General features: G+C 44.0%; 4 protein-coding genes, 1 long non-coding RNA gene and 1 other non-coding gene across 59 annotated transcripts; 2 read left to right on the plus strand and 4 right to left on the minus strand.

Annotated features, from left to right (window-relative positions):
* Positions 1 to 17,331: 17,331 nt before the first annotated feature.
* Positions 17,332 to 23,619, minus strand: LOC116719021 (uncharacterized). 4 transcript variants are annotated; one of them, XR_004339051.1, is made up of 8 exons: positions 20,959 to 23,619; positions 20,693 to 20,827; positions 19,788 to 19,856; positions 19,566 to 19,660; positions 19,111 to 19,237; positions 18,596 to 18,713; positions 17,850 to 17,926; positions 17,332 to 17,673 (listed from the first exon to the last, which is right to left on the minus strand). XR_004339051.1 is itself a non-coding variant. In XM_032561385.1 (8 exons), exons 2-8 carry the CDS (start codon positions 20,780 to 20,782, stop codon positions 17,563 to 17,565), a joined length of 687 nt encoding a protein of 228 aa, XP_032417276.1. In that variant the 5' UTR covers positions 20,783 to 20,827; positions 20,959 to 23,615; the 3' UTR covers positions 17,332 to 17,562. The 4 variants fall into 4 exon arrangements, 1 of the variants encoding a protein (XP_032417276.1); XM_032561385.1 differs by having other exon boundaries at positions 20,959 to 23,615; XR_004339052.1 differs by lacking the exon at positions 19,566 to 19,660.
* A 4,746-nt stretch (positions 23,620 to 28,365) lies between these two features.
* LOC116719037 (uncharacterized) lies at positions 28,366 to 29,328 on the minus strand. The gene is made up of 3 exons (XR_004339058.1): positions 29,132 to 29,328; positions 28,973 to 29,052; positions 28,366 to 28,416 (listed from the first exon to the last, which is right to left on the minus strand). It is a non-coding gene; the product is annotated as an uncharacterized LOC116719037 (long non-coding RNA).
* Positions 29,329 to 53,773: 24,445 nt separating this feature from the next.
* bcap31 (B cell receptor associated protein 31) lies at positions 53,774 to 58,352 on the plus strand. Its single transcript, XM_032561467.1, has 8 exons — positions 53,774 to 53,917; positions 54,593 to 54,692; positions 55,317 to 55,417; positions 55,496 to 55,640; positions 56,723 to 56,858; positions 57,418 to 57,544; positions 57,612 to 57,712; positions 57,841 to 58,352. The coding sequence occupies exons 2-8, from the start codon at positions 54,601 to 54,603 to the stop codon at positions 57,865 to 57,867; spliced, it is 729 nt and encodes a 242-aa protein (XP_032417358.1). The 5' UTR covers positions 53,774 to 53,917; positions 54,593 to 54,600; the 3' UTR covers positions 57,868 to 58,352.
* A 6,258-nt stretch (positions 58,353 to 64,610) lies between these two features.
* slc6a8 (solute carrier family 6 member 8) lies at positions 64,611 to 89,211 on the minus strand. Its single transcript, XM_032561399.1, has 13 exons — positions 87,742 to 89,211; positions 78,035 to 78,166; positions 74,814 to 75,084; positions 74,615 to 74,747; positions 72,288 to 72,422; positions 71,731 to 71,834; positions 70,805 to 70,929; positions 70,031 to 70,143; positions 68,939 to 69,076; positions 68,744 to 68,846; positions 67,992 to 68,092; positions 67,753 to 67,923; positions 64,611 to 66,365 (listed from the first exon to the last, which is right to left on the minus strand). Exons 1-13 carry the CDS (start codon positions 88,058 to 88,060, stop codon positions 66,231 to 66,233), a joined length of 1,980 nt encoding a protein of 659 aa, XP_032417290.1. The 5' UTR covers positions 88,061 to 89,211; the 3' UTR covers positions 64,611 to 66,230.
* Positions 70,902 to 71,767, plus strand: LOC116719090 (uncharacterized). Of its 50 annotated transcripts, XR_004339110.1 has the most exons (6): positions 71,027 to 71,093; positions 71,128 to 71,155; positions 71,200 to 71,253; positions 71,300 to 71,389; positions 71,426 to 71,535; positions 71,608 to 71,706. It is a non-coding gene; the product is annotated as an uncharacterized LOC116719090 (transcript). The 50 variants fall into 50 exon arrangements; XR_004339125.1 differs by lacking the exon at positions 71,128 to 71,155 and having other exon boundaries at positions 70,902 to 71,045; positions 71,164 to 71,253; positions 71,300 to 71,317; positions 71,444 to 71,535; XR_004339123.1 differs by lacking the exon at positions 71,128 to 71,155 and having other exon boundaries at positions 70,902 to 71,045; positions 71,164 to 71,235; positions 71,372 to 71,407; positions 71,472 to 71,535.
* Positions 89,212 to 91,985: 2,774 nt separating the features above from the next.
* On the minus strand, positions 91,986 to 108,356 carry slc35a2 (solute carrier family 35 member 2). Of its 2 annotated transcripts, none has more exons than XM_032561439.1 (6): positions 107,997 to 108,356; positions 107,115 to 107,297; positions 106,906 to 107,057; positions 105,382 to 105,504; positions 96,273 to 96,859; positions 91,986 to 92,590 (listed from the first exon to the last, which is right to left on the minus strand). In XM_032561439.1, exons 1-6 carry the CDS (start codon positions 108,052 to 108,054, stop codon positions 92,563 to 92,565), a joined length of 1,131 nt encoding a protein of 376 aa, XP_032417330.1. In that variant the 5' UTR covers positions 108,055 to 108,356; the 3' UTR covers positions 91,986 to 92,562. The 2 variants fall into 2 exon arrangements, with proteins under 2 accessions (XP_032417330.1, XP_032417322.1); XM_032561431.1 differs by lacking the exon at positions 91,986 to 92,590 and adding an exon at positions 93,671 to 96,123.
* Between the last annotated feature and the right edge of the window lie 4,592 nt (positions 108,357 to 112,948).

Raw genomic sequence — 112,948 nt, forward strand, 5'->3', positions numbered from 1 at the left:
AAGTACAGCTAGTCAATCAACCATCGCTGATTAATAATCGAGAAATAAATATCAAGCCTGGAAACTTGATATGTTTTTAACGTAATCTTTGCTCGTCTTGCGGGGAGCAGGCGGTTGCCACGGTAACAGGTGTGCTTAAACTACAAAGAGAGAGAGAGAGTAAAAAGGTAGGAGTGGTTTTGAGTTGATCACCTGTTCAGGTTATTTTACCTTTGTTTGCCTTTGCTGTGGCTCATTACAGCCGCTGTAGTTTCTAAACGTTGGACTAATTACCTCGTTGTTTGTGAGTTTACGTCATTCACAACAAACATCAAACAGAACAAATATATTTCATAAAATTTTAACAAACAAATGGCTTCTACCGCGGTTATTATGTGAAATTAAATGAATTATATCCCAACTTCAGAAGATTTGCCTTTACCTTTACAGAGCTCTTTGGTTCCTCCTATCAGTCTGTAGCTTCTCATATTGAGGTCAAAGTTCAGATCTACCATAACTGACTGACACCTGCTGGCCTCAGGTTTGCAACCAGCTTGTGACTGAGAAACCAGTAACCTGCTCCCAGATGATGACATGAACTTGTTAGTTCCTCTGTCCATTTAGTAGCTGAAATATTGTGAAAATCTGGAAGAAATGATGCACTAATCAGTCATGTTTACATAGAAACAACGCGCTGCGAGGTTTTGTTTGTGAGACTTGCGGTCACGTGGGTCGGTTGTGGGTGGAGCTTGGTAAGGTCCATGAGCTAACCAATTATGAGCCTCTTTTCATAAGCAGATTTCAAAGCAGATCAGTGATTCGCTGGGATTCCAATCTGGGAGGGTCTTGTCTAATTCCTGGAGTCTACACCGGGGGCTTCCAGATTTTATGCATCCTTGCTCCAACACACCACTACCAATGAATGGCCCGCTACCGGATTGGTACCGGGAATTAGACCCGGCCCGAGTCGCACAGCCACACGGTGGTGGGATATTTATTATTTTAATTTATTTTTGTGATGGATTTTATTTATTGTGGGAGGATGGAGACATTTGTCAGCAGCGATCTCGTGTCCCACCTGGGGGACGGACCGCCATCATGTTCAGAACCGCTTGGACTCTTCGTCCTGACGAAGAGGAGGGCGGAGCCGGCAGAGGTGATCTGAACACCTGAGCAGACCGTGCCTGGTGTCTTGGGTCAGGGGAAGGTCAACCGGCGCAGCTTTCAGGCTCCGCCCCCTCCTCTGCTGTGCTGCAGCACTGCCTTTGATTGGTCGATTTCCCTCAGGTGAACTCTGACATCAGAAGCTCCTCCTCTCCTGTTTCAGCCAGCTGACCTGGCTGCTGTGATGCCATTGATCAGGTGACGTGGTTCTAGCACCTGATCGGCCGCCTGCGGGTCACAGCGCCACCGTCAGGCCATCCATCGCTCCTCCTGGGAACGTCTTTATTCCCCGAGGAGCAGCCAAGTCCAGGAAGTAGTCGGGGCCCATCTTTGGTTCCATTCGCCATTGCCTTGTTTTTCTTGTGGTTTTGCTGATTTGAACGTCGATGCCTCGTAATGGCCGCCGTCTGTTTTTCTATCATTGCCTTCTGCTCAGTTTGTATATTTGTGTGATTTCACTAAATGTAAACAAGAAAATTGTCTGGTTGTTTCTGTTCTTACAAGAAGATCACATGACTTTAGCCCCTCCCACCAAGGGCTCTGGCTAATTAATGGAGACCAATGCCGTCCATTAACTAGCCAGAGCCGCTGGTTGTTCGGCAGTTTTTGAGGTCCGGGTTCTGGAGGCAGAAGAACTGAACCAACGCATCAAGACAAAGTTTTTGATCTGCATTTGAGAACTGATCCTGTTTGGCCCTCCTGTCCACTAGAACCCGCAGTCAGTCACAGAACCTTGGACTCTACCCGACCCAGTTATAGTTCTGATGCCTTCCCAGCTTAAAGAATTTTTCCAGATTTTCTCCAGGATATTCAGCACAGGGTGATGATGGTTCTGACCCGGTGGAACATCCAGAACCTTCTGGATTTATTTCTGTTACCGATCTGTCGTCTTAAGGTTTTCCTGCTGCAGTGTTTCTGAAGCTGCACTTTGACTCCAGCTCAGTCCTACAACATTTCCATTTCCTGCGCTACTAATGGTTTGTTGTAGGACTGGAGACCAAGACCCGTCTCCACTGGCCTGAGGTGTGTTTTAGAAATGTGCTTTCCTCCCAAGACGCAGGAGGAAAGCACATTTCTTTAGAAAGAAAAATGACAAAAATAGTAAGACTAAGGAACTTTAGTGTGATTTGCGGATTGGGACCTGTTGGTTCCCAATTCGCATCGCTGCATTCAGGTAATTTGCTCCTCGACTTTGTTCAATCTTTTTAAAGCTTCACCCTCCAGATCTCAGATTTTATTCACCGCTTTTTCAAAAGGACGATACAAATTTGGAATGTAACGGTGACCCGACATCATGAAATGTCCCGACGTTCTGACACCCCGCTGATGAAGAAAGTCCCAGAAAAGCTTTTTCCTCTCACTTTGCTCCATCCAACGTCACAGTACCACAGACAGCTGTGTGTGAGTGCGCACACACACGCACGCACACACACACACACACACACACACACACTCAGCCACTCTCCCAAATTAACTGTTAATCATAAACGATAAGAAGAGCTGAGTCGTGCGATTCCTCATCTTTGCTGCTCTCTCTCTCTCACACACACATTGTGCTGAATTTCTCTTTTCTGCTGTCAGCATGTTTCATTTTCTGCTGATGTTTGTGAGTCCAGATTATTTTATTTGGACTCCGGAGCGTCTCTGGATCAGACGGATTGTTCTGGACCGCTGTCAGTGATTACGGCTCGTTTCCTGCCGGAGGTCAGCAGCGTTCGCTGAGGTTGACCTGAGGAGCAACGTCAGCCGATGGTCAACCTGCTGCTGGCAACACAGCAACCACAGAGTTTAGTTCATGCTAAATGATAGAGCCCTCAAACGGGACCGGCTCTGAATGTCCAAGTTTAAAGGTGATTTATTGCAGCACCAGAAACTCAACATGAGCATTAAGATTTGAAACTATAATATTTATTCATTTTCATTATAAATTCAGCAAAGAAACTGGATGAGAACTAAAACTTGTTTTATAGTTCAGCAAATTACTGTAAACATTAGCGTGCTAACCCCTCAGGCTGGATGTTTTCCAAATTTACCATCAGCCACTTCAGTTTCAGGGTGTTGGCCATTTTTCAAGATGGCCGCCGTTCTTTTTAAACCAAATATATAAATATGTTTTCACGGAGGCTCTTTAAAAGTGTATATATTTGACATTTGTGACTCTGTGTACAAAATAGACCAGGGTGTGTTTGCTTATTGCGAGGAAACGCAAAAGAAATTTCACCTCATGTCCGCTAGGGGGCGCCGTAGTAGCCTAACAGGTTAGCTGAACACACCACTGGTAACAACTACTGCTGATTTTATAGCTAACGTATATTCTCCAGTACAACCATGGCAGCCATTTTGAGAAATGTCCATCAGGAAAGAAACCCAAAATCAAGAAAATAAATATTTCTGTTTCAAAACAGAACTTTAAGCACTGATTGACAACTGGATGATTTTCTGTAAAGTGCCTGAGACGATAAACTGAACTTGGTGCTGATGGGCTTGAATTTTCCCACTGTGGACAGAAAAGGACATTTCTTTTTTTTTTACCTTCCTCCTCCAGTTCTGTCTGGGTTTGGGTCCAACCGGATCATTGTGACCGGTTTTTCTTCTGGTTCTGGTCCAGATTGGTCCTGGTATGCTGAAGTCACTGCTCTGCAGCAGGGCACAGATAATAAAAGATGGTCGTCTTTAAGCTTTTTAACACACAGCCGGAGGACCATGCTGGTCCCCAGTTTGGAGTTACGGTTTCACTGGGTTCTTCCCAGTAAGAGGAGCATCTCTTTCCACTCAGATCTTCATCGTCGTCCTGGAATTCCTGATGTCCCACCCAGGGATTAGACCCAGCCCTTAATGGCGCGCTGGAGTCCCTCAGTAACAACCAAACTGAAATGATGTTTGTTTTTATTTGCATTCCCAGAGCTGACTGTTTTAGACTCTGCTCATCTCCACAGCTAAAACTAGATATCCAGGGATTAGACAGCACCCCAGGCCCTCATTGGACCCGTCTGTTCTCAGATGACAAACCAAATCAACCGACATCCCTGCAGGCTCTTCTGCGATGAGACTCAGTGATGGAAGAAAGAAAGTACACCCTCCTGAAAATCGGCAAATAATTTTAATCTGACATGGAGTGTAAAAAGATAATTCAGAAGAAAAAAACTAAGTGCACCCCTTGATGCAGCAGGTTGGAGAATCTGCAGGATCTGATCGATAGAAACTCTGGGATGCGTCTAAAACCTGGATTAGACTCAGTTGGCGTTCAACAACAGGTGTCCTAACTATCTGTGCTACCCATCATTCCGTCCTGCCTTGTGACGCGCACATCGATGCTATGTCACAATCTGCTGACTCAGCAGATTTCTTGTCATCCTACATGACATGGAAACGAAACTCCATGGAAGTTTCGTTTCGTCTGTTTTATGTCGTCGAAGATTAAGGTAAGCTTTATTTAATTTATTTTATTTACACCTGGATTTGTAGCCCTGTCCCTGTACTTTAAAATCCATCCATCCATCCATCCATCTTCTTCCGCTTATCCGAGGTCGGGTCGCGGGGGTAGCAGCTTCAGAAGGGAGGCCCAGACTTCCCTCTCCCCAGCCACTTCTTCTAGCTCCTCCGGGGGAATCCCGAGGCGTTCCCAGGCCAGCCGAGAGACATAGTCCCTCCAGCGTGTCCTGGGTCTTCCCCGGGGCCTCCTCCCGGTGGGACGTGCCCGGAACACCTCACCAGGGAGGCGTCTAGGAGGCATCCTGACCAGATGCCCGAGCCACCTCAACTGGCTCCTCTCGATGTGAAGGAGCAGCGGCTCTACTCTGAGTCCCTCCCGGATGACTGAGCTTCTCACCCTATCTCTAAGGGAGAGCCCAGCCACCCTACGGAGAAAACCCATTTCGGCCGCTTGTATCCGCGATCTCGTTCTTTCGGTCATGACCCAAAGCTCATGACCATAGATGAGGGTGGGAACGTAGATCGACCGGTAAATCGAGAGCTTCGCTTTTTGGCTCAGCTCTCTCTTCACCACGACGGACCGGTACAGCGCCCGCTTGACAGCAGACGCTGCGCCAATCCGCCTGTCGATCTCCCGCTCCCTTCTTCCCCCATTCGTGAACAAGATCCCGAGATACTTAAACTCCTCCACTTGGGGCAGGACACCCCCCCTGACCCGGAGAAGGCACTCTACCCTTTTCCGGCTCAAGACCATGGCCTCGGATTTGGAGGCACTGATCCTCATCCCGGCCGCGTCACACTCGGCTGCGAACCGCTCCAGCGAGAGCTGCAGATCACGATCTGATGAAGCCAAAAGGACCACATCGTCTGCAAAAAGCAGAGATGAGATCCTAAGGCCACCAAATCGGATCCCCTCAACACCTTGGCTGCGCCTAGAAATTCTGTCCATGAAAGTGATGAACAGAATCGGTGACAAAGGGCAGCCCTGGCGGAGTCCAACTCTCACCGGAAACGAGCCCGACTTACTGCCGGCAATGCGGACCAGACTCTGACACCGGTCATACAGGGACCTGACAGCCCGTATCAAAGGGCCCGGTACCCCATACTCCCGGAGAACCCCCCACAGGGCTCCCCGAGGGACACGGTCGAACGCCTTCTCCAGGTCCACAAAACACATGTAGACTGGTTGGGCGAACTCCCATGCACCCTCCAGGACCCTGCCGAGGGTGTAGAGCTGGTCCAGCGTTCCACGACCAGGACGAAAACCACACTGCTCTTCCTGAATCCGAGGTTCGACTATCCGACGGACCCTCCTCTCCAGGACCCCTGAATAGACCTTGCCAGGGAGGCTTAAGAGTGTGACCCCTCTATAATTGGAGCACACCCTCCGGTCCCCCTTTTTGAACAGGGGGACCACCACCCCAGTCTGCCAATCCAGGGGGACTGCCCCCGATGTCCATGCGACATTGCAGAGTCGCGTCAACCAACACAACCCTACAACATCCAGAGCCTTAAGGAACTCCGGGCGGATCTCATCCACCCCCGGGGCCCTGCCACCGAGGAGCTTTTTAACCACCTCGGCGACCTCGTCCCCAGAGATTGGAGAGCCCAACCCAGAGTCCCCAGGCTCCGCTTCCTCAGTGGAAGGCATGTTGGTGGGATTGAGGAGGTCTTCGAAGTACTCTGCCCACCGGCCCACAACGTCCCGAGTAGAGGTCAGCAGCACACCATCCCCACTATAAACAGTGTTGGTGCTGCACCGCTTCCCCCCCCTGAGACGCCGGATGGTGGACCAGAATCGCCTCGAAGCCGTACGGAAGTCTTTCTCCATGGCCTCTCCAAACTCCTCCCACGCCCGGGTTTTTGCCTCAGCAACCGCCCGAGCCGCATGCCGCTTCGCCCGCCGGTACCCATCAGCTGCTTCCGGAGTCCCACAGGCCAAAAAGGCCCGATAGGACTCCTTCTTCAGCTTGACGGCATCCCTCACCGAAGGTGTCCACCAGCGGGTTCGAGGGTTGCCGCCGCGACAGGCACCGACAACCTTGCGGCCACAGCTCCGATCGGCCGCCTCGACAATGGAGGCACGGAACACGGTCCACTCAGACTCCATGTCCCCCACCTCCCCCGGGACGTGTTCGAAGTTTTGCCGGAGATGGGAGTTAAAGCTCCGTCTCACAGGGGATTCCGCCAGACGTTCCCAGCAGACCCTCACAACACGTTTGGGCCTGCCAGGTCTGACCGGCTTTCGCCCCCACCACCGGAGCCAACTCACCACCAGGTAGTGGTCAGTGGACAGCTCCGCACCTCTCTTCACCCGAGTGTCCAAGACATACGGCCGCAGATCCGATGAAACGATGACAAAGTCGATCATCGAACTGCGGCCTAGGGTGTCCTGGTGCCAAGTGCACATATGGACACCCTTATGCTTGAACATGGTGTTCGTTATGGACAATCCATGGCGAGCACAGAAGTCCAGCAACAGAACACCGCTCGAGTTCAGGTCGGGCGGGCCGTTCCTCCCAACCACGCCCCTCCAGGTCTCACTGTCATTGCCCACGTGAGCGTTGAAGTCCCCCAGCAGAACAAGGGAGTCCCCAGGAGGAGCACTCTCCAGTACCCCCTCTAAGGACTCCAAAAAGGGTGGGTAATCTGAACTGTCGTTCGGCCCGTAAGCACAAACGACAGTCAGAACCCGTCCCCCCACCCGTAGGCGGAGGGATGCTACCCTCTCGTTCACCGGGGTAAACCCCAACGTACAGGCGCCGAGATGGGGAGCAACAAGTATGCCCACTCCTGCCCGACGCCTCTCACCTTGGGCAACTCCAGAGTGGAAGTATGTCCAGCCCCTCTCAAGGAGACTGGTTCCAGAACCAGAGCCGTGCGTCGAGGTGAGACCGACTATTTCTAGCCGGAACCTCTCGACCTCACGCACTAGCTCCGGCTCCTTCCCCACCAGAGAGGTGACATTCCACGTCCCAAGAGCCAGTTTCTGCAACCGAGGATCGGACCGCCAGGGTCCCCTCCCTCTGCTGCCCCTCCCTCTGCTGCCACCCATCCCATGTACTTTAAAATATTTTAGTTTAATTACACTGTTTTTTATTAAACTTTGCTACATAGATTTTGGTAGCGATACTATGTGGGATTGAAGCCGTGTAATATTAGTGTATATTAATGACATCAGCGACACATTATGGCTGCTGCTGATAACAGACATATAAAGTATTAATGCGCATAAAGGAGTCGCAGTGATCTGTATTTTTAGATCTTTATTTTAATTCCAATAAAAACCGGCTTCCACTGTCTGCCACTGATTCATGCTTACAAACACCGCCGGTTTTTAAAATATTTTAAAAAGGTAGCAAATTCTAATAAGTAGTGCAAACATCTATAGCTTTCCATTTTAAATGGGTAGGATATTCAGATGAAAGAAGTGATCTTCTTGTGGTTTCGTCATGGATATAAATTGTTCCACTGCTAAGCTAACCATAACTCCTTAGCTTCCACTTCAGTCACTCAAATAATGTTATCCAATATATTTAACATTAACACAACCTGCTGTAGTTTTAGTTTGTAAACATGATGTAGCAGTTTTAGACGGGTAGCACCAACAGATAGACATAGCCATCTATCCGTGCTACGGCAGGAAAATCTGACGAGGTAGCACAGATAGTCAGAACACTGGAAACAGACGGCCTGCTCCCATTGATCGATGACTAAATATTAAAGTCATCAGTCTGAATGGGAACACACACACACTCCTCAGCGGAGCTCCAGCCAATTAGCTAATAGCTCGTTAAGATTGACGTCCATTACAGCGCCTAATCAATCAGTTAAATTTAATGGACGAGGATTTAATTGATCTGTTTCAGTTTTGGAGTTGATGATGTGGTCACTATTGCAACCTGATGGGACACAAGTGATGAAGAAGCTGAGTCAGCAGGATGAGAGAGAGCCAGATTAAACAGGGCAGTCATCATAAAATAAACATACAGAATTATGAATGTATTCATTGAGTTAATGAATGCAAAACAGATTTAAACAAGGACAAGTTTCTATACTTAATATTTTATCACCTATTAGTGTGAAGACATGGGCGTAAATCCCAGGGGGGAGGGGGGGGAGAATGGGGTCCAGACTCCCCAATCTTGGAAAAGTCCAGACTGCCCCCCCTCCCCCCCCAAAGAAATCATGAAGGAAACCCTTGTATTTAAACAATAGCAATATGAAAAGGCAAAAGAACAAAATAAATCTGCCTTTCATCTAAGACAAAAATAAGAATTAATTTTTACGTCCCCCCATTATTGGAACAATGGTTCAGTCCAAAGTGTAGGAGGAGCAAGAGCAGCTGAACGGTACCGGATGAAGAGAGGAGCTAGCTGTTAGCTGCTAGCTGTGGCTCTGCAGCACAAACATAAACCCTCCAGTAAGTAAATACTTACAGCAAAAGACATGAAAAACATTTTATTTCCTTTCACTGCTTAATAAGAAACACATGAACAATAAAAATCAGACTGCAGTTTGCTTCATTACTTTGACTGAATCTTGATAAACTGCCTCGTTAAGCCTTAAATCAAAACTAGCTAAACTGCTACATTGCTTTCATAGACTTAGTTCTTTTTCTGTCCAAGGTAGCCAATATTTCAATTATATTTAGCTGTTTAATTTTAATAAGAAGAGTTTGAAACAGGAGCAGCTGAGCGTTAGCGCTAGCCGCCAGCTCAGTATGGGAGCTGAGAGCAGAGGCGCTACTGCAGCTGACGGTAAAAATAAAGTATGCCTTTATTTCTTATCTTCTTCAACACCTTTAAAAAAACAAAATAAAATTTGAATATTTTTCTAGAAAACTCTGGTGCTGAGCCTTATGTTTCAGTTATGATTCTCCCTGATATTCAATTTCTACATATTTATAGGTTCACAGCCATCATGAAAAAAAAGGGTTTAAAGCAACTTAAGTTATAATTTAAAAAACACATAACTTGTATTGAGAGCCACTGCAATAAATCAATATTTATGAGGAATTTTATTAAGTGGAGTTACTCATTAAAACTTGCTTTTAGTCAGAGCCTTAAATTTTTGTAAAGGTGTAGCAGAGATTAGATCAATGACTCAGAACCAAACTCAGATCTAAACATAAGAATCTTAGTTTGACTTCTCGAAAGGTTGTTTACTGAGAAAAACACATTTGATATGCTTTGATACTTACTAGTCATTTTTGGTCCTGTAGCTTGAACACAATGTTTTTTAAATCACATTTTACTGTAACTTTGCCGACACCCCCAAAATTGCTCTTAAGAAATTTCCCTGTTTATGGTCACCCAATAATGAGATGGGATTTTAGACAGGATTTCCGACATTGTGTGAAGATACACTGTTATCCTTTGCTGTATTTTCTACAGTTAAATACCACAAAATGCCCAGTAAAACTACCATAAGACATCTTTACAAGTAGTTACTGTAATTTGCATTGCATTATGGGTATAGTACATAGTATTACAGTAACTTACTGTATGTTTTGAATTTGCAGTAATTTACTGTTTACACATTACAGTAGTGGTACTGTACTTATAATATACAGTAAGAATTATATTTGATTCCCAACGGTCATCATACACTGTTAGCCTTTGCTGTATTTATTACAGTTAAATACCACAAAATGCCCAGTAAAACTACCATAAATAGGGTGACCATATTTTCAGTTGGGAAAACCAGGACACGTTGTAGCGAGGGGGGTGGGGGGGTCTGAAAGCGGGGAAACTCTTTTGTAAATAGTAGGTAAACATACATTTGCGCTTTCGTATGTTGTTTTCGTACTGACAGCCACGCTATCTATCTTCTGATTAAGAACAGGGCTGCCCGCACTGACGCGGCTCAGGGATTACGTCACACGCAGGGCCGTGCGCAGTGCCCTAGTGCCTGTAAATATAATGGTCCAATGAAGGTAATTTAAAAAACAGGACATTTCCTCACTTTCTAAAAAAAACCCGGGACGCCCGGGACAGGACGTGAAATACGGACATGTCCCGGGAAATACGGACGTTTGGTCACCCTACCATAAGACATCTTTACAAGTAGTTACTGTAGTTTGCATTGCATTATGGGTATAGTACATAGTATTACAGTAATTTACTGTATGTTTTGAATTTGCAGTAATTTACTGTTTACACATTACAGTAGTGGTACTGTACTTATCATATACAGTAAGAATTATATTTGATTTCCAACGGTCATCATAGCTGCTTCATCGTGGTTCCCTGTTTCTGTATTTTTACTCCTTTAGTGGTTAACATATTTTTAAGGCAGAAAGAGAGCATGTACTTTTGTTTTTTTCACATCCTAGCTAACATTAACATGCAGTTTATCTAGCTACGTCATCAAGCGTGGCTTCGCTTCCAACTGTTTTCTGATGACGTTTGTTTTAAACTCCGAAGCTTTTTCTCTCCAAGTGCAAGTGCAGCTCTGTCTCCGTGCTGTGGGCTCACACTGCTTCAGCTCTTCAAGACAGGTAAAAAAACCACTTCTTAGAAAACTGTTTGAAGCCAAAGCCTAGTCTGGAAATGTACATTTTAGATGGAGTTAACGTAACTTATAGCACGTTAACTTATAGCTCGTTTGTGCTGGTTAGCCTGGTAAAATAACGTTACCTTTACTAACTCTGGTGTTTTATATAACTGGCATATTGCAACCTTATAAGTTACGTGTCTGTAAATGAGGTGAAAGATAGGAAAATATGATGGTGTTACATTTTGAGCTGGTTCGGAATTAACGTTAGCAAAGGTGCTAATTTTACCGCTGAAGGTTTTAGCTTGACTTTTGCCGCTTAATCTTCCTCGGGCGGCTTTGGGTTGAGATGAGCTCAGTGCTGAGTGTCTGTTAGCATTGTTGCTACATCCTTTGTCGAACAATATAAGCTTAACTGATAATTGATCCCCCCCCTTCTCTTTTTTTTTTTTTTTTTACATCTAATGACTGTTCATTTGTTTAAACCATGATCTTGCAAATGTTAAAAGTGCAGATTAGCTATGTAGGTCAGCAAGGATGAATTTCTAACATTGTTCTTTTTTTTCTCTTTTCTTCAGATGACCTTTTTTTTTAACTCCTAAGCTTTTTTCCTCCAAGTGGCTGTGCAGTTCTGTCCTGCTGACTGCTAACATAGCTTCAGCTCTTCAAAAAACAAGACAACAGGTAAAAAGCTCTTCAAACATATTTGAAGCCACAAAATAGTCTGGAAATGTAGAGGAGCAGCTAACCTAATCTATAACTTTGAGCTTGCTACAGCTGGTTAGCCTGCTAAAGTACCATTACATCTCCAACATAGTGTATAAGAGTCTGTAAATGAGGACAAAGGTGAAAAACATTAAAGTGGTTTCTGTTATTTTTTGAGTTTGTTCAGCCCAGTGGCAGGTGGACAAAAAAGTTAATTTCCAACCCTGGTTACATATAAGGACTGTTCACATGTTTAAACCATGCTCCTGTAAATTTAAAGTTAAGTCAGTACTAACAGGTGCAACTATGTACAGGTGTAAATTCTGCAGCATTTGTACTTCAGAATTTACAGAATTTTGTAGTCATGTGAAGAAACATCAACACACAGCTAATTATCGGTTTGCATGTGGAATAGAGCAATGTCCTGCTTCCTTCAGAACATTTTCTGCATTCAGGTCCCACATGCACAGGAGTCACCGCCATTGCAGAAGTCAGACTGAACACTTGTGGAATGCAATGCTTTAAAAAATACATTTAGCCCCACAAACTGTCATTCACATCCGCTGTTTCAGAGTGGTAGCAGGATGTAGGGGTAAAGTCTAGTCTAGTCTCCGGGATGAGGTTCTCAAAAACCTGTTGTAATCTGGGTGAACTGGCCCTTTAAATATAAATTACTACCAGTAATTCATATTTAAGAGAGTTTTCCTTTTATGTTTTAAAGGTATCTTCCACCAAGATGTCTGTTGAAATGGAAATGACCTTACCCACTACACCAAGGGTAATCATGCTTGGTAAGAGGAATATTTTCTATCACTATAATTTTTTCGTAGCAATGTATGTAATTGTTATGGTAGTCTGTACTTTTACTCACTAGCGTTAGCCTGACAAGGGTTTGTCTATTTTAGGAAATAGCTTGATGTCTGCAACCCGGTGGATGGTCAGTATGGAGGAGAAGGTATTTTTCCAGCCTGAGCAACTACATGACTTTGCCAGCGTCCTTGCTGTCTTTTTTGGGTCATATTCTGTCTTCAATCTGGAGTATCAGGAGTCAGCATCCACCACGCTGGAGATGATACAATGGCAAGTACTCTACACCAAGCCATTTATGAATTAAATTTAATGACAGTTTGACTGATGATGAAGAACCATAGCTGATTGCTGTATTGTACGTCTTCATTAAAAATTACAATTAATATATTTTATTTCTGTTAAAAGATTCTTTGTGAGGATCAATCCAGATGTTGGTACCAAATGCACAGCCAAAGTCGGTACAAGCCGCAAGACGGGAAGTCTTGTCAAGAGGAAAGTAGTCAGTGTCAACTTCCAGATCACCACCTTCTTCCAACAACTTGCTGAATTTGAATGGAGGACTTCCAACTAGGTAAGTATTTTACCAAATGTAAATGTTTATTATTTTGTTGTCTTTTCCTCCTATCTTGCATTTTCTGACTTTACTTTAGCCTTTTTAATATGATTTTAATGATTATTTATAAATGCCATGTGATTCCTACACAATAGCCCTTTAGAGTAGCCTGCATCTTTTCTGTGTCCGTGGTAAAAAGTGGATGTCGCTGCATCTCTTAATAAATCACAGAAATGTATAAGTGTGTAGTCGTTTAAGTGTGGTGTATTTTTATACCATGCAGTTTTCAGTTTATTAGGCACACCTTTGCAGTAATCCGTCAGCACCAACAAAATGACTAAAAAGATTGTTGTACTTCATCGTCCCCTTGGGGACATTTGTAGTACACGATCTTTTGAATTACTGAAGACTGACTGACTGACTGCTTTTGCCATAAACAATCCAAAAACCTGAAGTGAAGCCAGTCCTGCTCATTCTTTATGCAGCTTCTATTATCACTTCAGTCCAATTGATTTTTTTTTAAAACAAATTATCAACTTAATGCTGCTTTATGACAAAGATTTTATGCATGTGAACATTGTCACTTCAGCTTAATTTGTCAACCTTCCTGTCGATTTGAAAATGTAGATAACTTCCTGACCATCTCATGACCTCCCACATTGTCTGTCTTATTCTTTACAGTTCAGCTTCCACAAGATGGATCCCACTGCTTTTGTTTGACGAATGGAATAAAAGTTCTTCTGATGTAGGAAATGTGTTCTATGGTTTTGTTGTTTTACAGCACATTATATTGTATTGTGACATTGTTTTTTATGACATTGCGAATATGTAAATGGATTTTATTTCTACAAATCTGCTGAAAATAAATACCTGTTATTCACAGTACTTGGACTAAAATTTCTTTTATGAAATTTTTCGGTTTATGGTAAAATATTCTTATCTTAAAGAAATGTAAACTTTAATTTACAGTAAAACTCTGACATTATGTTGTGAAACAAGTTTACAGTAGACCAGCTTTACTATAAAATACAATTACTGTATTATACTAGAAACTACATTTACAGTAATGCAGTTATAACTGTAAAGCACACTCACAGTAAAAATTAACTGTGAAATATCATAACAGTAAAGGTACTGTAGAATGGTAATTACAGTAACTTACTGGCAACAGTGTTGCCAGTAAGGGTACTGTTGCCTTACTGGCAACAGTGTTGCCAGTAAGAGTACTGTAGAATGGTAATTTGTAACGCTCTTCTTAAATGCGCAGGTCTGACTGCAGGGCTTAGTGTTAACCACTCTATAAAATCAGAAATAGGTACGGCATGGAGTCATGATTGGGTGGATAATTGATGCAACTGATGCAAAGAGCTTTGTTTATATTGCCATTTATTGCAGTGGAAATAGTAATGATAATAATAATGACAATAATAATAATAATAATAATACTAACAGCAAAAACTAAACAAAGAGAAATTGTTCAAAAGAAACAAGGACGGGGAAAAAAGAACAAACCAAAAATGAAATAATCAATAATACTTCAAAACCAAATGTAGTTCAAAAGTCCAAGAGCAACGGGAGAATTGTTCTTTTCCTTTAGATACTCCCTTAGAGTTTATTTTGTTTCCTGTATGGAAAGTGTTGTTTGGTTTTCCTGTGTGGAGAGTGTCTTTCTTTTTCCTACCACCAGGTGGTGTGTGGGTAGCTCGCCATCCTCCGTCAGCAAGCGATTCGATGAAGGGGGAGAAAAAAAACCTGACCTAAAAGGACCGCAGTGAAGTTAGTTTCAAGTTGGATATTCGATATTCGAGCTCCGCGGAGTAAGCGGCGTTTAGCTCAAGGTTGATCCGATTTATGAACGCTACTGTCGGCCAGCGGTTCTCCACCGCTCCCGGCCGCAGCGCCCGAAGGTTCACTTAGGGACTATCAACAAATTACTGAACCTAACATTCCTGTCAAAGAAATATAATGTTTTCTTCAATAGCTTCCAGGTCATTTGACCTATTGACTCAAAATCACTTTGAAATAATTCTAATAGTCTCTTTAGATGAGGCACAGTCATTTGTTTTCCATTTTTAGCCATTTTCCATTTTTTAGGAATTTTTTTCTTCAAAATTGAGGGTTTTTCTTCAATAGCTTCAAGGTCATGTGACCTATTGATTCAAAATCACTTTGAACTTGTTCTACCAGTCTGTATAGATGAGGCACAGTCATTTGTTTTCCATTTTTAGCCATTTTCCATTTTTTAGGAATTTTTTTCTTCAAAATTGAGGGTTTTTATTCAATAGCTTCCAGGTCATGTGACCTATTGACTCAAAATCACTTTGGAATAATTCTAATAGTCTCTTTAGATGAGGCACAGTCATTTGTTTTCCATTTTAAATCATTTTCAATTTTTAATTAATTTATTTCATCAAAATTGAGTGTTTTTCTTCAATAGCTTCCAGGTCATGTGACCTATTGACTCAAAATCACTTTGAAATAATTCTAATAGTCTCTTTAGATGAGGCACAGTCATTTGTTTTCCATTTTTAGCCATTTTCCATTTTTTAGGAATTTTTTTCTTCAAAATTGAGGGTTTTTCTTCAATAGCTTCAAGGTCATGTGACCTATTGATTCAAAATCACTTTGAACTTGTTCTACCAGTCTGTATAGATGAGGCACAGTCATTTGTTTTCCATTTTTAGCCATTTTCCATTTTTTAGGAATTTTTTTCTTCAAAATTGAGGGTTTTTATTCAATAGCTTCCAGGTCATGTGACCTATTGACTCAAAATCACTTTGGAATAATTCTAATAGTCTCTTTAGATGAGGCACAGTCATTTGTTTTCCATTTTAAATCATTTTCAATTTTTAATTAATTTATTTCATCAAAATTGAGTGTTTTTCTTCAATAGCTTCCAGGTCATGTGACCTATTGACTCAAAATCACTTTGAAATAATTCTAATAGTCTCTTTAGATGAGGCACAGTCATTTGTTTTCCATTTTTAGCCCTTTTCCATTTTTTAGGAATTTTTTTCTTCAAAATTGAGGGTTTTTCTTCAATAGCTTCCAGGTCATGTGACCTATTGATTCAAAATCACTTTGAACTTGTTCTACCAGTCTGTATAGATGAGGCACAGTCATTTGTTTTCCATTTTTAGCCATTTTCCATTTTTTAGGAATTTTTTTCTTCAAAATTGACTGTTTTTCTTCAATAGCTTCCAGGTCATGTGACCTATTGACTCAAAATCACTTTGGAATAATTCTAATAGTCTCTTTAGATGAGGCACAGACATTTGTTTTCCATTTTTAGCCATTTTCCATTTTTTAGGAATTTTTTTCTTCAAAATTGAGAGTTTTTCTTCAATAGCTTCCAGGTCATGTGACCTATTGACTCAAAATCACTTTGAAATAATTCTAATAGTCCCTTTAATTGAGGCACAGACATTTGTTTTCCATTTTAAATCATTTTCCATTTTTTAGGAATTTTTTTCTTCAAAATTGAGGGTTTTTCTTCAATAGCTTCCAGGTCATGTGACCTATTGAGTCAAAATCACTTTGAAATTGTTCTACCAGTCTGTATAGATGAGGCACAGACATTTGTTTTCCATTTTAAATCATTTTCCATTTTTTAGGAATTTTTTTCTTCAAAATTGAGGGTTTTTCTTCAATAGCTTCCAGGTCATGTGACCTATTGAGTCAAAATCACTTTGAAATTGTTCTACCAGTCTGTATAGATGAGGCACAGACATTTGTTTTCCATTTTAAATCATTTTCCATTTTTTAGGAATTTTTTTCTTCAAAATTGAGGGTTTTTCTTCAATAGCTTCCAGGTCATGTGACCTATTGAGTCAAAATCACTTTGAAATTGTTCTACCAGTCTGTATAGATGAGGCACAGTCATTTGTTTTCCATTTTTAGCCCTTTTCCATTTTTTAGGAATTTTTTTCTTCAAAATTGAGGGTTTTTCTGCAATAGCTTCAAGGTCATGTGACCTATTGACTCAAAATCACTTTGGAATAATTCTAATAGTCTCTTTAGATGAGGCGCAGTCATTTGTTTTCCATTTTAAATCATTTTCAATTTTTAATTAATTTATTTCATCAAAATTGAGTGTTTTTCTTCAATAGCTTCCAGGTCATGTGACCTATTGACTCAAAATCACTTTGGAATAATTCTAATAGTCTCTTTAGATGAGGCACAGTCATTTGTTTATGTTTTAATTTTATAATTTTTAGGAATCTTTTCCTTAAAGTTTAAGATTGTTGCTCAATAGCTTTCAGATAACGTCATAAAATTACTTATCAATTTGAAATGATTCCAGTACACTTTATACATCACACATAGCATCAATGCCACACAAACATATTACATTTTCATTTTCCACAGATATTTTCAAAACGTATTTCGAACAATAATGAACACAGTTTCTAGTTTTCAGATTAACTACACAATACACATTTCCAACTGCCTGTTTTTTTCTTTTGAAATTCTGTGCTCTTCATATTTATGCACAGGGCATGGTACCATCGGTCACAGTTGTCACACTGGATCTGTTCACAAATACAAGAAAATATACATGTTTAGCAGTATTGAACTTACTCATCTCCTGTCACACAGTTTGGTGTTTAATTGCTTGTCATTTATTATATAAAACATTTCATGGCTCCCAAGAGTTATTTCCTGTGTCTAATTCTGAATTTTACATTGACAACTCTTGATTTCTCACCCAGTCTGTCATTCCAGGGCCAGACCCCGGGGCTTTGTATGCAGCGCACATCGCACACCAACAGTGGTCATCAAATACTGTAATCAAGAAGAATATACAGCATATTCAAACAAGATAGATTGATAGATCGATATATATATATATAAAACAAAATAGCTAATTATTTCAGAAAATTAATTTAAAATTATTAATACTTGGAGATTATATAAAATACATTTGTAAACTAAAGTAAATTTTCTAAATTATCAATGTTGCATATCGTTTAGATATCTTTGTCTGTTTGGATTGGCACTGTTGGTGGTTTATATTTTGTGAAATGGAATTTGCATTTTGTAATTTATTATTTTTTTTATTGACCTCACGGGCTGCAGGAGCTAATGAGGGCAGACTCTATATAAGTTGAAAGAGTCATTGAAACAGTGAATTAATTGAACTGTCAAGATGTGCTTGTCACAAAGAAATCAAAACTTAGTGTTCCCCAGCGAAAGCAGCGAGGTCTGTTTAGTTTTGTTATCTTTATTGGTTAAGTTCATGTTTTGTATTACAATGTTTGTATATGTTTTAGTTTTCACATTTATTGAGGTTATTGTGGTGACTTTGATGATGGTGGTTGATCTTAATCAAATAAAATAAAAAACCTTAAATTCACCAGTCAAGACTGGTTCAGTAATGTAAGAGCTGGGGAGATTCTGCAATATATATGTGTGTATGTTTATGTATTGTAAGTCGAAATGCACATGGTATACCTGATGCATCAAGGATTTGAAGAGCGAGAGTTCTTCTTTCACTTTTCATTGCCTTTTTTGTTGTGTCAAAATCTACATCTGGCATCAGAGGGAAGGCTTCCATCAGTGCTTTTGCCATCTAAAGAAAAAAAAAGTTTTTAAAGACTTTTTTATGGCATTATAATGCATCAGACTTAAAACATTCATGTGGACATATATAGTGTACCCACATATACTAAAACAGGTATGTTTGTTAGTACAGATACCTGTAGTGAAACATCTAAATGTTTCAACATTTAGAAGATGATGAAAGAACTGTAATTACAAATACTGTGTGGCATGTTGCACTGACCCCAGTTATGGGCTACTGTTGGGGGAGTCTGTATTCCTCCAAGTGAATACACACTCTTTCCACAATTCCAAAAGCCCATTTTAACTAACCAGAGAGACTGTATTTGATGATAGACAACTTTTCTCTATAATAATTACACAGTATCCACACTTGTATAACAAAAAACATGAACTCATTAATTTACTTTGACTACAATAACTCCACAGCTGCTTCCGTCTTGTTGAATAGGGTGGCGCATTGTCCCCCCTTTCCATTGGATCCCAACCCAGTCTGTTTTTCCATGACATGTCCTTCTCATTTTGAAGTATTCTCTGGATAACAAACAAAATGATTTGTGTAAGAGCAATTGTATTCTGTAATTCCACTCATAAGACAACTCACGCTTTCCTCTTATCAGTTTCTGTTAACAACAACAATGTTAAGTTTATTGAAATTAATATTTACATAAACATTTAAATTAATAGAAATATTTTTTACATAATATATTTTGAAAAAATGTTATGGATAATATATTTCAATAATATATTCAGAAATCTGAATGTCACATACATTCAGATTTTTAACTCAATCTCTATGTGGTCACTTTGCAAATTTATTAATTTTTAATACATTTTAAAAATTTATTAGAGCTTTATTTACTGTATTCTTTTAGCTGCCTTTTGGGAGTCCACAAGCTCAGATGATACTTGTGCAGGATCTATTAGGAATACAGTTCTGGCTTCTGCATTGATGTACTAAAACAGATCAACAAAGTAAAGGGGCATAACAAAGAAAAATTTCATTAAAACTAATGTGAATATGTCATGCTCTATCCAAACCATAAAATGAAAAAATATTGATTATAGACAAAAAATCACAAACCAGCAACTTCCAGTGATTGTTGTTCACAAGGACAAATGACAGAACTGCTTCATAGTTGTCAAAGTTTACCTGAAATGGCATTAAAAATGTTCAAAAATTAAATGTTAACATAAAGACAAACTTTAAGCACATGTCTCGCAATTAATCTTTTCCCACATGTCAGTATTTACTTTTACTGATAATTTTGCTTTTCAATGAGAAGGTGTTTTAAAAATGATAAAATAATCAATACACTGTTTTACAAGAGTTAAGGTGCTAAACATTGCCCTGTACAGGCTGCTGTGGGATGGGGTAAAGCTTGCAGTGATGTTGATGTTAGTTACTAGGACACATACAAGATATCAAATGAAATTACTTAGCCAAGATTAATGTGGGTGCAACTAGATCAAGATTCTTACTTCTACTTTATTAAATGATTGACATTTACATTACTCTGAAATCTTATATGTAGTGTCCAGTACAGAAGTTTTTTTACATGTGGAATTAATTATGTAATGTTGTCTAAAGAAGTTGTCCATCCTTACTGCCATGTTCAGCTCCTTATTTGCCTGGATAACCCTCTGTGACACTTATATTTGGAACTCGCACGGAAGTGAACAATTACATTAATTTTGTCAAGTGTTTCAATGTTTAAAACAGCCAAGTAGTCAGTAAAACATGGCAATTCTTTCAGAACACTCTTTTAAAAACAACTCAGCTTTTAATTCAAACCTTTTAAAAAAATACATCTTGTTCTTCTTTTTATCAACAAGCACACATATTTGCCATAAACACATTACATATGATTTCATCTTCGAAGTAATTTTGTTGTCAATTTTGTAGCTCTGTGTAACTGATGTGTAACTGTGAAAGTTCTGTTCATTCATCTTATAATGACATAATATAGCAACAAAGATATCCATTACCTTTGGTAAACTTTGTCTAGGAAGCTCAGTTCTGTCCCCGAACAAAATCACACCAGCTGAGTAGTGATTCAGGATGTAGAAGGTGTCCATGACTCCCAATGCATGGGCAGCCACATGCAGAAGGCTTTCAATGATCTGCACAAGGAATATCAGCGTTTCCACATATTAAACATGCATCCAAAAGTCTTCTCACACAAATCTAAAAATTGGTTTGTATTAATCTTGAGATTGAAGATGTTTTACAAATGACTGAAACAAACACATACCTCCCCTGTCAACCATTGATGTGGTCGAAGACTGCACAAGTCAGAATGATGAATCACAATGCTCCGACCTTTAATTTGTGACGGAACAACTGCTACTACAACTTCTGTACCACTCTTTTTCCAAAGCAAGGTTAACTGCAAATCAGATATAAAAAAAAAAACAAATCAAAACATTTGAAAGTAATACAACAAAAATGTATATTTTACAAAATTTAAATAATACTTTATGCTAACAGCCGGCCATAATAAAGACAAAATCTACACCAGACTGTAATACATATATGTCAGTTATGTTATCCCATGTTAACCACATTATGAAATTGTGAAATGCAAGCTATTATTACTTGTTTACTTCTAATGAAATTTAAGAAATGAAGATTACAAAAAAATTTTATCAGATAAATTCATTGTTTTAACAAACTAATTCTTTATGTGGAACTGCAACAGAGCCTCAAAGGTAGGTGAAACCTTACCTGTGATTCTTTATTATTGTTATCATCTTCAGCTTTGGTGATTTGTTTTTTGGGCCTTTGGAAGTTCTGGGATTGGGTAATATCTTCGGGGGATTGAAATACTTGGATTTGGTCTTTGTCTGACCAGCAGAACTTTCCCTCTTGTTCCATTTTTCTTTGGGATCATCTGCCGGTTTATTCAAAACTCTGACAGTTTGGTCCAGAAGTTTGTCTGGCAGACCATGCTGCATAACATGTTCAACATACTGACCTTGTAAAGATGTATACAATTTTGTGATGAAGTCTGCTGGTCTGAGGTACTTTTTTTTGGCCAAGATGTTCTTTTTTACCAAGCCAAACCACAACTCCACATGGCAGTTTGTTTCTCTTGATTTGCTTGTTTTATTTGTTGCAGCAGATGTGGGTGTTTTGTACCGTGTTAAGTTGCCAAGTAACATTCCGCTCCACAGTGGGATGATTCCCATGTAGTTCTTCACAAGCACATCAACTATACCAGGACAGCAGTAATGATTTTCTGTGATCTCTGATTCCTCGGACAGAATGTCAACCTGAGCTTGGTCCCGTAAAACTTGGAAAGTCTTTGTAAATGGTGAGTTAGCAATAATGCTGTTGCTTTTGTCACTTTTGCTGTGCTGTGCTTCTGCTGTATGATGGCCATCTTCATCTTTCTCTGACTTGTTTTTGGAGATACAGCTGTTGAGGTATGCTTGACTTGTTTGTACTAAGGGGTTGTAATGTTTTGCATCAAATAGTACACACATGTTGTAAAACACCTCCATGGCAATTTGGAGGTTATTGCAGTTTAAAAGGGATGCGAAACAATAGCTTGCATACTCTTTTAAGCCTCGATCACGGGTCTTTGTCCCAAAAGCTTGTGTAACAGCCTTCATAATATGGGCAGAGCACAGGTGCAATACTGTGAACTTTTTCATTTCAGCTTTATGTTCATGCACAATCTCAAACGCTCTGTCTAGGTACTTTGAAATATCCTCCTTGTTAAAGGCTAGTAGCACACTATTAATGAGAGCCCAGCTGTAGTCGGTTTCTATCTGTGCTATTTTGATTTTGGTAGTGTGGGTCAGTTTTCTGTTAAATTCCATCAACCAGTGTGAAATGGAAGGAACAGTATGGCTGTTGGTCAGTAGCTCAGTTATGGGCAAAGGAGGTTTGTCCTTGCCCATCCCTGGCAAAACCATAGCGTAATACAGAATTTTTTTTTCCTGACCAGGTATTTTTTGTACAACACTCCCTGTGGCATCAAGATGGAGGGTAACAGGTGATGAATTTCTTAGATGGTGGGCCAATATCTGTAATCCGGTGTCTGTTTGTAAATGCACTGCAAAAGGGTCAATGTGAAGTTGTTGGAAATATCCCTTGGAGTTTGAATTAATGCTTGTTTCTTTAATCAGTTTTTGTGTTAACATGAGCTCAAGTATTATGTCATCATGGAGTCTTGTACTCTTCTTTAATTCTGATGAAATTTTTCTTAAAACATCTTTAGTGAGGCTTTTCGTAATGTTCCCCGCTGTGATTTCTTGGATTGGTGTCTGCCTCAACTTTGAATAGTAGTATTTACTCACACCATCTGCTACAGCTTTGGCTATCTTACCTCTTTTTAAGTATTTTGCTGGTCTGAATCTCCATTCTTTTTTACGGTGTGTCACCGAACCAAGCCGTTTCACAATAAAAGAGATTTCGCTGTCAAATGGTTTAGGGATGTTCTTCTTTCTAAAAGTATAAATTGCATTGCATCCATTAAAGGTGCATTTGGCACGAGCAATAAAAAATGGACACTTTTTTTTACGGCTGCTGCTGAGTTTCACGTGTTGATATTTAAAGGAAAGTGTACAACATGGATTTATTTTGTTGTATTGATCATATAATATCTCAGTCCAAGGGTGACGTAATTGACTGTGGCGATGTTTGGGTTTGATTTTTTTCCATTTTTTTCTTGTTATCTTTATTTTAAAATTACGGGGGCCTGCCTTGCATTGTCTGTAGTCACTTTTGCTGTGTTTATGTTGTTTCTTTTTGTCCTTTTTTGGATTTATTCTAGATGTAGCACATTTCTGGTCATCATTTCCATCCTCTGTTCTTTCATTATTCTGTTCCTCTGTTTTTTCCTGTGTTGTTTCCTCATTCTGTTCCTCTGTTCTTTCCTCATTCTGTTCCTCTGTTCTTTCCTCATTCTGTTCCGCTGTTCTTTCCTCTGTTCTTTCCTCATTCTGTTCCTGTGTTGTTTCCTCATTCTGTTCCTGTGTTGTTTCCTCATTCTGTTCCTCTGTTCTTTCCTCATTCTGTTCCTGTGTTGTTTCCTCATTCTGTTCCTCTGTTCTTTCCTGTGTTGTTTCCTCGTTCTGTTCCTCTGTTCTTTCCTCATTCTGTTCCTGTGTTGTTTCCTCATTCTGTTCCTCTGTTCTTTCCTCTGTTCTTTCCTCATTCTGTTCCTGTGTTGTTTCCTCATTCTGTTCCTCTGTTCTTTCCTCATTCTGTTCCTCTGTTCTTTCCTGTGTTGTTTCCTCATTCTGTTCCTGTGTTGTTTCCTCATTCTGTTCCTCTGTTCTTTCCTGTGTTGTTTCCTCATTCTGTTCCTGTGTTGTTTCCTCATTCTGTTCCTCTGTTCTTTCCTGTGTTGTTTCCTCATTCTGTTCCTGTGTTGTTTCCTCATTCTGTTCCTCTGTTCTTTCCTGTGTTGTTTCCTCATTCTGTTCCTGTGTTGTTTCCTCATTCTGTTCCTGTGTTGTTTCCTCATTCTGTTCCTCTGTTCTTTCCTGTGTTCTTTCCTCGTTCTGTTCCTCTGTTCTTTCCTCATTCTGTTCCTGTGTTGTTTCTTCACTCTGATCCTCTGTTCTGTCCGCATTCTGAGCCTCTTTTGTTTTCTCCTGTCCTGTCTGTTGTTGTGAATCTGGCTGTTTTTTATTGACTTCTACTTTGTCCTGTGACGGCTCCCTGTCCTCAGTGGTATTTTGTCCTGTGTCTTCAGAGTACGCATCTTGTGCTGTACTACTCTGTGTGTCCAAACATTCATGGGGCTGAACAACTGCCTGGCCTATTCTGTCCCTTTTTTTTCTTTTGAGAGGTTTCTTTGATTTTGGAACTTTTGCATCCTCTGTTATATCGTCATTTTCATCATTATATCCTGTCTGCTGTTCTGACTGTGGTTGTTTAACATGTAATTTAGCTTTTTCCAATGACTGTTCACTGTCCTGAATGGTATTTTGTCCTGTGTAGTAAACAGAATGTTCTTGTCCTGTACTATTCTCTGCTTGATTTTGGGTCCCATTTCCAAACATCGTCATTGGCACATTGCCCTTCTCACTGATTTGGCTACCTAACGAGAAACATATCCAAAATAACACATATTAATTGTACATTTTTATTATATATGTATGTTAAATAAAAATCTTATGAGACCCTAGAAGGATACTGATAGGTGCTCATAAGAGCCCCTAACAGGAAAATTATAACTACTAATAAAAAATTTCACTTTATCATGCACAACAAACACCATGTTTTTCTAAGAGACATATTTTCCTTTTGTGTTTCTTTAATTTATTTATTTAATTTTGAATTAGATGGCTCTCCATCTTTGTGACACAAAAATATGCAAAGAATACTGTAACAACACTGTAACTAGCAAAAAAAAAAAAAAAAAAAAAAAAAGTACCTGTATTAAGCACCTTCGTCCTTATTCCTTTGCGATCTGAAGCCCAAATGACCTTCAACCACTTAAAATATTTTTTATCATTACTTTTAAATAGATAAAAAACAAGAGACAACCATTGGTCATAAGTTGGCACTGCCTCGCTAAACTTCAACGAAATGAAACACTTAATTATGGCATCAATGCCTCCTGCTGTTTCCCAAAGATTTCGATTTTTATCGCTCTGTCCTTTCCTGAAACGGCCCATTTTGACAAGAGCTATGACACGCTTTCTCAGGTGCGCTTCGTTTTCTACTTCTTCTTCTTTGATGATTGTCAAAAAGAAAAACAAGCTTTGGAGCATTAACGCCACCTACTGGTATCGTGTGTGTTTCATGAGGATTTCTCATATATACTTTTTTATATATTATCCATGTGTACTTATACATACTTATAAATGTACATATATAGAGAGCACTTTCACAGCACCTATTGCACCTTATACCTTTAAAAATTACTCTATTTTTAACTACACTTTAAAAATAGATTTGCATCAATAACCATTTTCACACAATAATTTTTAAGTATTTATTTGATATTTCAATAATTACAATTGATCCTTTTGTTCCAGGCTCTGCACAACTGCTCTTTGAAAAGTGAGGTGATTGTCTGGGTTGGGAAGAAAATTGTTAGAGAAAAACAAGCGACAGTAATGCTACGGTTTACTAAAACTAAACTTTGTGTACAGTCTATTAAGTGTCATAAGTGCTAAGTTAGAGTGACTCACCTCTCTTTTCGTTTTCTTTTTCCCTGTTTGTCCAAACACTATTTATATATTACAGGAGAGGCCATGTAAATGTGTGTGGTGAGTTTGTGGTATTTCACAACGGTGCTTATTGCTTAACGGTAATACATAAAATATGAAAAACAAACAGAAATATTGTTCCAGAGATGAATAAACCTTTCCTTTTTCCACCTTAGTCTGTCTCGAACATCAAACAGACAGAAATGCTGTTACGAAAGACCGACTGCAGATGCATACGTGACATAAGCTGGAAACTATAGAATTAAAGTCCTCAATTTCCTGTCTAAACTTTTTTTTTAAATTTATAATTAATTTAGATCGCAAACAAATGTCTGTGCCTCATCTAAAGAGACTATTAGAATTATTTCAAAGTGATTTTGAGTCAATAGGTCACATGACCTGGAAGCTATTGAAGAAAAACCCTCAATTTTGATGAAATAAATTAATTAAAAATTGAAAATGATTTAAAATGGAAAACAAATGACTGTGCCTCATCTAAAGAGACTAGTATAATTATTCCAAAGTGATTTTGAGTCAATAGGTCACATGACCTGGAAGCTATTGAAGAAAAACACTCAATTTTGAAGAAAAAAATTCCTAAAAAATGGAAAATGGCTAAAAATGGAAAACAAATGACTGTGCCTCATCTATACAGACTGGTAGAACAAGTTCAAAGTGATTTTGAATCAATAGGTCACATGACCTGGAAGCTATTGAAGAAAAACCCTCAATTTTGAAGAAAAAAATTCCTAAAAAATGGAAAATGATTTAAAATGGAAAACAAATGTCTGTGCCTCAATTAAAGGGACTATTAGAATTATTTCAAAGTGATTTTGACTCAATAGGTCACATGACCTGGAAGCTATTGAAGAAAAACTCTCAATTTTGAAGAAAAAAATTCCTAAAAAATGGAAAATGGCTAAAAATGGAAAACAAATGACTGTGCCTCATCTAAAGAGACTAGTATAATTATTTCAAAGTGATTTTGAGTCAATAGGTCACATGACCTGGAAGCTATTGAAGAAAAACACTTAATTTTGAAGAAAATAATTCCTAAAAAATGGAAAATGGCTAAAAATGGAAAACAAATGTCTGTGCCTCATCTAAAGAGACTAGTATAATTATTCCAAAGTGATTTTGAGTCAATAGGTCACATGACCTGGAAGCTATTGAATAAAAACACTCAATTTTGAAGAAAAAAATTCCTAAAAAATGGAAAATGGCTAAAAATGGAAAACAAATGACTGTGCCTCATCTATACAGACTGGTAGAACAAGTTCAAAGTGATTTTGAATCAATAGGTCACATGACCTTGAAGCTATTGAAGAAAAACCCTCAATTTTGAAGAAAAAAATTCCTAAAAAATGGAAAATGGCTAAAAATGGAAAACAAATGACTGTGCCTCATCTATACAGACTGGTAGAACAATTTCAAAGTGATTTTGAGTCAATAGGTCACATGACCTGGAAGCTATTGAAGAAAAACCCTCAATTTTGAAGAAAATAATTCCTAAAAAATGGAAAATGGCTAAAAATGGAAAACAAATGTCTGTGCCTCAATTAAAGAGACTATTAGAATTATTTCAAAGTGATTTTGACTCAATAGGTCACATGACCTGGAAGCTATTGAAGAAAAACCCTCAATTTTGAAGAAAAAAATTCCTAAAAAATGGAAAATGGCTAAAAATGGAAAACAAATGACTGTGCCTCATCTAAAGAGACTAGTATAATTATTCCAAAGTGATTTTGAGTCAATAGGTCACATGACCTGGAAGCTATTGAAGAAAAACACTCAATTTTGATGAAATAAATACTTTAAAAATGGAAAATGATTTAAAATGGAAAACAAATGACTGTGCCTCATCTAAAGAGACTAGTATAATTATTTCAAAGTGATTTTGAGTCAATAGGTCACATGACCTGGAAGCTATTGAAGAAAAACACTTAATTTTGAAGAAAATAATTCCTAAAAAATGGAAAATGGCTAAAAATGGAAAACAAATGTCTGTGCCTCATCTAAAGAGACTATTAGAATTATTTCAAAGTGATTTTGAGTCAATAGGTCACATGACCTGGAAGCTATTGAAGAAAAACACTCAATTTTGATGAAAAAAATTAATTAAAAATTGAAAATGATTTAAAATGGAAAACAAATGACTGTGCCTCATCTAAAGAGACTAGTATAATTATTCCAAAGTGATTTTGAGTCAATAGGTCACATGACCTGGAAGCTATTGAAGAAAACATTATATTTCTTTGACAGGAATGTTAGGTTCAGTAATTTGTTGATAGTCCCTAAGTGAACCTTCGGGCGCTGCGGCCGGGAGCGGTGGAGAACCGCTGGCCGAGAGTAGCGTTCCGAAATCGGATCAACTTTCAGCTAAACGTCGGTTACTCCGCGGAGCTCGGGCCGGGAGCGGTGGAGAACCGCTGGCCGACAGTAGCGTTCATAAATCGGATCAACCTTGAGCTAAACGCCGCTTACTCCGCGGAGCTCGAATATCGAATATCCAACTTGAAACTAACTTCACTGCGGTCCTAAAAGGCCAGAAAACATACATTAAGTTCATATATAAATGTTATATTTATATAAGCTAAATGGGAAAAAAAACAAATACATACTGCTATGTATTGACAACCACTTCATATATTATAAAAATGAGAGGAAAAAAAAAATCCTTTTAAAAAGAAAAGTGCACTTCATAATTCAAGTTCAAAATTTCTCAAGGTAATTAGCAGTCGCTACGAACAGCTAATAATAAATCAAATCAATCAACTTTAAGAATGTGATTGATCAAAGTAGCTACAAACAAAATCATATTAGGTACCAGACTTCATTGATGCACCAGCATGGAATACAACAATAAACAAAGAAATCATGAAAAATAATCAAATCTAAAGTTGAAAGAGAAGCCTTTAAATATTAAAGGTGTGGCCTTTAATTCGGCTTTAACAGTGTGACTTTTTATTAAGTAAGTTATTAGTAAGTGGACTGAGCTGATGTGGCAACTGATTGTCGAGTGGGTAGCTAATGCTAACTGGCGGCGTACAGCGGAAATAACGCCCCATCATATATGGATGAATATTTACTCACCGTCGAGTAACGGATTGTTTGAGGAAGTGGATGTTACTTGTTCTCATCAGAAGGTAAACCAGGCATCAACAAAGCCCAACCTGGTGAGTATTGCAGCGGATATATTAGCGGCGCTAGTATTGCTGATACAGCGTCAAGTTCAGATGGTACTTAACTCACCGCAGATCCTCGAGTTTTAGAGATGAATTCGTTCAGCGATGAGTTGAGTTGGAGATTTGAGATTGTTTTATTAACAACCAACGCCACAACCAACAGTGAGCAGCAGCACAGTGGAAACCCGGAAATACACATGAGGGTCCCAGCTGTTAAAGGGACGGCTTAAAGGGAAGGTGGTTGGGGCGTGGCGGTCACGTGGGTTACATATTACAGTAACTTACTGGCAACAGTGTTGCCAGTAAGTTACTGTAAAATTACAATAAAAGGTCTAACAGTGTATAGTTTTGATATACTGTAGACTGAGAAATAAGGAAACCGCTTTCTGACTTTGGTTGGAGCAACAATGTTGAGCTATTTCTATTGACAAAAACAGCAAAATAGTTTGAAAACAAACAGCATTATGGAAGTAAATATGTGCCATCAGAATTTGAATAAAAAATGCCTCTGAAATTTGAATGTTGTATATTAGTGCTTACTTTTTCAGTGTTAAAATAAATTCAGAATATATTTTTAACCTAAAAAAAATTCAGTGTCATTATTTATACATGGTTGCAATTTTCATTTATTAAAAAAATTCACATTCCTATTTCAAAGTGATCAAATTTTCAATATACATATTTTTCACAGTTTACATTTTCAGTGTTAAAAAATTCAGCATATAAAAAATTTCAACTTTTCAAAATTCGAATGCAATATTTTCAGTGTCCTCCAATTCAACTTGCTCAAATTCGCTGTCTCAAATTCAACGTCTAAAAATTCGCTGTAAAAATGGCAAGGTTACTTCAGGTCACAGACATTAGTAATGGATGTCAGATTCCAGGACCCAGATAATCACGTGACACAACCGTCATATTGAAGAAATACCAGCATCACCCAGGCTGGCGACCATGGAGGCGACCGCAAACCCAACGGTGAGTTTAATGCTTTCATGTTTCTGTAGTATATTTTATTTTGCGCATGAAGTTTGATACATTATCTTAAATCTTGATTTAAAACACGGGTTTGGGCCGTTGTTAATCTTACACCATGTAGTGCTAGCATATTACTTCTCGCTACCTCCTAGCCCCCCCAGCCCCTCCCCGCTGTACCACACCCAATTTACCCCGTTTTATTTCTAAAAGAAATACCACTTGCGTCAAGTCTAGAATCTTGAAAGAGAACTGATGGGTGGCGACTTTCTGGGTTGTTTGATGTTGTCTTAGGTGAGACTGAGACAGGCAGTCTTAGTAAGGTGGTAATTTTTCAGGAGATGCTACCGCTAATGTACTAAGCTAATATGGCTGCTGCCTTGTGTGTTTCAAGGAGGGGCTGTGATAACTACCAACATTAATTATAACCACAACCACATTCTGTTCAGCTACTGTATTGTTCAGGTGACTTCATTTATGAATTAATTAAGAAATTTATTGTCATTACAACATCATCCAAAATACTGCTAGCACTACATGGTGTAAGATTAACAACGGCCCAAACCCGTGTTTTAAATCAAGATTTAAGATAATGTATCAAACTTCATGCGCAAAATAAAATATACTACAGAAACATGAAAGCATTAAACTCACTGTTGGGTTTGCGGTCGCCTCCATGGTCGCCAGCCTGGGTGATGCTGGTATTTCTTCAATATGACGGTTGTGTCACGTGATTATCTGGGTCCTGGAATCTGACATCCATTACTAATGTCTGTGACCTGAAGTAACCTTGCCATTTTTACAGCGAATTTTTAGACGTTGAATTTGAGACAGCGAATTTGAGCAAGTTGAATTGGAGGACACTGAAAATATTGCATTCGAATTTTGAAAAGTTGAAATTTTTTATATGCTGAATTTTTTAACACTGAAAATTTAAATTGTGAAAAATATGTATATTGAAAATTTGATCACTTTGAAATAGGAATGTGAATTTTTTTTAATAAATGAAAATTGCAACCATGTATAAATAATGACACTGAATTTTTTTTTAGGTTAAAAATATATTCTGAATTTATTTTAACACTGAAAAAGTAAGTACTAATATACAACATTCAAATTTCAGAGGCATTTTTTATTCAAATTCTGATGGCACATATTTACTTCCATACAGCGTGTTTAATTTAAAAATGCATTGCTGCTGCTGGTTGCACATCAGCATCCTGCATTTCTAAAGTAATGCGTCTTTTAAATCTGTGTTTCTCAAACGTTTTCAGGCTGAGGACCACTTACTCCATTTAACAGTCACGGATCACCTAACCTGAAATCTCCCCTCTATAACATAACTTAATATATAATTCAACCTGAAATGAAAATATTAGTCTCTTAACTCGGGTATTGTTGTTTTCTTAGGTCTTCCTAGTGAAGAGTGGTGCTGTTTGATAAATGTGACGTCAGAGCCATGAACATGTCTACTTTGAGTTATTTACAGATTCTGAAAGTGTCTAAGCTTTCCAATGATGTCATGGAAATAAAAAAGAAGTTGTTCTTTACTACCAAGTGTTATGTGCATTGATAACATTTAGGGCTATTTGTGATTTAGAAGCACAATTAAAGAAAAATAAGCAACCACTTCTATCAATTGTATTTATTTGTTATTTAATTCAATTTAATATTTTTTAATTAAATAAAAATTACAGTAGCTGTCAGGTGACCTCAAAGCAGAGCATCATTCATTACCAAGTGTAACAGTTGTAAAAAGGATCAACACTGGAATCAAGATCTGCGTGGGTTTATTCCTATAAGACTCAGTGTGGGACCATCATATGGTCACAGTCAGTCTGATCCCTGCGGCCCAACAAACACATTTTGGAGGGAAAACTTCAGACAAACTTTATAAGCGCAACAGTTTAATTTTAACCAAACCCAAAATTTTTAAAACACTTAGACAGTTAACATTATATTTTTATGCAGCACAAAAACTGTGAGAACTATTTTTAACGTTATAAACATTATTGAGAATGAGAGGTAGCATTAGCACGCATCTTACCAGCAGCTCAGTTAGGCAGCTTCCAAGTACACCTCGCTGCAGCAAACAGAATGGGGCGGGGACGGACCACTGTCAGTCTCATACCTTATATGGAAATGGTGGGGACGGACCACTGTCAGTCTCATACCTTATATGGAAATGGTGGGGACGGACCACTGTCAGTCTCATACCTTATATGGAAATGGTGGGGACGGACCACTGTCAGTCTCATACCTTATATGGAAATGGTGGGGACGGACCACTGTCAGTCTCATACCTTATATGGAAATGGTGGGGACGGACCACTGTCAGTCTCATACCTTATATGGAAATGGTGGGGACGGACCACTGTCAGTCTCATACCATCAGTGTTGTATAAAGTACTGAAATCTCAGAGTCAAGTAAAAGTACAAGTACCTCTCCAAAATATGACTTTGGTAAAAGTCCAAGTCACTGACTGAAATGTTACTTGAGTTAAAGTCTTAAAGTATCTGAAACTTCTTGTACTTAAGTATGGAAATTACTGTAAAAATGGATGTACTCAAGTAATGTAATGAAAAGTACAAGTAAAAAGTAAAACAAAGCAAATGCAGTTTGAATGACATTTTTTATATTTTGGTAAACTTGTCAAATACACTTAAAATAATGTACCCAACCAAGTGCAGGCAAAATTAAACCTGCTAATAGATATACCTGCAGGCATCATTTAGTTAAGAAAATTAGGTGCTTTACCTATAGCACAAGGTTAACTTAACCTGCTTTACAACTGAACCAGCTTCTTAGTATACCCTCCAGGACAGAAAATACAAAGTTTTTGTAAGCCTTAAGTTTTCCCTTCAAGTAAGGTCAGTGCTGAAAATGAGAAAAATAAATAGTACAGAAAATGCGGCCAACATGAAGAAAAAGAGCTGTTACGATTACTCTACTTCACAAATCAGTGAATCAGTCAATGCTACAGTCAGTAGGTGGTGCACACAACTGGTCATTATGCAAAAGAAAAAAAGAATTGGGAGGGAAATGCAGCTTATTGGCATCTGTAAACCTGGTTTTGAACTTGCTTGCCTTTCCTATATTCGTTAAATTTAGTCTAAATTGCTATCGCTATGGCTTCTGTCCCCCCTTAAACAGAGGAGTCTAGGTAGCCTGCTACAGTCAACATTAGGCCTAAGCTAAATACACCACGTATGGAACTGAAACAATGCCAAACAAAGTTCATTTATGGTCAACGTTTCACAATACAGTAGTGCCTAGTGACCAAGCTATAGTTACTGAAACAGGAGGATTATAACCATTTCATAAGACGTTACCTCGATGTGTTTCTTCAAGTTGGACGGGGAGTTTTTGTAAGACAGAATTTCCACATCTTCGGGCAGGAATAACATAAACTGCATGCGGTACAACGAATCTTTAACACCCACGAAAGAGTATATTGTGTTTAAATAAGGCCATGGGCTCTCATCACCAGCTGGTGGTTCCCCTGGAGCCGTGTCCGACGTAGTTGCAGTCGTTGTGGTCTCCGTCTCCTCCTCCATGTGACTGCTGCTGATAGCGAGACTTGCTTTGTGTTTAATGGGAGAAGCGAAACAGGTGTATCCTATTGGAGGTGATGAACAAGCCCAGGCAAGTAGGCCACCGACTTTGTTCGGTAGCCTGCTTGCTACTTGCTAATCAGTAGGTGGGGTCAAAACACTTGCGTTTCTCTCTCTCGCTTTTTTGTAACGAGTAACTAAACCACACATTGAAAATGTATCGGAGTAAAAGTACGCGATTAAGTTCGGAAATATAGTGAAGTAAAAGTGAAAGTCATCAAAAATGTTCATACTCGAGGAAAGTATGAAGTACTCCAAAATATACTTAAGTAAAGTAGTGAAGTATTTTTACTTCGTTACTATACAACACTGCATACCTTATATGGAAATTGTCATGAAGTGGTGCGGGTGAGGTGGTGAGGCAGAGGCAGCGGACCCAGGAATGATGAAAAATATGAGGATTTAATGAAAATAACTTGTCCAAACAACAAACAGCAGGCACGAGGAAACACTGACAACACAGAAGCTAACATTGACGAGGACCCGACGAGGAACAAGGAACACAGGTGGAGTTAAATACACAGGAGGGTAATCACAGAGACGAGACACACCTGGGAACAATCAAGGGGAGGACAGGACAACGAAGAGACTTAAGGACACAAAAAACTCTAAATGAACACAGAAAACACAGATCCTGACAGTACCCCCCCCCTCAAGGGCGGCTACCAGACGCCCAAAAAAAAAAACACAACAAGGGTGGGCGGAGGGGCGCCGGATGGGGGGCCAGAGTCCAGAAAAAACAAAAACACAACAAGGGTGGGCGGAGGGGCGCTGGACGGGGGGCCAGAGTCCAGAAAAACAAAAAACAACCCACCATCGTGGGCGGAAACACAAGAAGGGCCAAGAGTCCAAAAACAAACAAAAAACTACCCACAGGGTGGGCGGAGGCAAAGGAGGCAGGAACCACGGAGGTGGTCCGGCGGTCGTCCGCGGCGGCGGGAACCACGGAGGCGGTCCGGCGGTCGTCCGCGGCGGCGGGAACCACGGAGGCGGTCCGGCGGCCGTCCGCGGCGCTGGAGGCGGGAACCACGGAGGCGGTCCGGCGGCCGTCCGCGGCGCTGGAGGCGGGAACCACGGAGGCGGTCCGGCGGCCGTCCGCGGCGCTGGAGGCGGGAACCACGGAGGCGGTCCGGCGGCCGTCCGCGGCGCTGGAGGCGGGAACCACGGAGGCGGTCCGGCGGCCGTCTGTGGCGGCGGGAACCACGGAGGCGGTCCAGCGGCCGTCCGCGGCGCTGGAGGCGGCGATGATGAGTCCCGGGGGCCGCCCACAGACGGCGACGACGAGCCCCCCGAGGCAGGGTCTCTGGTGGAGCACAGGGGGTCTCAGTGGGAACGCTGGGAGTCTGAGTCGGAACACTGGGAGTCTTATGAGGAACGCAGGGGGTCTTGGTCGTCGGGGTCTCGGAAGGAACGTAGAGGGTCTCGGGAGTCGGTGTCTTGGAGGGAACGTAGAGGGTCTCGGGAGTCGGGGTCTCGGAAGGAACGCAGAGGGTCAGGGTCTCAGGAGGAACGCTGGGGGTCTCGGTCTCAGGAGGAACACTGGGGGTCTCGGTCTCAGGAGGAACGCAGAAGGTCAGGGTCGGAACGCAGGGAGTCTCTGAAGGAACGCAGGGAGTCTGAGTCGGAACGCAGGGAGTCTCGGAAGGAACGCTGGGGGTCTGGGTCTCGGAAGGAACACTGGGAGTCTCGGAAGGAACACTGGGAGTCTCGGAAGGTGCGCCGGCTGGAACGCCGGCTGATTCGGCCTCGGGTGCGCCGGCTGGAACGCCGGCTGATTCGGCCTCGGGTGCGCCGGCTGGAACGCCGGCTGATTCGGCCTCGGGTGCGCCGGCTGGAGGTGAGCCGGAGCGGAGCCTCGGGGCCGGCTGCGGGGGCGAGCCGCAGCGAAGCCTGGGAACCGGCTGCGGGGGCGAGCCGCAGCGAAGCCTGGGAACCGGCTGCGGGGGCGAGCCGCAGCGAAGCCTGGGAACCGGCTGCGGGGGCGAGCCGCAGCGAAGCCTGGGAACCGGCAGCGGAGGTGACAGCTCCGGAAGGCGACGAGGGGCCGGGTCCACCGGCGGCTCACGTCGCTGTCTCCGGGCGGCCTGGGGTGCGCCGGCTGGAACACCGGCTGATTCGGCCTGGGGTGCGCCGGCTGGAACGCCGGCTGATTCGGCCTGCGGTGCGCCGGCTGGAACGCCGGCTGATTCGGCCTGCGGTGCGCCGGCTGGAACGCCGGCTGATTCGGCCTGCGGTGCGCCGGCTGGAACGCCGGCTGAAACGGCCCCGGGTGCGCCGGCTGGAACGCCGGCTGAAACGGCCCCGGGTGCGCCGGCCGCACCGGTTGGGGGTGCTGGTCCCGGAGGTGGAGCTGGATCCGGGCTGGCGGAGAGACTGTGCGGCTTGGGAGGCAGAGGTTCGCCAGCCATGACGGCTAGAGCCGCCATACGCTCCCACTCTGCCTCCCTCTGCAACTCCACCAACCCCGGGTGCGGAAAGCGAGGAACCCAGTAGTCCAACAGGAGCCCCAAGCGGATGGCGAAACCGAGCCGTCGGATGGCAGCGTACGGCTTGGCCATCGCCTCCTTATACTCGCTGATCGTTTCCGTCAGCTCCTTTATATCTTCTGGGTCCATGATATAAAACTAAAAAATAGCGTGCCTCACCGTTCGTCCTGGTCGGGTCCTACTGTCATGAAGTGTGGTGCGGGTTGGTGGTGAGGCAGACGCAGCGGACCCAGGTATGATGAATTTGCGGATTTAATGATGGAAACCAGTCAAAACAACGGACAGCAGGCACAGGGAAACACTGACGACACTGAAGCTAACATAGACGAAACATAGACGAGGACCCGACGAGGAACAAGGAACACAGGTGGAGTTAAATACACGGGAGGGTAATCACAGAGACGAGACACACCTGGGAACAATCAAGGGGAGGACAGGACAACGAAGAGACTTAAGGACACAAAAAACTCTAAATGAACACAGAAAACACAGATCCTGACAGTACCCCCCCCCTCAAGGGCGGCTACCAGACGCCCAAAAAAAAAAACACAACAAGGGTGGGCGGAGGGGCGCCGGATGGGGGGCCAGAGTCCAGAAAAAACAAAAACACAACAAGGGTGGGCGGAGGGGCGCTGGACGGGGGGCCAGAGTCCAGAAAAACAAAAAACAACCCACCATCGTGGGCGGAAACACAAGAAGGGCCAAGAGTCCAAAAACAAACAAAAAACTACCCACAGGGTGGGCGGAGGCAAAGGAGGCAGGAACCACGGAGGTGGTCCGGCGGTCGTCCGCGGCGGCGGGAACCACGGAGGCGGTCCGGCGGTCGTCCGCGGCGGCGGGAACCACGGAGGCGGTCCGGCGGCCGTCCGCGGCGCTGGAGGCGGGAACCACGGAGGCGGTCCGGCGGCCGTCCGCGGCGCTGGAGGCGGGAACCACGGAGGCGGTCCGGCGGCCGTCCGCGGCGCTGGAGGCGGGAACCACGGAGGCGGTCCGGCGGCCGTCCGCGGCGCTGGAGGCGGGAACCACGGAGGCGGTCCGGCGGCCGTCCGCGGCGCTGGAGGCGGGAACCACGGAGACGGTCCGGCGGCCGTCCGCGGCGCTGGAGGCGGCGATGATGAGTCCCGGGGGCCGCCCACAGACGGCGACGACGAGCCCCCCGAGGCAGGGTCTCGGTCGGAGCACAGGGGGTCTCGGTCTCAGGTGGAACACTGGGGGTCTCGGTCTCGGGTGGAACACTGGGGGTCTCGGTCTCGGGTGGAACACTGGGGGTCTCGGTCAGAACGGATAGGGACTGGGTCTCGGTCGGAACACTGGGGGTCTCGGTCTCTGGAGGAACGCTGGGGGTCAGAGTCTCTGGAGGAACACTGGGGGTCTCTGGAGGAACGCAGAAGGTCAGGGTCTCTGGAGGAACGCAGAAGGTCAGGGTCTCTGGAGGAACGCGGGAGGTCAGGGTCTCAGGAGGAACGCAGGAGGTCAGGGTCTCAGGAGGAACGCAGGAGGTCAGGGTCTCAGGAGGAACGCAGGAGGTCAGGGTCTCAGGAGGAACGCAGAGGGTCTCGGGAGTCGGGGTCTCGGAGGGAACGTAGAGGGTCTCGGGAGTCGGGGTCTCGGAAGGAACGTAGAGGGTCTGGGTCTCGGTAGGAACACAGGGAGTCTCTGGAGGAACACAGGGAGTCTGAGTCGGAGCGCTGGGGGTCTGGGTCTCGGAAGGAACACTGGGAGTCTCGGAAGGAATACTGGGAGTCTCGGAAGGAACGCCGGCTGGAACGCCGGCTGATTCGGCCTCGGGTGCGCCGGCTGGAACGCCGGCTGATTCGGCCTCGGGTGCGCCGGCTGGAACGCCGGCTGATTCGGCCTCGGGTGCGCCGGCTGGAACGCCGGCTGACTCGGCCTCGGGTGCGCCGGAGCGAAGCCTTGGAACCGGCCGCGGAGGCGAGCCGCAGCGAAGCCTTGGAACCGGCCGCGGAGGCGAGCCGCAGCGAAGCCTTGGAACCGGCCGCGGAGGCGAGCCGCAGCGAAGCCTTGGAACCGGCCGCGGAGGCGAGCCGCAGCGAAGCCTTGGAACCGGCCGCGGGGGCGAGCCGCAGCGAAGCCTTGGAACCGGCCGCGGGGGCGAGCCGCAGCGAAGCCTTGGAACCGGCCGCGGGGGCGAGCCGCAGCGAAGCCTTGGAACCGGCCGCGGAGGCGAGCCGCAGCGAAGCCTTGGAACCGGCCGCGGAGGCGAGCCGCAGCGAAGCCTTGGAACCGGCCGCGGGGGCGAGCCGCAGCGAAGCCTTGGAACCGGCCGCGGGGGCGAGCCGCAGCGAAGCCTTGGAAACGGCTGCGGAGGTGAGCCGGAGCGAAGCCTGGGAAACGGCTGCGGGTCCGGAAAGCGACGAGGGGCCGGGTGCACCGGCGGCTCACGTCGTTGTCTCCGAGCGGGCAGCGGAGGTGGCGGCTCCGGAAAGCGACGAGGGACCGGGTCTGCCGGCGGCTCACGTCGCTGTCTCCGAGCGGGCAGCGGAGGTGGCGGCTCCGGAAAGCGACGAGGGGCCGGCTCCACCGGCGGCTCAGGTCGCTGGCTTCCCGGACGGAGGTATCGACGGGGGCCGTATCCGGGGGGTGCCAACACCAGTCTTGTCCCCCGGAAAAGCTCCCGCTGCAGGTCGGCGAGGGCTTCCGCTAGCTCCCTCTCCTCCCTGCCGGATCTCCGCCTCCTTCCGCTCTGCTCTTTTGGAGGGAACCTCCTGAATGCAGCTGGGTCCATCATGAGCAGCCTCACCGTTCGGTCTGGTCGGGTCCTTCTGTCATGAAGTGGTGCGGGTGAGGTGGTGAGGCAGAGGCAGCGGACCCAGGAATGATGAAAAATATGAGGATTTAATGAAAATAACTTGTCCAAACAACAAACAGCAGGCACGAGGAAACACTGACAACACAGAAGCTAACATTGACGAGGACCCGACGAGGAACAAGGAACACAGGTGGAGTTAAATACACAGGAGGGTAATCACAGAGACGAGACACACCTGGGAACAATCAAGGGGAGGACAGGACAACGAAGAGACTTAAGGACACAAAAAACTCTAAATGAACACAGAAAACACAGATCCTGACAGAAATGGGACTATTTCATTCCGGAAATGAAGGGGGCGCTAGTGACACTATTTCCTGTACCGATCGTGTTATAATAATTATACTAATAATAACGTATTTTATTTGACAACGCCTTTTAAAACACCCAAGAACACTTTCAACATTAAAAATACAAATTAAATAGTAAAGAAATGGCTACAAAACGTGATATGTCACGTGGTATGTCTGTCACGTGGTAAGTCACTTTTTTATTTCCAAATCTTTATTAAATCTTTATTTAAAATTATATTAGTAACAAACAATCTAGAATAAGCAACAATAAGGAAACATTATGGAGATGTATTTATCTATCCTTACACCCAATCTATCTCAAACAAAAGTAATAAAACATGAATCAAATCAATATTTTGGAGACAAATGTACATTACATTAAGAGCACATTTATCCATCCAATAATTATCATGAATTATCCCTATAGTGGGTCATGAGGGCTGCTGACCCTGGACAGATCGCCAGTCCATCGCAGATTAAGAAAACAGATATAAACAAATGAAGTTCAAATAATATATTTTGATGTTGTGAATGGTACTCTTAAAATAAATAAGTTAAAATCTAAAATATAATAGCCTCTGGCTTATTAAATAAGAACTAGATGGAAAAGAGGTTTGGTCTGTAAAACATTTAGTCAACAATTTTGGCCAACTTAGTACGTCCATTCACAGCGCACTTTTGTTGTTTATTTGCCAAATATTTTTCTTATTATTCACATTGTGAATATAATTTACAAACAAACCAAAGGACTTCTGAACTTCTAACAAGTGCCATTCAGAAAACTAGAATATTTTTGGTAGCAGGTGACCTGGCTCAGCTATTATCATTGTTTACCATAATGTCTCATTGGAAACTTTTGCTATAAGGACTCCAGTTGATGAAGGACCCCAATGATGAAGGAAAACTTTGGACTTGGTGTTCCCTCGCCCGGACGCGGGTCACCGGGGCCCCACTCTGGAGCCAGGCCTGGAGGGGGGGCACGATGGCGAGCGTCTGGTGGCCGGGCTTTTACCCATGGAGCCCGGCCGGGCTCAGCCCGAAGAGGAAACATGGGCCCCCCCTCCCATGGGCCCACCACCCGTGGGAGGGGCCAAAGGGGTCGGGTGCAGTGTGGGATGGGTGGCAGCAGAGGGAGGGGACCCTGGCGGTCCGATCCTCGGTTGCAGAAACTGGCTCTTGGGACGTGGAATGTCACCTCTCTGGTGGGGAAGGAGCCGGAGCTAGTGCGTGAGGTCGAGAGGTTCCGGCTAGAAATAGTCGGTCTCACCTCGACGCACGGCTCTGGTTCTGGAACCAGTCTCCTTGAGAGGGGCTGGACATACTTCCACTCTGGAGTTGCCCAAGGTGAGAGGCGTCGGGCAGGAGTGGGCATACTTGTTGCTCCCCATCTCGGCGCCTGTACGTTGGGGTTTACCCCGGTGAACGAGAGGGTAGCATCCCTCCGCCTACGGGTGGGGGGACGGGTTCTGACTGTCGTTTGTGCTTACGGGCCGAACGACAGTTCAGATTACCCACCCTTTTTGGAGTCCTTAGAGGGGGTACTGGAGAGTGCTCCTCCTGGGGACTCCCTTGTTCTGCTGGGGGACTTCAACGCTCACGTGGGCAATGACAGTGAGACCTGGAGGGGCGTGGTTGGGAGGAACGGCCCGCCCGACCTGAACTCGAGCGGTGTTCTGTTGCTGGACTTCTGTGCTCGCCATGGATTGTCCATAACGAACACCATGTTCAAGCATAAGGGTGTCCATATGTGCACTTGGCACCAGGACACCCTAGGCCGCAGTTCGATGATCGACTTTGTCATCGTTTCATCGGATCTGCGGCCGTATGTCTTGGACACTCGGGTGAAGAGAGGTGCGGAGCTGTCCACTGACCACTACCTGGTGGTGAGTTGGCTCCGGTGGTGGGGGCGAAAGCCGGTCAGACCTGGCAGGCCCAAACGTGTTGTGAGGGTCTGCTGGGAACGTCTGGCGGAATCCCCTGTGAGACGGAGCTTTAACTCCCATCTCCGGCAAAACTTCGAACACGTCCCGGGGGAGGTGGGGGACATGGAGTCTGAGTGGACCGTGTTCCATGCCTCCATTGTCGAGGCGGCCGATCGGAGCTGTGGCCGCAAGGTTGTCGGTGCCTGTCGCGGCGGCAACCCTCGAACCCGCTGGTGGACACCTTCGGTGAGGGATGCCGTCAGGCTGAAGAAGGAGTCCTATCGGGCCTTTTTGGCCTGTGGGACTCCGGAAGCAGCTGATGGGTACCGGCGGGCGAAGCGGCATGCGGCTCGGGCGGTTGCTGAGGCAAAAACCCGGGCGTGGGAGGAGTTTGGAGAGGCCATGGAGAAAGACTTCCGTACGGCTTCGAGGCGATTCTGGTCCACCATCCGGCGTCTCAGGGGGGGGAAGCGGTGCAGCACCAACACTGTTTATAGTGGGGATGGTGTGCTGCTGACCTCTACTCGGGACGTTGTGGGCCGGTGGGCAGAGTACTTCGAAGACCTCCTCAATCCCACCAACATGCCTTCCACTGAGGAAGCGGAGCCTGGGGACTCTGGGTTAGGCTCTCCAATCTCTGGGGACGAGGTCGCCGAGGTGGTTAAAAAGCTCCTCGGTGGCAGGGCCCCGGGGGTGGATGAGATCCGCCCGGAGTTTCTTAAGGCTCTGGATGTTGTAGGGTTGTGTTGGTTGACGCGACTCTGCAATGTCGCATGGACATCGGGGGCAGTTCCCCTGGATTGGCAGACTGGGGTGGTGGTCCCCCTGTTCAAAAAGGGGGACCGGAGGGTGTGCTCCAATTATAGAGGGGTCACACTCTTAAGCCTCCCTGGCAAGGTCTATTCAGGGGTCCTGGAGAGGAGGGTCCGTCGGATAGTCGAACCTCGGATTCAGGAAGAGCAGTGTGGTTTTCGTCCTGGTCGTGGAACGCTGGACCAGCTCTACACCCTCGGCAGGGTCCTGGAGGGTGCATGGGAGTTCGCCCAACCAGTCTACATGTGTTTTGTGGACCTGGAGAAGGCGTTCGACCGTGTCCCTCGGGGAGCCCTGTGGGGGGTTCTCCGGGAGTATGGGGTACCGGGCCCTTTGATACGGGCTGTCAGGTCCCTGTATGACCGGTGTCAGAGTCTGGTCCGCATTGCCGGCAGTAAGTCGGGCTCGTTTCCGGTGAGAGTTGGACTCCGCCAGGGCTGCCCTTTGTCACCGATTCTGTTCATCACTTTCATGGACAGAATTTCTAGGCGCAGCCAAGGTGTTGAGGGGATCCGATTTGGTGGCCTTAGGATCTCATCTCTGCTTTTTGCAGACGATGTGGTCCTTTTGGCTTCATCAGATCGTGATCTGCAGCTCTCGCTGGAGCGGTTCGCAGCCGAGTGTGACGCGGCCGGGATGAGGATCAGTGCCTCCAAATCCGAGGCCATGGTCTTGAGCCGGAAAAGGGTAGAGTGCCTTCTCCGGGTCAGGGGGGGTGTCCTGCCCCAAGTGGAGGAGTTTAAGTATCTCGGGATCTTGTTCACGAATGGGGGAAGAAGGGAGCGGGAGATCGACAGGCGGATTGGCGCAGCGTCTGCTGTCAAGCGGGCGCTGTACCGGTCCGTCGTGGTGAAGAGAGAGCTGAGCCAAAAAGCGAAGCTCTCGATTTACCGGTCGATCTACGTTCCCACCCTCATCTATGGTCATGAGCTTTGGGTCATGACCGAAAGAACGAGATCGCGGATACAAGCGGCCGAAATGGGTTTTCTCCGTAGGGTGGCTGGGCTCTCCCTTAGAGATAGGGTGAGAAGCTCAGTCATCCGGGAGGGACTCAGAGTAGAGCCGCTGCTCCTTCACATCGAGAGGAGCCAGTTGAGGTGGCTCGGGCATCTGGTCAGGATGCCTCCTAGACGCCTCCCTGGTGAGGTGTTCCGGGCACGTCCCACCGGGAGGAGGCCCCGGGGAAGACCCAGGACACGCTGGAGGGACTATGTCTCTCGGCTGGCCTGGGAACGCCTCGGGATTCCCCCGGAGGAGCTAGAAGAAGTGGCTGGGGAGAGGGAAGTCTGGGCCTCCCTTCTGAAGCTGCTACCCCCGCGACCCGACCTCGGATAAGCGGAAGAAGATGGATGGATGGATGGATGGATGGACTCCAGTTCAACCAGTAAACTGATTGGTGTCCCACTATTCCATTTAGAAATTCAATTCTACCAATTGCAATCGATTCATAAAATAAAGACCTTAAATATCCAATTGTTGCAAAACCCAAAGAGATTAATTAAAATTTTAAATGTAGCTTCAACCTGGAAAGACTCACACAGAGAGAAAGTAGGTTTTAGAAAGTTTATTTGACAAGAAATAATCTTTGGGGCTCGGACCCCGGCAGTAGACACTGCGCTGGTAACTGCCAGAGAGAATGATCTTTTTTCTATATGAAAACCTTTTTGAATAAAGTCACTGGTTACATAAATTAAACCAATGTGTAAATTCTAACTATAACTGTCTTCATCTCAGCTGCTCAGCCAATCACCTGATCATGTGTCTCCATCCCAGCCTAACGGCGCCGGGCTCATCTCCTCCACCCTTCATAAAGTCCAGCTTGATGTGTGCAACTGCTCCTCATCTGAGCTTCCATCACCTCCACCCCGACTACACCTTCGCTCTGCTCGTTTAATCTTGTTTGTAACCGAACAATATGTTTCTGTATGTGCTTGCTTTATTACAAAAAACCCCAACAGTTGATTCTGACTGTTAAAACATAAACAACTTAGCTGTATGTCAGGTTTGTAAAAAAAATTTGTATTGATTCCAGTCATTGTTCAAAAAGTATAGGAAACATTGTATTTACACATATAAAATATTGCAAGTTATTAGCTTTGCTTGCATTTAAAATTTTTAAAACAAGGTTATCCTATTGTTAAACAACGCTGTTACAATATATTTACAACTACTTTATTGGTTCTACTCTCTCCAACAAATTACAGCCACAATGTAACTTTGTGTGGAAACGGCACCATTTCTGTGAAAACTAAATAATGTAAATCAACTGAGCTACAACAAAGGAACATTCAAAAATGTAAATAATATTGAAAGAACACATTATTAAAAAGGATGACTGCACAAGTCAAAAAGCAAATATTATTTAGCAGAAATGATTTAAAATGGCATGTCACAAAAAAAACTAACAATGTGTGACAACTGAAATGTGTGAAAGACTGAGGAAAGCAACTAATATTCTCCTTGCATTCAGTATTGACAGTCAGTGCAGTGTCCAGGTCGGCCATCACAGTAGTAACCAGGGTACTCTCCTCGTCTTCCATCGCCGGTGAAGCCCACAGTCTTTATATTACCGGTTGCAGGAAAAACACGTTACAACCGCAAAAGGAATCCGGTTTTCTGCCTTGAATGTTTTTGAAAATTTGCCCCAGTTGATCTCACCTGTTAATGAAAAATCGATTTCATGTAGTTGAAATCTAATTTCACATGTTTTAGGTGAAAAAAGTCAAAGGTCCTTACCATCCAGCCAAGCAAAGTGAGTCTTCTTCCTGAAAACTGGCTCAGACACAACGGCTTGAAAGGTCTTGCAGGTCAAAGCCAAGGTGAGGTAAGCTGAGTCTCCCTGTGCTGGTATCACCTCCTGGAGAACAGCTTCAAGAACATTCAGAGGCATCTGAAAAAAACAAAATAAAAAATCACATTACACATTATGATCAGTAAAACAGTAGCTAATAATAGCCATTTCACCAAATACTTTGTTACTCTTACTTGTGTAGTTTATTGCAGTTACTTACTAAAACTATATTGAAGTTGTGCTACTCATCATTAAAGTATCACATCTGGGTACTACACCCAACTATAATGGCTGCTGTTAGTTTATAAAATATATTAGACTTTCCAGAAATTTAACATTGGTGTACAAAACATATTTAAAAAAGATTAACCTTTAAAAATAAAAGAGAAACACTAGAAAACTGGTATGTAAAAAATATTTTATATTTTTCAAGTGTAGTTATACATACCGTTATGTTGAACCATAGCAGTTTGTGCTAAATGGTTCTGTAGCTTGTATGAGCAAAGGGAACAGAAATATTTATAAATAGATACGTGGATCTGTATAATGAAAATAAAAAACAGTTTGAGCATAAAATACATTTCTCAATTATACATGTTATCTACTTTTCTATTTTTATCTAATGGTGCCCTGCGGGATAATAATTAGCTATGCTACATGCTAAAATTAGCCTTCCCCTGTATGAATTACGAATTTCACTAGTTTACAGCTGTTAGGGTTAGGGTTAGGGTACCCTAACCCTAACCCTAACCCTGTGTTTTGCACCAAACAGTTTTTATTATTAACAAGTTTTTATTATTAAAAACACAACAAACTAATGATGGTAAAGGGCCGCACTGGATTAACTCGGGGAATCTCATCTGTCCGTGTATCAATCAACTCCAAACCTTTTCTTTATTCTGTCACAATTATCGATTTATTCCATTTTGATGATCAGGCTCCAAACTTTGCAAGGACTGACCGTCCCGCTCACCGCTTCCTCATACACACAAAGCCAGTATCCTTCCCATTCATACCTGGTGACGTCACTCCCACGTCGACACACCTAAGTGTAGGCCTGTCGCGATAAACGATAAATCGATTAATCGTACGATAAATTAAAACTATCGACGTCATTTCAATTATCGGCATTATCGTCTCTCCCGACCTTTTTCTCTTTCTGTTGATGACACCGAATGAAAAAAGGCTCAACTCCGGTGCTCTCCACTGACCCTCCCTTCCTCATTTCCTTAGTGTAAAGCCCAGCGCACACCACACGATCTTAGAGCTGTCATTCGATTGTCGGCCCATTTTTAAAACCTGACAGACCACACATTAGCCGACAGAAATCCTAGGTATAACGGTTCGATCGGGTTCGGTCCGGCCGTGTGGTGTCCAACAATGGGCACAAAATAATGGCTACAAGTTCAGTGAACTAATTTTAAAACCAGGCATTAATCAATGCTTTACTACAATCTACCTGCAATGCATGTGGCTAGTGTCAGCGTAAAGTCCTGACTGAATGAAAATCATTAGAACCTATTTACGTCACGTTAACGAAGAACAGCTGAAAAGTTACCGGGTTTATCAACTGCGGTAGCAATTTGGCTCCAACTCCTCCTCTTGTCATTTCTATATTCTTTGCATGTTGAATAAACATTAATGTTGTTTCCACGTCGGCTGGACTTCGGGTTGCGCCGTGTCAGCTGTTTGGGATTCCCCGACGTAATTTCCCCTCAGAAAGTGCGGAGGAGAATCCGCGCTTTCTGATTGGCTGCCTGTCACATTCAACAGGCTGCGTTAAGATCCCAGTCGGGAAAACCCCTGATTTAGATCGGAGCGGCAACGATGATCTACCGTAACACACCACACAATCTTAGAAAGACCAACGATCTAAGATTGTTGTAAGGGGAAAAATAGGAGCAAAAAATCATGTAGTGTGAACTATTGCATCAGGTAATCGATGTGCCCATCTTCTCTATTTAAATCTAATTATTACTGAAGGGCAACATAATATACAGACTTCATAATCTGCACTCTTTTTGGTTGAATGCAGTATTTATTTCCACTTTGGCTTTATGTTGTTTAGTTTTTATCAAGTACATTTTTTGTTAATGGAGACTGAGAATCCATTTTGTTTTTGGTTGTTTTGTTTATTTTGTTTATCAGCTCCAGTGTTTAATATTCTTTTGAAAATAAAGTGTATCTATCTTTGGCAGGAAATCACATGCATTATTACGTCATTTCCATTAAATCAGTGTAAAAAGGTCTTCAGACAATATTATCGTTTATCGCAATAATTTTTTGAGACAATTAATCGCTCAGCAAAATTTGCTATCGTGACAGGCCTACCTAAGTGTCAAATCCGCTGCTCCTGTCATATCAATAATTACTTATTTCATTCATATGGCTCTTACAGAGCCTCAGTGAAAATGTGTCTATTATTATTAACTGTTTGATGCAAAACACTGATTGAAAATCAATTTTTTTACTGCATGTTTATGTCTGTTAAGGCTAAGATGGAGCGGCACTGAAAGCAGCTCTTTAAACCATTCAGACTAGAACAACAGACACAATCAAAACTGTCAGATGATTTATTACCCGCGATAATAACTCAGAAATAGTCCAAATTAGGATGTGTTTTTATTTCTTTCCTACTTACGGAAAGTTTCTGTTTATATCGTAGGTTTGTGGTGCCTTTCTATCCTAAAGAAAGATATAAAACTTCAGATATTTCACAAAAAGATTCTAACATTCATGGAAAAACCTCACATAACCTTATATTAAAGCAGAAAGTACGGCGCCCACCGTAAGAAAGGCTTACAGTGTTAAATTATGCTGCATAACTGACCAGTACAGTATTGCGAGGGAACGCAAAAGAAAAAAAAATCCCCATGTCCCCTAGGGGGATCCGTAAGAAACCGCTGTTAGAGAGGAAGTGCATTAAAGACCCGGGGATTTAGAGAGGAAAGGTCAGTCAGGATCAGCGCTGGAGCTGCTGTTCTTCTGTTTCACAGCTCAGCTTCACAACGCCGCTATTTAGCTATAAAGATGCTACGAGTCAGAGCCCAACATGATGAAAATGGCTTTTTTCTGAATGTGAAGGAAAAATATATGTATTTTCTATTACACTTTTGGATAATTTCTCCTTTATCCTGGGCTTTAGCCTGAGTAGCAGGACGTCTCAGAACTCACTGGACTTCTCCCAGTGTGACCAGCAGACTGAAGCCCTGCCTATGGCCAGTGTTCCCAGTATAATAAATAAATGTTTTATTCTTTCACTTTTTGTGTACTTTTAAATATCTCAATCTGAAGTGTTGGTGTATTAACACAGCTTATGTAATTAAATAAATATGATTTACTCTTAGAATTTTTTTCACCCTTTGCTGTCAATAGCAGAGTTGACATAATGTAATTTTTTTTCTGGAAAAAAGTAAGAAAAATATGTAGTTTAATGTTTGACAATAACTGATAAATCAAAAGTCATTTATCAATAAAATATAAAAACAATTTTTTTTTCTTCTCTTGAAATGTTGAATGTACATTAAATTATGAAATCATGTAAATATGTTCTTGAATAAAACACTGTAAAAGTGTGTCTGTTCATCAATGTCAATATAAAAAACTATCAGAATCATTTCTAGCAAATTAAAACATTGTGCTCTTTATTCAGAAATCTCCCAAAATAATTAAATAATCACATTAAAAGTTAGAAACTCTGTCTTTAGTCATTTCTTTGATTACCAAATATATTAGTGTGTGTGAGAAAATGTGTCAATGACATTTATTAACTTAAAATACTTAGTAGAACGGCACTTTGTGAAGTTTGGTCCAGTTACTTGTGTTAGCTTACTGTCACATAGGCCACGTTCAATATGGCGGACGCTGTGACAAATCACAGCAACGGGCCGACCTCTATGGAGCTAAAACTGTCTCATAATTCACAAATGCACAGACCAAGATTCACAAATGCAAAAAATTCACAAATGCACAGAACAAGATCCACACTTGTATTTTTGATGCAAACACAAATATATCTTGATTTGCACGCTGTTTCTGGCCTGTGAGTTTCGCTGCATTTGTGTGTGAATTTTGAAACTCCCCTGACATCTCAATCCACAAATGTCTTTTTTTAAAATAAATTGTATATCTGATTGGATGAACATCAGCCAATCAGCTAGCTGAAGTTGTTTCACCCAATCATATGAACGAAGCCCCACTATGTTTCAGCCAATCACATTAACCCATTCCAACAGCGCTGTAGCGATGACGAAGCACCGACAGTTTAGACCTCAGCCTGGGACAGAGGAGCGGTAAGTGAAATATCTATCTAATGTATTTAGCTATTTATCTCCACGTTATTATTATTAATGTTAATTGATTTAATTGTGCAACTATCATCACAAGCTAGCGATCTAAGTGAGTAAGGTGTGCTACCGAGCTATGCTAGCGCTTCTGCATGCTAATAGCGTCAGGCTAGCGTCTTTTTATATATAGTTGAATTTATTCAAGATAGCCTTTTTATATTATCTTATAAAACCCTAGTCCTTAATTGATGAATTATCATAGCAGTGTAATAATTCACTTAAGTCTTGCTTTTCAGAAACACAAAGTGATGTTTTTATTTTATTTATCCTACCAGGCTGAACATGCTATCTGCCAAAACATGCTACGCCTCGCGCTCTCTCTGGAAATATAATATAAAAAGATTTGATTGGTGGGTACATCCCTGAATATAATAATAAAAATCAACTAACAGCAAGTGATTAAAAGTAAATATTTATTTGTGTCCCTTAGGAACCAGTGAGACATGAAATCCTTCAGATTGTGAGAAGGACTAAGAACCTGATCCACCCGGACTTTGTCCTCCATGGACCAGGTCCATTTTAAAGGATTTCCAGAACTTTTGGGATTTTGAACTTGAGGTCTTCCTATATGCAGATTGTTTTGAACATTTTAATAAAGGACTGATGTACTGCTTCAAATATAATTCCTGTATTTTAAACATTAATTGCTTTAACTCAGTGGTTCTTAACCTGGGTTCGGTCGAACCCCAGGGGTTCGATGAGTCGGTCTCAGGGGTTCGGCGGAGCCTCTGCCGCGGAGGTAAACACACACTTGTGTAAAGTCGTGATGACCCGCCCCGCTTGGCCATCACTGGCTGCAGAGGATCATGTTACATTGCTCGGCCAATCAGGGCTGCGGGGAATTTAGTGCACGCAGTATCAGCGGCTGTCGTAGTTGTACGTCGCGTGGTTTCTTTCTTAATATTTTAATCCATACTAAATATGTCGAGCAAAAAAAGAAGAAAATGAACAGACTTTGCTCTGAAGATGCACCTGCCAAGGTGAAGCCACGCCTCTCTGAAGCCACGCCTCTCTGAACTGGTCTCCCAAAAACAACAGCAGGAGTCTCACTGATATGCAGGTATGTCATTTGTGCAACACTTTATTCTGGCCCCAAAAAAGTATTTTGTGGATTCAAAAGGACAAAAAACAAACTCAATTTAAAATAAAAAAAAATTAAGTTATTAAAAAAAATTTAATTCTTTGAAAAAATCCAAATTTATTTTTAATTTGTAAAATAGTAAAAAAATATTTTTGGGGGCTGAAATTCTTTTATGGGGCCAAAATATTGTTGGGGGCCAGAATAAAGTAATACTGTAACTTGCTGTGAGTTCATGGTTTTGTTCTTTGAGCAAAGATGACGTTCATGCACGGCTCATTTTGTGCACCAGCAAAAAAACATATACCTACAGTACAGACCAAAAGTTTGGACACACCTTCTAATTCAATGGGTTTTCTTTATTTTCATGACTATTGTAGTGGCGATTGTTTGTCAAACCAAACATCCAATAAAAAGTTCCATCCGCCACTATGAGGTACTGGGGTCCAGATTCTTCACGCAGGCACAAAAAGTTTAATGTCCAAACTTCTTGATTTTCTTGGTTGCTTTTATTTTCCTTTTCAGCAAAACACTTATAACATTCAAACTTTTCTTTGTTACTCCTATCTACTTCTGTCTCTGGTGCCCTGTTGCACTGGTGCTCTGGTAAAAACCATAGGCCCCAAACCCAAATGCCTGCTGGTCCTTTACCAGGCCCCTACACTTATAGAAAGTGGATTGATCCACCTCACTTCCTGTCTTTAGAAAACAAATAAATAAGAACAAATAATAAAAACAAAAGATAAATAGAATTGACAATTATTAACCTGCAAATAATACAAAAACTAGAAATGTAAAAAATAAACTAACAAAATTCAAATGCATAAAGAAATAAAGAATAAATAGCTCCAACAACTATTTATAAGGCAATAAATCCCACTTATTAACCTGACAGGGCAGGTTGACCTATGAAGTGAAAACCATTTCAGGTGACTACCTGCTTGAAGCTCATCAAGAAAATGCAGAGTGTGTGCAAAGCAGTAATCACAGCAAAAGGTTGCTACTGTGAAGAAACTAGAATATAAGGGCTATTTTCAGTTGTTTTACACTTTGTTGTTTAGTGCATATTTCCACATGTTATTCATAGTTTTGATGCCTTCAGTGTGAATCTACAATGTCAATAGTCATGAAAATAAAGGAAACTCATTGAATTAAAAGGTGTGTCCAAACTTTTGGTCTGTTCTGTATGTCTTGAATTTGGAAAAAAATAAATAAATATTTATCACTAAAGAAGGGTTCGGTGAATGCGCATATGAAACTGATGGGTTCGGTACCTCAAAAGAGGTTAAGAACCACTGCTTTAAACAAATGGCTACATCAACCAGGACGATCATGCTGCATACACACTACGAAAAAGGGTTTGTTTTTACAACTGTACCAGCTTTCATGCTTTTCAGGGTAACAATTGTACATTTTTACTAAACCTGGCTAATGTAGGCATAGAACTAATAATAATAATAGTACACACAGTCTAATAAGATGCAGACATCTTATTAGATTGGGATCACAAAGCTGGTGTGCACACTCTAATATTTAGAAGAAAGTACTGAAAATAGGTTGTGATAATACTTTCAAATTCAAAAATACTTTATCAATGACAAAGGGAAATGAAACGATGTTGTAACTCATTCAGATTCTTCAGAGTTTTTGAAGCTGGTGATGGCTGTTGGGAGGATGCTCAAGGTTGTCCATAACTTTGATTTTATGAAGAATCCTTCTTTGCACCATTGTCTCCAGAGATTCCACAGTCGTCCCAGAACAGAACCAGCCTTCTTTATCAGGCCACAGCTCTATCCAATCTATGCCAGTGACTTTGAGTAGGACAGAGATGATCTTTATGCAATTCCAGCTTGTTGCAACTGATGACTTCACAAAAGCAAACTACCAGCTGGATCAGATCCTCAGATCCAGGCCTGGAGGGCCGCTGTCCTGCAGCTGTTAGATGTGTCTCTTCTTCAACACACCCGAGTCAAGTAATGAGGATGTTACTCTGGAGAACCCGACTGCACTAAGGAAGTGATTCAGCTATTAGAGCTATTTTATTTCAGAAGAGACACTGACTAGAAGTTGATGACATGTGAACCTAACAAGTCCAAACCAGAACTTCTGGAAGTCAGAACCAAGACCAAGACCTGGAGAAAGTCCTGCAGGTCTGGAAGCGGCTGGGAGCTTCACCTTCACCGGGTCACACAGAACATCTGGTGACACTATGCAAGAGAAAACTTGTACTGATTAATCCACAAACATGTATATTGTAGTAGATCTTTCAAAAAGTCTGAAGTAATGATTGTCTCAAATTCATATAAACAAATCCAGTTTTGAGACTGAGATAATCCAGTACAGATTACATCATCAATGCTTAATGTTTAGACATGGCTTTCAAATATAAGACAGATTAATCTGCTATTAACAGTGCTGGTGCAGTCTTGTAAAAAAAAGTCTTTACCTCGTAATTTAGAATGTTGAAAGTTTTTTTTAAATACTATGAAATGTAGACTGTAATATATTCATATTTATTATGCATTGACGGTGGTTCTAGAACCGAGGCATTCACATGTAAAGTATTAGACAAGAACCCGAACAGATTACATAAACAATGTATGAATTATCATCTACCAGGTCTCTGCATTTATATTTTTCTCAGTGTGAACTGGCTGGTTATCTCAGAAACGATCAATCTCACCACAGAGCAGAGACGACACATGACCAGCTCCCTCTAAGAAAAAATTACAGAAATGCACATCAATGTGTATTTTGAAGATGGGTACATATTTTGGCATATTCAGATTTGTATGATAAGTTAAGAAAAAATCACTTCGTGTTTCTCAAAAGCACGACTTAAGTGAATTATTACATTGCTATAATTTAAGGGTCAGGACTGTATAACAATTCATAATATAGAAAGACTATTATGGTGTGGAGAACAGCTTCCGTGTTGATAATTACACTGAAACCGGAGCTGCTACCGGCAGGGGTCCCAAACTCCAGTCCTCGAGGGCCGCAGTCCTGCAACTTTTAGATGTGCCTCTGCTGCGCCACACCTGAAAAGAATAATTAGGTCATTAGCAAGGCTCTGGAGAACTGATCTACACAAGCAGGAGGTAATGAAGCCATTTCATTCCAGTGTTTTGTACCTGTGGCTCATCTAAAAACTGCAGGACTGACTGCGGCCCTCGAGGCCTGGAGTTTGAGACCCCTGGACCAGTATAATGAGGGGTTTTGATTTGTGATAAATGTGTCCGAGTGAGACATCGCTGTTGTTAAGCTCATCTCTGGTCAAGCGGCGATGCTTTCTGTAGTCAGTGTCTCCCTCTGCTGGTGGTTGAAGGAAGCAGCAAACAGGAAGCTGCTGGTAACACGTGGTCTTAATGGGCCGTTTGACAACCAGCGGTACTGACCCAGTTCGCCAAACTGGACCAGAACCAAACCACAGTTTCAATGAGAAAAGAGAATTTAATTCAATCTACATTCAATTATATTTTAAATTAAATACGTTAATTCAAAACAAGCTAATAAAACTAATTGCAATGTTTTTGTTTATGACCCGCCCATTTTCTCGGTTTGTCCAATCAGCGCCCAGCGTGAGCTGGCATAAACGTGCCAGGAAGTACTAGACATAGCAGGTTAAGCTAACGGCTAATAGAGCAGCCAGCAGTCCGTTCGTTCCCTCTCTGATTCCGGTTCTGGTCCCGGTTCTGCGCTGTAAGGTGAGTCGGGGACGCTGAAGGAGGGCTGAAGGTAATATTACTCAGAGTTCCACGGCCAGGTCCAGTATTGTCAAGGTTGCCGGATCCAGCAAATAGACGGAATCAGTTGATTAAAGAATCACTCGACAGTTTGACTTTAATTTTCAGGAAATAGACTGAGCCGGATCCAGTTTAAAGCTTCTTCGGGGAACCAGTCCAGGTTCTTGTTACCTCGGAGTTCTGGAGCTGAAGGAAGCCTTCAGGCTGCCACACCTCCCGGGAAATGATCCACTGGACCCGGAACATTCCTGGAGAACCGATTCTCCAGAACCACAAGAAATATTCACACCAGGCGCCTCCTTGATTTGTTCTGTTAAAGTATTTACACCCTGAACCTACTAAGAAGGTATCTAGGGTCACTGAGAATGACCTTTGACCCCCCCCCCTTTGCCCTGCTGAGTTGATTGAATTCAGACTCAGAGGTTTTGTAGGTCAGACTTTGGCTAGGCCACTCCACCTGGTGGTGGCCTTTGACCTGGAGGTTTTGGTCTGAATGACCGGGACCAGACTAACCGTTCTGATCGGGTTCTGGTCCGACTCCACATGGAAGCTCAGAGATTATCGGATCAGATCAGGAATGGCTCTGAACCAACTGGACTGATGTGGTTCTGATGGGTCTGTCTCTCTCCGGTCCAGGAGTCCAGATGAGTCTCCAGTGGACGGCCGTGGCCACCTTCCTCTACGCCGAGGTCTTCCTCGTCCTGCTGCTCTGCATTCCCTTCGTCTCACCCAAGAGGTCAGTCACCTAGATCTGCTGCACCTAGATCTGCTGCTGCATCTAGAACAGTGGAGCCCAAAGTGGGTCCTGGAGGTCTGGCATCCTGCATGTTTTATTCTCTCCCTGGTACCAACAACCATCTCAGCAGGTCAAGGTTCTCCTAAGGCCTCTAAGGAGCTGTCATTGGATCCAGGTGTGTTAAACCAGGGAGAGACTAAAACATGCAGGATGTCGGGCCTCCAGGACCGACTGTGGACCCCCCTGATCTAGAAGCTTCCAGAGAGAAAATGGCTCTAATAAAATAATTCTGGTTCTGGAGGACGTCAAGTCCAGACTGAAGATCATTTATTGTGACTTCAGTACTATTGAGCACATCAGCAACGCTGGTTGCTGGAACCAGACTCTTTCGGGTTTCTTTTGTGCTGTTGTCATGGTGAATCGCGTTATCTGCATGCCATTGGTTGGGGCTTCCTGTTCTCTGGACTCAGAGTTCAGTTACTCTGAGTTCGTTTCTCCTGGTCTGAAGCTGAAACCCTGAGAATCTCAGAGCTGGGTATCTTTACTCTTTCTTTCTGAACCGGGAACTGGACTCATCCCGGTTCTGACCCAATTCTGACCCAGTTTTCCTCCTGGTGCGTTCAGGTGGAGTCGGATCTTCAAGTCCCGGCTGGTGCAGACGGTGGCTCTCTATGGGAACACCTGGTTCATGGTGGCCATCGCCATCCTCGTCTTCCTCCTCATCGGTACATCGGCCTGAATGCTCCCGACCCGGCTGGTCGCTGGTCTGTTGCCGTGGTAACGTGGTGTGTGTGTGTGTCCAGACGCGTTCCGCGAGGCGAGGAAGTACAGCCTGACGGACAAGGTGGACGTGACCAACAACCCGACGGCCATCGAACACATCCACATGAAACTGTTCAGAGCGCAGAGGAACGAGTACATCGCCGGCTTCGCCCTGCTGCTCTGCCTGTGAGACACACACACACACACACACACACACACACTGTCCATCAGCCTGGGCCCGCCTGCTGCTTTTGGTTCATGTGTCCTACCAGTAGGGGGCGGCAGCGGCCCGCCTGCTGCGTTGCAGCAGCTGCAGCATGTGATCCTGCAGCTGCTGCAACCCGAGTCTGGGAGGAAGTTCTCCTGCGCCGGGAGTCAGGAGGAAACGCGTGGCTGGAACAGGCGCAGCTGCTGGGAGTATTTCGGGGCTGTGATGTCATCGGCGGCCATATTTGGAGCGGAGGAAGCCCTTTCTCTGCCGCTCCGCTTCTGGTCGGAACGACCTGATAGGGTTCCCGGCTTGGAGGATGGAGAGGAAGCGGCCCTGCTGTTTGGATCAGTTTCCAACCTCACAGCGATCCATCCGCCGCTGAAAGTAGTCCCAGTGCTCCCAGTGCTGGTCCCAGACTGGAGGGAAAGGCCGCGGAGTCACTGTAGCCGACATTCAGTTTTAATGTTTCATTGGACGTTTCTGACGCTGAAAGATCTTCAGATGAACATCATCTTCACCAGACTGGGAGCAGCTGGACCTTTACAGTCAGACCAGAACCATGTGGGGAGTCGGGTCAGAACCAGCGTTCTGTTTGGACACCCAGCTGAGCTGCTGGAAATGATGGCAGCGGGTCGGCGGCGTCGCAGCATCTTTGCGTTGTGGGGCGGAAACCTGCCACAAATAGCTGCAGCTGCCTGAAGGCCCCTGAATGCATCAGCAGGCAGATATTTACAAGCTGCACGTGTTCCTGGGTCACATGACAACATGGCCGCCTCCTGCTGACTCCACGCAGCTGTTGCATTGTAGAGACCACAAATTTACATACTCCCAACATGAACACAGCGCCGCCTCCTCCAGACGAGTCAAACATCGGCGTCCTTGCCTGCTGCTCCCTTCCTCTTACTCACTCTGACATCATCGCCTTCAGCACAGTGTGTGTGTGTGTGTGTGTGACCCTCAGAGCCTGGAAATGTCAGCGATGACTGGATGTGTTTCAACCCCCTGATCCCAGGAGAGTTCATGCTGCTGACTGACTGTTGGTGTGTTTGTGCTGCAGGCTGCTGCGACGCCTCGCCACGCTGCTGTCGCAGCAGGCCACCCTCATGGCGTCCAACGAGGCGTTCAGGAAGCAGGCGGAGGGCGCCAGCGCCGCGGCGCAGAGCTTCATGGAGGAGAACGAGGCGCTGCAGGAGGTGACGACCGCCTCTTCCTCCTCTCTGGTTCTACGGGTCGTCTGAGCCGGATCGGCACCAGCGATGCCGCAGACGGTCGACGTGTTGCTGCCAACACGACGACCGTCTGCTGCCGGGTTTCCGTCGACGCTGATTTCTGAATGTTTTGAATTGTGGCGTGGATGGAAACGACTTCCTTCTCCTCACAGAAACGTTTGAGCTTCTTAGATGGATGGAGTTCAGATTGCAGCGTCGCTCAGGTCAGCTGGAGGGCAAAGGTCACAGCTGGAAGTCCTGAAATGCATTCAGCTACTCAGTCCAGTTAGTGCAGTCCGGTCTGTTTGGTAGCAGATGACATCATCGTAACGAGCCAATCAAAAGCGCAGGTTTGAATGGGCGGAGATAGGCCAGATTAAACAGATTATTGTTTAATCCAGGAGGTAACAGGAAGTCAGAGGAGCAGTTGAGATCAGCAGCTGATGCTAGTTTAGAGGAACTTTCTGGATAAATCAGAGCAAGTGAATGCGTAACGTTCGGGTCAGTCAGGACGTTAACGTTTGTGTTCCCATGTTTTCCTCAGAAACTGCGTGAGGCTGGAATTGAACTTCCAGAAGCCGGAAAGAAAGGAACGGGAATCCAGGAGGAGAACAAGGTTCTGAAGGAGGAGCTGAAAACCCTGAAGGAGCAGCTGCAGGACACCAAGAAAGGTCAGGAGGTCACATGAGAGCTGAAGAAACTTTAAGGTTTAACCTGACCTCTGATGTTCTGATGCAGCTCTTCAGAAATCAGACAGCGACGTGACGGCGATGAAGAAACAGGCTGAGAACCTGACGGTGGAGTACGACCGGCTGCTGCAGGAGCACAGCAAGCTGCAGGCGAGTTCCTCCAGTCAGCGGCACACCGAGGGCCCGCCAGGACCACCTTAAATCAGTCAGACTGCCTTAAATCTAAGAGAATCTGACCTCCCATGTAACGGTGTCTTTGCCCTGCTCTCTGCCTGCAGGCGAGCAGCGACAAGAAGTCCGACTGACGATTCGGTTCCAGCCCGTCGTCTTTATCGCCGCTTCAGACGTTTGCAGCTTCGACGTCATCATCCTGCTCTGATGTCGGTGGCCATGCTGCGCTGTGATTGGCTGATCCCTCTGTCTTTTTACGTCTCTACTTGAGAGCTTTCTGTTTCCTTTTATGTTTGTAACCAACGTGAAGCTGCTGACCTCTGACCTCTGAGGACAAACGTGACTCCAGATTATGTTTTCTGCAGGAAAAGATTCATTCCAAAATAAAAGCATCAGCCATAACGTTTGAAGCATTGTGCTTTAAGATGAGAAAATGTCCTTCAGTCTAAAGCGGTTCCTTGGTTCTGTTGTGGCGGTTTGGACCCGTTTCTGTCTCCAAACAGAACCAGGCTTGGTTCTGGATCAGTTTGGGCCGAGAAACATGACAGTTTTTCTGATTTATTGATCAGATTTTTGTTTTAATGGTAGAATATAATAAACTTGTTTCTGTTCTTCTTCAGAGTCTGTCTGGTTCTGGTGTCTGAGATGCCACAGAATCTCTTTGGTTCTGATTCTTCTGAGTTCTGCTCTTTAGTTTTTCCAACACTTGGTGAAGCTGAGGCGTTTTGAACGGCGCTGCTCTCTGATTGGCCGGACGGTTGTGACAGAAACAAACTAATAAACACTTCAGTGATTAAAAAAAAGTTGTTGTTTCACTGAGAGGAGATGTGATGAAGGTTTGCTGCCGAGTTTCAATTTGACCTAAACAGATTAATCGTCATGGAAACGGCTCTGCAGATGAGAAACTGAGTTTCAGGTTAAACATGACGGCTCTTCCTCCTCCTCCTCTTCCTCAGACCTGAAGCGTTTTAAATACACACGTCTGTTCCTACTGCCTGACGGCCGCTGAAGGGTCAAAGGTCAGGATTGAGTCGGCTCCATGTGATCGAGTAATTTTATTTTATCCCTACATTAATATAAAAACATGAACACAAAGAGATGAGAACATTCACATTTACATAAATATGTATTTTGACATGTTTCCACAGTAATCGTCAGTTTTGTGTTTTTCAGTTTGCTCTTGGCACAGATTAAATGACTACATTTAAATATTTTCCACGTTACTGAACAGACTGGTTGATTTATCCAGTCATGCTGTCATTAATGTTTAATTGTTGTCATTTTCTGATGGTTTGTTTGAACTCGCCTGACAGCAGTGAGCTCTGATGCTAAATTTATATAAAGAACTAAATATCTGGCAGTTTTCTTAGTCTACTTCATTCACCATTTGTTCAAGACTGGATGTTAGAAATCGGTCGGTGTGCTCCAGACCTTTAATACCAAAGATTTTTTTATCGTCACGTTAGTCGTCTCTCAGGTTTTAAAAATTGGCCGACAAGTTTAAAATCTGGCTGTGTGAACTGGGCATGAAGTGGGAACCTTTAGTCCACATGCTTTACTGGAGGAGAGCGATAGAGACTGCATGGTGTCTAACAGATGTACGTAGCTCCAGACTTTCTGGGAGCTGAAATTGTATTTTTAGCGTATCAAAAGACTTAAGGATGTCCTTGTCATGTAGAGATTCAAGAAACAAAGTTTTTCTTCAGATCCACAATTTCCAAAGAACATGGGATTTACCAAAGCAAAGTCTGAGATGAATCCTGTGGAGGTCAGGGTTCAAATTTAGCAGCTATGCCACTTTTCTCCACACCTCCTGCAGAATACAAAAGGTAAGAGCAGCAGGGATGCTGCAGTATTTCACTCAGCTGTAGAAAGGTTTTTCTGGGAAAATTTGACTCTTAATATTTGGGAAGCTTTACTTTTACTTTTTTACTGCTCGCTCCTGCAGAGCAGCTGGTAGATCATGTTCACTGATTCGTTTCTCCTGTCGCAGTGAAGATCGAGTCTGGTAGGAAGAAACGCTCCAACAGTGAGATGTGAAACAGGATAAAAACTCAACTTCACGTTTACAGAGACAGGCTGAAGTTATCGCTCCTCACTAAAACACATTCTGGGAGGAAATCATAAAATCATGAACAACGCTGGAGCTTTATTAGCAGCAGCTGAGAGGATCACTATCCCTCCTGTGTCTCTAACAGCCTGCAGAGAATTACCAACATCTTTACAGAGGAAATTCAAAAATCAGGATCAATCTGCACATCCACACTAAACCCATCACCCATGCTGTAGCCAAGCAACAAATGCAGGAAAAATGACTCGATTTAACTATAAAAACTTGGAAGAAATTATAAATCCATTAAGCTCCTCTTCCTGCTGTCTGGATATCCTACATCCACCTTTCCTTCATTACAAACGATCTGATCTGAGGTAAAGGTAAAAGGTCATTTTATTTCTATAGCATATTTTCAGCAACAAGGCAATACAAAGGGAATTACAGGAATTAAAAGAAAATACAAACAAAATGACAAACCAAAGGGAAGAGCAGAAGAAGAAAAAGAAACTAATGTTGATCTAAAGTAAATAAACTAGATAAACTAGATACTCCTGTTCAGGGTTGGTAGATAAGTATAAATATTGTCTGGACTTTCTAAATGTGCTCTAAATTTGTAAAAGTAATGAGTACTCCACAGTTTCTAAGTAATAAAAATTAAATGTTCCTGTTCTGGATGAATTTATTTTTCTGTTCTAATTCCTTTTCTTGGTTGCAATAATAAGATTTTCTCTGCATAATAATCTAAAAATTAATCTAAGAAGTATAATATTGATCTAAATAGTGAGTACTCTACAGTTTCTAAATAATAAAAGGGGAATTAAATAAAAACAGGAAAGGACACATTGGGACAAATGGCAACATTCAGACAAAACAAAGTGCAAAACAAAGACATGGGTGAAGGAAGTGACATCACAGGGCCATGAAACCACGTTGTTCAGCCTCCTGGCAGAAGTCCGATAAGATGTTGTTATCAAGGCTTGCTGTCCTTGGGAGCGCTCAGCTCCACAGCTGCATGGATAACAGGAGGGGCTGAGGTGGGAAGGAGCGTATCAAGAGGTCAGAGGTCACATGTGGGGTTCCCCAAGGCTCCATCCTGACCCTCTGATTCAATATCTATAAGCTCCCACTGGCTCAGGGTATAACAGGAAATAAGATCAGTTACCATGACAACGCAGATGACAGTTCTACGTTATAATGTCACCAGGTGACCTTTGACCCCATCCATCACTGAACAGAGATCAGAGAAATGTGTGGATGAGACGAAACTTTATGAACAGAAACTGAAGTTACTAAAGAGGAACGATCTAGAGTCATAGATCTAGAGCTGTAAATCTGGAGTTATAGATCTAGAATCAGTTTCAGTTGTTCCAGCTGTAAAATAGAGATCAGGCTAACCTCTGACCTCTGCCCTGACCCTCCAGATCCACATAAAGCCGGTTCCCCAGTGGGCCTTCTAGCAGCTGCAGAACATTTCCAGAACCAGAGACTAAAGTCTCAGATCAGAGAAACTCATCCAGGCTTTAGTTTCTCTTTAGTGGCTTTGATTCCTGCAGCAGCGTCTTCACAGGTCTGATTGACAACCCAACGGTCCAGAACGCTGCTGCTGGACCAGAACCTGCTGCTGGAGTTCTGACTAGAACCAGGAGGATAGAGACACCACCTGGTTCTGCATTAACCAGTTCTACATCATCTGGTTCTACACCACCTGGTTCTGCAGTTCTTCAGCAGTAGTTTAAACTTTGTAGAGACTTTCAAACTGCTGGTAGTTTATAAATCCCTGAACGGATTAGAGATCTGCCGGATCGACCTTCTGGCCTCATGAAAGAACTTTGAGTTTCTAGTAAAATAATCAGACAGCATCAGATAAATGTTCACTAATATTCTGCTATATTTACCCATAAATCCTGATAAGTGTCTCTTCAGGCTTGTATTGAAGACCCAGATGAGCAGAACTTATTATGTTAAACATTTAATATTATTTCTAAAGACAAAAATCATGGAGTGGATGGAGATTTTCTTTCTGCTGAAGTGTTGAAACCCTGAAGACTTGTTGACTCGGAGCCACCGAGTCTCCTGGCTCCTCAGTCTCATCACACACCGTTACTTTGGGAGGTTTTTAGTTTAGGAAAGTTTCTGGGATTGATTTATTATTTATTATTATTTATTATGTCTTCCATCTATATTTTCTTCTGAATGGCCTTCAGTCATTGAAAGAAACTTTTCTATTTCCTGTTTCCTATTTATTCAAAATGATCCAAACACTTTAAAGCTGCAGTATGTAACCATTAGAAATGATGTTTCTTACATATTCCTCAGCTTGTCACCATAGTGACAGAATGAGACACAATGAGCCAGGAGGCGGGTCTTAGCGCTGTCAATCATCCTCATGCTACACTGCAGCTGATTGACCACCACACATCCTGCCATGAAAGCTAGGCTAGTTAGCATAACCACCATTGACAGCAGATAAACAGTTTTCCTATAATGGTAAGTAGTTTCTCTGCCATTAGCAGCAAGTACATGAAGTTGGTTGACAGCGCTAAGCCCCGCCTCCTGGCTCTGATTGGTTCCTTTTGGTGCTCTCCTGCAGGCGCAGCATCAGCTCAGAAAGAAGATTGATCTTTCATAGATTATTGGTCTGATGTCATCGAGTCTAAAGTGAAATAATTCACCCATCAGATAAAGACGTTTTCCCAACCCAACAACCACAAAGACGCTGCAGCGGTTTGTCTTCATGTTGGATTTATTGCTTCGGTTTTGACACTTGGTACAACACAGATGGCATCATGAGGGCTCAGAGTTAATGTTTTCTACCTTAATGTTTGGCTGGTGACTCGTTAACAGAGAGCCCAGGTTTCACTACATTCACAGCTAAAAGTTGAACTACCAGTCTGCAGACGAAGCACGGATCGTCACGGCGACGCAACAGGAAGCTACGATTGGGCTGGAAAACACAAGCAGGAGTCAAACATTTTCAGCTCCAAATCTCCGATCTTTGCTTCTGACGAACATTGGTTTGGTGAAACATGAAGGCATAACAATGACGACATGTTAGATGTTTCCTGAAGTTTCTTCTGTTCACAGAAAGCATGTTGGACCGCAGTGTTCTGGTTCTGTGTCCCATCAGAAAAATCGCAACATTTCTTTAAGTCAGGTTTTCAAGTCCAATGCAATGAGGACTTGTTTCTCTCCTTTCATTATAATTAAGAATGTTTTCATGCTTTAAAGCAAAAAAAACATTTTCTATTTGTCACAATGTGACTAATTCTGGCCACTTGGTGGCAGCAAAGCCGCCGTAACACAAACAGGAACCATAATAATTTATCGTCCAGCTTCTTCTTCTCTTCTTTGTCAGACTTTTAAAATGAATAATTTTCATCGTCTAATTTTAATGCAAAAAAATGGACCTTTTCCTACGTTGTGTTTCGAGCCCAAACATGATTGTTTAGCATCAGGAGGAGAGCGCCCCCTGCTGTGTGAGGCCAGCTTTGATTATTCTGCCATACGTTTGGGCTTTTTCCCGTTGCGTTAAAGAAATCAAACATCCTCTCTTTCTATCATGTTTTCAACCTTCATTAGTTTTTCTTCTGTCACATTTAAAAAAATTTCTGGCAGAAAATCAAACTAAAAATTTGATCTGCTCAGAGATCAGCAGGGAAGTTTCTGGAAACCCGACGCTCTCCTAAACTTGGCAAACTGAAGTTTACTGACAGAATCTGAGATGAAACCCGGACCGGACCAACTGGAGCCGAGCTACCGAACTGGCCCGAGTGAAGCGACTGGACCGGACCAACCGGAGCCATTTGGCTCCCTTTGATTTAAAGCCAATTTGGACCAAATTCCTTTTTGTCTCATTCGGGTCATCAGAACTTAATCTTCGACACCAGATAATAAATCGGTTTTCTGTTCAGCTCTGGCTGCTTTTTTCCAATTCCCGTCCTGGATCGGAGTTTCAGCTCTGATTCGATCCGGTTCCTTGGTTTGGGACCGACTGGTTCTTCAGACTGGCTGTTTAAATTTTGACACCGATCCATAAAAACCAAATATGACATTTAGAGGGATCCAGTTTAATTTGTGGAGTGTAAATGTGAAGGCTCCGGCTCCGGTTCCCGGTTCAGATTCGGTCAGCAGGTTTTTGGCAGATGAAAAACAAAATCCAACATGGCTGCAGATTGAAGATGCTTTTCCTCCAGGTTATAATCCAGACCCACACAGACGGGAGAAATTAAACATATTCAGCTTTTAACATTCAACGTTTTACATGAAATGATCCGTTAAAGCCGCAGATTAGTCCAGTTCATGGAAAGAAGGATCTTCTCATCTGGGTTTTAATGTCATGTACGTTGAGCCAAAATGTCATATTTAGAAAAAAATTTTAAAAATCTGAAACTAATAACTTGAGCATTGTTCATTTTTCTTCAGTGTTTAAAAGTAGCTGATGCATCTTTACGGATATTGTTATTTTTTCTGTTAACTTCTCCAGGTTTAATCTGGATGATACATATCTGTATTCTCTGGAGGTTGAAGCAACATTGAATTGTCCGTTCTAAGTTCAGTTTTCTACGTTTCTATGCAGATGATTTGCTTTTATATGAGAGCAAAGAAAGTTCAAAATAAACCTAAATTTCTAATCAGGTGTTTGTTTGCTCCATCTGTGGCTGGCCATAAAAATTCACCTTTTTATTATTTTCTGCACAATTTTGCTTGGAAGAACATTTTGACCTGAAAAAGACAGAATATGAAATTGATTTGATCAAATTGATCTCAGATTTCAATAATCATCAAATCCCGATGAAGTGAGAAAAATGACTGGGGCCAAACATCTCCTTGTTGTAGTTGATCAGCTTTTATAATGTTTTGATAAATTAACATTTTAATTCATTAAAGTTTTGAGCCTAAATCAGAAATCTGCTCAGTTTGACGCTGAATGTTTTTTCTGCTGACGTTCAGGTTTCAGGTTAGCAGCAGGAAGAAGATTCATTTCCTGGTCAAAGTGAAAACGGAGCCGAACGTCCAGCAGGGGAAATGATGGGACAGAACATCACCATGGAAACACTTTAGCACTTTGAACGTTAAAATAAAGGACAGGTTTCCCTTTCACAAATCACTGCATCGCAGCAAACCCGCCACAATAAAAGCACCGGCCTTTGCTGCTTGTTCACGTTAGCCGCCGCAGCACCATATGGGTTTCCTGTTTCCTGTTTGGGATTTACGACCCGCTGAAGAATCAGAACCAGCAGCGGGTTCCGATTCTTCCGACTCCCACGGGGCGCCAACATTGGCTAAAAATACTCAGGTGTTTAATTTTGAAAGTCTGAAAGAGAAGTGAGGTAGGACTGAAGCGGTGGATTGTGTTCGCCGACCGAACGTGAACAATCAGCCAGAAATCATCATCATCATCATCATCATCATCCCAGTGATACTGCATCAAATATAGCTCAAAGATTCAATATAGAGATTTCTTCACCAAAATAAAAGCCTCCAAAAAATAAACTTCTGTTTATTTTACAAAAACAAAAACTGATTTTTTCATTATTTCACAACAATGTGCAAACGGATCTGGTTTTCCCACATTTGGATGCTTGTTTCCCGGCAACGGCGGGATGCTAACTGGTTGCTAGGAGACAGAGTCTTAGACACGCCCACCGACAGCAAACAGGAGGTCACAGGTCAACCGTTTGAACTCTAACGGTGAGACAACAACATAAGGCAACGCTCGACAACGCTGTCAGTCCGCCGGCTCTCTTCAGGTTTCCGGACGACATTCGGATCAAAATGACTCTCCTCCCGACCTGGTTACCAGTTCTAATGGGTTTATGGACAGAACCAGCCAAGCATTTTATTCTTCTGCTAACAAGATGAGAAAGAGAGGAAGCGGGACGAAACCCAACAGAGATGGGCAGAACCAACTGGACCGCAGTGTTGATGAGGCAGAGCAACCAGGTCGCTGGCAGCAGCCTGGTTCTGACATCAGAACCTTTTGGCACTCAGAAGAGAACAGACTAAATCTGATCTCAGAACCTGAAGGGGACGCGAAGGGAACCAGTCGGTGCTTCTGTCTAGAACTCTGTCTGTCCTGACAAACAGCAACGATCCAAACTCTGTCGGCTGAAGGTTCTGGAGGTTCTGGCTGACAGCGAGTCCATCATGGCTGTTTGTCCGGTTCAGGTTTGTGCTGACCGACTGTCCGACCCAAGACTAAACTGACCCTGTGGCCCTCACGGGAAGACGAGTTGTTTGGGATCGTCACGATCCACCTTTCATCCTACATCGGGAGAACCGGAACCCAACAGAACCAGAAGTCCCAGGGGAACCTGGGAAAAGCTTTGGTTGCCGTGGGGACCAATCAGAGTCCAGCTCATTCATGATGCCCGGTGCAGAAAGCGGTGGGAGGTGAGGGTGGAGGTCGGCCATCTTGTCTTGGGAGGGTCCGGCGGGTCCGGTCTACATGACGCTCTCAAAGATGATGACCTTGTTGTCATCAGAACCGGGCGTCAGCGAGCTCAGGGGTCCGATGTCGGGGGCCATGTACTCCAGGTGGTGGGGGCCCCACACAGGACTGGTCAGGTGGGCCCAGCGCTGCAACACAGGGAAGTCATGATCAAAAACATGGCTGCACCTCTGGCTTCTCAGCCAATCAGCATTCACCGGGACAATGAACCCAACCCGTCCGTTCCAGAACGCCAGACCTTCCTACTGACTGGGAGTCGAGGTTGACGTCTGGACCTGCACTTCGACACGACTAGTGAGAAGATCAATGGAAACAACGGAGAAACATTGACGACGTTCACTAGGAACCCAAACCAGAACCTACATCAGCTTGAACCGGACAGAGGAATCCGTCGCCCGTCCCATCATTCCCCCGTCCCGTCAGTCCCCCGTCCCGTCAGTCCCCCGTCCCGTCATTCCCCCGTCCCGTCATCCCCCCATTCCCACACTGCTGTGATGTTGTATTGTTCAGGTGATCAATTAGATTGTTGACGGCTGGAAAAAGATCTCTCCAGATGGATCTGTGGTCGGGAAGTCGTTCAGGTCTAGAAAGACTTCTCATCATCTTCAGTTCCTGTTTCTGTTGTTGCCATGACGACTAAAAATTGAGTGGATTGGGTAAGCACACCCAGAACCAGAAGTTCATGCTTTAACTTTAGGGTTTCTATTTATAGACACTGAAGATGTTGCGTCAAAACCTGTCACCCACCATTTTCAGTGACCACAGGGGGCGATAGAGAGCAGGTAGGTCTTAAGACCATCAAGAAGAAGAATATTTACTTAAGTTGAATAAATACTGATTCAGCTGGGATTGGAAACTTCCATCTCACATTGATGGAGATGTGACGGCATCTCCATCAATGCCGTCACATTGATGGAGAAAATCTAATGTATTAGTTCGTATTTGACTCTTTAAACTGTTTGACCGTCGCACTGCCTGCCTTGTGCTGCCGTTAAAATATGTAAACCAACTGCAGCCATTTAATAAATCAGTAAACGATTAAGAAATGATTCTAGGTGCTCTGGTAGTGTTTAACACGGTTCTTAATGTTTCTGCCACCTCTTCATTACAGTCATATCACATTTAAAATAATATTTAACCCTCAAAGAGCTCAAATCACACTGCTCACAATTGACTCTGGCCAGAGCATTCAGACTCATTTCTTAATCGTTTATCGATTTATTAAACGGCCGCAGTTGGTTTACATATTTTAACGACAGTAAAGGCAATATAGGAGCCGTGAAGTTTACAATCCCAGCTGGATCAGTTTTTACGCAGCTTACCTAGATACTCTTCTTCTTGCTGACCTTCAAGACGTACTTGCACACTATCACCCCCTGCTGGCACTGAAAATGATGGGTTACAGGTTTTGCTGCAACAAATGAACATTTTTATTTCATGTACATTTAATAAACCACTATCTTCTGTAGCAGAACAGCTGTTGTGCTGTCTTGGTTCTTCTCTATCCTGACTGACCTCTCTGAAGGTTCCTTTGGCTCTGAACAGCTTGTAGAGGAGGCTGACGGGGATGCAGAGCATGGAGGACAGAGCCAGGCACCAGCCGATCACCTCGCCCCACCACGGGTACACGTACACCGTGTTGTATGTCAGCGGCTTGTAGTTCACCAGGTGGAACAGGAAAATGCCCTGATGTGGCAGAGGAGTCGTGTTACTGGGGCCGTAATTGGTGACGGACAGGAAGCTGTGGGTCTCACCATGCAGACGCACGGCGTGATGAACGACCAGCACCACTTCATCCAGGGGAACGGCCGGTAGCCGATCATACGGGCCACGTCGTCCATGAACCGGTCTGCACCTGCAGAGACACCATCAGCTGGGACACAACCACACACCCGGTTCACACCCCTGATTCAGCCTGGGCTAGCTACAGGCGCCCTCTAGCGCCATCACAGAGTATTACAACTGCTCTCACTATAATGACGGGTTGAGCTGCGTTTCTGCAGCCACCATGTCACTGAGTGGATGGGTCAGAACCTCCTCAGCACCAATGTTTTCGGGTCTTTAAGGAGCTCAGCTCCAGAACTCAGTGGTTCTGTCAGGATGGCGGTCCATCAACTCCAAAACGCTAAATGTTTGTAATCAGCCAGAACCGAGCCCTGAGGGACGCCACAGTCACCAAGACTGTCACAAAACATGGCACCACCTGAGCCCCGCCTGACCTCTGACCCCAAGCCACTGCTTCAGGTCACATGCAAATGAGAATAACACATTCAGTAGCAGTCTGATTTATCAAACATTAATTTACAGAAAAAATAAGAATTATTAGATGATTTTTTTGACAGAAAGACAAAAAGCCCCAAAATCTCCAAATTTAAACTGAAGGCTCTGAACTTTGACCTTTACTTGGAGTTAAAATCTGATCTCATGTCCTATTTAAGGATCACTCAGCTGCACCCTGCAATGTAATACCACAGCGTGTGTGTGTGTGTGTGTGTGTGTTACATACCGTAGACCCAGGCAACTACAATACATTCCCAGAAGGACTGCCACAGCAGCGTCATGCCGCTGGCTGAGTAATAGTCAAACAACTGGAAGACGTACATCCCTCCCTGCAGAAACATGTCCAAATAGTAACAATCTCCTTCCCCAGCGTTTGGACTCCTGCAGCTAAAACTGAGCAGGTGAAAGTTTCTCTGCTGACCTGCGTCACCATGGAGAGGTCAATGATGAAGCACAGTAAACAGCAGATCGCCACGGCGATCTCACGTTTGTAACGGTGGTAATATTTCCCAGGAAACAGGTCCAGAATCCCCGTGACGAATCCCTCCACCCCGACAAACTGTAGGAACACAAAACAATGTTAGAGCTGGAAGTCTGAGCCTCCCTGAAGGCATCACAGGCATCGCCTTCATCTTCATCACGATGATCCAACCGCATCAGAACAGGAAGGCTGAGAAACGACAGGCTGATTCCTGGCCGCCACGGATTCCTTCTTTAGTTTCTGTAACAATTATGAAATATTTTTTCTGCAGTTTCAGGACTGGAGACAGAAATCACTCATCAAAAACCTTGGAAAATCTTTAAATGGACATTTTTTATGATCAGGTTTTTACATATTTTGGGATATTTCTGTGTGTTTAGTACAAAATAAACTTGATCTTAAATAAAATGTAAAAAAAATGAGTTAATCTGAAAATACTTACTGAAAAGAACAGTCTGACTGATTAAAAACAGTTAGTCTCTTTTCACAATTAATAATTATCCCAAATTAAATTATTATTTGCAATAATTATGGTCAGCAGGTGACGAACCACATTATTGGTTTATTGTGGTTTATTGTTTTGTTTTCTGTAGTTATGAGGTGGAGGCGTCCAGTCCAGTCCAGTCCAGTCCTGTCCTGTCCTGTCCTGTCCTGTCCTGTCCTGTCCTGTCCTGTCCAGTCCAGTCCTGTCCAGTCCTGTCCAGTCCTGTCCTGTCCTGTCCAGTCCAGTCCTGTGCAGTCCAGTCCTGTCCTGTCCTGTCCTGTCCAGTCCAGTCCAGTCCAGTCCTGTGCAGTCCAGTCCTGTGCAGTCCAGTCCAGTCCGGTCCAGTCCAGTCCCTCAGTCAGTTCAGGTCAATGCAGTAAAAATGGACAAGACAAAACCATAACCCTGATCTGCCAGAGGTCGTTTTATCTCCATTTCCTGCCAGAGTGATGGAATAAAACTGGATTAAAACTAAATTTACGTCATGGTGAAATGACTAAACACAGCAGAATAAATTCAGAGACGAGTTTGTAGGTGTTCTTGGTCACCTGACTGTCAAGTCCAAGCAGCAGCAACATGAAGAAGAAGAGCGCCGCCCAGAGCGGAGCCACCGGCATCAGACTGACCGCCTTTGGATACGCGATGAAGGCTAAACCCGGACCTGAAACACCGACAGGACGGACTCATCCACATGCCGTAGAATAAAAGCACAATATTTAAAACTTTTAAAGCTATTAAACCTATCTAGGTTTCAAATATTCTGCTTTCAATATAATCAAGTTCATGTTTGAAGAGGCTGAGCATCAAAGTTTTTAAATTGGAGCTAATTAAAGATGCTAAACATCAAAACATTTGGTGGAATCGGATCAATCTGAAGCTAACTTCAGCTTCAGATGGTGCTGAAGTTAGCTGACGGCCTCACGTTGGATTACAGTAAACTGTCAAAAAACGTCAAACCATTTAACGTCTTACAGATACGCCACGTAAACCATTTTACTAGACACAGTTTCTGTTCAAGAAGAAAGTACAAGCTATGGGTGACCAGCCGAGGAACGCTAGTCGTTAGCCTATTGAATGGTATTACCAGCTTATCCAGAGCTAATGTTAGCCTATCCAGTGTTAAAGGCTAATCCAGCCTCTCCAAAGCTAACGCTAGCTAGTATTTTTCATTTCACCGGTTGCTCAGTGAGCGACATCGGCCCATCATTAATCAGACCAGTAGCTAGTTCAGGAAGGATAGCCTCCTGCTACCAGGAAGTAGCCCCCGCTGGTTGCGCTGCAGAGTAAATGGCGCTAAACTCGGAGCTCTGGGCGGGTTTTACCTGATTCAGCCACCTGGGAGACGTCGACTCCCTGCTCAGCCGCCATGAAGCCCAGGATGGAAAAAACCACGAAGCCAGAAAAGAAGCTGGTGCCGCTGTTGATGAGCGCCAGGACGAAGGCGTCCCTGCAGAGCAGCAGAAGAAGAAGATCAGAACCTCTGGAGCAACGCCGCGGTTCGGTTCCATCGACACCAGCTGAACCGAACCCCGGTACTCCATTAAGGTTCTGTCCGGTTCTGTGGTTTTGTCCGGTTCTGTCCGGTTCTGAGGTTCTGTCCGGTTCTGTCTGGTTCTAAGGTTCTGAGGTTCTGTCTGGTTCTAAGGTTCTGTCTGGTTCTAAGGTTCTGTCCGGTTCGGAGGTTCTGTCCGGTTCGGAGGTTCTGTCCGGTTCTAAGGTTCTGTCTGGTTCTAACGTTCTGTTTGGTTCTAAGGTTCTGTCTGGTTCTAAGGTTCTGTCCGGTTCTAAGGTTCTGTCCGGTTCTGTCTGGTTCTAAGGTTCTGTTCGGTTCTAAGGTTCTGTTCGGTTCTGAGGTTCTGTCTGGTTCTAAGGTTCTGTCCGGTTTGGAGGTTCTGTCCGGTTCTAAGGTTCTGTTTGGTTCTAAGGTTCTGTCTGGTTCTAAGGTTCTGTCCGGTTCTAAGGTTCTGTCCGGTTCTGTCTGGTTCTAAGGTTCTGTTCGGTTCTGAGGTTCTGTCTGGTTCTAAGGTTCTGTTCGGTTCTAAGGTTCTGTTTGGTTCTGAGGTTCTATCTGGTTCTAAGGTTCTGTTCGGTTCTAAGGTTCTGTCCGGTTCTGTTCGGTTCTGAGGTTCTGTCTGGTTCTAAGGTTCTGTTCGGTTCTAAGGTTCTGTCCGGTTCTGTCTGGTTCTAAGGTTCTGTCCGGTTCTGAGGTTCTGTCTGGTTCTGAGGTCCAGTCCTGCGGCTCTGGTACTTGTAGCAGTCGTTGTTGAAGCGGTTGTAGCTTCCCAGTGCGGTCAGCGCTCCCAGTCCAATGGCGTAGGAGAAGAAGATCTGCGTTCCAGCGTCTATCCACACCTGTGGGGTCAAAGGTCAAAGGTCTTTTATTTCAGAATCCGATTCACAACAATAATCGTTTCAAGGCACAAAAAATCATCGGAGTCCAACTTTAGTATTGAAACGTTTCTGATTAAACCCAGCAGAACATCGAGTCATTCGTTCCCTGGACCAGCAGGGGGCGCTTGTGTTGTGTGGTTAACTTTACAGCAATCCCTCAACCGAGCCTGCATGTGGCGACAGAGGAGAGGAAGAACTCCCCTTTAACAGGAAGAAACGTCCAGCAGGACATTTCATAGCAAACAGTTCGGTGAGTTGGCAGCACAAGTCGTTCATTTCCATAAAAATCTGCTTTTCCTAAATCCAAAACTTTAACGACTGAAGAAGAAAATATGAGTTTAGGTTAATGGAAAGCAGATGTGTTGTTCCTGACAGGCAGTGCTCAGGGCAAAGCCGCCCGCAGGCTGGACCTACCTGAGCCTCCTCCAGTTTGGACCAGTCCGGTTTGATGTAGTACATGATGCCGTCGTACGCTCCCGGCAGCGTGACGCCTCGCACCAGCAGGATGATGAGAACCACGTAGGGAAAGGTGGCCGTGAAGTAAACGATCTGAAACGGAACCGGCAGAACCCGAGTTAGGGTTTGGTCCTGCAGGAACATGCAACTAGAACTCTCCAGCAACTGTTACAGAAACTAAAACGGTCTGTTTGGATCGGTTCTGCTGCTCAACCGATTACAGAAAACGCCTGAGAACTTTCCAGAAATATTCCATCAGATGTTACAAACGTTATTATAAAAACTTTTCATAAAACCTTTTTGTTAAATTCGTTCATACAACAATAACATTTTACAGTGTTATTATTAGGAAGGATTCAACTTTAGGATTCATAACAAACATCCAACCAAACAAACATCCAACCAAACATCCATCCAACCATCGTCCTTCAGAAACTAAAGCACCAATCTGGTCCCTCACTGATTTTCCACAGTAACAAACAGAAGCAGAACCAACTTTGCCTCCATGACTTCTGTCCACATCGGAAGCTAGAAGACGGTTAGAACTGAGTCATTACTTGTTGCTCAATCACTGAGTTGCTCCTTCAGAGCAGATTGTTTTCCTGACATATGAAGCAATGTTGATGAGTCTGAACTGGCGCCGAGGCTTTGCGTTATTTATTTGATTAGATTTTTTGCTCTACAAGTTCAGACTTGTCCAAGTTGGTTAAAATTTGCATATTAAGCTGAGAATGACGTCAAATATCTTTGGAGTTGTTGAAGTTTCCTCATGGCCAAACGTGCTGGTGAAAGGTTTGACCTCTGGATGCTGGTTCCAATGCGCACTAGGCCTCCTTCCTCCGCTTCATTGAGAGAAGCAATCTCCTGCCCTGTGCCACACCGACCCAGTCTGAAGGGCATTTTGGTGCCGTTGCTCGTCGGACCAGAGTCGAGGTCTCGCTCATTCTCGGCGTAAAGCTCGATGCCGTCCATGGAGAGTCGATGCTGGCTCCTCTTCAACGTCAGTGTCCTTCACCAGTCTGCCAGCCGCTGTAACCAGGACGGTTCAGACCCACCCAGACCAGTAGCCTCGTCTTTCTTACTGGTTTTAGCAGGGAGTCCATAGAGCTGTGATACACTCCCTTGTTTCACTGATTTCATTTTACTTTTCATTTGGTTGAATTATTTATTTTATTTCATTTTTGGGTTAATATGTTTACATTTTGAGGAAAAGTTGTGAATGTTGAATATTTGAGACATGAGAGGAGTGGGAACTGGGATTGGAGGATTCTCTCTGTCTCTTCTTTCAGCCCCCTGCTGATGAACAACAGCAGCAGCTGTTTGTGTAGCCTAACCCTAACCCTAACCCCGACCCCGACCCGCTGAGCGTAAAGCGGCTCTGACAAAACATCATCAGATGAAGACAGACCACAAAAAGTGACGAGTTCCTCTGAAAACCAGAACCTAACCTCTCAGAGCGGATCTCGATGTTTCTGGAGAGCCAAGCGGAGCCCTGCCATCTGACCTCCTGCTTTCTAACACTTCCTGCTTCTGGACCAGAACTTTCTGGAGGTTCTTCAGGTGCCGGTTCTGAACCCGGCAGCGCTCGTCTCCCTCAGCGTCTGGATGTTTCTGCATTTGGTATTTTCCCAGCGTCTGATGGCTGCAGACGCAGCATCGCAGCATCGCAGCTCAACATGCGGCCTCTCGGTCACGTCCCGCTGCAGACGAGCTGCCCGCCCTCCTCTCGGCCGGCCAATCGTGTCCCGCCACCTCACAGGGCCTCAATGCCTCCCCCCAAGGTCGTCATAGCAACTCTGAATTGGTCATGTGACTGCAGCCCGGTGACACATCCAGGGTGAATCAGAGGTGTCAGCTGAGGACTTAAAGGGGCGGTGCGGCATTTTCCCCTCTGACTCCGACTCACATGTTTCTGTTTTACATGTTGGACAAAAATCCAGCAGGAGAGAAAAACTGAAAACTTCCTGAAAATGAAATTATATAAAACTAAAGATGATAATCGGAGCAGGTCTCTGCTGGCCGACGTCTTTCAACTGCAGCACATTCAATATTTAAATGTTTTATATTTATCACATCAGAAACACCTGCAGGCAGCCGCACCTGACCACACACTGGTCCCACTGTAACACATTGGTCCCACTGTAACACACTGGTCCCACTGTAACACACTGGTCCCACTGTAACACACTGGCCCCACTGGTCCATAACACACTGGTCCCAGTGGGTCCATAACACACTGGTCCCACTGGTCCATAACACACTGGTCCCAGCGGTCTGAATGGTACCTTGCCGGTGGACTTGACTCCTTTCCAGACACAGAAGTAAACCAGAACCCAGACGGCCATCAGACACAGCATCAGCTCCCAGTTGATCCGACCCGGTTGGTCCAGTCCGGACGAGATGTTCAGCACTTTGTTCCTGCGCGGGCACAGACCGGGTCAGAAAGACGACCCCGACCCGACTCGGCCCGGAACCGGTACTCACTCCCAGAACTCGATGATGGGCGAGCGGGCGTCGGCCAGGTCGGAACAGGTCAGGTTGGCTCCGCCCACGGTGGCGTTGGCCAGGCTGGCGTTGGCGCAGTGCAGGTGGTGGAAGGTCTCCAGGCAGTTGGGCGTGTTCCATTCGTTGTCACAGGTGGACCAGGGGAGGGCGGAGCTAAAGGACCTGATCAGGTAGTAGAAGCCCCAGGCCAGAACCATGATGTAATAAGTGTTGCAGAAAAACACGATGACCATGGAGGCGTAGCCCAGACCTGCACAGAACGCAGACGTGGTCAAAACCTGAAGTTTCACACGGAAAACTTTCCAAACATGCGGCTCATTAAGAACCACGTTGCTGCACTGACAGGCTCCTAGTCTTCAAACATGAATCTGTATCAGGTGGTTGACGTTGAGGTGAGACCTGGAATCTGGAAACTTTTCCAGAATATTCTCCTTATGATTGAACAAACAATGGAGCCTAAAATCCACAACTGGTTCTGCTGGGAATATTATAAACTTTTTATTGGAGACCAGTTTAATGTTTGACCTCATCAAAGGAAACCAAACTTCACATATTAACTTTGCACACTTGCAAAGACCTTGTTGTCATGGTTACAGTAATAAACAGGCAGCGGTTATTACGCAGCTCCTCTTAGGGTTATGAACATTTATGTCACTTCCTGGAAGCTTCAGTGGATTTTCATATTTCTTCAGTTGTTTAGTAAGAAATAAATTCTCCTCTCCCAGATTTACTTCTTTTATTTTATTTTATGTTTTTTCCTTCTGGACAAAAGAAGGAAAAATTACAAATTATTTCCATTGAAAACTTGTCAGTTTTATTAAAAAAAATCTCAAAATCAAAATTTTAATCTACCAAAAACTATTGACATTTTTTTCCAATTATTTTTAGACTTTTGTTAGTGTTTAACTTTTTGTCTTTATTTATTTCAATTGTTATTTTCTAGGAAACAAAGACATGGGTTCACCTAACTTAGACTTACATTAAAATGTCAGGTTTTGGATCTTTTCAAGAAAAAAAAGTAAAAATGTTTATATTAAATATATATATTTTAGTTTGAATTAAAAATGCATTATTTTATGTAGTGTATGAACACGTTTTCTATTTCAGGTCATTTTTATTTAATCTAACAAAAGTCATTCTACCCACCCAGCGGCCATCTTTAGGGGCGACAGGCGGAGGACACCAGGACACCAGGACACGTCCCCCCGTCTACCACATGGACAGCCAGGAGTTTTCCTCTCCACTGTTGCTTTCTCGCTCCATTTTCACTGCGTTTTCGCTCCATTTTCACTGCGTTTTCGCTCCATTTTCACTGCGTTCTCGCTACATTTTCATGGTATTTTCACTGCGTTCTCGCTACATTTTCATGGTATTTTCACTGCGTTCTCGCTACATTTTCACTGCGTTCTCGCTACATTTTCACTGTGTTCTCGCTACATTTTCATGGTGTTTTCACTGCGTTCTCACTACATTTTCACTGCGTTCTCGCTACATTTTCACTGTGTTCTCGCTACATTTTCATGGTGTTTTCACTGCGTTCTCACTACATTTTCACTGCGTTCTCGCTACATTTTCACTGCGTTCTCGCTACATTTTCATGGTGTTTTCACTGTGTTCTCGCTACATTTTCACTGCGTTCTCGCTACATTTTCACTGCGTTCTCGCTACATTTTCACTGTGTTCTCGCTACATTTTCACTGCGTTCTCGCTACATTTTCACTGCGTTCTCGCTACATTTTCACTGCGTTCTCGCTACATTTTCACTGTGTTCTCGCTACATTTTCATGGTGTTTTCACTGCGTTCTCACTACATTTTCACTGCGTTCTCGCTACATTTTCACTGCGTTCTCGCTACATTTTCATAGTGTTTTCACTGTGTTCTCGCTACATTTTCACTGCGTTCTCGCTACATTTTCACTGCGTTCTCGCTCCGTTCAAGGAGCTGCTCGGTCAGCTCCCTCAGATGCAGTAAACTGTCATCATTCCTGTTAGTACGTGTGAAGCTGATAACAGGAAGCAGCGCCAGGAAAGGATTTATGGTTGTGAGGACTGAAGGTCTGAGCGACTCATGAACCTTCAAACTGCCGACCAAGCAGATTCTTCCAGGTTATCAAACCAACATGTCCTCAGATTTTCAGCTGGACTTAATCTGGGACAGATTGTGACAACGTTATTGATATTGTGTTATTGTGTTTTACATGTTTAATTATGTGAACATTCTTGTAAAAACGATCTTTCTTCTCCAGGAGTTTTATCCCAGTTAAATGTTGAAAAAGGACAAAAACTTTCCTCTATCAGAAGTTTATGTTTTTATTCTGTTATGTTTTTGCTACTAATTTTTTAAACCCAGAAGAATTATTCTCTCAGGTTTGTCACATTTTAGAAGAACTAGTTCTATGTTCGGTTTATGCACAGTCAAGCTGAAAAGTTTATATTTATTAATCTGTGGACTCTTCTAACATGGGCAGGTAAATATTAAATGGATGAAATCATGACTATATATATCAACAATCAGTATGAATCCGTATTTGGAATTTAATTTTCTCCCTCGAAGTTGATGAACTTTTTCAGAATAATTTCAGTAAAGCAGGCTGCGTATCAAAACCAGTTCAATTAACTTTATTCTCATAAGGACCAAATTCACTGTGTGTTAAATTGAACTATTTAAATGTTGATTCAAAAGTTGTTCTGTAGAATCAACTATTTTTAATTTCACTGAATTCAAAACTCAGTTTCTGACAGAAAGGAAATAAAGTCTGGATGTTCAGAGGCACGAAAATCATTCAGTTCAAAGATTTAATTAACCCGATTAATGTGTTTTATTATCATAGCTAATAAAACACATTATTAGCTATGATAGGAACCTAATATTATCATAGCTTATTATGATAATATTATAATAAACTATATTATAACGGTTGGGTTGTAATATAGCTTATTATAATATAATATTAAAACCCGAGTTAATAATAAAACACAACCACAAATATTCTGCAATATTGTTTCCTGCCAACAGATTCAGTTCTGGACTGACTCAGAAACATAAGGCTGGGCGTCGTCAGCATGTAAATGCTGCATTCGGATCTGAACCAAAGAACCAGACGGTCCGTCGCATCAACCAGCCTGAAGTCCAAGACAAGTGAACAAGTTTAAACACGTTGAGTAGCAAATCAGCCAAGGTTCTGGTAAAGCGGACCCACCTTTGAATAGCGGAGCGATGTTCCACACGTTGATGCTGCCGGCCTTCATGAACTGACCCAGAGCGATCTCCAGGAAGAAAATCGGGATTCCTCCCACGAAAACGATCAGCAGGTACGGGATCAGGAAGACGCCTGGGGAAACACACACAATGCATTCAGGGACAGTCAGAAACACCAGCCACACTGAGGAGCTGAATACTCAAAATGAATGAGTAAATGCAGAGTGAACTGGTTTGGTTCATCTGGAAAACGTTGTGGTCCGTTTGAGGCCGAAGGGATCTGGTCCGGACCATCTGCTCTTGGACTCATTTTCCACCCGGTTCTGGTTCAGACCAAGTTGTGCAGAACCTTAGAAGGTAGAACAACCCAGGATCACAGCTTCCACAGCAGCAGGAGATCCAGCGAGGCGGATGAAAGGATGAGGGCGGGCAGAGCGGGGCGACCCGTTCCATTCAGGCTGCGTTCAGTTTGTTCAGTTGAAATCATTTACTGTCACCTCGGGGGTTCCCCAGGGTTCTGTCCCGGGACCCTCGGTACTCGGTTTCCCATCTCTCTCTCAACCAAACCGAATTCCTTCAACTTCAAGTAAAACTCAAATTCGTCCCACTGGTTCGCTGACAGAACCTTGTCCACCACCCGCCCCGCCGAACCTCTCAGACTTCCTTCATTGCTACACCTGGCCGTACCTTATTAGAACCGGACCAGAACCAGAACCAGACAGTGGGACTGTTTCATCAGCTTCTCTCTGATAAAACAGACGGACGCAGCGGCTTTCAGCTCTCTTGGCGACCGGAAAACTTTGCGCATACGGACGGGTGGATTTTCTGAAAATTTGCTGGAACTTTGACGGCTTAATTGTTGGGGCCTGCCATGCAAAGCAATGGCAGGAACCTATTACTATTCTCCCAATTCTTTATTTTTCATTCCGTAACCGTTAATGCGGCTCATACCGCTGCGTGCACACCTACAAATGAGGTATCAAAACGTGCAGAAAATTCACGCCATTGGAGCTATTACTTTTGGTGGGATTCGGGGTTAACGTGGCGACATAATTCGCAAAAAACTACGAAAAAAACCCCATTATAAGTCAATGGGAAAAATCCTACAAATACCCTATTTTTGAGGATTTTCTGTGTCGTCACGAATTCACGTAGAAATGCCATTCAAATTTCATTTTGTAGATACGTCTGTGATCTCTTCGAAAGTGAAGACGGCTCGTCGATACCAATTACGGTTTGTCCACAATTTGTCTCTAAGCGACCCAAAGTTTCTCATTTTTCCTAAAATTAGAGTGTCTCTCTGTCTGATTGCCCCTCTGCTAGAGTGAGAAATGAAGAGAATTTTTCACCCCAAAATAATTTTGAAATCGCCATCACGCCCACAAATATCGCACGATTGGTATCAAAATCGGTCCTGACATTGATACGCATGTCTGCTCCGGTAAAATGTTTTCGAAATTTATCTAGATCGTACGGTTTTCTGTCACGGTGCTTCAGAGCAAAGTCATGCGACAGGATTTTCTGAGGCTGTCTCAGGCTCTCTCCCATGTATTTGACTAGAATTTCAGATCTGGGCAAAACATTTCTTTCTCTCATCGCTGTTATTGCTGTGAGGGAGGTACAGATATGAATCTCGGGACTATCGCAGAAGACACATAGGCCTCTCACACGCTTCAAACGCTTTTCGAATATGTATTACGGTTCCCGAACGGAAAGGATTTGTTCCCAATGCTTTTTTTCAGTAAAACTGCCTGGCTCAAACAGACAATTGTCTGCCCAGCCTCTCTCACTAACAGTTCACACTTTGGTGAGAAAATTATTTACCATAGCAACAGAACTCAAGAGGCTATTGGCTGCTGATTAGGACTACAAATACGCATCGCTGTAGTTCTATCTATCCTCAGTTGAAACAGATCAGGACTGAGAACTGGCCTTTAGAACTACCTGCTGCTATGGGCTGTATATAACTGATTTAACTCAGTAACTGTTACACATGGGATTAGTTTGGAACTTTAAAATTAAGCATACTGAAAATTTCAAAATAAAAGCCTTGAATATTTTTACATCATGTAATTGCACTTTTTGGCTTTATGTGACTTTTTTATCCAAAGCACTTTTACACATGGTATTAGTTTGGCCCTTTGAAATGAAGCATACTGAAAATTTCAAAATAAAAGCCTTGACAATTTTTACATGAGATTATTGCTCTTTTGAGCATTGTATAACTGATTTTATCCAATGACTGTTACACATGGGATTAGTTCGGAACTTTAAAATGGAGCATAATAATAATTTCAAAATAAAAGCCTTGAATATTTTTACATCAGGTAATTGCTCTGTTGAGCATTATATAACTGATTTAACCCAATGACTGTTATACATGGGATTAGTTTGGACCTTTGAAATGAAGCTTAACTAAAAATTTCAAAATAAAAGCCTTGAATATTTTTACATCATGTAATTGCTCTTTTTGGCTTTATTTGACTTTTTCAGCCAAAGCACTGTTACACATGGATTTAGTTTGGCACTTTGAAATGAAGTTTTACAAAAATTTCAAAATAAAAGCCTTGACAAAAATTTTAAATCATACTGAATGGTGCACGTCCACCTTACTTAACGTTCTTGTGATTCTCCACATGCTATTGATTACATTGCAGCATTCTTTAGCATTGATGCTAATTTCTAGCATGACAACGCTGGGCCCAAACCGACGGGCACGGTTTGGCAGGCCCCGGTTAAATTTCTTCAGAAATTTTCTAGTTTCAATTTATTACCCAATTATGTTTTTATTGTTTTCTTTTATATAGTTGACCATTAATTATTCATTTGTAGATTTCCATGGCGGTGCACAAGGACGCAACAGCTTTCAACTTTCTTAACAACTGGACAAGTTGAACGTAATCGTCGAGCGGTTTTATAGAGATGGAATGACTCGTTTCGATCGGAGGTGATGTCGGGACCACCAGGTTCTCCATGGCTTATGGTGGGACTCAGACAGAATCGTCGGTGTTTTGTACATTAACAACGTTAATAAAAACGAGGAGGGGAGTTCTGCAGACGGCGCTGAGTGGACAGACTCATGGATCTCCCCTCCAGAACCTCCTCGTCACAAACACTGGATCCATAATCAACAGGCCGAACGAAGAGCAGCTCCTGATATTCTAGCCTTTAAGATTGTCGTCATCGTCCTGCCCACGTTTCCCCAGATCACAGAAATCTTAAATGTTTTGACTGTTTGTTGTCCTACTGATTTCGTTGTACAGTTTGCTGTACAATAACAATAAATCTAATCTGATGGAAGTGATCACTTCTTGTTATTGCTGGGGGTGAAAGGTCAACTCGGTACAGGTAAAATAAACGGATCCATTAAGGGTCCTGGTGAAGCTTCACCTAACATGACCGCCACGTGTTGGAGTCCCATCCAAAACCAGAAGCAGAACCGCGGCTACAGTTAGCGCGCTAATCTGCAGAGCTGCAGTTAGAGAGCTAAACTGTCTAATCTGGATCAGTCAGTGGGCTAAATACTGACAGGCTGAGCAGGGGCCCGGGGCCCGTATAGGGGGGGAGTTAGGAGAATCCTAAGGGCCCCTGAGTGACAGGGGGCCCTCCACAATTTTCTTTGTTTTGATCATAGAAATTTTAAAAAATTGGGGCCCTGTCAATTACAAATCGAATCATATTGTGTTTTCTAAAATTGTTTTAGCAGTAAAAATGAAATGTTGCCGCTCCCAGAAAAACATCCATATTCACCCTGAACCTCCTGGATCTGCAGGAAATGGTTGGTTCCTGCTTGACGGTGACGATGTTCAGCAGCAGTCAGTGGAAAACAAGAACCACTGTGGCTGTTATTATGCTGCTAAGAAAAATTATAAAGTTAGGTTTTGAAAAAATAGAGATAAGAGAGAGCAAAAGGTAAAAGTGTTCATTTATAACCCAGTTTTTCTCTGAGAGGTGGGTAGACTGAGAGATTATCAACCATTTAGCATAGTTAGCTTAGCTACAGGCTGTTGGCCTCCAATTCACTAACATTTAATAAATTAAAGAAATAAATGACCAACATATTCATATATTGAACTTGTCTCTGTACCTTTTACCTCTTAACAACAGGTGAGTCAGTCAGCAGCAGCTCTGACCTCCTGACCCGTCCTCTCTCCCCTCCTAGTCAAATTAAAGCTGCACTAACTTTTATAAAAATATTTTTTTACATATTTGTTAAAACTGTCATTATGTTGTGACAGTTTGGCATGAGAGATAATCTGTGAAAAATCTATTTCCTCTGCTTTCTCCCAGTTCTCTCTAGAAACAACCAATCAGAGTCAGGAGAGTTTTAGTGCTGTCAATCACAATCTCATGTGGTGCTGCTCCTCCTTCCCCTTGCTCTGCGCTGTGCTGTAGCTAGCAATAATGATAAATGTCTCTCCACCTTTAGCACATTTAGCAGCGAGTGAATGAGGATGATTGACAGCGCTAAGACCCTCCTCCTGGTTCTGATTGGTTGTTTTGGTCGGAACGTTGCTTTACTTTAGCTAGCAATAGCAGCTCAGGGAGCAGGTGGAGGAGATTGATTGTTTTCACAGATTATCTGTCTCAGAACAAACTGGCATCATGACATGATGACAGCTTTAACAAATATGGAGAAAACATTTTTATTAAAGTTATAAACTCCAGCTTGAATAAAATGCAACTACATAACATTTTTTGAGAAGTCTGGATTGTTTTATGTATATTTTGCATGTTGCTTTTGACTGTTGCTTGTGGAGAGAGACATTTAAAAATCTAAAACTAAACTGTATGTGGACTGTTGGATGTGAAATTCATGAACAGTAAATATTGTGCTAGTTCTCAGTATTGGACCAAAGAAAGCAAGACTTTAAAATTGTGATGCTTTTGATGGGTCAGATAGACTCAAGAAATTGTAACAGCAGCTGCATGGGGGGCCCAATTTAAGTTTTTGTTAGGGGGCCCAAGATTCCTGGCGGCGCCCCTGAGGCTGAACTTCATCACCACCAACATCATCTTCATCATCAGAGGTTCTGGTTCCTCCTCACCGTACCTGGACATCCACCTCCTCAGCAACATGGACACCTAAATGTTTCAGACATGTTTCCCCCATGAACAGCTGAAGACGCAGGCTGTTTCCTCCTGATGGTCCGGTCGACCCAGTTCTACTGGAACCAGAACTCCATCACCTGCTCCACCTCCAGCTGTTGTGGTTCTGAGTCAAACCAACCTGTTCCCCTCCTGGCCTGTGGGGGCGCTGCACCAAGAACCACTGAAGGAAACCACACAAAATCCTCTGAAGACGCTGAGAGCAACTTCCTTCTTCACCAGATGGAAACAAGATGGAGGCGTCAGATTTTAGTGTTGGAGGATTTCTCTTTAGTCTTTGGCTGAAGACCAGGAGCCATTTCTGCTGCTAGCGCTAGGCTAGCATGTTAGCTTTGGCTGTATTTACCCAGAATGCCCTGTGTTGTGCTATAGTTCACTTCCCACTTTTGGAGCGGTCTCCGGTCCTAAATAAATGATTTTAATTCTTTTAGGTTTAGGGTTATTCAGAAACCTTCAGAAGCAGAAGAGACTTCTTCTACTTCTCACAGAACTACCAATTCCTCCTGCGATGCCCCCTGCTGGCCTGGGGGCTCCAAGCAGTGCTCCACAGTGAGCTTCCTCTGTGAATCAACAGTCCTGACTAGATGCCCAGTGCGAGTCATTCCCATTGGGCCAACAGAACAGAATAATCCCATTTCTAACCATAACTGGCCTCTTACATATTTATAATGAATGTCTGATCGCTGTGAGCGTTCAGTCCTTGTTAGTGGCTCAGTCTCGGCTAATGAAGCTGGTTCTGGCAGCATTGCCAGTCACTTTTAAAAATTAATTTTCTGAATCTACTAAGACCTTCATACTAGAGTGCAGATTTATTACCATATAGAGTGGAAACAATTGTTTCTGCAAAATGTTTTCCAACCTGAGTCAGTGTTTTATTTTGGTTATAATCAGAGCAGACTGGTTCTGGTTCTGATGAGTGTAAATGTTGGCCGCTGTATAATTGACACTAGTAGACATGTGAGGATGGTGGCGGTAATGGGCAGTGAGACGGTAGTGAGGTGTGCGGTGGAACGTCTTCCTGACTTCTCCCTTCAACAGTTGATGAAAAAATGATGGAAAACTAATAATGCATCAAATAGTGTCTCTTAGCAGTCTTGATGTCTGCAGTTACATTTAACTCTTCATGGTCCACTGAAACAAATTCCCCTCAAACCTTCAGTCAGTCAACATACAGCCTTGGTGCCTGTTGATGCATATTCAACACAAACCAAGCATGCCATGTCCTATTTAAACTTATGTAGGTTATTTACATACTAAATACCTACATATATAGGATAGGGTCAAATGACTAGTGAAAGTAGGAACATGGGGTCAGATCAGGCTGCCGTTAGCTCCTCGCTCCGTTCTGCTGCCAACTGACTCAGGGTCAGTCAGGACGTCTCCTTACATCAGAGGCTATAAATAAAAGTCCACACATCCATGATCACATGTACAGCTGCACCGTACACTGATCGCAGTGGTTCATTCACAGATCTCTAAACTGTAACCTTCCCCTTTCAGAGACATGGAAGCTTCTGCTCTGCAGGTTTTATTCTGAAAGTTTCTCTGCAGATTGTCTGGACCGTCTGGTTCATCCCAAAGGTTCTTGTTCTGGACCGGCTTGTTAGAACCGAGCAACAGGTTTCTGTTGCTTCATCTCCATGGAGTCAGGAGTTGTTCTTACTCTTTCTCTCCGGTTGGCATGGAGCTATTGCTCTGGCAACTTCAAACCCGCTCGGTGAGCATACAGGACCTCCATGTAGAGCCCGACCAGAACCAAACAATCTGTTGTTTCTAGATCATAATCAGAACTGGATCAAGCACCAGTCTGTGGTCTAACTGGGTTTGATGACTCCAGGTTTCCAGAAACCATTTCAGAGTTTTCCAGGTGTTTGATCATCTGGAACGCCAGCATTCCAGATTTCCGTTAGAAAAGGACCAAAGGCTGCAGGGAACCAAACCTCTGGAGGTTTGTAGGGTTTCTGTCTGGCTAATCTGGCGTACAGACAACGAGACTCGGGCAGATAGATAACATGTCAGGTGCGTGTCCGATTTCCTACATCTCACTTGACAGATTCCTTCATTTCCCATAATTCCACGCGGCTCAGTCCTCCTTTGCCGAGGACTGAGCGATTTCCTCCCAAATCTTTTCATATATTCCGATTGATGTATCAAATACATTTCTATAATTTCTCATTTCTTCTGTCAGATGTTATTCAAAATTTGACTCCATTTCATCCAGAAGATGGCGCCGAGTCGACCTGTTGGCCTCGGCGTCGCATCCTAAACAGTTCCACGTGGACGTCGTTTCTAGTCCAGAGGTTTACAGAGCGACACTGAGTTCAAGGTGGTAAAAACAACCTTTGTGCAGAAGTATCGGGCGCTCGTCGCTGTTACCAGGTCGCCATGGTAACGGACCTTTGGTCGGGAGAACGAGCGGCTCGTTTTCTGAGCGAGTCAGCATGTGGAGCAGAGATTAACAGGAGTGGCCTGTAATCTTTTAATCCTGTTGACAGGCTTCACCTCTCCTCCGCCCTCATCCCTCCTTCACCGTCTCCACTGGAGACATCCACAGGTCCTGTCCACTGGAGACAGTTCAGAGGTCATCTTTGGCTGCAGCAGTCTCCATGTGGCGCTTCACACATCCAGGACATGTGGACATGTGGACAACCTCTATTGTTCGTTTGGTCTCCAGGTCTTCAGCTGACTGGTCCTCACAGATAGCAGCTTTGCTACAAACACACTGATCCTCACACACGTCACTGTGTGTGTGTCCTTCACAGGGTGACTGTAGCACACACACACACACACACACACACACACTGCAGCATAATAAATCAAAGTGGCTCAGATTTATTAGAGGACAAATACAAAAAGGACAAACTGAGGAGACAGAGAGAAAGAAAAAGGACAAAATATCTGATGGATGATATGGGACAAAACTGAACTGATGGAGGAAGAGGAGGAGAGGAGGAAGAGGAGGAAGAGGAAGAAGAGGAAAAGGAGAAGAGGAGGACCATGGTGGGTCGATGAGGGAACCATCGGTTCTGACCTGGATGTCTCAGTTTGGACCAGAGACAAACCATGCGGCTAATAAACACCTTCAGCTTCGGCCAATCAGGCGACAGTCATGTGACCTTTACAGGAAGTCTGACAGCACTGTGAGAACCAGACCTTTTCGCTGTCCGGTTCCGACGGGCCGGTGCTGAGAACAGGACCTTTTCACAGGAGGAGATGTGATGAAGACTCCTCCTCCTCCTCTTCCTCACCAGGGTCTAAATAAATCTCCAAGGCGCCGATCAGCAGGAAGCCTGCAGCTCCTGACGACAGGAACGCGACCTGAACCGGTTCTGACCCGGTTCTGTCCACATTATGTAAAAAGATGAATGCTGCAGCCTCAGGTCTGAAAAACGAGGACGGCGCCTTGGAGCCGCATTCTGCCTGAGGAGCAGCAGGGGGCGCTGGCGCTCCAGACAGTTCTTATCTCCATAGAGATAATCTATAGATAGAAACATAGATCTATCTATAGTGCAGATCTATGTTTAGGGACATAGATCTATGCAGTCTGACATCAGTGGCTCTCATGACTTCCAGGTTTCGCCTTCATCATCATCATCATCAACAGATTTGTTTCATCACCATATTTCAGGTTCTCAATATGAATTTTTTCTATTTCTCCTGGTTTGATTGATTGATTGATTGATTGATTGATTGTCTAGTGATTCTATCAGATGCTTTGGGAGCCGCCTGATAACTGCCGCCCCCTGGTGGCCACTGATGTGCCCGATCCAGCCAGTCAGGTGACCTTCTTGTTTCATAATTTAGCCAAACTTTATGTTTTTAATTATAGTTGCAGAGTTTACATTTCAATCAATCAATCAATCAATCAATCAATCAATCAATCAATAAGGCAGTTAAAGTGCTTTACATCATAAAAGCACAAAAATTAAAAGTCATAGAAAAACAAAGTCGACAACTAAGAAAAGTTTTTGTCTTTAAAAGTGAATTTAATGAATTTTGGACCAAATGGAGCCGTAAATAATTTTCTAGGTTTTAAAAAATTTAAATATTTAAAGTTTCTCAGGTGATTTCCTTCTGGAGAATTATTGATTCATCTGATGATGATTTAATTATTAATGTCTGAAGGAGACAGGAAGGACCGAGGCCAGGTCACATGACCTGCTGGGAAGCAACTTCATCAGAGGGTCATAGTGACAATCAGGGCTATTATTACTTACACACACACACACACACACACACACACACACCCACACACACACACACACACACACACCATACTTGTGTGTAAATACAGCCTGGACCTGCTGCTGTCAGTCAGATCGATACCGCCCAGCGCCGCCTAACATGATCAGAACGTCGAAGCCCCGCCCATTTATAAAGCCCCGCCCATTTATAAAGCCCCGCCCATCATCCGGAGTCTCGGTTGGGAACAAAACCTGATTCTGTTTTCATGCTGCAGGTTCTGTTGGACCAGCAGCTGGACGGCCGACCCGGTCCAATCGGAAACGTTCTGGTCTGTATTTGAACCATGGTGTGTGTGACATACAGAGGGGGCGGGGCCTGCAGCTTTAGCCCCGCCCCCTGCGGTCTGAGACTCACCTCCTCCGTTCTTGTAGCACAGGTAGGGGAACCGCCACACGTTTCCGAGTCCGACAGCGAATCCAACGCAGGACATGATGAAGTCCATCTGCCGGGTCCAAGTCTCACGCTCCTGGTACTCCGGACCCGTCCCGATGGCGCCGCCTCCTCTTTTATCCTGACCGGTACCGCCGACCACGCCGCCGCCGGTCGGCGCCGCCAGCGGTGCGAGGGACCCGTTGGCGGCGGCGAAGCCGCTGGACAGGAGGAGCGGGTTCCTCTTGGTCTCCTCCACCAGAACCACAGAGCAGGACGAGGCGGGCCGGGCCGGTTTCTCCATCTCAGACAGAACCCGGTCAGAACTTAACGAACTAGTCAGGAACCAGTACAGGTTCTAAGGTCCAGTCACTGTGAGCCCTGAAGCACTTAGATTCTGTCACAGAATATCAGTCAGAACCCGGTCAGAACCACTCAGACCCAATCAGAACCAGCAGTAAAACCCAATCAGAACCACTCAGACCCAATCAGAACCAGCAGTAAAACCCAATCAGAACCCAGTCAGACCCAATCAGACCCAATCAGAACCAGCAGTAAAACCCAATCAGAACCACTCAGACCCAATCAGAACCAGCAGTAAAACCCAATCAGAACCACTCAGAACCAGCAGTAAAACCCAATCAGAACCACTCAGAACCAGCAGTAAAACCCAATCAGAACCCAGTCAGACCCAATCAGAACCACTCAGACCCAATCAGAACCAGCAGTAAAACCCAATCAGAACCACTCAGAACCAGCAGTAAAACCCAATCAGAACCCAGTCAGACCCAATCAGAACCACTCAGACCCAATCAGAACCAGCAGTAAAACCCAATCAGAACCAGTCCGGTTGTCTTTCTTTAACTCTGTAGCTCTTTAGCTTTAGAACCGAGTTTCCCTCTGACACCGGGTCAGAACCAGTAACACCCCAGTAACCCCAGTCCAGCTCTAGGTCAGAGTCCCACCGACCAGTCAGAACCAGAGCCGGTCCGGTTCGGTCTGCTCCGGACCCTCTCCTCTCTTTTAATTTAGGACTTCAGTTTATTTAGTTAAATTTCAAACTGGTCATAAAATCGAAATGTTTTAAAAATAATTTTGATTTTTTTTTTCTGTCAAATAAAAATAAAAATGTTGAACTGAAGAGAAAAACGAACCGAACCACAGCCGAACCGCGACCTTCAAAAACAATCCACGAAGCACTTGAATGTGAGTCTGAAGAATCGCATGGGACCTGCGAGTCACGGAGGAGACGGCGGCCTGCTGCGGGACGGGGAGGACGGCCGAACCGAACTTACGGTTCCGTTAGGTCAAACCGAGCCGGGTCAGGAGCGGCGCACACCGGGGCGCGAACCCCGCAGCTCCATCCGGGCAGAGGCGGCACTGAAGCGGGCACTGAGCGCGGTCCCGGTCCAAGGTTCGGCGGCTCGGTCGGTCTGCCCGACTGAGCGGCGGCGGCGGCTTTAAAGCGGAGGAGGCTGACTGCCGTGACGTCACGTCGAGAACACGCCCACCTCTGACGTCACTGGGATCCCTTGACACCGGTCAGCTTGAATGGATTCCTGATAAACCGAGAGGTTCTACTGGACCAGAACCAGAACTCCAGCTAAATCAGCATCAAGACCGTTTGGGTCAGAACCGGTTCTGAGATTCTCTGTGTAGAAGATCTGAGAGCAGAACATCAAGTCCACCAGAACCAGAACCGGAACCAGATTTAATATTCTGGGTCTCAGATAACTGAATCATATTTTAATGTTTATAAAAAAAAATTATGTTTTACTTTGAATTATGATTAAAAATAAACATGAAAACAGATTAAAAGATTCACTATTATCACCTCATTAATTACTGTCATATTTTACATTTATTATTTTGTTTTATTAATAATCGTTTCCAACATCTTTAAATAATCTCTTCCTTTATTTCTCTGAGGATTTTTTGATTTAGTTCTGGTCCAGAACGCAGCAGCCATGATCATGGAACCAAACTGGGAACCCTTCTGGAGGAGGGAACCAAACTGGGAACCCTTCTGGAGGAGGGAACCAAACTGGGAACCATTCTGGAGGAGGGAACCAAACTGGGAACCATTCTGGAGGAGGGAACCAAACTGGGAACCATTCTGGAGGAAAAAAACAAACTGGGAACCATTCTGGAGGAGGGAACCAAATTGGGAACCATTCTGGAGGAGGGAACCAAACTGGGAACCATTCTGGAGGAAAAAAACAAACTGGGAACCATTCTGGAGAAGGGAACCAAACTGGGAACCATTCTGGAGGAGGGAACCAAACTGGGAACCATTCTGGAGGAGGGAACCAAACTGGGAACCATTCTGGAGGAAAAAAACAAACTGGGAACCATTCTGGAGGAAAAAAACAAACTGGGAACCATTCTGGAGGAGGGAACCAAACTGGGAACCATTCTGGAGGAAAAAAACAAACTGGGAACCATTCTGGAGGAAAAAAACAAACTGGGAACCATTCTGGAGGAAAAAAACAAACTGGGAACCATTCTGGAGGAGGGAACCAAACTGGGAACCATTCTGGAGGAAAAAAACAAACTGGGAACCATTCTGGAGGAGGGAACCAAACTGGGAACCATTCTGGAGGAAAAAAACAAACTGGGAACCATTCTGGAGGAGGGAACCAAACCCCAGCAGGTTCTGATCCAGTTTGATTTGTTTAGGAAACATGGAAGTTCCTTCCTGATTAGAAAGCGTCAGCTTGTTGTTTTCCCAAAACATGGAGTCCAAGTTTCGTTTAGAGGAAAAACAGAAAGTGGTTTGGGTTTAATTTCTGGAAAATCAGAGGAACAGTTTGGACAAGAAGAGCTGAAAACACGAAGACAGAAGAGAGGAGCAAAATAATCTGCCAGAGGAAAAACTGAGACACGAAGAGACACGAAGAGACAGTGAGACACAAAGAGACGGCTTGCTGCTGCTGGATGGACTGGTCCCCAGTAAAAACTGTGGGAAGATTCAGGAACCTGAGGCAGAAGGAGGACAGATGAGGACACGTTAGCATGAAGACACGTTAGCATGAGGACACATTAGCATGAGGACACGTTAGCATGAGGACACGTTAGCATGAGGACACGTTAGCATGAGGACCCGTCAGTGGTGGGTTGTTGGGAGGAATGGAAACGTTACGAAGGACAAAGTTTACTGGAACAGATTTTCTGCGCAGGTTTTCCTGGACCGGCCAGAAGCTGCTGCAGTTTGTAGGAACTGAACGTCCTCAGCCTGGAGACGCCTCCATGTTCTGACTCGGGGACTCACTGGTCCGGTTCTCTGTGTTCTGAATAGAACGCCACAGAACAGCTGATGGATACAGAATAACTACTGGTGGCTCAATGGACCCGGCTAATACTATCATGATCTGTGTCTATTCTGTGTCTCTGTCTCCCCTTGATTGTTCCCAGGTGCGTCTCGTTCCCTGATTACCTCCTGTGTATTTAATGTCACCTGTGTCTCAGTGTCTCTGTCGGGTCCTAGTCGTTTCTAGAGTCAATCTGTCTAGCTGTCGTCTGTTGGATAATTCTTCATTAAACATCAACCTTTCACTTCTACCTGGGAAAACCTGCTGCGTTTTCCCTCACCGTTATCTACAGCACTTCATGACAAATACCCAGATACATGGATCTGGCTAACTGCTGAACTTTGACCTCTAGGATTAGGGTCATCAACACCTGCAGCTGCTTCTGACTGACAGAACAAGAAGGCTCCACCCCGCCCCCTGGTGGCAGCTTGCAGATAAGTTGCAGATTTCATCCCTTCACAACATAAATAGTGGAGTGTTTGTTTTTGGTTTAAATTCATAAGAAGATTTCAAAATACATGAGAAATAATAAAACAAACTTCAACAAGATAACATGGAGAACATTTTATTTTATAAAAAAAAGACAAATTAAACAGAAAATAGAAAAGCAAAACATAAAAATTCAGTTTTATTTTAAGGTAAAATGAACTTAAAGGAGATTTATTCTGACATGAAAGGAAGTTCAACCTTTAGTGCTTAAATAAAGATAAAGAAAAAAAGACATTTGGAGTTTCAGATATTTTGGAGTTTAATAAATAATACATTTTTAATTTATTTTCTTTATTATTTCAATATTTTGAAAACTATTATTACTTTTATTATTACAACCCAAAAATACTGATAAAACATTACAATAAGAAGGTGGTTTTATCAAATAAATACATTTGATACTTTACACTTTCTAAAATAAAAATATGTAAATAAATCAAATTAAGTTATTAAACAAATGCATACATTTTAAAAATATATATATTTCCACCTGGAAAAAAAGTCAGGCATTTATTTTGAAATGTTGAAAACCAGGAAACATTCTGAGATGGTTTCCTGATCCGGTTCAGAGAGACAGAACCACGTTGGTTCTCCATGTGAGAATGTTACGAAACAGAACGAAACCAAATGAAACAGAACGAAACTGAACGATACAAAGCCAAGAAGAAACAAAGAAATGAAGGATCAGAAAGTTGATCTCGAGTTTCTGCTCTTATTGTGAAGGTCCACATAAGAGTCACTTCACAAAGTTCTGCTGATTTTCTTCCTCAGATAAAATTCTGAATCCAGAACCATCAGCTTTTCATCACAATGAGATGATGAGACTTCATGTGTTTTACCTAAAAACAAACTGAAAGAACCGTTTCCGGATCCAGGTGTGACTTCCATGGTGCCGCAGAGCAGAACCGAACCATTTTCAGGTCCAGAAGAAATTGGAGTGACGATGCCTGGCATCTTAATTTGAAAGGTCATGACCTCAGCAGACAGGAAGTGGTAGCTGTCCATTTCAGGATCCTTTCTCTTTTCCTGAACACCTGCAGGACGGATAGAGGAAGAGGAAGATTAGAAGAGAGATGAGGAGGAGAGCCAGAAGACGAACCGGTTCCTTCATGGCCGAAGATACCACCGACTTCTTCCTTCTGGGACAGGAAGTTCTAACAGGAAGCTCTTCAAACAGGAAGTTCTCTCTGAGAAACTCTGAATTTCATGATCATCTCCAGATGATTCCTTCTTATGGAGATGAAATAAATCTCCGTTATTCTGTCCGTGTCGACTGCGGTCCAGAATGTTCTGGTCCAAACCGCCGCTTCCAGATCTTAGAACCCCTGAAACCTGCACAGCACCAGGAACTTCCTGTGTTCGGTCCTGGACTGCACCTCCAGAACCAGGCCAGAACTTTCAGGACCGTTGATGAAAACTAATCAGCTCCATGTTGATCAATCAGATCCACAAACGGGTCAAAAACCAGTCCTCCCAGTAAGACCAGCACACTGACCTGGAGAGGTCGCGACCCCCCCGGAGGTCGTGACCTGGGTTCGGATTCCGCCTGCTGCAGCAGAAATCCGTTTTTGTCACAAACTGGAATATTTGAGGAATTTCTCAGGGAAGTATAAAAACTTTATTTTTGTAATTTCGTGAGAACAGTTGGAGTGAAACTGGAAAGTCGAGTTTCACCTGAAGGGAACCAGGAAGTAAAAACTTTCTGATGGTTTTCCATTCATGGATTCACAAGCAGCTTTTCTACATCCTCTTAATTAGATTTGGTGTATTTTTAAAATAATTAGAATATAAAAATATAGAGAAATATATTAACATCGAAACATTAATAAGAAAAGTGTTCATTCTAACAAGATGTTTATCTCTGATGATTTATTGGAGCGTCAGTCTGATCTTGACCTTTGACCCGGCTGGGAAGCACCAGGCTAAACGTTTCGCTCTGCTGCAGCTTTAACAAACTGCCTCACCTGTAGCTCATTAGCATTAGCTCTGCTAATGAGTTAACGCTTTAGCCAGGTATTGGAGGCCTTTCAGCTTTAGCTAGACCTCCATGTTCTTCAGGCTGATTTTTGTCCCCGATTGGAAACTGAAGGGAAATTAAAAGACAAACTCCAGAGTTTAGTGTTTGATTTATAAAACTTTACCAAAACAAGTATTTACAAACTCACAAGCTGTGATACAAACCAACAACCGAGTGCAACCGCACAAACTGTCCCAACAGTTTGAGAAAAACAGGAAGTGGACATGAAACCCGGAGCTGGAACCGTTTCCGGTTCGTCAACACAAGAAAACATCCAGCAGGGGGCGCTCCAGGCTGTCAGCTCAGATCAGATCAGATTCAGAAAATCTACACATTTCCACCAAACACAGAAACTCTGCGTCATTCAGGTGAATTCATAACGTCATGGGATTTCATTTTTACACAGAAATAAAAACAACCCTGTAAACAACTGATACATCTCAGTTTCTTCAAATATAAAAACAATGGTTCAATTTTTTCTCCCTTCAGATGCTCATGATTTTTTTCCAACAACAAAAAGCTTTCAGAAAAAATATAAAATGTTTTCACTTTCAGCACAGATAAAATAAAACGTATCAATATTTACCTATAATTTACATTTTTATATATTCTTCATTTATCTCTTGCATTTCTATTGCTCAGGAATAACATTTATTACATCAATTTGATAATAAATTATGATTCCAAAAACAAGACAAAAAGAAAACATATTTTAGTTTCACTTTTGGCTTTTCAGCATTTTTTATTTGTGGACCAAAAGATATAAAAAGATTTATTTAATGGAAAATGTTTCATTACTTTGAATGACGCGACAGATATTAACGTTGAAAGGATTTTAAAAAGGAGCCCAACTCCACCCGGGTCTGATGAGGCTGCCCCCTGGTGGCCATGACCAGACACAGCAAGCAGAAATAAAGAAATAAAAGAAAAAATAAAACTTCATTTATTTTGTTCTTCTTGGTCAAAACAGATTTATAAATGACTTTTCTATTTCTCCAATCGTGTTTGGAGAAAATGACCAGTTTGACGATTGGTGATTTTTTTAACTGAATGTTCTTTAAATGAACATTACAGAAAAAACTTTTTGAGATTCATATGAATTAATTCTGTTTTCTTCTATGGCCATCATCATCATCATCATCACTGTCAGACCTTTGGGTCTCGGAGAGAAAACTGGTTCTGAATCACCTCCAGGTAAGAATCAGCCCAGCTGAAAAACTGAAGCTTCTGTTTGAAGATGAACAAAAGTTTCAGATTCAGGAAAAACCATAAAATACTCGTTATCCCACCAGAATCCCAAACAACGTCATCAACATGAGGAAGAGTCCGGACCGCTCCTCTTCCTCCTCACTCAAAAACGAAAACACGTTCCTCCAGAGAAATCGTCGCAGTTCTGCCGGGTTTTTGTCTCCAAATGGACCCGAGTGATCCGGGTGAGTCCAGGTCCGATTCCAACCAACCAGGAAAACAGCGTTTAAATCCGACAAAAAAGTTTGAAAGGAATTTAACAAGAGTTATAAGCTTTGGGACCAAATGAAACGAGACTTTTGAACCTTTAAGCTCAGACTGATTGGATGGAGACATTTTAGGTGGTCCAATCAGAACGCAGCCTTTTCTAGAAATGAAAGAACCTTTAAATCAGATTTAATCTCTCTAGTTCTGTCTTATGAAAACTCAGACTTCTGGGTTATTTTATGGTTTTGAAAACTAAAAATCTGATCTGATTTAGGTCATGTGATCTCCAATTCTGTCAGTTTGATTTCTGTTTTACTCAATTTCATCTGATCTTAGTTTAATGGACGACAGGAGAAACCTGTGTGAAATGTGAGGGTGTACTTTCTTTTTACTGAGACTGAACAATATTTCTGCTTTCTTTGTAGAAGGAAAACCCGGCGGTGACGGCAAGTGGATGTGGGCAGGACCGAGATGATCTCCTGGCTCCGCCCACATGACTCCGCCCACATGACGCCACGACCTGACGACTATCCATCAGCACAAACATTAGAGCTCATTTCTAGACTTTTAGAGAGAATATTGGACAGCGCCATCTTCTGGTGGTTTGGGTTATGACATGAAGGTTCTGGTGAATCCTTCTGGACCTGCTCAGGTTTTCAGGAACATATCAGGTCTTAATGGAGACAAAAATGAAACGATGACCCTTGACCCCGCCTACAGACAGGCCACGCCCCCTCCAACGACAAACATCACAGATTAGTTGAAGAATTAAAAAATGCTCCAATCAATGAGCACATTCCCAGCAAGAAGCCGGGCCGGACCGGACCGGACCGGACCGAGCTACGCCAGGCCGGGATCAGAACCGCCACCCTATGGCTTCAGACGAGAGGAAAAGGCACCGTACAGTCCGCAGGTGGCCCCGCCCCCACACAGACCGACCAATCAGCAACTACCAAGCAGGACCCAATCAGTGTAAGGCGCTTCTTTCAGATAGCAGAGAGTTTTAAGGCAGAGAGAACAGCAGGGGGCGCTCCAGCTCCTTCCTGCTCAGCCTCCAGGAATTAGTCTGTGGCGCTGGCGGCCGGGGAAGGAGCTCTGAGGAAGAGAGGAGGAGCAGAGGTTAGGAGGACAGGAAGAGGAGGAGACGCAGCAGCAGGAGGAGCTCACTCATTGGTTAGTTGGAGCAGAGAGGAAAGTAGCACCAGGTGGCGCCAGAGACACAGAATCACTTCACCAGGACTGACTTTGGCAGAAACGCCTCCATCTCGGCGCCTCCGGCCCCCCTCGGCGGCTCAGCGGACGCAGAGGAAGAGGAGGGGTCGGGGCACGGGAGGCCGCCGGGCGCCTTGGGGAGGCTGTACATGTAGACGGCGCCGATGACAAGCCCCGCCCCCGCGGTGAACAGCAGGTCCACGTGGAAGCCAAACAGGTAGACGGACATCACCGTGGAAACGATGATGGAGAAGGAAGTGGCGAAGCCCTTCAGGATGTTGTCGGCGTACTTCACCACCACGGCCACCAGCAGCCCGCCGAACGCCTGGTTGAAGATGACGCACCACACCATGCCGGTGTAGCCGAACAGGAAGCCGCGCTCGGCCACGGCGCCGCCGTCGTTCCACCACATTCCCAGAAGTCCGAGCGCCGTGCCGAAGACGCCCAGCTGCACGTTCCTCATCCACACCGACGCAGAGCTGCCCTTCAGGATCCGCTCAAAGTAAACGCCGGCGAAGCCAGACGACAGGCAGCTGATCACCACGGCAACCAGACCCACCATGTAGTTCTGGTTGGAGGCGTCAGCCACCGCCGCCTCCTTCTTTCCCTCCTGCTGCACCTGCAACGAGACCGCAGGTAGAGTCATCAATAGATCTATCGATAGATCAATAGATCCATTGATCTATAGATCAATAGATTTTTTTTTCATGGGGCCCAAAGGGCTAAACCCATGATAGGGGCGGGGCTAAAATTTTAAATGATCTTTTAACTGCTGAGGATAAATTAATAGTTCTTTTAGTTTCTGACCCGTTTGGAGTCGCTGGTTGTTATTCAGCTTTCAGCATCTATGCATCACAAATTTGGAACAAACTTCCAGAAAAGTGTAAAACAGCTGAAACACTGACTTCTTTTAAATCTCAACTGAAAACCCACCTGTTTAGAATTGTATTTGAAACGTAATCAATTACAAATTTATTGATGGAACTTGACTTAATGCTGTGTTTTGATTGTTGATTCTATCTTGCATTGTGTTTCTGTGTTTGTAATGATGTAAAGCACTTTGAAATGACTTGCTGCTGAAATGTGCTATACAAATAAAATTTGATTGATTGATTGATTGATTGAAGGTTCAGCACTAAACTAGTTCTGGTTCTTTCAAGCAGGAGTTTTTCTTTAAATCTAGGACAGCATTCCTCCTCTGAAGTATCTACCTCATATAAATCTACCTGTAACTACAAATGACAGCCAGTCTGCTGTACAGACGTTATAGGATTGTCTGCAGGATGTCCAGGCTAGACTAAGAGCAAATTTTCTGTAGCAAGTTAAGAAAAATACTGAGTTCTATTTTGCATACCGCCAGTGGGCTTATCCCTCCCGCGCAGCACTGAAATGAAGCTTCATCCAGAAGGTGGGCCCACCTTGGTCTGGATAAATAACGGCCAGACCAAACAAACAAATCCCTTTTGTCTTCAGCATAGCGATATCAACACTGTAAGAGCAAAGATGTTCCATCCATAGGGTTAGGGCCAGAGGACAAAGAAAACTGTTCCCCACCAGGAAGAGGAGGAACTCTGTCTGGACACAGCCGATGTGTTGAAGACTCTGAAAAGAGTCAACCCACAAAAGGCCCCAGGCCCCGACAACATACCTGGGCGGGTGTTCAGGGAATGCGCAGGTCAGCTGGCTGGTGTCCTAACAGACATTTTTAACACCTCACTGGACCAAGCCACAGTGCCAGCCTGTCTCAAAACTGCCTCCATCATTCCGGTGCCAAAGAAACCTCAAGTCACCTCTTTCAACGATTACCGGCCTGTGGCACTGACTCCCATCATGATGAAGTGCTTTGAAAGGCTGGTAAAAGAACACATCGTCTCCAGACTCCCCTCCACATTCGACCCGTTCCAGTTTGCCTACCGCCGAAACCGCTCCACTGAGGACGCCATCTCCTCCGCCCTACACCTGAGCCTGGCTCACCTGGAGGAGAAGAACACTCATGTGCGGATGTTGTTCCTGGACTTCAGCTCAGCGTTCAACACAATCATCCCACAGCATCTGGCAGGAAAACTGGGACACCTGGGCTTCAGCACCCCCCTGCGCAACTGGCTGCTAGACTTCCTCACCGACAGACCTCAGTCAGTCCGGATTGGACAACACACCTCCGATGTCATCACCCTCAGCACAGGCTCCCCTCAGGGCTGCGTCCTGAGCCCTCTGCTGTTCACTCTGATGACACACGACTGCGTACCCAGGTTCGCCACCAATCACATCGTGAAGTTCGCGGACGACACAACGGTGGTGGGCCTCATCAGAGACGACAACGACCTGGACTACAGAGAGGAGGTGGAGCAGCTGGTGGACTGGTGCAGAGACAACAGCCTGATCCTGAACGTTGACAAGACGAAGGAGATGATCGTGGACTTCAGGAAGAACCGGCCCAGCCACGCTCCACTGCTCATCAACAGCTCGGCTGCGGAGGTGGTTAGCAGCACCAAATTCCTGGGGGTGCACATCACAAACGACCTCACCTGGACTGGGAACACCACGTCTCTGGTCAAGAGGGGACAGAAACGCTTGTACTTCCTGCGGAGGATGAGAAGAGCACACCTGCCCCCGCCCATCCTCAAGACGTTCTACAGAAGCACCATAGAGAGCATTCTGACCAGCTGCCTCTCTGTGTGGTGTGGAGGCTGCAGCGCCTCCGACTGGAAGAACGTGAGGAGAGTGGTGCGGACAGCAGAGAGGATCATCGGGGCCCCCCTTTCCGTCCATTCAGGACATTTCATCCCAGCGCTGCGTGTCCCGAGGCCGAAACATCGTCAGTGACCCCTCACACTCCCACCATGGACTGTTCTCCCTGCTGCCCTCTTTCCAGAGGGCAGCAGGGAGCAGGGACCTGGTGGACCTGGTCCACCAGGTCCCTGGACCGGATGCAGGGACCTGGTGGACCTGCATCCGGTGCAGGTCCACCAGGTTCCGAAACAGCTTTTTCCCACTTGCCATCAGACTGCTGAACTCTTAACTGGACTGCACTCAAAAACTGGTCTCAACTTCATACCTTGCACATGTACAGAGCTAAATAACTTCTACTTTACTGTCATTCCTGCACTTTATATTTTATATTCATATTTATATTCATATTTTATACTGTATTTTATTTTATTCTGGAGTAACCTCATAACATTGGAACCTCAAAACATTGTTCTGAGCCGTATGCAATGAAATTTCGTTCTGTATACACCCTGTGCATGCAAAATGACAATAAAGTCAGTCTAAGTCTAAGTCATTTGTGCCTGTCTTTTCAGAGCGGGTACATTATGTCCTTCGATGGGTATCGGATCTGCAACCCTTACAAAAAAATCCCATGGAAACCACACATGTGGTTCACACAACTTTTACATGTGAATGATGTGTGAAAGATGTGAATCACATGAGAAGGCACATGTATATGTGTGAATTTTGTGGTAAAATCACATGTGAATTTCATGGGATGTTTTTGTAAGGGGAGGGATGCCTGGTCTCGCCCTGACGCCTCAGCCCTCTTGTCTCTCTGTGCTCTCCTCCTGCTGGAGAGGAGGCGGAGGCTACAATTTTTAAAGGCTGGTGCTAGGCGGGGCGACGGCCCCACAGTCAGGTCGCCACTCATGTGGCGCTTAAGCCGAACGGAAATCGAATGATTCGGCCAGCAGAGAGGACAGTGGAGAGAGCAGCAGCGATGCTGCCTCCCAGCTGGGAAGAACTGTGTGGAAGAGAGGCGGCTGAGCAGATGCTCAGTCAACCCCGGGCTCCGTATGTCCGACTCTACCCCAGCGGTGGGCTCGCTCCTCCACGATCTACCTAGTTTGATCGAAGAGGTGGCTAGCGCTACAGGGCGTCTTGTCCTCCAATCTCCCCCACCACATCAAATGATCTGGCAGGACAGTTTGGCTCTGCCCAGAGTCGCCGAACCGGACCCCATCTGGCCTCAGTTCCTCGTCGTAATGACGAACTTAGCTGAGGCGGCGGCTGAGCCCACGAAGGTGAGGGCTCCTGTCTCCACCTATGCGCCTATCACCCGGGTGGAGGGGTTCATGGCCGGACTTTTCCCTCTGTTCGGGTCCGGGCCTCGCTGAGGTGTTTGGGGTCAAGACGCCCAGATTGAACCAGCGGCCTGGGCCCCTTTCTAAGCAGCTGATTACCTGGCTCTCTGACCAGGCCCAGCAGTGTGCCTATCAGACAACGGCTGCCACGAATAATGCCGTCTTGTTGGCATATGGCATCTCCAAGAGAGTGGAGGAAGCTTAAGGGCGCTCTCTGCAAGATGGCTGACGTTCCTCATGAATCGTTTCCTGGCCCACTCTGATCCAGAGGACCACCTGCCTGTCACCATCAATGTCCGAGAAGCTTCAGAATGACCTGTTGGATGGCCCCATCACCCTGAGTCTGTCCTCCGCCTGGTAGGGTCGCAACCTGATACCCGCACCGCCGGCCGCTGGATGGACTGACGTGACCGCCGTCAACGCCAGAGACGCTCCACAGCTACGGCAGTCTCTTCCTGCTCTGTTCTTCCGCCATCCTCCTCTCAGCCGTTCTTCTCGGTGCGACAGCCAGCAACCCAGCGTCTTCCCACCAGACGTCAGATAGCAACCCTAGACCAGCCAGCCACAGAGCAGACAAGCTAGGAAATGACTAGCTGGGGGGAATGTGTGTGATAATGTGAAATGTTTTGAAATAAAACCCAAACACTGAGAGCAAAATTCTTGCAGGTTCCAGCTCTGTCAGATCAGCTGATCTCAGCAGCTTCCTCCGACACAGCGAGCCGGCGGCCTCTAAGCAGCCGTTTCTGTGTAGAAACCGCAGAGCTGCGCGGTTTCTGTCTCGGTGGATAAGTCTGCCTCTTCTGAGCAGTCTGAATCTGAGAGCACGTTCTGGGAACAGTTAGAGCCCAGTGAGATTCCAGCTGCCACTTCGCACACATCTCACCTTGTGAGTGGTGAAGGCTCCTCATTTGTCTGGCAGCGGTCTGCGCAGAAACGGCGTCTCAGACACCCCGACTCCCCTTCAGGAAGTGCGAGGGTTTGTCCCGGCCCTGATGTGAGCGCGATCATGTCAGGCCGTATGGAGGCTAACAACCAGCCCTTTCTGTCAGAGCTCCCCTCTGACTTCCACCTGGAGAATCTCCCAGGCAGGGGACGGCGGTAGGGGCTCTGACTTGGCTGGAGTCCATGCGGACCACAGACCTGACATTTATGCACGCCTGCTTTCAGAACGATACTCAGAGTGGATGTTCCCTGGATCGGATGATCAGCAAGGGTTACACGCTGCAGTTTGGAGGCAGGCCTCCGCCGTTCAGGGGATGGTAGAGACGGTCCTATCATCTCTGGAGCAGAACGTTGCTATCAGGTCAGAGCTGCAGGAACTGATGGTGAAAGGTGACATTTCCACACTTCCCCAAGGAGAGGAAAACGCTGGGTTTTATTCCCGCTGTTTTCTGGTTCCCAAAAAAATGGGAGGAGTGAGGCCCATTCTCTCTGTTCAACAGTTCAATCAAGGAGAGGTCATTCCACACGCTGACAATCAGACAAGTTGGAAAATGTCCACCAGGATGACTGGTTCACCTCCATAGAATTAAAAGATGCATATTTCCACGTCCCCATCATCCTGAAACTCCAGAAGTATCTACGTTTCTCCTTCTAGCGGACCAAGTATCAATTCAACCGTCTGCCATTCGGTTACTCTCTCGTCCCGTGCACGTTTTCCAAATGTGTGGAAACAGCGCTAGGGTAACCCTAACATAACAGAGTCAGTCTCCATCAGAGCAGTGGCGTCTTAAACAGGGGAGCGAACATCATGTCCAGGGGCGGTCCTCACCACGGGGACTGGAGTCTCCATCCCGAGCTGGTCGCTCCGATATGGAGCAGATTCGGCAGAGCGGCAGTAGACCTGTTCGCCACGCGGGAGAACGCGCAGCGCCAGCTGTGGTTCTCACTGAGCCCACAGGACGACCCACCACTAGGGGTGGACGCCTTCCCTCACAGCCCGTGGCCAGAAATGCTCCTTTATGCGTTTCCCCCAGTTCCATTGATTCCATGGCTCCTGGATCGAGTTCGAGAGGAACAGCTGTTGGTAATCCTGGTGGTACCCAAGCGCAGGAACTCGGCGTGGTTTCCCAGTCTGCAGCAGCTGGTGTCAGGTCGACCGTGGAAGCTACCATGGAGACATTGCGCTCCTCCAGGCCGGGGGAGCGAACAGGAGCCACCCAGAGATAGGTCAGCGTCTCTGGGTCTGGCGGCTGAACGGGATCGCCTAGAGAGGCTCGGCTTCCCTCAGGATGTGGTGTGCACCATTCAGGGCGCACGAGCCGCTTCTACCACAGCGTTACATGCTTCGAAATGGTCAGCCTTTCAACGCTGGTGCTCAGGAGAGGGCGTGGAGCCCATTTCAGGCTGCATGCTGTCATTTCTCCAGCAGCTGATAGACAGAAATTTAGCTTTCAGCTCCATTCATACTTATGCTGCAGCTATTTCCTCCTGCCACAAGGGTTTTGGTGACAGAACGGTCTTCAACCACCCACTGATGAAGCGGTTTCTGAGAGGTGTGTGCAGAAGCAGATCTGTGTCATGCCCACTTGCTCCTCCGTGGGATTTGACCCTGGTCCGCGCACTCTGGTTGAAGCTCCATTCCTGCCTTTTAAAACTGCAAAGAGCGTGAGCGATTTATCCGCTCTCTATTCCTTCCTCTTGTCTCAGAATGCGAGCCGACGGCAGCTCGGCTGTGCTGCGTCCTGATCCTATTTTTACTCCTTAAAACATCACAAGCTCGTTCAGATCGAGGGAAACATCTTTGGAGGGTTTTTACCCTCCTCCTCATGACTCTGAGGAAGAAGACGCATCTCATCTCATCTCCTCTGCCCCGTGCGCGCGCTCTCTTGTAATGTGGCGCGCACGTCTGCACTGCGTCGTTCCCCGCGTCTGTTCGTGCATTACAGAGATCACTCAGTGGGCCCAGCGTCGTTCTCTCTGGTTGTGTGAGGCCGTCTCTCAGGCTTAACTTCCTCCGGACTGGATCCTCCAGAGAATCTGAGAGCTCACTCTACCAGAGGGATTTCCTGTCGGTGGAGGACATTTGCATGGCAGCTTCCTGGTCATCTCTGTGCTCATTTATTCGGTTTTACCTGTGTGACGTTTCCACGTTCTCCACGACCCGTTCTGTTCTCCGAGTTATGACAGAATAATTTCTCCTGTTACGTGTTAATATTGTCTCACCCTTGCATGTAAAGCAGGGAGACATGATGATGCTTTTCAGTCATGATTTGTTATTCTGTTATTTTTCCTGGGGAGTTCTGTGCTTATTAAGCATTGCAGAACAACATGGTTGTGCTGAGTAATAAGTTACCTGCTCTGTTCATCGTTACGCTGTTACAGTTTGTAACTTTGGTTGTTCCTGTTCGCAGCAGCAGGTCTGTTTATCTCGACCTTTCTGACCAGAGGCTCTTCTCCTCTCTGGTCTTCTCTGGACTGAGACTGTCTTTGTTATGCAGCAGATGCTTGATGGTGGTGGTCTGGATGGACCCAGTGATGCGTAGACTACACCCTGCTTCGCCGTTAACCCACTAGCGATAGCCTTAAAGGGCGAAGCCTACTCTCAGAGAATCTGGGGTTACAATACGTGACCGACGATCTTAGAGTTTAGTCAGAGCCGTCCTCTCCTGGACGTGAGGGTGTGGTCGGTCCCCCGTCCTCCTGCTGTCGTCCATTTGTGAAAACTCTGGGTGTGATTGTTGATCCTGTGTTAGATTTGATTAGCATGTTAGCGCTGCTATCAAAGCCAGTTTCTTCCAGCTGAGGATCCTTGCTAAGATAAAATCTGATCTTCCTCTGACTGATTTTGATCCAATCATTCATCACGTTTAGATTATTTAACTCTTTGTACTCAGGGTTGGAGCAGTGCAAACAAAATGCTGCAGCTGGTCTGCTGACCAAAACCAGGAGGTGAATCTGTGGCCCTGGTTTTACAAACCCTTCACTGGCTCCCTGCTGCTTTAGGATCAAATTTAAGGTCTTATTGATAGTTTTTAAGTGTTTTTGGGTCCTCGGTACTGAAGTGAGCTCCAGCAGCCTGCAGCCCACCAGAACCCTGAGCTTTTACCGTCTGTCCCTAAAGCCAGGATGGAAAGCAGACAGAGAATCTGTGGATCGTCTCCTTCTGGCTGCTAAACTCTGTCAGCTTAAAAAAAATCATCAATGGTCCAGCTGCAGCTGATCCAGAACGCTGCTGCTGGAGTTCTGACCAGAACCAGGAGGATAGAGACATAAAACCCAGTTCTCCAGAACCTCCACTGGCCCCCTGTAGCTCAGAGGATAAACTTTAAATCCTGTTAGTTTATAAATCACTGAACGGATCAGAACCAAAATACTTTAAAGATCTGTTGCTGTTGGATCAACCTTCCAGACCCCTCAGGTTATGGTTCTGCTCTGCATCAGAACCAGAACCAAACGAGGAGAAGCAGCATTCAGCTTCTATGCACCACAAATCTGGAACAAACTAGCAGAAAACTGTAAACCAGCTGAAACACTGAGATCTTTAAATCCAGACTGAAAGCTGCTGGTTGGAGCCGATTTTGAATCAATCATGAAACATCGATCAATAATCTGATGTGTGTTGTTCTGTGTTTCTGCGACTTTGTATTTTTATGATGTAAAGCTCTTTGAAATGCCTTGTTGCAGAAATGCACTGTACAAATAAAATTTGACTGATTGATTTTGATTTAAGTTGGGATTAAAACTCACCTGTTCTCTGGCCTTCAACAACCAGCGAAAGAGAAAAGATAAAGGATGGAAGAAAATTGCTGCACCTAAAAAATTAAGTATTGTTTGGTTTTTATTCATATTATTAGCTTTTGGTATCTTTGCCAATTTTATTTTTGTCTTTTATTTTTATTTTCTATTTTAGCATTTATCTACCTGGGATGTTTGCTGTGAAGCGTTTGGTCAGCAGAGGCCGTTGGAAATGTGCTACAGAAATAAACTTTGACCTCACATGACTTGAGGCGGGCGGGGCTAAATCAGAACCAGCCTGAAAGAAAACCTGCAGAAGACCAAAGACTGGACAACACGAAGCACCGGAACCGTTCTCCGGATCAGTGGAGCCAGAACCGGGACGTACCTGGACGACGGCGACGCCGGCGAACAGCAGCAGCAGGGAAACCCACTGGACTCTGGACAGAGACTTCCTGAGCATCAGGACGCTGAAGAGCGCCGTGGTGAGGATCTTTAGCTGGTAGGTCACCTGGAGGGGGAGGAGCCTGTTAGGGTCAGACCTTCCTGAAAACTCTGATCTGAAGGTTCAACAAGATCTTTGAAGAAAACTATTTGTAAAAACATATTAAAATGTACTAAAAGAAAAAAAACTATTCATGTGGACGAGACTGACAGGAAGGAAGACGGCAGGACATGGAAGACTCTTCCTGATTGGGTAAATCTAATTCCAGACTTCCTGTGTATGAAGTGACCCTGGAAAGAACCGTTGTAGAGTTCATCAGTCCAGAGCAATTCAGAAACGGTTCAGTTCAAAAATCTTTTAGCTGAGAAACAAAACCAGCAGCATAAAGAGAGGCAATGAAAAGTTGTGATTCAGATTTAAAGTACTGTTGTTCCACTTGCTCTGAGCAAACAGGTTTACAGGAATCGGTGTCCCGATCAATTGGCCACCGATCACTATTGGCCGATTTCTGTGAAAATGCAGGTGATCGGTGTTCGTCGATCACCTGCAGCTGACGCCAGGCAGCAAACGGCCGCAGCGAATCCTGACCAAACGTGTCTGCCGGGTGGAACCGCTGCAGCGTCTGAGAGAACGATGGGAAGTTTACGACGGAAAAACGAATCAAAACCAAATTAATGAGACACCGAAATTATGAGTGGCAGAACGGTGAACCGGTGTCGAGATCACTGCTCCGCCAGGACTTCCTGTCTTCACTAGTCGACAAATTCAAGGACCAAAGAGTAAAAAAACATCAGAAACTTTCTGTTCCGACATCAGAGGAGCCGATGGTTCTGCTGGCCCATCAGAACATTTCCAGAACCAGAGACTAAAGTCTCGGATCAGAGAAACTCATCCAGGCTTTAGTTTCTCTTTAGTGGCTTTGATTCCTGCAGCAGCATCTTCACAGGTCTGATTGACAACCCAACGGTCCAGAACGCTGCTGCTGGAGTTCTGACTAGAACCAGGATGATAGAGACACCATCCGGTTCTACGCCACCCAGTTCTACATCATCTGGTTCTACACCACCCAGTTCTACACCACCCGGTTCTATTCACCACAGATCTGGAACAAACTTTCAGAAAACTGCAAACCAGCTGAAACCCTGAGTTCCTTTAAATCCAGACTAAAATCTGGTTGGAGCTGATCTGATCAATAACTGGAACATCAATCAATCATCTGATGATTATTGATAATATTAACAAAAACTCGATCAAATGTAACGTCTGTTTCTGTTTGGTGGCTGTGAGACGATTTTATGATGGAAATCAGTTTGAACTGCCTTGTTTCTGAAATGTGCTACAGATAATATGACTGATTGATTGAACGACTGATTGATTGATCAATAGACCGACTGATTGGCCCAGCGGGCCCCACTGAGCACAACTGGACCCGTCTGTGCTGACCCGGGTCAGGGTTCTGGTTCTGACCTGGAAGGTGGCGGCCGGCAGGTTGGAGATGGCGACGTACTGCAGGTTGTTCTGCAGCGTGTAGATGAGCGACGGCACGGCGAGCTTCAGCGTGTCCTGGTACTGCAGGACCACCGAGTCCAGCAGGAACCACAGCGTCTCCTTCAGGGCGCCTGCAGAGACGCGGCGTCACACACAGATGCTGCTTAGCCCCGCCCACCACTACTTACATCTCTTCTGCAGCAGGACGATGAGCAGGCACGTCGCCACCTTCAGGACCTCCGCCATGACGACGGCAGACGTGGTGAAGAAGCGGTCGCCCGGCAACGTGCGGACGTAGCGAATGCTGAGGATGAGCGAGGCGTTCTGGACCACCAGGACCGCCAGGCTGATGTACTTCAACTTCCTGTTGGCTGCAGGGGAGAGACGGACACAAACAGGAGCTTTCATCCTTCCGCTCAACTCTCAGAACTAGAACTTTGATGCTGGCTCTGGTTCTGGTCGACCCGCTACTTTCATCTGCTTTATCATCTGGACCTGACCAGCTACTACTGCCTCTTCCTCTTCCTCTTCATCCTGATCTGCAGCCACCTGCAGAGCAACAGAACCACCCTAACACCCCCCCCCCAGACACACCTGAGTCGGAGCTCCACGTCACCAAAACTGCTGATTCCACCTTAAGCTCCACATGTTTAAGGCGGGGTCACCAACATTTAAGGTGGAATGGGCCCACCAGGCCTCCATAGAACCTGTCAAAACCCTCTCCTGCAGTTCTGGACCAGCTAGAATAAGAATCCAGTACAAACCAGATAGACGTGATTTTCCATAATGAATCAAGTTTTCCTGCAACACTTCATGTTTAAAGTTTTAGATTTTACCATAGAGATTATTTCATTCAATAAACACTAGAATATTTAGCTGTTCTGTTTGTGTTAATTAGTCGCCATAGCAACTGATTATTCGGCTCGGTTTAAACCAGTAAACTACTTTATTAAATCGGTCCAAACTGGTTAGTTTAGCTGCATGTAGCTGATTCTTGCTACTAGATAAACCAGTTTAACCACTGGGAATATTTCGAAATCATCAGTTTTTAATCCGGATTATTTTTTTACCTTCACTCTGACTCCGGGTCGGAACCTCCCCGGCCTTACTGCTGCTGCCACCCGGCATGCTGCGCTCTCTGCCTCGTCGGGACCGAACCCTCACCCCGCTGCCTGCACAGCTAACTCCGCTAGCCTCCCGGCTAGGCTCCGCTGTCGGTTGCGGACCGGTCGGCGCTCCGAGTCTCCGGCTGGTTCTGGTTCTGGAAGCGGGAGGCAGAGGCGGGCGAGTCGGCTCGAAATGACCGGAGCTGAGGAGCGGGACCGCGGAGGACTAGCAGACGGAGTATGGGGGAGCATCTGGCGGAGAACCAGGGCTGCGTTGAGGCGCTGATCTGTCCCGGAAGTCACTCGGACTACAGCTGCGGAGATTGGACTGCGTGACAGGATGTTTCACTCTGTAGAGAGAGAGAGAGAGAGAGAGAGAGAGAGAGAGAGAGAGAGAGAGAGAGAGAGAGAGAGAGAGAGAGAGAGAGAGAGAGAGAGAGAGAGAGAGAGAGAGAGAACATAATTCTGAATCTATATCTTATTTGTTACTATTTAATTAAATTCGCCAATTTACCAGCGTTGTCTTGAGACACTTTGCAAAAAGAAAAAATTATTTCAGTTCGGTCAGAAATTTCCTAATTGGTCCTAGTTATCAAACAGTTAATTATTCAGAGCAGCTTAGGAAGTTCTAAGGAAACCCATCGAAGGATTGAGTCATTGAATGCAGCATCACTCCTCCTGACCAGCAGGGGGCGACAGTGGAGAGGAAAAACTCCCCCTTAACAGGAAGAAACCTCCAGCAGAACCAGGATTAGGATCAGGATCAGGACCAGAACCAGAACCAGAATCAGAATCAGAATCAGGACCAGAACCAGAACCAAGATCAGGATCAGTACCAGCGGCCATCTGCCACGACAGACTGGAGGTCAGAAAGAGAGAGCAGATACTCCATCCATCCATCCCTGGTGGCTGGTGCCCATCTCCAGGGGTCAAAGGGCGACAGGTGGGGTTACCTGCTCATTGCAGGAAACTACTCCTAATTCTGCTGATTTAAAAAACTGTACAAATTCAAACATTTGTGTAAAAATAAAAATAATTCATTCTCAATTTTTCTCAAGTAACCATTTCAGTAATTATGAGATCATTTTAATTTTTAGACATTTGCTGACCAAAACCTAGTTATGTGAATCTGAACAGAGAGCATGAATTTCTGTCCTGAATGTGTAATTTTGCAGGTTTTTAAATGTTTTTATTTTGTTTAAAGCTCATCCAGAAATGACTGTTTCCACGTAAAGCTGAGCCATAAATAATACATCAGAGTGAGACCTCCTTGCAATACACCTCTCTGAGCCAGGCACTTCCTGGTTCTCCTTCAGCAGCTTTGGTCCAAAGGACTGCTGAAAAGATTTCTATTCATAAAAAATATATTTCAGAACATTTCAAATAAACATTTATTTTCTGGTAGAAATATATTTAATTGTAACATCCCATAAAAAGCAATATAATAAAAGGGTACAAGAAGCAAAATAAGCACAAACAAGTTAAGTAAATAAGGAAATACTAAAATCAGAAACTGTTCAGCTGGAAAATATTTTGAAGTTTTGAACTTTGGAACAAACGCAGAACTAGAGACGATTGTTCATATTTTATTTCATCTTATCTTGATTATTGAAACAAGCTTTTTATGAGTTTGAGTCAAAAGAAAGTTCAGATTCTACACAAAGAAACACAAAATTCAGGCGATTTAAATTTAAATGTTTTTACTCAGATCTTATGGGAGAATTTTTCTGCCGTTATTCCAGAGCACATTTTCAGTCTGAAAGCAGGACTTCATGTCTTTCTTCTCAAAACTTGTAACGATTGTACTCAAAACGTCTCCTCAGGCTCAGACTCAGGCCCGGTCCAGTGCTCAGCGCCGCGCGTCTCTGTGAAGATTGGGCTCAGTCAAAGTCTCATCAGGGTTCAGGGTTCAGGGACAGAACGGCTCTGGGTCGTAACATCACATCCATAATGGCGGACTGGTCACTGTTTGGGCCTCCTGCTGCTAAAAAGTACAACAAAACAGATCATTTTAAATGTTCAGTAAAGGTATTTCTGCTGGAGATATTTGTTTTGTTATGACTTGTTGAATTCAGTATAATCTCACATGTTCAGCGAAACAAAAATTATTTCAATACTTTACTTTTGAAAACTGATTTTATTCTATTTTTTGCAACAGATGAACTTTGCCATATTTCCAAGATGGCAAAAAAGACACATTAAAATGTTGTAATATTCAATTTAATAGTCTGAGATTAGAGACATGATTCTTACCCATAAAATCATCAGTTTTATGCAGATAAAAGTTAATTTGGTATAAAGTGAAGCTAATAACAGATCAAGTTCAGGACAAACATACGGCATATATAAAACATAAAATAAATGTCTGATGCTACATGTGAAAAATAAAAAGACTAATGGAACTAAAATGTCCTTTTTAAAAGAAACTATGAATGTTGTGACTTTATGACCCAAAAATGTTACAATAAATTCATCAGTTTTCTTCTCCTCTGGTCTGAGAAGAAAACTTTTGTTTAAAAATCATGATGATAATAAGAACCAAACAGCCACTGCCACAAAAAATATATTAACTTCATAATTATGTATAAAGTTTCCCTGTAATGACTTTCTGCAAAAGAAATTCAAAATAAATATAAATTCCTGTGTTTTGTGACTGAGATTTTAAGACAATAAACATTTTTAAAATTGTGAAATCATGAATGTTTTTTAAAAGATTTTCAAAAGTGGATATTGTACAATAAATCTATTCCATCTTTACTTTTAATTTAATAAAAAATGTGGTTTTCTAACAGGGATTAAGAGATAAATTATGATATAATTAATAATATAATACTGCTTTCTATAAATCACCTCCATTTTTAAAGTGAAATCATTTTATTTAAGAGTGCTTAAATAAAATTACAAAAGCCCAATCTTTATAGCAACATGTTAATGTCTTAATTTAAGATTTGAAATTTGTTTTGCATTTGTGACATTTTGTTTTATTTTCCTCAGTCAGTTTGAGATTATTCTTATTCTTATGATATTTATATTATAAGAAATAATAATATAGCCCTAACCCTAATATATATAAATTATATAAATTTATATACATTTCATTTATACATTATTTCTTCCTCTCCAAGTTCACCTCGCTGCAGCAAACAGGAAGGGCGGGTCGGACCGCTGTCAGTCTCAGACCTTATTTGGAAATGGGACCATTGCACTCCGGAAGTGAAGGGGGCGCTATTTCCTATATTATCCGCGGTCTCCCTTTTTTAATTTTCGTTAGAAATCTGTGATATATCTTCACCTTTAGGAAGGATTTTCACTCTCAGCATGTAACGGCGCTTTATTTACTTCAGTGCAGCTCACAGTTTTTAACAGATTCTGTAGTTTTCTGTGAACTTCTGAATCTGCTCCTTAGTCGCATCTTTTCTGGCCTGATACTGCCTCTAGTGGCGTGGGGTGGTAGTAACACAATTAATAAAATAACGTCACTAAGCTAGAATACCACAAAGTCTTTATTATTTACTATTAATTTTGCCATTACTGGCAACGTAAAAGATAAATTATCTTATAAAACACCATATTTTTCCATTTTCTTCAGGATGTAGAGCTGATTAGGTGACATAAATATTATACATTATAAATAATATCTATATTTCTCCATCAATTATAGGAGGAACAAAAGAAATAAGACATGAAAAACAACATGATCAACTATAATAAAAATACCATTTACAATATATACATAAGAAATTTAATTGAGTAAAAGTCAATAACAAACAAATGAATTAGGTACAGAAGAATAACAACCCAGGTTGTTACAACCAGGGTTGCTAAACAGATACAAGCAAAAATTCACATTTTTATTTTTACGGTGCCATGTATATTATTCTAAGACTTATATATAGGAAAAAATCTCGTTAAACTATTTAGTCTTCCAAGGTGGAAATTTGTCTTTGACTCTAAAACGATAAAATAAAACTCTTTCATAGAATCACAATATCAACAATTTGTGAATAGAGCAAAACACTTTGGAGGTAAATGTTAGTTTGACTAAGAATAATTAGCCATTTATTGCACTGTCAATAAATCCCTTCTAATCGATGTTCTTAGTTACCAGAGGAAAACAATAAGGTTCATGAGCTCAAACTATTACCTACTATTTTACCTGCCATTGAAAGTTTTCTTAAAAGATTGTCTTAGTCTGCAGCTCATGTGACCAAAGGAGATGAAAAGTTAAAACACTCAACAGTTAAAACTTGAGATGAGTTAAAACTCAAGTTAAAATGTTAAGTTTTAACATTTTAACTCAACAACCTCTACCTAACTGGTTGTACACAACCTCTGGTTGGGTAACCCAAAGATCACTGGGTCTTCTAAAAAGATAAAGTCTCTGAAACTGGAACCACTTTCAGGTTTTGTTTATCTCATTTAAGTAGCTCTACTTCCTAATGGAAATGAAAATGTATGGTGTTTTGTGAGGGACTTTATCTTTTACGGTTCCAGTAATGCCAGAATTAATAATAGGAAATAGCGCCCCCTTCACTTCCGGAGTTCAATGGTCCCATTTCCAAATAAGGTCTGAGACTGACAGCGGTCCGTCCCGCCCTTCTGTTTGCTGCAGCGAGGTGAACTTGGAAGTCTGTAAAAATGCGGACGTTGTGTAAGGTCGGAAATAGGACCCAAAATGGGCGAAGGGCAGATGTGGGACACACTGCGACCTTTAACCTTCAACATGAACGAGGGAGGGAGAGGACTGGGACCGGGACTCAGTCTGAGCGTGAGGAATAGTTTTGAGTTACAAGTTTTGAGAAGAAAGACATGAAGTCCTGCTTTCAAAATAAAAATGTAAGCAAAAGTATTAAAAGTTTTGAGAACAGAAAACATGAATTCCTGATCTCAGGCCCTGTTTACACAACAATATGAAA

Source organism: Xiphophorus hellerii, chromosome 1 (genome assembly GCF_003331165.1).
Source record: "Xiphophorus hellerii strain 12219 chromosome 1, Xiphophorus_hellerii-4.1, whole genome shotgun sequence".
Lineage (NCBI taxonomy): Eukaryota > Metazoa > Chordata > Actinopteri > Cyprinodontiformes > Poeciliidae > Xiphophorus > Xiphophorus hellerii.

Excerpts from the sequence above, each read along its gene's own strand:
- LOC116719021 (XM_032561385.1), bottom strand. The coding sequence starts at position 20,782 with ATGGACACCTTCTACATCCTGAATCACTACTCAGCTGGTGTGATTTTG. Across the intron at positions 19,857-20,692 it reads CTAGACAAAGTTTACCAAAG|GTAAACTTTGACAACTATGA; the intron begins GTAATGGATATC and ends ATGCCATTTCAG. Across the intron at positions 18,714-19,110 it reads GTGGAGTTATTGTAGTCAAA|ATGGCAAAAGCACTGATGGA; the intron begins GTAAATTAATGA and ends TTTTTTCTTTAG.
- bcap31 (XM_032561467.1), top strand. The coding sequence starts at position 54,601 with ATGAGTCTCCAGTGGACGGCCGTGGCCACCTTCCTCTACGCCGAGGTC. Across the intron at positions 55,418-55,495 it reads CCTCGTCTTCCTCCTCATCG|ACGCGTTCCGCGAGGCGAGG; the intron begins GTACATCGGCCT and ends GTGTGTGTCCAG. Across the intron at positions 56,859-57,417 it reads AGAACGAGGCGCTGCAGGAG|AAACTGCGTGAGGCTGGAAT; the intron begins GTGACGACCGCC and ends TGTTTTCCTCAG.
- slc6a8 (XM_032561399.1), bottom strand. The coding sequence starts at position 88,060 with ATGGAGAAACCGGCCCGGCCCGCCTCGTCCTGCTCTGTGGTTCTGGTG. Across the intron at positions 71,835-72,287 it reads CCAAACTGGAGGAGGCTCAG|GTGTGGATAGACGCTGGAAC; the intron begins GTAGGTCCAGCC and ends TTGACCCCACAG. Across the intron at positions 66,366-67,752 it reads CCAAAGGAACCTTCAGAGAG|CGCTGGGCCCACCTGACCAG; the intron begins GTCAGTCAGGAT and ends CCTGTGTTGCAG.
- slc35a2 (XM_032561431.1), bottom strand. The coding sequence starts at position 108,054 with ATGCCGGGTGGCAGCAGCAGTAAGGCCGGGGAGGTTCCGACCCGGAGT. Across the intron at positions 105,505-106,905 it reads TGCCGGCCGCCACCTTCCAG|GTGACCTACCAGCTAAAGAT; the intron begins GTCAGAACCAGA and ends CTCCCCCTCCAG. Across the intron at positions 96,124-96,272 it reads ATGGAGGCGTTTCTGCCAAA|AGCTCCTTCCCCGGCCGCCA; the intron begins GTCAGTCCTGGT and ends TCTCTTCCTCAG.